We start from the raw sequence: 138430 nt of genomic DNA on the forward strand, positions 1-138430 counted from the left end.
ATTAAATGTGTGTGGTGCTAGAAAGAGATCGCAGGGAATTGAGGGAACTGAAAGTGTTCCTCCCAACTCTTCTGTTGTCCAAATCCAAACTGTTGCAAAAGCACTTGGACCTAAAGACATAGAGCGACTGTCCCAGAGCCTACCTTCAGCACGTAAACAGTTTTCTGAATTTAGAAGAACATTAATCAGCAAAATGCGTCTATATGACATGTCGTTAACAGAGGTCACACAGTTAATGTCACAAATTTTAACTGAAACTGAATTCAACAGTTTTGAATCTGCCGTGACTTCTGAACTACAATATGCCAGTAGAAGTGATATGAGAGAAGGTGTTTTGAAAATCCTAAAGAATATCTTAGGGCCCAAAATAGATTGGTCTAGAATTACTAGCTGTGTACAAAAGAAAGATGAAAATGTGTGCGAATATACTGAGAGGTTTTGTCAGTCAGCCGTAACGTACAGTGGAATAGTAGATGACTCTGAAAGTGTGCTTGATGACAAAGGACCACTGATTCGTATCTGGTCAGATGGTCTTGTTGCTGAATACAGAAGAGCTTTGCCATTCCTAGATATAGCTTGGTCTAACAGAACTCTCAGAAGTAACTTAGACAGTTTGGCAGCATGGGAAAGAGATGCTGATGTTAAAGCCAAAGTGAGAGTAGCAGCAGCAGCTATATTTAGCACAACGCCACCAGTAAACAGGTGGTCTAAAAAAGAAGGCAAATGCCACTACTGTGGAAAATTAGGACATTGGCAGAAAGAGTGTAGGAAGAAGTTGCAAGATACAAAAAGAAATGCTATGCATAATTCTGCTCCTTCTCAGCCTGCATACAACCCTGAAATAGTTCCGCAAGTGTCCACTGAAACTTTAGGACAGCTAGTTCAGGCTCTTCTAAGAGCACAAAAAGACCAGGAAAAAAACTAATTGTTGGGGCTGTGAGTAGCTACCTTTCACCTGTAATCCATCATAATGACAAAAGAATTTTTGTGAAAGGTAGCATACAAGAGAAAGAAATTAATTTTTTGCTTGATACAGGTGCAGAGATTACAATAATTCCTACAAAATTGGCTAAAGGTGTAGACATACCGTACAGGAAAACCAAACTTTCTTTAACTGGTGTAGTAGGTGAAGATTCTGTTTTGTATGAAACCCCGCCCATAGAGGTACAATTTGGCCCTAAAACTCTGACTACAAAACTGCTATGTGCTCCATTAAACACAGGTGCAATTTTAGGCATGGATCTCCTGAGACAGGTACATCTAACTTTAGACATGTCCTCAGAGTCTGCTAGCATTCAAATTTCCTCAGCACAAGTTTCTACCAATAATGTAATCCCTCCAGAGTATGCTTTCTTACAGAATCATCCAATTTGGGCTAAAGACAAGGATGATTGTGGTTTGTTGACAGGTGTAGAACCAATAAAATTGACGGGGACTCCACCTCCGGTCACCAAACAATATCCGATCAATAAGGAAGCTATACAGGGGATCAAACCTATTGTAGAAAGGTTGCTGACGCAAGGAGTGCTAGTTAAAACCAACAGTCCCTGTAACTCACCCATTTGGCCCATCAAGAAATCCAATGGGACATGGAGACTTACAATAGACTACAGAATAGCCAATAAAAATATTGATAAAATCACCCCTCTAGTGGCAGATCCTTCCACAATTTGTAATGGCATACCATTAGAGAGTAAGATTTTTTCAGTAATTGATATGTCTAATGGATTCTTTTCTGTACCGTTGCACTCTGACAGCCAGCCATGGTTAGCTTTCACAGTTGACTATGAGCAATACCAGTGGACACGTTTGCCACAGGGATTTCAAAACTCCCCAACCATATACCATCAGGCTGTCAGACGTGATTTGTGTGACCCAGAATGTCCGGTAAAACAGTCCACTATGATCCAATATGTCGATGATATTTTGATTGCTTCAACAGATCACGAGGTACATCAAACTGAATTGGCATCATTGTTGGACTATTTGCATAAGAAAGGACACAAATGCAGCTTTCACAAAGCTCAAATTGCTAAAAAGCAAGTCACATTTCTGGGTCAAACAATTGGTGCAGGAAATAGATCCATTACACAGGATCGAGCGGCTTCAGTCAAAGCCATACCCCCGCCTACTACCATTAAAACACTCCGATCATTTTTAGGAACAGCAGGTTACTGTAGACCTTGGATTGAAGACTATGCCTCAATTGCACAGCCGCTCTATGACTTGTTGAAAGGCCATGGTAAAGATTCTGATACTGTTTGTATGGAAGAATGTCACCTCAAAGCGTTCAATGATTTGAAGAGAGCACTATGTCAAGCACCAGCATTAGGAATTGCCCAAACTGATAGACCATTTGTGCTTTATGTCCATGAACATTTAAGCTTCATGACTGCATGTCTAATACAAGATCATGGGGGCAGTTTACGCCCAATTCATTACTATTCTGGTAAATTTGACATAGTAGCTCAAGGTATGGGCCCATGCCTCAGAGCAGTACAGGCAGTGCATCCAGCGCTTCAGGCTTCATCAGGAATGGTGTTAGGACAGTCTGTAAACGTAAGATGTCCGCACGCAGTGTCCGCATTAATGAATCAAGCAAAAGTCACTTCTGTCACTTCCTCTCGCTGGGGAAATTGGTTAGCAACTCTCACAGCCCCGAATATTGTCTTGCAGCGTGCACCTGTCACGAATCCGTCCTCATGTATGATGTCTGCTATGACTGAAGTTTTGTTAGAGGATGAAGGAGAAATGACACACGATTGTGTTACGCTTACATATACACCTATGAGTGAAGTAAAAGAAACTCCCACAGAGAATTCAGAATTTGAGTTGTTTGTTGACAGTTCAGCTCAAGTAATTGAAGGTAACAGACGAGCAGGTTATGCAGTAACGTCCACCACGGAAGTGTTAGCTTCAGGACGTCTTCCAGATCATTTTTCAGCTCAAGCTGCAGAACTAGTAGCCCTAACAAGAGCATGCACGCTAGCTTCAGGATCAGTTGCTAATATCTACACAGATTCCAGTTATGCTTTTGGGGTAATTCATGATTTTGGTGTCATTTGGCAAACCAGACAGTTTCTAACTTCTGCTGGATCCCCCATTAAGCATGCTGAATTAGTGAAAGATCTAATGTTTTCCATGAAACTTCCAAAGAAATTAGCAGTGATCAAAGTGAAAGCACATCTCACAACTAATACTACGGAAGCTAAAGGTAATGCTCTTGCTGATATGGCAGCTAAACAGGCTTGTTTCTATGCAACTGTACAAGTGTGTTCAGGTAGTGCAGCACAGAAGACAATTATGCCTCCTGAATCAATAATTGATCTGTACAAAGACGTTCCTTTGTATGAAGCATGGACATGGTTAGACAAAGGAGCCACAGTGGATTCATCTGGTTGCTGGACCAAAGGGGGAAAGTATGTCGCTCCCGAATCACTGCTGCCATATTTGGCTCAACAAATACACAGTTTAGGTCACAGTGGTCCAGCAACGATGAATCACAGGTTCTCAAATCAGTGGTGGAATCCAAAATTCAGAAATGTAGCCACAGAAACAGCCAAGAGGTGTGTTACATGTCAGAAAAATAATGATATACCAGCAGCCACTACACCAGCAGCACATACCCCAGCTCCACCAGGACCATTTCGTCACCTGCAATTTGATTACATATCATTGCCTCGTTGTAAGGGAAAAACTGATGTTTTGGTAGTAATAGACAAGTTCTCAAGATGGGTAGAAGCTTATCCAACAGGGCGTGCTACAGCTGCACATACTGCTAAATGTCTTGTCACTGATTTCATTCCCAGATGGGGATTACCAGATTGGATTGACTCAGATCAAGGTACACACTTCACAGGACAGATAGTCAAGGAAGTGTCTAGAATGTTGCAGATTAAGTGGAACCTTCACTGCCCCTATAGGCCACAAGCATCAGGACAGGTTGAACGTGCAAACAGAACAATCAAAATCAGGCTAAGCAAAATGCATCAGGAAGGAGTACCATGGGTTGAAGCATTGCCAGCAGTACTGTGTAGTATGAGAGCATCACCTAACAGAACAGTAGGACTGAGCCCTCGTGAGATTATTACTGGACGCCCCATGCAGATGCCAGGTGTGATTGATCTTAGAAATGCTGATGTACATATTGCCTCAGATGCCCTGATTGCTTACTGTGAAAACCTGACAAAGGCGGTACAGAGTGCCAGAGGGAGAGTTGAGTCATGTTGGCAGACTCCACCAGAAGGGGGACACACAATCATCCCAGGTCAATGGGTCATGATAAAGTCATTCAGAAATAAGCCATTAGAACCAAAGTGGCATGGGCCACATCAAGTGATGTTGATTACAGCCGCTGCAGTATTGTGTCAGGGAAGGAAAACCTGGACTCATTGTACACACTGTAACACATTGTTCCCCCACCAACAGGGAAAGGTTAGGACACGGAACCAGTGAGGAGCCCCGGGAAGAACCGAACGCAACAGGCTTCGGGGGTTAACCCTGGGGTGAAGACTTCCCTCATAGGCCCTATCCTAGTCCATCCTTACCTCACTGTTCCTTAGGTGTCAAAGGTTTAAGAAATAGGGAAAGAGGAAATCAACAATAGCAGACTCAGAAAAGTTTACAACCCTAGTGTTTGAACAAATACTGCTCCACTGTCTAGCAGACTCAGAAAAAGTTCACAATCCTAGTGTTTGAACAAATACTGCTCTACTGTCTTTTGTTTTTTTCTTTCTTATTCTGTGCAGACACCACTTGATGACAGTCCGGGACCCATACGCACCAACCTCCTCACCTGCGTATGAAGCCACAACCTCCAGAAAACAACTAGACCCACTCGCGAACCAACTATCACGAAAGAAAAAAATACACAACGCAGAGACTCACATACGAAACCTTCAATCATCCATCAACATGATCAAGATTGTCGTTCTACTAAGCATCATGGACATTGCACAAAGTGTGGACTCCAGAAACGACATATTCTTAGAGCTAATGAATATGTCAAGAAATGCCTTGTTTGCTGGAAAGGACGTTTGCATGCCACACGCACCTTCAGTAGGAGCAGGAATCCCCTGGGTGGCACACCCTATCTCCAAATGTGACACGTGTACCTTATTCAATCATCATACCAGTGAATTATACAACAAGGATACATGTCACAATACAACAATTCCTCCAGCTTCTCCGTGTTGCATTCCAGGACTACCATCCTGCAACCTAACTTCAGCTACTCCCATCATGACAGATCTACTCCTGCCAATGATGTTCTATTGGTGCATGGAAAATTATGCTCCAGCATCGACTCCACTGGGTGAAATTCCTCGTGAACGTTGCAGCTTTGTGATTGAAAGAGGAGCAGAATCCCACGTGTACGTTACTACAACAGATAAGAAAGAGGAAAATGACTTAACAGAGTGTTTCTCCAGAAACCCATCCCTACCAATTTTTTTTAAAATAAATCAGTTGTGTATGATCTCTCCACCAACTGACACATTTTGGTTATGTGGAACTTCTGTCTACAGCATCCTCCCCAGCCAATTTAACGGAAGGTGCACCCTGGTTTATATTCTACCAGCTATCAGAGAAAATACACACTCCACCCCAAGCTCCCCACAGCTACAAAATTCAGCTCCTACCAGTAACGAAGCAGATGGCTGCATTCCAGGACTCACTTGTGCACAAACATGGTGGTCAAGAACTCTTGGAGCATTAATACCATCTTATGGTGTCATGCAAGCCCTTGATCAAGTCAGAAGCTTATCGAATTCTGTACAGAAATTGGCCAATGATACGGCTTTGGCCCTTGGTAACATCACGGACACTCTCGCTTCGCACAAGATAATGATCTTACAGAACAGAGTGGCCTTGGATTACATTCTAGCAACGCAAGGAGGAGCCTGCACCATCATCGGACCTGAGTGCTGCACCGGGTTAATGGATCCAACAGAGAACTTGAACAAAATCCAACAAGACATTCTTGATCTTTCAGCAAAATTACACCAGATGACTGAAGTTAATTTTTCATGGTTCGGAAACTTGATTGGGAAACCCTGGCTGTGGATAAAGGAAATAGCAATTCTGCTGTTATTTCTTCTAATAGCGTACTATCTATGCGTCCACAGTATCAAGTGTTTCATTCAACAAATGACTCCCGCCCCTCACAAAGAAATGACAGTTCCAAACAGAAAAGACTATTACCCTTAAGAACTTCACGGACCCTAAATTTGCATGTTTGTTTCTGTGTCAGCATGCAATTGCAGAAACAGCAACACAGAAGCATGAGCCTGTAAGGATCACAAGTTACAAGAATTTAACTTTTAAGTGTCTAAATTTGTATTTTGTGAGTTATTTAGAACTCTCAAAGGGGGAAATGTAGGATTACAAATTTATTTAAATGTTTAATTTAGATTTCCAATACAATAGTATTTTATATTGAGAAAGTTTAGAAATGATGAGACCAGGAAATCTCTGCAAACGGTAGGGGTTCCCAGCGGGATATTCCTGACCGTCCCATCTCAGTACGAGAAGGCTAGGCTTTTCCTGTTCTCGTTGTTTATCGGGTGAAGAGTCATGCTGAGCAAGTTTGAACACCTGTTATTTTATTACTGAGACCATTTGTCTCATCTCAGTACGAGAAGTCTATGCCTTTCCTGTTCTCATGTCTCAGCTCATTTACATGCTTTGTTCATCACAATGTAATCCCTCCCCCTTGAAATGTATATAAACTACATGAGACCAGGAAATCTCTGCAAACGGTAGGGGTTCCCAGTGGGATATTCCTGACTGTCCCATCTCAGTACGAGACGGCTAGGCTTTTCCTGTTCTCGTTGTCTCAGCTCATTTACATGCTTTGTTCATCACAATGTAATCCCTCCCCCTTGAAATGTATATATGAACTCAATGTATACTGCCTTAGTTAGACTTGACTTGACTTGGGTACTAAGCAGACTACAGCAAATAAAGAATCCTGCTTAAATAAGTCTCCTGGTTTTCGCTTCTGAGTTTTTCTACACTGAAGAAGGAAGAAGTTCACAAAATTTAAAAAAAAAACATTAAAAATTCACATTAAAACATTAAAAAAAACCCACATTAAAATTTTCTCTGAGAGATTAATGTACAGTCCAAAGAGCAAAACAAAGTTCTGTAAATAGTTGTTCATATACATTATATAGATCATCAAAGAATCTAGGGCTGCAACAACTAATCGATAAAATCGATTATAATCGATTATGAAAATCGTTGTCAACGAATGTCATTATCGATTAGTTGGTCTGCCTACGTCACGGGGAGCGTTTACTGGTACGCACACACACGCAAGGTCTCTCTCCCTCAGGCGCTCTGCCGAGCGCGCGCGCTACACGGTTTGGAGCAGTCTCTTATGTCTCGCATGCGCGCTCTTGCTTGCGCGCTCTAGATTTCGGGAGTTTGAACTAATTCGCGGGCATCAGGGAGCCGCAATCCATATGCGGGAGACTCCCGGGACTTCCGGGATCTTGGGATGTCTGTATTTTGTCTCGAGCATCAGGTTGCGCAATCAGTTCGCTCGCAACGTAAGTGATGGATTAAAATAGCGCTACCGCAGAAATAGGTTAAATTAAAACGGTCTTTACAAAGCGAAGCACTAAATATAAAGGCAGTTAATAACAGCAGCAGTAAAATATTGTTTTTTAGTCACTGTACTCAGTGGTTTTCAGCGAATGCTTGTGCACTAATGCATAATTTCTCCTGTCCTTTACTCAAGCCTGTTAGCTTGCTGGGTAACGTTACCTCCATTCCGTTCTCTTTTTATAGCATTTATCTACTAAGTTTTAATTGTTTTTCAAACGCGATCTACTGCGGCTCTACATTCACACAATTGTTTTCAGTCTTTCTATATTCATTTAATCAATTTATCCTTATATTATTCTTTTATATATTATATATAATATATATTATATTCTTTATCCTTATATTCCTTATATATAATTCATTTTAAATAAAAATTAAATGAATTATATATTTTAGATGTTTTTAGTTTGTTTTTAGTTCAGATATTCACATCTGAACAACATGTCTGTGTAAATTTGTTTTAACAAAAATTGTGTTAAAACATAATATGTTGGATTTCATTTTTTTAACAATAATGTTTGTCAACTTGCCATCAGCAATTATCATTAAAAACAATGCAAATATTGATATTAGTAAAACTCAATGTGTGGCTTTTGCACTTTTTAAAGTACACTTTTACACATAAATACCCTGATTTACGGTTTTATTTAGTTATAATAAAAAAAAATCTAATTTAATTTCTATCCGATTAATCGATTAATCGAAAAAATAATCGTCCGATTAATCGATTATCAAAATAATCGTTAGTTGCAGCCCTAAAAGAATCCAGATATGTTAAGATCTGTAAAATCATGAAAATTTACTTTGCATACAAAAACTATGAAAGACTCCATGAAATCAGTCGATGGGCAGTTGTCTTATTGGAACATAAAGGTTGAGTGGGACATAGGTATTGACAATTGACTTTATAGCTACAGTACATCACAGCCATGAACCATGGCTGTATCTGAAATCGCCCTTATTCAATATTCCCTACTTTAGTTCACTAATATAGTCAGCATCTCTCTGGCAAGACGCAGGATTGAGATGACCCTCACAGTGTAGGACATTCTGCTAGCTGTTGAGTGTTGAGTGGTTGTACACTTGTTATTGCAGTGCATTATGTGACTACCTGAGTGCTTACGATTATGGCCCTGTCCCAAATGGCATAATTCATATGCACTTTCGGTCTTGTGTACTTACTATGGCTTCCGCGTGTGCGTGTCCGTTAAGTACATGAGACTTTAGGGTGTCCCATTTAGTCATTTTAGGTTCCCTCAATGCGCACTTTTGCAGAGCCTGCACTGGTCCAAGCTCCGGGTCTTCTTCCGTCACAAAAGTGGAGACTCAGAGGTAGACCGCCAGTGTTTAGGGTGCCATTTGGGATATGGGCCTATGTCCCCTATAGACCTTATTCAGAGTAGGGCTGCAACAACTAATCGATAAAATCGATTATAATCGATTATGAAAATCGTTGTCAACGAATGTCATTATCGATTAGTTGGTCTGCTTACGTCACGGGGAGCGTTTACTGGTACGCACACACACGCAAGGTCTCTCTCCCTCAGGCGCTCTGCCGAGCGCGCGCGCTACACGGTTTGGAGCAGTCTCGCATGCGCGCTCTTGCTTGCGCGCTCTAGATTTCGGGAGTTTGAACTAATTCGCGGGCATCAGGGAGCCGCAATCAATATGCGGGAGACTCCCGGGACTTCCGGGATCTTGGGATGTCTGTATTTTGTCTCGAGCATCAGGTTGCGCAATCAGTTCGCTCGCAACGTAAGTGATGGATTAAAATAGCGCTACCGCAGAAATAGGTTAAATTAAAACGGTCTTTACAAAGCGAAGCACTAAATATAAAGGCAGTTAATAACAGCAGCAGTAAAATATTGTTTTTTAGTCACTGTACTCAGTGGTTTTCAGCGAATGCTTGTGCACTAATGCATAATTTCTCCTGTCCTTTACTCAAGCCTGTTAGCTTGCTGGGTAACGTTACCTCCATTCCGTTCTCTTTTTATAGCATTTGTCTACTAAGTTTTAATTGTTTTTCAAACGCGATCTACTGCGGCTCTACGTTCACACAATTGTTTTCAGTCTTTCTATATTTATTTAATCAATTTATCCTTATATTATTCTTTTATATATTATATATAATATATATTATATTCTTTATCCTTATATTCCTTATATATAATTAATTTTAAATAAAAATTAAATGAATTATATATTTTAGATGTTTTTAGTTTGTTTTTAGTTCAGATATTCACATCTGAACAACATGTCTGTGTAAATTTGTTTTAACAAAAATTGTGTTAAAACATAATATGTTGGATATCATTTTTTTAACAATAATCATGTTTGTCAACTTGCCATCAGCAATTATCATTAAAAACAATGCAAATATTGATATTAGTAAAACTCAATGTGCGTCTTTTGCACTTTTTAAAGTACACTTTTACACATAAATACCCTGATTTACGGTTTTATTTAGTTATAATAAAAAAAAAATCTAATTTAATTTATATCCGATTAATCGATTAATCGAAAAAATAATCGTCCGATTAATCGATTATCAAAATTATCTTTAGTTGCAGCTCTAATTCAGAGCAGCGCCATAACAGGTGTGAAAGCGAGGCTATGGATAGACTTACCGGGCTTTCAATGGGGTCTGCTGTAAAAATCCTAGATCACTCAGAATACATTTTTTTTGTCTACTGAAATTTTTTGGAAATATATTTTTTGCAGTTTTTTATCAGCAGAGCAATCCAAAAACACATTAAACAACAGTAGCCTACAACCCACTGAAGAGATGTGTATGCTCACAGCCTTGCTTTCATCCCCGTTAAAAACCAAAGATGGCGCTGCTGTGAATAAGGTCTATGGTTTCAGACACCAACAAATGGCTGTTCTAGAGAGAATCTGACTAGACAAAATGAGCGTAGTGCAGGATGAGTCATCAATAATTTGTTCCTTTTTCTAGTAGCGAGAGACTGTAAACTTTAAATGTGTATATATCGGCTAAATGTTCATTTTCAACGTAAATTAGCATAGATGGCCTCAAAGGGAACACACGGGCTAAAAATAGGCTTTTATTTTGAAAGGTCTTGAAGTCTTCGCGCAGTGCGTTCAGCTTCACACCCTCGTTCCCCTCAGCGACACTGACATCATGGCGGACGCCGATTCTTGGGGTGAGAATTTGTGTAAACTTCATCGTTATTTTTCCTTTCTGTCCGTACGAATTCTTATTAATATGTTTTCTCTTATAAATTGTCGCCTTAAAGAACGGCTGTCACTAAGTAATATGTCTAAACGCTGTAATTTTCCAGATGCCGATAGTTTCGAGCCCGAGGCGCCCATCAAAAACGCGGCAGTTCTTGACAAATGGGAGGGCGAGGATGAAGACGACGACGTGAAAGTTAGTAACGGATGCTTTGTTTGTCGTTCACAAATCAGAATCGTGTGATTATTTCTCTAACAATGAAAAAAGTCTTAATCTATCAAGAAGTTACAGTCAGCTAACTCAAGCTAGCTACTCTTGCTAACTCAACAGTGTCAAAACAGCGTGGTGATGGTGAGTCTAAATATGTGTCCAGTTAGTATTAGCAGCATTGGCATTCACCTGCTTAAAGACATAACTGTTAGTCTTAAGTTAGTAAGTGAAATTATAGTAACTATGATTACTAATTTCATGCTAAAGGAATGTCTTTGCTTACAGTAAGTAATTAATTACTGTAACTTAGCCTTTTCACAGCAGAACATCAGTGTCATCTGTTGCTTATCTTAAATTGATCATACTGTTTCAAAATAGCCAGCTTTCATAAAGAGGATAGATTGAGCTTACTGATGTGGAAGGAAAGATCTCCAGCTAGTCATAATTTTATGCTACCTACCACCATGACCGGTTTAAATTTGTGGTTTGAAATGCATTTTTATCTCATGTAGGATAATTGGGATGATGATGAAGAGGAAGAAAAGGAGGAAAAAAAGTCAGGTAACGTTACAGTGATATGAAATGAATAAATGTGTATTTGGCGAACTGTCAACGTTTAGGATAAAATATTTAAGCCTATGTATCTTTATCTCTTGTAATTGATTATAGCAGTCAACTTGTATAGTTGTGACATACATTTTTAGTGTAGATTTCTCGTTCATTGTCAATGAATCTGGTGCTATTTAAACTACATAATTATAAGAGAATTACAAAAATGTTTAAAACTTTTGAAAATCATGCACATTCTTCAAAGAAGTTATAAGGTTTCAACTGTACTTGAAGGTGGAAAGTTAAAGTTTGAGTTTCAATTGTGTATTTTTCATATATAGAGGCTGAGGCTAAACCTACAGAAAAGAAGAAACTCAGTGAAAAGATAAAAGAAAAGGAAAATTTAGAAAGAAAAAAACAAGAGGAGCTCAAAAAACAAGTAAGTTAAGACATGGCAGTTTTTCATGTTTAATTTTTTCAGTAAAAAGTTATGAATACATTTTTTTTAACTAGTTTAATATTTTATTTACATTGTGACACTGTCAGCTTTTTTATGTACAGCTTTTTGTAACTGTCCCATTTTTCTTATATGCATACGCTACTATTAAAAAGTTTGAGGTACGATTTAAAAAAAATTATATAATATGTGTAGTATGTTAATGCATTTAATCATCAAGTGACAAAGACATTTATGGTGTTTCAGAATATTCGTATTTCAAATAAAATCTTTTCCTTTGAACTTTCTATTCATCAAAGAATCTTGAAAAAAATACATCACGGTTTCCACTAAAATATTAAGCAGCACAACAGTTTTCAACATTGATAAGAAGAAATGTTTCTTGAGCATCAAATCATCATATTAAAATAATTTGGATCATGTGACACTGGAGCATGCTGAATAAATGTAATAAAATAGAAAGCACTTGTTTTAAATTGAAATAATATTTCACAATATTACTGTTTTTACTGTAATTTTATCTAATAACTATAAAAAGATCGTAATGACCCCGAAATTTTTTAACAGTAGTGTAGATAAATGTATATATACTATGTTAACTTGTACCTTTATTAATAGCAAAGTTTGATTGAAGGATATATTAAGACTTTCACTAAGCTTAACTGTAATTTTTTTAACAGTTAGAGTCATCAAAAGAAAGCACAGAACTCACACCAGAAGAGGAGCAGGCAGAAAAACTTAGAGTGAAAAAACTACAGGAGGATTCAGACTTAGAACTAGCAAAAGAGGCATTCGGTAAGTGCTTTCAGTATATACATATCCACATTTTTACATTTTGAATTTTTAACTTTTAATCTCTTTTGTAGGTGTAGTATCAAATAATGTTGCAGGAATTGATGCGATGAGTCCCTCTTCAAAAGAAGACTTCACAGAGTTTGAGCGGTTGCTAAAAGAAAAAATATCTCCCTATGAGAAGTCTATACACTATTCCAGCTTTTTAGAGACGCTGTTTAGGGACCTGTGTCTTTCATGTAAGTATGCCCCATTTTTGATAGTTCTTCATTTATTCTCAATGTAAATCACGTATGATTCAAATCGGTTTTGCAGTGGAAGTTGATGACTTGAAGAAAATTAGCAACTCACTGACAGTGTTACTAAGTGAAAAGCAGAAGCAAGAAAAGGTATGAAATTCATTTAATTCCAAACATTAACTAACTAAACTCTTTTTATATATATATATATATATATATATATATCAGGGCTCGTATTTAGGTGCGGGTATTGCGCATCATTTTAATCATTCCTGCAGGTCTTGCGTTTATAATGCGGGAAATTCCCGCAAACATTCATTCAATCTAGCATGTAGGCCTATGAGTAAATTTAACCTAACAGATTATAAGATCAAATCAGTCATTTTAAAACTTTATGCGAGACGCAATTTCACAAACAGCGTGATTGATTCTGCCAATGCCGCGTCTTCTCTGTCTCTCAAAATAGGTTGCACAAGGCGAGCCAATCGCGCTGCAGCTGCAGGCGGGGATTCTAGACTCTCGCGTTTCAGGAGTCGGGACATTTGATGGAAATGTCACTTGCACAATCGGGCCATTGCATCGTCACTATTGTTTATAATTTGTGTCTTTTTAAGTCTTACCTATTTAAACATTCAAGCGATTTTAAACCGCATAACAAACAGCTCGTGAGTAACAAAACTGAGTTCTTTTTCGCGAATTATAGCGCTTTAACGGTCAAAAGCACACAACATTGTCTAAATTCCGGTCTTGGGGAATATCCTCTCAAACACAATCGGTTATGTCTTAAAAAAATAATACAAAAAGAAAATGAATGTGACACTAAAATGAAAACAGTATGGGCCGTCCACGTTACGTCTTTTGCGCGTTCATCCTTTGCTGAAACGTCTTCGTCTTCATGTAGAACGTGGCTCATGATTGCTAAGCAACAGGGAGCCCTTTTTAAAAGAGGAGAAAGTGGCGCGGACTGCGCTTTACACGCAACATGTGAACGTTGGATCCGTGCACTAGCTCTTAAAGTGAGAGTAGCCTATAATGTGTCTGTCATTATTGTATATAAAACAACAAAAGATAGCATTAATTGTAAGGAATCAGGATTAATAGCCTATGTATTCAAATTATACAGGACTAAAAGACTATTCAGTGTTATTTTTTTCATTTCTAGCATTTCTGAATACTAGTGTTAGACTTTTCTGTTTATTTCATGTATTTATTTGTGCTACTTTTTTCAATGTAATTCAAAGATTGAAATCAAGCTTCCTTTTGTTGTGTAAACTAAAAAAATGACCCCATTGTAAAAACACACATACAATGAGTGAGCAAACATTTAGCTAAACGTATTTTTTTTTAAATTGTCTAAAAAAATCCCCCCCATAAGAATGACCTAAAGGGGGATTACCCCCCTATTTTCCAAAACGAAATTCAGGCCCTGTATATATGTATACACACACACACTTACTCACTCTCGCACACGCTGTCGAGTGGAAACCTTGTATGTATAGTAGAGCCCGACCGATATATCGGCGGGCCGATATTATCGGCCGATTTTAGGCATTTTCCTAACTATCGGTATCGGCATTTATAATGGCCGATAAATGAATATTTTAAAAAATGCGGGTACGGTGATTCATGTAAGGGTGGCGCTGCCAATAAAGCACCTAAAAGCTGTCACAAGAACTGGCAAAAATAATGATTATGAATACAACAAATATAGCAAGGAGACATTTTAATTGTTTATTAATAAACAAGTGTTTTCAGTCAGTGTCAGCCAAAGATGAAGTTGACGATGCTGACTCGCGATCTTCAGTGAGCGCGCGCCAGAGAGAAATGCACATTTCATACGATTACATGAGTCTGTCTGTCTTTCGTTTTGAATTGTTCTGTTTAAAAGTAGACATTTCAATATAGATATATTTCAATTCTCAGGTCTATACGCTGAGTTTCGGTTCATGAGACGAGCTCCAGTTCACCCGCAGGCGCCTCCGTGTCGAGATTATCTATCGTCTGCTAAATTTACTTCTTATAAATTAAATCCAGGCAAATGGCTGATGAAACATTGATTAAAATTAAGATACAATTAATACAAAACGAAATTCACTTTGAAACGAAAGGTTTTGTGCTTTCTGTTTGATGTCTATGTGAAAGTTTCAAAGCATTAGTGCCGCTTTCAGAGCGCTCACGTCCGTAGTGCTGAACTGTCGCGTCTGTAACATTGTTTTTTCCTCATAAATGCGAACACGAAAAATAAAATAAAATGAATATTTTATGTAGCCTGTGGAGACTGAGAGCCAACCCTTCTTCATCCGGTGGGTAGTAGCCTACTTGTGATTTGCGCAGTGTAATTCACAGAATTGATTTCTCTGCTACAAGCCTCTGTCACGTATTGTGTGAGCTTGTGACTATTGCAAGCGCGCAGCTGAGAAGTCCTGATTATATTGTCTGCTATATTTAGGCCTTCTTCTTATTTATTAAGGCAATTGGTTGATGAAACATTGATTAAAATGCGTGGCGCGAGCGATCTCCGACAGTAAACTTATTCTGCTTTGTCTCGGGTAAACAGCTGTTGCGACGCGAGCAGTAACGGCCGCGTCCGGTGTAGACACAGTGTTAAAGCTCATTCTGCCTGATAACGCTACGTTACAACATCAAGCAATATTCCAAAAATGTATATAATTATAACACTTTATATAGGGCCATTTTGCATTAAGAGTAGCCTAGTTTCACGTTTAGTACATTTTGCTTACTAATTATTTAAAATAGTATAAAAGTACTGTACATATGTAATTAAAAACGTTTTCATTATGATATTATTCATTTTACTTTAGTAAAAAGATCTGAGTTCTTCCTCCACTGGTAGAGATTAGAGGAATTAAGAGTAAAAATAGAAGATAATAAGGTTTTGTCAGTGACACTTTTTATATATTTATTGATACAAGTTATGACTAAATTAAAAGACAAAGTCGTCGTTAGTGAAGATTATGCAACAGTATTTAGAATATAATATAATATAATATAACATGCAATGCAAACTAGTTTGGTTACAGCTCAGCTGTATAATTCTCATTCTATCATTCCCCCTGCCTCCATTACATATCTGTGTCACACAAGTGTTTGATTACCACATTTGAGTGATCATTGCAAAACGTGTTTATAAAATATATTTATTCTGTTTATAGCTACTGTGTAAAGTACCCATCAAAAGTTTGTACACACCAATAGGAAAGTGTCCAAACTTTTGACTGGTATACTGTACTATAATACACATAAATAATATTGCTACTGTATTATAATATAGACATAAATAATATCGGCCGATATATCGGTATCAGGCTTTTTTTACTCCCTAATATCGGTATCGGCATCGGCCCCCAAAAATCCATATCGGTCGGGCTCTAATGTATAGTATTTATGTTTTCACCAAAATCAAGCTCAAATGGAGGTTTTTGAGCAGCAAATTTTCTTCAAGTGTTTTGTCCGTCATTAGAACGGCATCTGAGGCAGTAAGTGCATCCTATTGGTTTCATCAACTTGCAGGTTATGAAGTTTATTGTAGCTGTAGTAGCTATGTGGGCAATTTGGCCTCAATCTCAAGTTATTAAAGATAAAGTTTTATATATATATATTAGGGATGAGTGATGATTTTTGAATATTTGATTTTATTATAGAATATCGAATAGGTTGTGCGATTATTGTCTTTAAAAAAATCTAGGGGTGTCCCCGACTAAGGATTTTCATAGTCGAATCAGAATCGTCAAGTCTTCCCTATAGTCGAATCATGTGTGGGGTTGGGGAGGGGGTGGGGCTTTAACATTTTAAAGCCGCGATGTACAGAACAACACACAAAGATATAGAAGAAAATGTAGAAAAACATTCGGAACAATAAAACTAAGAAATAACATAAATCACTGCAGACAGGATTTGCATTTTACATGCAAATCAAATTAAATCGGCTAAATTGCCTGTGCCAGCAGGCTCCAAGTACAGAGCGAAACATCGATGCACCGAAAAATAATCAACAATTAATTTACAGAATTAAATTAGAACAGAATATACCTTTCTAAAAAATAAAAATACAAAACGAATCAAGTCACAAGATGCAGAACAAATGTGTGCAAAGTGCCTAAAGTGCAGGGGAACATATATTCAAAACACAAGCCACAAATAGTTAAATTAGATAACCCTGAGTCATCAATAAATAAAATTAAAATAAAGAAATTATTAAAACATCGAAAGTATAGCCAGAATTGTCAACTTTGTCTTTTTAACTGCAGAAACAACAATAAACGCTGAACTCGAGTGACAGTTTATCTAAACATGTTCACAGCATCCAAAAATCTAATTAGAACCGGCTGAAATTTTTTGAAATCACTTGTACCCCTACCTGATCGAGAGAGAAAAAATCTAGTCTTTCACTCTGTCTGTGTCTCTGTGTTCATTTGAGTCTTTTCAAATTGTGTGCGCGGATAAAATACATTCTAAAACGCTTAACATGAAAAACGTTTAACGGCTTAATGTCCTAAGACGGTCATATTAAAAGATCAAATTCTATACACACCTTATTAATAAAGCATACTGTATAGCCTACAGAAAAGCAGATGAAACCAGAATATGAACGCAATGTGTTTAATTAAACAGTTAATTTTCCTCCCATTGAAAACCGGTATTATATAGAAAACGCTTTACGTGACTAAGTATAGGAGGAACATGTTGCGTTCATATTCTGGGTTCATCTGCTTATCTGCACATAGTATGGTTTCCTTAATGAGGTATGTACTAGGGATGGGCATGATTAATCGACGATCGATTATTGATCATTAAGAATTTCGTCGATCACGTTAATTTGTTACCGATTATCATTAAACTAATGCTCCTGCGTTGCGTAGTGTGAGTGGAAAGTGAACGTGTTCCCCGGGCTGGTCAAGTTAGCGCGGAGGTACCTGTGCATCCCGGCAACGTCAGTCCCCTCAGAGCGGGTGTTTTCAGCGGCCGGACTGAAGTCTTGTTTACACTCGACGCGTCCGCACGAGCGTGAAGGTGAGTGCCGCAAAAAATGACGTCATTGCGGTATTCGGTGTTTCACAGGCGAGCGCGTCGAGTATAAATGGCTCGTCTTTTTGGGGAGGTGTGCGCGCAGTCTGCGGAGACTCGCGCTGCAGAGCCAGGCGAAAGTGTAAACGAGGCTTGAGGGTCAGGTTGCGGTCGCATCTGACCCCAGATCATGTCATCAACATGCTTATCTTTCTCAACAAAAATCTGTAGACTGGTGTAGAAGTTGTATGTGAGTTACTAGTGATTTTTTATGAGGCTTTGTTAAGTAGCCTAGCCTAATTGATTGTTACAGTAGGTAGGCTAATCTCTCTCACCCTCTTTCTCGACTCCGTTCTTGGATAGTTTTGAGTTACATTTTGACAAAACCTGTCAGATCTAAGTATTATTATGTTTTTGGTTAAATTATTGTTTAACATGATTTTTTTTTTTTTATTATTATTTTCGAACAAACGAGGGTCTTTAAGAACGCCAACTCGCAGCTGCAGGTTCCGTTGCTTTCGAGCACCGCAGCGCATATATCTTCAAGTTTGGCCTAACCGAAGTCCAGTTTTACTGCCACAAGTTGATCATCTTGTAATAAAGATCTAATCGAGGAAAAACACGCTGTATTTTTGTATTTTCATTGGATTTTTAATTTATAAAAAGTTAAATAAATAATGAATTTGAATATAAAAATATTAATGATTAATCGATACTCGATCGTTAATTCTCCCGACGATCGACTAAGAAAATTTAATCAAATGCCCATCCCTAGTATGGACTATACATTAAGCCATGTAAAAGAGCCTTTTAAAAGATTTTTTCACGTTAAGCGTTTTAGAATGTCCAAAGGAAAACCAAGTTGTTAACGTTGGCCTGCAGAAGTGCGATCATGGTTTTCCTGATGCTAAATCCAGTCTGGGAAAATATCCTTTCTGATGGTGTGCATCCACACTTTAGATTTTCTTATCCCAGACATTTTTAAAGATTTAAATCCCTGCCGCCAAAACGCTCCTCTTTCTGTCACGTATCGAAAGTGAAACCTAAATCTGTCACGGGGGTGTTTGGATTTATTCATGCGTGTTAAAAATATTTATTAAAAGCTTCTTCCGTTGCACATTTGAATTTACAGCATTATCATAATAGGCTCCTATATTAACGTATTGACAGAAACCCGGTAGTTCTATGTGAAATCAGACATTGAGCACCCTTATATAATCTCTGCGAAGATTCGACCTTGAGATTGGTAGTCGAATCAGGCTCCTCCTATCGATGCATCGAATCTTCGACTATTCGGGGTCACCCCTAAAAAAATCCACATGTTTTCGGTTCTGATGCGGTGGTGACGCGTTCATGTAACCAGAGGGTGGCGATGCCAATCACGGATCTAAAAGACGTCAGACAACAGAAGATGATACACATTGTCTCACACCAGAGCATGTGATCACTGATCAGAGTGATGATATTTCCTCCAGAGCGGAGGGCGCCTTTATGAAGACTCAGCGCCGCTCGCTCAGAATGCCCTTTGTGACGTGCTGGTTAGAAAATATGTGAAATAAGTAGGGCTGCCCGTGCACGACTAAAGCTAACGACTAAGGCAAAAGTAATGATTATTCATTACATTTTAATTGTTTATTAATAAACTAGTGTTTTCTGTGTCAGTGTTGGCTGCAGAGATAAAGTGCACACTTCATACAAATTAGTTTTCAATTTTTGAATGGTTTTGTTTAAAGGTAGACATTTATATATTATATATATCATATATTTATCCGTATATATATTTCTCAGGTCTGTGAGGCAAGTAGCTTATGCGCTGAGTTTCGGTTCATTTGAGACAAGCTCCAGTTCACGTGCCGGCGCCTCCATGTCCTGATTATATTTTCGGCCATATTTGCTTATTTATTAAATCCAGGCAATTGGTTGATGAAACATTGAAAACTATGCTTAATGAAAAACAAAACAAAACTTAATGAATTGGTCAAAATCATGTCTGATCCATTCCGAATGTCTCCTGATATATATTGGGCATCTTATGATCCTATCTTACTCAGCACATGCTTTTCCCTTTCAATATAATCTACATAGATAAAATATTAAAAAAAATATAACACATTATTTAAATGTAAATATGAAATGTAGGCCTATGTTTAAGTTATATTTAAGTAGTGGTCGACCGATATATCGGCCGATATTTGGCTTTTTTAAAATATCGGCATCGGCCGATAAGTTTTTCTGATTGGCTGATGTATTGGAAGCGGGACTTTTATTTTGACGGGCGGCGCTGAGAACACCAGCACCAGAAGAGAACGGCAGCGCTTGATCACACAGTGCTCACTCACATTCTCCGTCTTCATTAGTTTACGATCTCTGTCAGTCAGATCTAATACTTTGTTAGACAGAACCGGTGGCTACAGAACTGGTCAAAGAAAGTAAATGGTATGCGAAAAAGTAATACGTTTGCTTTTATATTATTTGTAACCGAAAAGGCAAACAATCAGCCTAAAATACTTTCTCATTTACCGTCAACATTCAGCAAATGCGCATCTACATAATTTAAACAAATCTATGAATATCTAATAAACATTTCATTTCACAAACCTTGCAGATTTAATCGAATCCAGCTGTGATATCTTGTGAAGTGTGCATTTGTAGCCTGCATAAACGTGTTCCTGCGAGTGACGATCCGTGCGCAGTGAGTGAATGCGAACAGAAGATCAGCTTCACAGTAGACGATCGAAACACTTTAAATCCTTCATTTTATAATATGCTGTGCTATATCCAGTGGCCCACTGTGTCATATTCATGCTGTATGTAAAATTAGCGTTACCGTGTCAAAAGTCAAAGTAAAAAAAAAAGTCTTTATTTGAAAAAATATGATTATCAGTGATTACTGATTAATTACAAGATTACTGAGTGCCCTGTTACAGTGTTTACTTCCTTTTTATTCACATATTCATATATTTTTAAACAATTAATTTATTTGTGAAAAATTCTGTAATAGGATTGCAGATTCAAGAAGTTGCCATCTAAAGTATAGGGCCTAAGCATGTTTATTTTAACCCTTGTGCATCAATTAAAAAAAGTTACTCATAGGTACATAGAGGACAAAAATGTCCGTATCCAAAAACTGTCATAAAAATATTATAGATTTATATTTTTTTCCACTTTCACTGACATCAATTTTTTAACCAGCATCAGCTCTAATCATAATGACCAAACATTCATTAATTTTCAGAATTTTAACCCTTAAAATGTGGGTTTGTTTACATAATGCCACTGTTGTTTTTTTATGAAAAAAAGAAAAATAGTAATTATTTTCAATTTACTAAATGCTAAGCAGAATTTTTTTTCTTTGATTATTACAGCCTTGGATATGTCAATCATTAAAAACAACATTAATTTTGATGCATTAATATGTTTTATGCAGTATCAGATTTAAAAAAAAACTACCACTCAGGCCCATAAAGGACAAAAATGTCCATGTCAAAAAAGTGTCATAAAAATATTATAGATTAATATTTTTTTACACTTTCACTGACTTAGATTTTTTACTAGCATCAGTTCTAATCATAATTACCAAACAGTCATTAATTTTCAGAATTTTAACCCTTTAAACGTCGGTTTCTTTACATAATGCCACTGTTGATGTTTATAAAAATTAGAATAATAATAATAATTTTCTATATACTAAATTCTAAGCAGGATTTTTTTTCTTTAAATATTACAGCCTTGGATATGTCAATAATTAACAACAATATTAATTTTGATGCAATCATATTTTTTATGCAGTATCAGATAAAAAACAAAACTACCACTCAGGCCCATAAAGGACAAAAATGTCCATGTCAAAAAAGTGTCATAAAAATATTATAGATTAATATTTTTTTACACTTTCACTGGCTTAGATTTTTTACTAGCATCAGTTCTAATCATAATTACCAAACAGTCATTAATTTTCAGAATTTTAACCCTTTTAACGTCGGTTTCTTTACATAATGCCACTGTTGATGTTTATAAAAATTAGAATAATAATAATAATTTTCTATATACTAAATTCTAAGCAGGATTTTTTTTCTTTAAATATTACAGCCTTGGATATGTCAATAATTAACAACAATATTAATTTTGATGCAATCATATTTTTTATGCAGTATCAGATAAAAAACAAAACTACCACTCAGGCCCATAAAGGACAAAAATGTCCATGTCAAAAAAGTGTCATAAAAATATTATAGATTAATATTTTTTTACACTTTCACTGGCTTAGATTTTTTACTAGCATCAGTTCTAATCATAATTACCAAACAGTCATTAATTTTCAGAATTTTAACCCTTTAAACGTCGGTTTCTTTACATAATGCCACTGTTGAAGTTTATAAAAATTAGAATAATAATAATAATTTTTTATATACTAAATTCTAAGCAGGATTTTTTTTCTTTAAATATTACAGCCTTGGATATGTCAATAATTAACAACAATATTAATTTTGATGCAATCATATTTTTTATGCAGTATCAGATAAAAAACAAAACTACCACTCAGGCCCATAAAGGACAAAAATGTCCATGTCAAAAAAGTGTCATAAAAATATTATAGATTAATATTTTTTTACACTTTCACTGGCTTAGATTTTTTACTAGCATCAGTTCTAATCATAATTACCAAACAGTCATTAATTTTCAGAATTTTAACCCTTTAAACGTCGGCTTCATTACATAATGCCACTGTTGATGTTTATAAAAATTAGAATAATAATAATAATTTTCTATATACTAAATTCTAAGCAGGATTTTTTTTCTTTAAATATTACAGCCTTGGATATGTCAATAATTAACAACAATATTAATTTTGATGCAATCATATTTTTTATGCAGTATCAGATAAAAAACAAAACTACCACTCAGGCCCATAAAGGACAAAAATTTCCATGTCAAAAAAGTGTCATAAAAATATTATAGATAAATATTTTTTTCCACTTTCACTGACTTAGATTTTTTACTAGCATCAGTTCTAATCATAATTACCAAACAGTCATTAATTTTCAGAATTTTAACCCTTTAAACGCTGGTTTCTTTACATAATGCCACTTGTTTTTTTTATAAAAATTATAATAATAATAAAAATATTCCATATACTAAATGCTAAGCAGATTTTTTTTTCTTTAAATATTACAACCTTGGATATGTTATAGGTTTGGCTGTGAGAGCACTTGTGTCAACGAAAATCTTCCAGACAAAACAATCACCATTTTCTGTGAAAACAAAAACAATGTGTTGTGGAGCTTCTAAACTTCTACATCAAAGTCAAGCTCACCTTTTATCTTTGTAAAAAAACAATAACAAATGAAAAGGTGCAAGCAAGTAATAAGAAATGTGTTTGAATGAAAAAAATCCTCAAAGCTCAGAAACTTTTTGACCTTTTCAGTTTTCACATGGCAGGATCTGTGACTCTGCCAAGGGTATGACTCATTTACATGTGGTGGGATTTGTGATTTCCAGTACAATATAATTTCTTTCTTTCAAACTGAAAGAAAGAAAACCCACACACACACCTAAAACTTTCAGTACACACATACAAACCACACTCTGACATCCATACCAACACACCCACACAATTATAGCTTCATAATTTATCTAATTGGCTCTATAATATGCATAAGCCGAAAACAGCAGAAAACAACAATAAAGTGATCATTTGCTTTATATGCCAAACCTGAAAAAATGGCACAATCTGATAAAAAATAGTAAAAATGTAAATTTTGAAGCCTTGCCAACAGAATGAAAGCCTGTTAAGAAAGATTGCATCATTTTATAGTTGAATGGCACTGGGATTAAAAATCGCAGTTTTAATGGGTTTCAATGGGGACATTTTTGTCCAAAAGGCGCTGAGTGGGAGTATTTTTTGTACCTAGTGCAAAATAGATTTTTTAAAGGAAATGAAGGTGAAATATTAAAATTCCAATAAAAATACACACCTGCAGCAAATTTCATGCAGTTAGCATTAACACAGACAAAGTTATCAAAAAAACAAAACTGAAAAGGACAAAAATGTCCATAAGGATGCACAAGGGTTAAAGATATTTAAATATGTATTAAATTTATAAAATTTATTAAATATTGATTTATAAAGTGTGTGTGTGTATGTATGTATATATATATATATATATATATATATATATATATATATATATATATATATATATATATATATAGGCTTTATACGGCCATCGGCCACCCTGCTCTCTAAGATATCGGCATCGGCCATCAAAAAACCCATATCGGTCGACCACTATATTTAAGCATCACACCGCTCCGCTTTGCTCACATGCTCTAGTATGTAGCCTATACATGCATGTGTGTGTGCATGTGGGGGAGCGGTGCGATTTTCAAATAATAATTGAATAATACCCAGCGATCTTCGAATATTATTTTTGCTTGAAATGCCCATCCCTTATATATGTATATATATATATATATATATGTGTGTGTGTGTATATATATATATATATATATATGTGTGTATATATATACATGTATACACACACACACACACACACACACTGGGCCTAAAACTAACTTTTTGTCACACCTGCCAATGGCAATTAAAATAAATATTTCTTACCAGCCATGAAAAATGGATTAATCCTTTTTAAAGTTACAAAAGGTTTTTTTTAGGGAAGTGAGTGATTGTTCTTTGTTTTTTGATCAACAAAAATTCAGTCATAAATATGGTTTTTTTTTTTTTATTCAATAGGCAAACAAAGGTAAAAAGAAAAAGAAGGGAGTTATACCAGGAGGAGGTTTTAAAGCCAAGCTGAAAGATGATCTGGCAGACTACGGGGAGTTTGATGGCGGTTATGCACAAGACTACGAGGATTTCATGTGACCAAGGCTTAACCCATTGATAACTTTTGCTGGTTTCTGAACCATACACCTTAACAGCATGACCTTATACCACAGTCAGGCCCACTTACCAGAATCATGCTAGAAAACTCTGAACGCCATCCCACGCAATGCACACTCTCTCCTCATAGAGGTTTATGCAGAGAATGAATTAACTGAGGTATTTTTCTCTGTTGTGAATTTAGGTCAATGTTTGTCGGAATAAAAACCGATAAAACGGACTCCTCCTTGCAAATGTGATCAATTAATCGTGACAGTCCAGGATTTTATGAACAGAGTGTTATTGTTCGGTAACTTCTACTTGGAAATAAATGACATTCTATGCAAATTTCTTTCTGTATTGATCTCCATGTCGTTCGATTCGCCTCGGGCGTTATCCTTGTTGAATGGGATGTTCCTTTTGCAAACCAGGCCGATTAAGACAACCTATACAACCTGAAGTGATATCCAAGTAGTCACATGGTTCATAAATCATGTCTACAATCAAACGATTCATTTTTTTTTGTTTATAGACGATAGTGAGCTCAATCGTTTAGATAAGTAAATCTAGAGTGTAGCATACCTATTGTAAGCATAATACATTGAAAATAATGCCTTTTCGTTTGTAGCTCGTATTGCATTCCATGTAAAGTCTAAGAGCAAAAGTATCACTCTAAATGAACCGTTTTGAAGATACATTGCAGCATTATTAGGATTACCTCAATTATCGCAGAGAAAAATATGCGAATAATTACAAATATAACTTGTTTTCATTGCAGCACGTTATGCAGTTGCTCAATTGACCTCAACCATGCCAGCAAAGAATGAGTGTGATTCTTCTGCTGATGATGAATAAGGGACTGAAAGTTGATGTAGGGTCTTTTCAGGTGTTGTTTGGCTTTCCATTTTCTTGACAACTTTAAGTGTGGTAGACATGCTCTAAAGAGACTTACGATCAAAGCCGATAATAGGACTCTGCACTGTTTTATAAAGATCTAATTTAATAAAAGTTGCTTATAATTCATCCGTTTTTCTGTCTTTTTTTGCTTTGTCTATATCTATAACCATTGGAAATACTTTGCTGAGGGATGAAACAATTATTTGGTAATTTACAGAATCCTGTTGATCAGGCTTCAAGCATGAAATGAAAATCCACCGTATAGATCCTATTGTGAATGATTCATCCTGTACATTGAATTTGTTAAAATGTATGTCTTACCAAGTTATGTTCCATATTTGAAGTTGGTGTCACGAAAATTGAGGTTCCTATTATATTTTGTTTAGGCACTACTAGGTCTAAACCAAAACGTTATGACATTCAAATTATGATTACTAAAATATGTGATGATAAAAAAGGCAAAAATAGTAAGCCAAGTGTCCTGCTAGCTGTAACAAGTTAAAGGAATAGTTCACCCAAAATCAAAATTTTCATAATTTACTCTCCCTGTCTTTTCAAACTTGTAAGTCTTTTGTTAATCTTCGGAACACAAGTATGATCTCTGAAATCTGAGATTTCTGTCCCTCTATTGGCAGTCTATGCAAAAAAAAAAAAAAAAAAAAACTACATAAAGAGATCGTAAAACTAATCCATATGAATTGAGCGGTTTACTCCAAATTTTCTGAAGAGAAACATGCTCAAGCATATTCTCGTGTTAAGCAGTACGTTGAGCTTCCGCAAGAACCAATCAGGTGTGTGCGTGCCCTTGGAGCAGGTTCGGTTGAGCTTCTGTTTACGTTCGCTGATCAATGTTTACATGTGAAAGCGTAAATTAAATCTGTTCTTCATATAAAGCGGTTGGGTCTCTTTCAGAAAATTTGGACTAAACCGCTCAATTCATATGGATTAGTTCTACGATCTCTTTATGAACTTTTTAAGCGTCAAAGTTGTAGTTGCGTAGACTGTCAAATGGAGGGATAGAAATTTCTCAGATTACATTAAAAAGATCTTCATTTGTGCTCCGAATATAAACGAAAGTATTGCGGGTTTGGATCAACATCAAGGTGAGTAATTAATGACACAGAGGCATGAGGATCGACAGTAGTTCTCTATCATATCATATTTTATGAAAGTGAGTGTTTCTTTTAATATTAATAATCAGCGAAGCAATTTTGTTAAAATATTTTCTGTCTCTAAGAAATAGTTATCAAATGTCTACTCTTTTCAAGAATTTCATCTTTTTAATAAGGCATTTTTCTTCATTATGATATCAGGACATATTTTACTTTATGCCCCTCAAAAATATCTAAATGAATTTTTGTAGAGAAATTAAAAACATGCCCATCATAGAAGAATTTATCACTAATACGTCATTCACAATAATACAAAAAAATTCATCTTTCAATAATCTTTTATTGTACTTTGCATTAATTTAACAAGAAATAATCTTTTAATAATGTTAAAACAACATTAAAATTGGATTTATACAACATTTTATTAATACAAACATTTTCACTCATTGTATCATCTAATACTTTATTAGCTACAGTAGACGTTCATTAAGGATAAAGCGGTCAAGGGTGTGAACTTTGAGACTGTTTGAAGAACCGTTCTGAAAATTATAAGCCAGACGGAAAGCAGTGTTTTATTGCGTTGCAGGTTATGAAAACGGCACACACATAGTCCCAATCTTGTCCTTGTTGCTCGTGGCCGATTATCTTGATCACACCATGAATTGCACCCTCTGCTATTGGTCATGTGACCTGTGCACAAAGGGTCCAGTCTTTTCCCCTTATTCCAACTTATTGGTTTTCAGACCAAAGGAAAACAACAGAGTGATTGTAAAGATAAGACTTGGGGATAATTAACAGCAAATCCAGACTTAAAAAAATGAATTCCCCATCATCCATTGGTTGGGAAGAAGGGAGGAGGTTTGTTGATGTGAGGTTGAATCAAGTGTGTGTGGTCGTAAAATGTAGTCTTGGTTGTGAGGACCGTTATATAAAAGGTGTGTACAGTTCAAGCCAACCCATCTCGAAACGTGAAGTCCAACCATGAGTCCGTGCGTCTTCTCAATCCTGGTCATTTTGTGGCTGGTAATGGCAGTGGAAATGGCCACCTTGGAGGGCCAGCAGATCCTCCAAGCCTTGCACTGTCCGTCCTGCGAACGCATTCATTGTTCCCCTCGTAGAGCGCTGAAGCTCCAGTGTCAGGGTGGTATAACCACTGGGATTTGCGGTTGTTGTCCAGCCTGTGCCAAACTCGCAGGAGAAAGCTGTGGAGGCACCTGGGACTACCTGGGGAAGTGCGACGAAGGGCTGGTTTGCGTTCACCAAGAAGCTACAGATGGAAAACCAGAGGAAGAACGCAAGGGAAGCTGCAAATCAGGTACCGCTGAAGCTGAAGATGCCAAGTTACCCTGCCAGCATGTTACAGAGAATCCTAAAGGTCTAAATTAAAGAGCAAAGTTTGTTCTGGAATTCAGGTTTCTCATGGTCATGGTCGATATCAGGTAATGCCAGGCCTGACAAGTCATGGAAATTGATATATTCGAGGACAAATCATTTCTATAGTGAATTTAAAATAGTTATTTTTCATATGATTTAAATGCGTTCAATCATGGACGAGTGAACTGTGTGAATTATACAAAAGCAAATATGAAGTCAACAGGGGTTTTCAAACTGGAGTCCAGGGACCCAACGGAGAGCCACAAAAGGGTTTCTAGGGGGTCTGCAGAAACTTTCAGAGAAAAAATATTTAAAAAAGAAAATAATAGTAATATTAAACATAATCATACATTCTATTGATATGCATAGTTTCACACAAACACACAATATGTTATTTAAATATATTTATACAGTTTTATTAAGTTTTAATTATTTTAGTACTGAAGCTAAAATAAAATGTTGCCTGCATCTATCTATCTATCTGACTAAAACGTATGAAAATTAATGAAAAATTAATTTAAATTTAATTGACTATTTCTATCTTGCTATACATTTACAGTTTCATATTTTATTAATTTCTTTTGGTTGTAATATAACAATATAAAAGCCAATATATAGATGTATCTCACTTGATTATAATTTGTGTTATTTTATGTTAGATTTATTTAAAAATAAATCTATATATTTATATAGTTTTTAATTAAGTTTAAGTTTGATTTATTTTCATACTTCAACTTAAGCTAACCATAAAATGTTATATATATTTTTAAATATATATAAAAATAAAATATTTAAATTTTGCTATACATCTGCTACATAGTTTAATATTTTATTAATTTATTTTGGTTGTAATATAACAATATAAAAGCCAGTCATTTAATTTTGAAAACATTTGGTCTTAATATCATACTTAAATTCTTTCTCACATAGTATAATTTTGCTCATACAGTATAAAGTGAACTTTATGCATTAAAATATTTGGCTGCCCCTGTGCCCATCATGCCTACTGTGTTTGTAATGTTTTAACTTTAAGTTCAGGTCCACACCATTGAAGAAAAAAAGAAAAGAAAAAGGCATCATCAAGGTTAATGTAATTTATAAACTGTGAAGAGAGATATGGCAGTCTAGGATTCCTTTGATCTCGCAGCACTTTCCCATAAAAGCAAAGCTCTTATTGTTCTTATCTATACAGTGATGAAATCCACAACCCTTCGTGAAGAACTGCATCCGTATTGTAACGGGATTCCATCAATTTTATTGTCCGTTTTTTTTTCTTTGACGTGCAGAACAATATTTCACAATATTACCTGGAGACTTTACAGAGTGCTGGACTCTTGCATTGACAATACAAGATCTTGAGCAAAAATTGATACAGCAAACATTTATTTTCATCAAGAGGTGCCACTAATTGCTAATTTTCAATGCATTTTGGATTTGTACTTCCTAACAGTGCTTGATGTTCTCAAAGCCGACACCTGCAGACCTGAGTGCACATGGGAGTTCTGCAGGGCGAATCCCAATGAAATCTGCTCAGCAAGGTAACTTCTGCTTCAATTTTTCTACATGTAGTCTTGATATTTGATTCGTCTTAAATTATTTCAGACTTCATTTCAGTCCAGTAGGTTACTGGCATCAGTTGTCTCTCTCTCGTAACTGTTAAATTCCCTCTATCCCGTTGCAGGTCTGTATCGATGGAGAAGCGTGAGTGTGGAGGGCACTGCCAGCACACAACCTGCTCCAGCTGCTTGGTTCTCAGACCTCCATCTTGTGCACAGTCCTGTTCCCCAACAGACCACGTCTGTCTGCATCGCTTTGGAAGGTGTGTGCGTGGTCACCTGACCGAAGACAAACATCCACCCGTCTGCTACCAAAACCTACAGGTCAATTTTACTTCTGTGTTGCTCTTTATCATTCTTTTATTTTGACAAAGCTGAAATATAAATGTTTATTTATGATGATTTCAATATTGTTTCTTTTAATTAAAACAAAATGCTTTTATTGAACTATACTTTGGGGCCATAGTAAAGATACATACACTTAAATCTTATATTAAAGGGGCTAAATGTAGAATTCAGAAAACCTTGTTATATAGCGACACCAGTGGAAATTAAGTGAACTGCAGACAGAAACTCACTGCTCGTGCTCGCACTCGTAACGCACAAGAGACTGAACGTGATTCAAGGCCCTGAGTATTTTCCCCTCAGCGTAAAGGTTGAGAGGTTCATCTATCACTGTTTACCATGTTCGTAGAGTTAGTTTCTGGAGTAAATGTATAGGCTGTGTATATTTGTTTTTTGTTTTTTTTAATGGCGGGTGCTTGTGTTTTGCGTATGTTCGGCCAATCAGTGTACACTTACATCACTGGTAATTCCTATAGTGCAGTGTTAGACCCTACTCTGAAGTAGGAGCTCATTTAGTTCCCCCAAAAGGAGTTCCTAGAACTAAAATCGTTCCCACTTCCTGCGCTGCGAACACGACAAAAAGTGTGTACTTCCACCATTAGTTCTAGGAACTATGAAAGGTTCCTCTGGTGCGAAAGCCCCTTATTAGTTTGAATGAATCGCTTTTCTTTGCATGACACATTGACCTAACAGTACAGAAAGGCTCTTTCGGCATTATCCTGAACATTGTATTAGCATTCGTTTCATGTGTTATAGCATGTAAAGGATGGTCTCGGGGGCGTAACGTCACATCCTTTTGATTTTCCCGGCAAAAACGTCCCGTGTCCTTCACATATAAATCAGTCAACAGGTTTTTATAGACAACCTGGGAAGTCGGGGAAGGTCTCATTTTCTTAAGTTTCGTTACAAGCTGTTCACACATTGCCAATTTTTTTTAATAAATTGATATAATTCTTATATATATACCCCTTTAAATAATAAATATGATAAAATAATAATATATTTATATATAATAACAAACACACACACACAACATTCTATTTTATTAATCATATTTATAATTATTTGTTGTTTTATTACAGTATATATATATATATATATATATATATACTAGTGTACATATTCTTTATTTTATTATAATATTTTTATGTAAATTATATATAATTACTTTGCTATTCTTTTAACAGAGTAAGTCTGAGGGATTCTTTGTGTGTTTGGCTCCTGCCTGTCCAACTGCAGCAAACTGATTCTACATTTTAAGAGGAACTCAAATAATGCAAACCAGTTAAAAAATGTAGCACAAAAGGCAGCTATTTCTATTAATGCATTTCATTACTATTTAAAAAAAAATGTTATATGCTATAATATAAATCAATAATAAGAATGTGTGATTTATAAATGCGCTGAAATGTTTCGCATTAATGTTGTACAGCTCTTGTATATTATTAAATACAATATAAAACACTATGTTGCCATTACAACATCCTAAAACCATGTAAAGTCTATGGGGCTACAATAATATTTTAGTCAATAAAAAAAAACGTTTTTTTTTTTTTAAATAATGTATTCTAATGTATTTGTATGTGCAAATGTTTTCTGAATAAAACTGACTTTTAATTTTCACTTTTTTTTTTCATAAAAGGGACTAATAAGGTCATACTGACCCGTTTGGAAAAAGTGCCCAGCGCAGAAACGTTCCCAGCCCTGTCTGGCTTGTTACTCAACAATATATTTATGAGCGTGCAATTAGACATTCATCCATGAACCAGAACAGATCCATAACAGATCAACCTCTTCACAATTCTTTTGATGTCTATCTTATATAAAGCTGCATCAAGAAAAGAAATGTTAATTGTTAAGTGATAAACACATTGGCATTAAAATAAATACGGTTCATAGGTTTATAATATGCTTCCATGTTCTAAACCTGAAAAACAACAAGTGACAAATAAGTATATCATTCAATTTTTAATATGGAATAATTGATCTTTTTTATGATATCAACAGTAATTGAAATATATGCATTTATCTAATTTTATGCATGAAAGTAAGTAACACTAAATAAAAATTTCGAATCTATGGTGCACACAAATGTACGGAAGCCCTGAAACACAACGTAAAAAAAATTCTAGCATTTCGAGATTAAAGTCGAAATATTTTGAGATTAAAGTCGAAATATTTCAAGATTATGGTCAAAATATTTCAAGATTATGGTCAAAATTCCGAGAACACAGTTTTCTGTAGAAGTTTTTATTTATTTTTTTGTAAAGAATTGCGCTCGTGAAGTCGAACCACTTGGATCTAAATATAATAGTAGCTTTTTACTTTTATCTGTGCTTTAATCAAAAGGAAATTCTACAGGTGCTAATGATTCTTTTTTTTTACGTTGCGATTCATGGCTTCTGTACAAATGAGTCTCCGCTGCTCAAGATGAAAAACATGCCGCTTTTGTTATCAGTCAAATTTTACTGCTTTTGTTTTTGACTGATAAAAACAAGCCAGACAAAACGTTCAGTGTGCCAAGAGCCATAAACTACAACAACAGCCAGTTTACTAATGCATTTCACTCCGTCCCTTACGAAACACACTGTAATCCTGTTGCATTTATTTAATTTAAATAATTTCACAATTCAGATTCTCTGAATTATTCAAGTTGGAGACATTTATGCAATATCAAGTCTAATTTTCATTACAGTTTTAATGATACTGACCAACATAACATTCTCTGCATAGTTGACTTGTTCTAGACAGTACAATAGCCTAGCAACATGAAAACTTATATATTTGCCTCAAAACTCAAAAATATTTATCTATTATAAAAAAAGCACACAGACCTCCCTACATGATTATTTTTATTAATATAAGCAACAGTTTTGCCAATGTCTAGGTTGAAAAGGCAGCGCTTTCGTCTTGATCATTTGGTTGAAACTAGTGTAGTGAACCCTTTCAAAAAGTAAAAACAGGCTACATGCTAACATGTAACATTCTCGGTGGCTAACATTAGTGCACAGATGCACAGTGTTTATGTAAATATACGTAAAGAAAAGAAAATGAAGGATAGCGTGTAAAAATCAAGTGACGCATGGAGGAATGTCGTGTTGAGTGGATAAAATAGTTCCTGAGTCTTTTTTTCCCTCTTTTATGATAGTCTTTGTGAGTAAAAGGCACTTTGGACGAGAGCGTTTATGTGATGCGACAGTCTGGGTTACCGGAACATTCTGTGCCAGTAGGACTGAAAAGCGGACGAGTTGAAGGCACCGATGAATACGAGGAGCAGTATATAGAGGCCCATCATGATGGCAAAATGATGTCTGACGAGCCACGACCTCCCTTGAGCATGTCTGGAATCAGAGCAGAACATCATTATAAAGAGCAAGTTAATTTAACCAGTAGAAAACAATACACATTCTTAAGTCTTTAAAGGTTCAAAACGATACTAAGCATCTTAAGTATCCTAAAAGTGGTCCATATGATTAACTCACTATATTCCAAGTCTTTGGAAGTCATACTAGGGCTGGGCTAAAAATACTGATTTCCAGATTTTAATTGATTCTCATTTTGGCCCTGTTTACATCTGGTATTAAGATGCGTTTTGGTCGTTTGGATCACAAGCAGACGAGAGAGACACACATTTACACCTGTTGTTTTAATCCGTCTCTTTTGTCCACATAACCACTTCGGTCCTGATTTCTTCGAAGGGAGGGTCAATGAATGGGCTTTTTCAGATCTTTCTATGTAATGGATGAAATAAACTCGCGCAATTTACATATATGAACGCGCCCGGAGACGACGGAAAAACATTTTGACACTGAACACTGTGAGTGTGTGTTAGAAATCAGGAATGGTGAGAGAACATTGTGCTTGGTATGTTTTTCGTCTTCAAACCAAACTTTGGTCTTCAGCCAACAAAGTTTAAATCCCGTCTGGCTAGTGCGCTCCTCATAATGTTTACACGTTAGGTCAGTAGATGGAGAGTAGTTAGTTTTTTGTGGCAGTTTGAACGCATTTGACCACATGAGTGTTTAAACTATGAAAACAATCCGGTCAAATGTGTTTTCTACTACCTCTGGAAGTGGCTGAAAGTGGACAAGCTCAAAACGTTTTAGACCCCGTTTACACCTGTATTTTGTGTCGTCCACTTTGACGAAAACGCATCTAAAAACTTAATTAGAAGAACCGATATTGATTTTTAAATCTCAAGAATCAATCTTTCAGTCTACGCTGTTAATGAATGAACAGAACTTTGTATCTTGCCTCCCATTCAATGAATCTCAGTAATCTTTGTGCATTGTTACTCCTGACATGAAACAAAGTCTCAGCTTCTAAATTCGATAAAGCAAAGCGCATGTGAACTGATCATCTCTTCCGCTTTACTACAAATTCCATGAATGAACATCAGAAGGTATGTTGAAAGATCCATATCACGTCGCATGTAATCGCTCATTTAGTGTTTCAACCCCAGAAAGATGTAAAAAAAAAAACAGCTTGTAAACAATGTAACCTAATGTTGCATTTACCTCAGAAAAGTCATTTGAAGACCATAAACTCGATAGTCAGCAAGAAAAAAATAACTATACATAGAAGTATTTCGCTAAATATATGCACCATATTGCATATTCATTATACTTTTTCTTAACCTGCTCTTCAATATTTAATGTATGTTTAAATAAATGTTTTCATGACAGCCACCATTTAAGTGTTTATATTTCACAAAAAACAAGTAGAAACATAATTTTGTCATTAACAAGTTATTATTATAAGATTTTTATTATAAAAACTTCCTTCTGTGCAATTTAAATGCAAGTAGCCTACAAATCAGTCAATTTTAACCTTTAAAATTATAGTAATGCACCAAATGGAGTTCCCTGTGTAGTTTACAGCATTAGTTGAGAGATATTTTTCTCCTGTAGAAACTTTTTTTTAGGAAAATGTAGAAACTCCAATTTGTGGATATTGAGTCGAATCGAAATTGAATCGAATTGAAGCGTGAAATTTGTGTCAATACCCAGCCCTAAGTCGTATGATAGCTTTGTGTAAGAAACATCCAAATTTAAGTTATTTAATCAAAATCTTGACAGTCTCATCTTTTGAATGAATTAGTTGATATACAGTAGTTCACATTACAAGTCTATGATTTGTTCACTATTGGCTGTGAAAAACGTCCTTTTTAAAGTTCTAGTCTCTAACTCATTGTAATTGTGAAAAAAAAAGTGTGTCAGGCGCATTCCTAAAAACTTCTCCATTTGTGTTCCTCAGAGGAAAAAAATATGACTATGAACTATTTCTCTAAAGTGGATTTTTTTAATTAAGAAAGTCCTGCAAAGAAAGTCTTTATATAAAGCGTGACGTCTACTGAGATGCACCAATTGTGTCCATGTGAATGAGGACGTCTCACCGTGATCTGTAGCGTCTCTGGGAATACACCAGCAGGTATTTCACTCTCAAAAGCTCGTTGTTGGTCACCACAAAGTATTTCTCGGGCACCTCGCCGCCTTCACTGTTCCTGGCCCTCAGACGCTGGCGGTCAATGCTCTCGGAGTCTGAAACACACAGTGAGAGCTGAATTTTAGATATCTGCTGGGATGGTATCATAATGGATAGACATTTTTACACAAAACTGGATGAAAAATCAAATCAGTGTTTACTTTCATTTTGTTGACAAGAATGTAGCATATTACTGTTTGAAAGATTTATTGCTATAGACGTAAAGCACGTACGTCTAGAAGGTCCAACACATTGAAAGTTTCTGGGATACTGATAACTACACTGAACAAAATTATAAACGCAACACTTTTGTTTTTGCCCCCATTTTTCATGAGCTGAACTCAAAGATCTAAGACCTTTTCTATGTACACAAAAGGCCTATTTCTCTCAAATATTGTTCACAAATCTGTCTAAATCTGTGTTAGTGAGCACTTCTCCTTGGCCAAGATCATCCACCCCCCTCACAGGTGTGGCATATGTTCAGTGTAGGATTGCCAATACCAGCCAATACCTGTGTTTTCAATTGAAGCACTGTCTTTTACTACCGGTCACAATTGTGACCATTAACAAATTTACAAGTCTTACGAGCAAAATATATATGCAGGAGTATAATTTTCAAAATATATCAGTAGTAGACCCTTTAAAGAATATATGTACAAAATATGATAGTTCTATCTGTTAATTAAGATGTTTTACATACTACTTTTTGTAGTAGTCTGAGGAAGACTTCTTCTATCTAGATGTTCAAGCAGGAAGTAGACTGATCTGGTCATGTGACCTTTCACACTAATCACATGACATTTATAGATTTTAATCAAGACAATCTATTTTGTCATTTAAAAGTTGAATTTCGTGACCAAAGTCAATAACAACATTTTTAGAGCTTCCAGAAATAAGAAAAAAGATGCGGTCACAATTGTGACCGGTGGGATTAAACGGGTTAAAGCATTAACACACAAACCGATGTTATAACATAAAAACAAGCAGGCTACTGCATGCATGGTTTGGCATGATTGAATGCACGCAAAGTGCGCTCCCTTAAAAATTCCTAAAGCTGACATCAGTTCATCGCGATCTCACACATCTCTGTTATTATCAATGAAGCTGACTGCACTATGAATCTTTCATAATATATAGCCTACACTTTGTTTGTTATAATTGGAGGATTTGCCAGCATACAGAATTCAGCACTGAACAAAAAGTCCGTTTTGAGCGGTGAGGGGAGTCTATCTTAAATGCTTCTGATTGGCCATTGCGTTCAAGAAATCAGCACATATGTCTGTGATTGGCTACATCGCTCAACGCTGCAAACATGTTATAAAACGAAACTCTGGCCTGTAAATCCTTTGTATTTTGTTTTAGTTGTTCTTGTTGCTTTTCTGCAATAGATGAATAAAAATTTATTCGTTTTTGTTTTATTCATAGATATTTCTAGTTTGCGGGAGTCCCACCAATCGTTTTATTTTCCCGGACCCCACACATACAGAGTGAGTGCATTACAGCCCGTGCCCGCGCTCGGCCATCAAATCTAGTCCCGCGCCGTACTCTCGCCGTGTTGGGAGTGCACATCTCTAGATCAAAGGCCCGGCCTGGCCCGAGGATAGTGACGGGAAATATCCCCCCGACCTCGGGCAGAGAATCTAAACTCTTATGGCAGAGGCAGAGGAGGCATCTATCTAGGTGAACCGAACGCGAACAATGGTGTAATGATTCAGTTCGACTCCCAAGACAAGACGATGCTCACCCGACTGGCCAATAGGAACGTTCCAATAGGAAAAAAAGAACGTGGCCCCGCCCATGACACAATTTTCACAGCTAAAGCAAAATCCTGACACGAGAGCAAAAAATTGCAGCGAGAGCAAAGAAAAGCGTTTTGAGAGAAACACTTTTTTTTTAGAGAGAAAATGTTTTCACACTGATAGCAAAAAATATATATTTGAGATTTTTTTTCAAAGTATTTTGAGAGTGATTTTTTTCCTCAGAAATAATTTTACAAATTTCAAATTTATATATTTTTAATGTTCTATGAGAAAATACTTTATCTCAAAACTTTTTTTAGTCTCAAATATTATTTTTTGCTATTGGTATGAAAACTTTTTCTCTCAAATATTATTTTTTCTCTCATGAAATGCTTTTTTGCTATCAGTGTGATAACTTTTTCTCTGAAACTTTTTTTTTTCTCTCAGATCATTTATTTTCTCGCATGTAATAAAGACACATTTCTAGCTCCATATTCAGGAAGCATATATTTTGAATTTAGTTAGCGCGATGGCGGAGAATAAATATGTTAATAAACGGCAGAAATTGTCTAAAGTGTGGGATCATTACACACATAATTCACTTAATACACTTAACTCGCTGAAACAAGGTAACGTAGTCTAAGCCTATTGATGTTCGCTGATTTTAATCCCATACTGTATTTGTAGCGATGTCGTGATGCGGTTTGACTAGATATGATTTTTAGCTTTGATGACATTTTTAAGTAGTAAACGTAACTATCACGTTCAATTGCAAGAGTATAGCCTAAAAAAGAACCCCTTCTCTCACACACACACACACACACACACACACACACACACACACACACACACACACACACACACACACACACACACACACACACACACACACACACACACACACACACACACACACACACACACACACACACACACGCCAGTCAGACCGAACTCTCAGAGAACTGAGTTCTCAAACTTTAAAGACAGTCGTTGCCGCCAACCATTGGTGAAATAATGTGTGTAACTTATTTTGCTGTTAACGGTTAGGAACTATTTTTTCCAGCGGAAGGAAGGCTTTTGGTGATTTTACTTCATGAAAGTGGCATAGATACATATTTTTTGGCTTTAGTATTTGTATTGTGTGGTAGCCGTTTTATAAAAGCAATAAGGTACTCAGGGCTAGTGCTAAAGGGGTTGCACAACGGCCTTCAGCCGTGACTTATTCACGATACAGCACAGCCTCTCCAATAAGGGGAGAGTGGGGTAAGATGTGCCAAACTAGTATAATTTGTCACATGACTACATCTTTAAAAAAGGGCCAATCAGACAGAGGTGACTTCATATTTATTAAGCGTTTAATTTTTAATTTAGGAAAAACAAAAGCGTAACAGCAATAGCATAAAACATAATTATTGCATTTCAGTATTGGCCTGAATTTAATATCATTAATATTTTAACTTTTTCTCACTGGTTTATGCAAATATGAACAATAATAAGAGAGTTTGTGATTTATACTCTATGTTTTATTGCCTACAGGGCCAACTTAAATAAGTGGCTCATCTTACCCCACACAATCTATATACTGAAAAATACACAACTATTCCATTACAAACATAATCATAGTACCCATAGTGTTATTCGAACATGGGAATGGCTCACAGATCTGAAAAGTTTGATTCATGATGATTGACAATGAACACATTAAATTGATAAAAAAGTGACAGTAAAGACAAAGAATCCTGAAAAACAATGTGTCATGGTACACAAATATATATAAAAGAAAACTCTTATTTTAAATTGAAATAATATTTCACAATATTACTGTTTTTACTGTATTTTTTTTATCAAATAGGCTAAATGCAGCATTGGTGAGCAAAAGACACTTCTTTCAAAACCATTAAACGATCTTAACGACCCCAAACTTTTGAACATTAATGTATTCAGCTGTTCATCTGACACATTACCTTTCCTCTTCACCTGACACTTCACATCAGGATGATCTATGATTTCACACAAGGCAACGCAGCTGATCAGAGGCCCGAGGACGCTTTCCCTCCACCCGTTACCGTGAGGACTGTAAAGGATGGCCATGCTGAGGTCACTGGTCAGGTATGTGCCCTCCCCAAACAGTGAGGTCTGAAATATCAAATCATAATCAAAGATTAAGTGGCTTACTGTGTCGAACAAATGAGCAGATAACATTGTAGTTATAATTATCATCTTCACACATATTATCTAAACATAAACTGATAAGGGCCAGTCAAACACATCTGTCAGGCATTATTATTTGTAGTCCTCTATGATAACCAAAGAATGATTGCCTGGAGAGCATCCAAAACAGGTATAAATGAGCATCATCCTCCAACGCACATCATCCACATGCTGACCTTGTTCAGGTGGCAGTGTAATCCGTTGTGTATGATGGAGTGGAAGTTCTCCAGTCTGCTGCCGTGGAATGCATAGATGAGATCTCGTCCAGCCCGCGTCCTCTCAAACTTGGAGTTGAGCAAATCACAGTACTGCAGTTCAAAGAGGAAGTCTGGTGCTGGAGCTGAAATACCCTCACTTTGGGTCAGCTGGCTGAGTCTGGCAAACTGATGGAGTGAGAATGAACACCAGTGAACATGCAGGGATGTGCCAAACTAAACAGACTAATCTGTGGGATGTCTCAATGACTAGTCCAGAATACCAGGACCGAAAATGAGGTTTGGTTCTGTTTTCTTAACGATTTGTACATTATTCCACTGAGGCAAATTGAAAACCGAACTAAAATGACTAAAATTATAAATCTTATTAGTGAATCAAACATGCATAAAGCATGCAGTGTAACCAATGTAGTCTGATTCCAGAACAAATGACTGGTTCCTTTTAGTGAATCAGAAACATAGAGCATGACCAGAGTTGCTTCCTTCCCAAACCAATGATTCTTATGAGCTGGTTCTTTTTACAGAATCATAAACGTACTCTGACCAGTCAGTGCAGTCCGAACTAATGACTCTTATGAACCGCTTCTTTTTGTTGATCGGAAACATGGAGTGCTACTAGTGTTTTTCCTTCCTTAAATGAATAATTATTATGAGCTGGTTCTTTTAGGTCATTTACAAACATATGTCCAGTGTAGTCTGAACTAATGATTCTTATGAGCCGGTTCTTTTTAGTGAATCGGAAAATAGAGCTCCATCCCCTAATAAATGATTCTTGTGAGCTGGTTCTTTTTAGTGAATCACAAAGATAGAGTGCTTCTAGGGTTCAGTCCGAACGGAGTTGTCAAAAAGTACCGACATTTTTAAATTGTGTCGCTTTGAGCGCTGTTGAGTGTAATCGTAAACACCTCTGATTGGCCAGATTGTGTTCACATGCTCATTGGATTTGTCTGTGATTGGCTACAGTGATCATCTATTCAGATGAAATCTGAACAAATACACACAGCATTTCTTTCTCAAAAGAACTCTTTATAGAAGAATCATAATCAGATTCGACTGTCAAGTTCAAGGATCTAAATGAAGATTAGCAATACCTCCTCTTTCTGCAGGGTCTTCACAGCAAAACTCTTAGAGGACAGAACCCAGTGCACTAGAGCCAGATGATCATCTCCATCACCATGTCCAAGACGCACCAGATCTCTCACGTTTGGTAAAGTATCCACATCTTTTTGCTGTGAGGAACATAGAGGAATCAAAATTATAAAACACGTTTTGTTTGGGAAAGCCAACAACATGGAGAGCTCAATTTCTTCAAACGTCTTACCAGATCTTCAAAGTCCTTGATCTCTCCTCGAAGGTAGCGAGGAGGGAAGGGTCTGAGTGCCGAGTCGCGTTTGTAGCTCTGGACGGCGGCCACGAAGAGACTGCAGCGCAGGTCCGCCGCTACTGGGTCTCGATGCAGACAGGAGCAAACCAGCTCTCGGACCGCAGCTGTGGGGAGAGGCGGCTGCATTCCCAACACTGAAACACATTTATCATACCAATAAACTGTGAGAGATTTTCATTAATGCATAGTTAGGGATAGTTCACCCAAAAATGAAAATTCTGTCATTAATTACTCACCCTCGTGTCGTTCCAAACCAGTTAGACTTTTGTACATCTTCGGAACAAAAATGAAGATATTTTCGATGAAATCTGAGAGATTTCTGTGCCTCTATTGACAGCTACGCAACTGAAACTATGACGCTTAAAAAAAATCATAAATGGATGAATTGAGAGGTTTTGTCCAAATTTTCTGAAGAGACACGATCGCTTTATATGATGAACAGAATGAATTTAGTCTTTCATTCATCATATAAAGCGATCGAGTCTCTTCAGAAAATTTGGACTAAACCGCTCAATTTTATGGATTAGTCATAATCTCTTTATGAACTTTTTGAAGCATCAAAGTGGTAGTTTTGTAGCTGTCAATGGAGGGACAGAAATATCTCAGATTTCATCAAAAAGATCTTCATTTGTGTTCCTAAAGTCTTATGGTTATGGAACGAGATATAATCATTATATTTGTTAATTCACTGTAGTAACTGTAATAATAATAATTATACATTTCCTTTAAATGTTTGTATGGTTACCATCTTGTGTTTATTCTAAAATTTGAGTTTTAACAAAGTGAAGAATTAAATAAATTAAAAAGTATCAAATTAATGCATAATTCATACATTTAATGTTAATAACTTGTTGTCAGTGGGACTGATAGCTTGGCCAGCAGATTAGCTGCTGATAGTTAATAACAGCTAGTGAAAGCCAAACCATAACATAAACGTGTCTATCATTTGCTCTTGGACTTCTAATGCTCGAAAGTGATACGGGTTTAATGCAATAGTTCGTTTAATAGTCTCTGCTGACTTTGTTTACATGTTAAGCTTGTTAGCTGGTTAGCTCAGCTTATCATCTCATTAGTGGAGAAATTCACTCAAGCTTCAAGACCCAAACGATTACTCATCGTGTACTCATCACTCCATTTGTAAATACATTTAAAAATATCAAACATTTGCCATGCACATATGAATCTTACCTTGTGTGCCTGAAGTTCAGGCATCTGAAAGCCACCGGAAGCTAAACGTGTCCAAGAACTTCTGGAGCCACAGATACTGACTCCACCAGCAGGGGGCGCCATACACTGAGAGCATGGCTCTCCTTCTTGTTTAATGACGATCCAGTCTTTAGGAGTGTCGCCACCTACTGTACTGGAGAACAAACCATATTTTTTCCATGGGTGATGATTGAAATCTGTATGATTGCTATTATTATAGCTGTTAACTCTGCCGTGCACAGACAATTCATTGGGCAATTTCAAACTCATTTGTGTTTTAAATGTCAGAGCACATGCATATTCCAACCTCATGATTGACAGGTTCTTTAGAACCATTCGTATACATTTGAAAACGGAATAAAATGTGTTATTTCAAATAGCATTGACCTTGTTTCAAATATCTTTGTACTCTAGTAATTTCAAATCTATGAGAGGTTTTGGAGCACCAATAATAAGAGTCACATTACAGAAGATCTTACTGTCATTCTCCAACCTAACCTGTATCCTCCATTCCCAGCAATACTCCAATACTTTGCGAGTATGATGACTATTCGCTGGTCCTTGAAGATTTACCAAGTACATCACTGCCAGTTTTTCCCTTTATAAGATCTAGATGCATCTCTATCCCAGTTGTGTTTGCAGGGGAAATGAAAAACATCTCTGAATGGAGTGAACTATGAATACTGTAAGTGATTCATAAAGGAGCACGTATATTCTCTGTTTTTTTGTCATGATACAACACTGTAAAAAAAGTTGCTGCCTTACATTTTTAAGTACAATCAACTTGAACATGTAAGTCATTTCAACATAAACTACGTTAAACTGACATAAAAAAACTAGTTGAATCTTGCAACTTATAAAAAAAAGTTAAGTGCTTAACTTATTTCGATGAGTTAAGCAATGTAAAAACATACGGTGACCTAACTTAGTGATCATATAATGTTTTGCCGTGAACCCTCCACAATATAAATATTCTCAAACAATATTTAATGTATCTCTATGTGATAATGATAGACGGATCTATGGTCTTACTTTATCTAAAATCTATCGACCTGACAATCAGTCTTTCTTTCTCTTTTTTGCCCTAAAGAAATTCCAGATACAACACGGATTTCAAGTGTAGATACTGATACTTAGATGATGTGAGAAGCATTTTAGAGCATGCATTGTGTTACCAGAGCGCTGAATATTATCGCCAGAGGATTCTTGGAGATCAATTATTTATGAAAAAAACAGGTCAGCGTTTTGCTGAGGGAAAGGCTTCTGAAAAAAGTCTAGGCAAAAGACAATTGGCTCAGAATCGACACTGCATGGAAATAATATACAATGTGATTTGCTCAAAAGTTATATAATGATGAAACTATGTTGTGTTATGTTATGAAGTATATGAAATGAAAAGATATATGTGTATATAACTTAATTTTGGTCAATATACTCTTTTATTAATATCCTATTTATTTTTTAAGAATTTAATTAGTATTTTTCTTTATAAATTCACTCCTCTAATTGTGGTTCTGTATTAATGATCATATAGCTGACTGTAATGTCTAGTTATGGTTATTGTTTCATGTTTCTTGTCACAGTCATGTCACGATCTTGTCATGTGATTCTCTTGCCGTCTTGTCTAGTCCTTCCCTTGTCTTATGTGTCATGTTCTGATTGGTTCATTGTTTCATTGTGCACAGGTGTGTCTTGTTCAGTCATTGGTCTTGTGTGTATTTAAGCCCTCATGTTTGCCATGTGTCTTTGTCAAGTATTGTTGTGTGTAACCACTGTTGTTAAGTGTCATGTCCTTGTTTTTGAAGCCATGTTTGATCTTGTTTTGATTAAACTGCACTTGGGTTCTGTGGATTTAATGTTACACTGACGATTATATGTTTCTTTTTAATATCATGTATTCCTTTTTAATAGCTACTCCTGTATCATATTCATTTAGCATCCTTTTACTTCTAATTATTGATTTAATAATTGAATCACTAATATTCATGTATTCATAATGTGGTTATATTGTTCTCTTTTGTGTTCATCCTGTTTTTCTTAGAATTGAATGTTATTCATATTCAGGAGAAATAGACTGCATATTGATGATTTCTGCAGACATACGATAATGTATTAATCTTAAAACCGCAATAGCTTATCTGCTCCAACCTACTGTACAGTTGGCAAGATCACCATGACTTTTAGACATGGCCTGATGAATGCTAATCTATGCAGAAAGGGCCTCAAGGGGCGCTACCTTATCTAACTTAAAGATAGCGAAGTTCCTATAAAATGTTGTAACTCTTTACTGGGGTTCAGATCTATCAATCAGCTTGCATTCTTGTTCTATTTACTCTCTTAAATTTGTAGGTTATACTCGCATCTCGTCGATAACAGCATTTATTTCTACGTAGTTGTACTTTTACTTGCCTTTCACTTGAATTAAATATTTTTTATTTTAATATTACTTTATAATTGTCTTATTTGTTTTATAAAATTTTGTTATGATTTGATTACTTATCCATTAAAATTGAGAATCGGATCAAAATGCAGTGTACAATGTTTATTAAAAGAAATAAAATTAAAGGGATAGTTCACCCAAAAATGAAAATTCTGTCAGTATTTACTCACCCTCATGTTGTTCCAACCCCGTAAGACCTTCGTTTATCTTCAGAACACGAATTAAGATATTTTGGATGAAATCTGAGAGCTGGATCACTCCTCCATACTAGTCCATAGGCTTCTAAGGGATTGAAATTTGCCAGCCCCGAAATGTTATTAAAGACATCGTTAAAATAGTTCAAGTGACTACAGTGGCTCAATCTTAAGTTTATCAAGCGATGAGAATACTTTTTAAAAGCAAAAACAAACAAAAATAACGACTTTATTTCAACTATTCATTTCCTTCTCTGTTGGCCTCTAGTCAGTTAACATAGTGTGATTGCGTAGAGCTACGTCACACGTAGGCTCACTATTGGCCGACGCTGGTCATGTGTGTGATGCGTGTGACGTACAACAACAGAAGCTTACGCTGTTATACTAGTGAACTGACTCGAGGCCCAAGAGAAGGGAATTAATAGTTGAAATAAAGTCGTTATTTATGTTAGTTTTTGCGCACAAAAAGTATTCTCGTCGCTTGATAAACTTAAGATTGAGCCACTGTAGTCACTTGGACTATTTTAACTATGTCTTTAATGACTTTTCGGGGCTGGCAAGTTTCAATCCCTTTAGAAGCCTATGGACTAGTATGGAGGAGTGATCCAGCTCTCAGATTTCATCAAAAATATCTTAATTCGTGTGTCGAAGATGAACGAAGGTCTTACGGGGTTGGAACAACATGAGGGTGAGTAAATACTGACAGAATTTTCATTTTTGGGTGAACTATCCCTTTAAAGTACATCCAGGCATGGGGAAACAGGCAACAAACAAAACAATAACAGTAAATTCAAAAAAGGGGCAAAGAAAAAAGGCAAGCAAAAAACAATGTATCTGATGCATCAAGAAAGGACAACACCAGATACTGAACAAGCGACACACAAGTAGGACTGAAAATACATACAGGAATGAAGGGCCAACAAACAAGAAACATCTGGAAACAATCAATGAAACTATTCAATAAAGAAAACTACAAACTGACTACAAGTTAAACAGGAACAAAACAGAAGCACAAAATAAGAGTCCAGTGCAGGACTGGTTGTGACTATTCTGTATTGTCTAGTCTACCACAACATTCTGTATGTGCAAAAGGTGATACATTAAATGTATAAAATGCATACACGCACAAATTATTATAGTTGCCTAAGTAATAACATTCTGTATGTGTAAAAGGTAATACATGTATATGTGTGTGTGTGTGTGTGTGTGTGTAAAGGCTATATATATATATATATATATATATATATATATATATCATACATTTAATAAATGTATTACCTTTTACACATAAATAATGTTTTTACCTAAGTACCTAATAGTCTATATATAAAATGACTTTGCTTCAGTACCGTGGAGAGCGGCCACACACATCTAAAAATGTGAAAAATTAAATATCGCGAGTGTGGAGTGCTAACACACACGAGCTGATTTGCATCACACACACACACACACTCATCCCTCGCGGAACTGATGCTCGTGCTTTTCATTTACAACCACCACAGCGACATGCCCTTCACTTTGCAACTGGGTTTGGCTAGAATCGAGCGATAAAAAGCTACCAGTAATCGGTTAAGAATTATCGCTACAAATAAATGTTTGATAATAATAGCTACGAATAAATGGTACATAATAACTTCTAAAGAATTCGGTTAAAATATAGTCGCTACGGATAAACGTTTGTAAATATTATCTACAAATAAACGGTTTTAGAATAATCGCTACAAAAAGATTATTTTAGGTTCCTAACGAATCATTCGTCATTCTACTAAATCTAATCGTGTCCTATTGACAGCTGTATGGACGGAGTCCAAAGAAAGGATGATTCAGTTAGCAGGCCTGTATTCCTGATTCATTCCAAGGATCAACTCAGAGTTAATTTTAATAACAATCAACAGCTACAATGTGACAATTATGTTAAGGGCCAACATGTTCGAAAATATTACCTACTCAGAATTTAACAATATTTAAAAAAAATGTTAGCGTCATGTGAATGCATTAACTTGATTCCCATAAACAGATTAGGCCAATATTTTTAGAGTTTTCTAATATTTGTAATATTCACCATAAATAAGTAAATTATGTGTATTTCTGAACAAAAGTAATTTTGGGTTTTAAAAAATCAAGGTATTCAGTCATTATGACATCAGTTTGTCAGTTTTTGTTTTGTTTTGTTGTTGTTGTCACGGTATCTTCTATGAATCAGCAGAATATGAACTTTAATCTGAAAATACAGGCTGCTTAAAGGCACAATATGTAAGATTTTAAGATTAAAATATCCAAAAACCACTAGAACAACATTAGGCCTATATATTTTGTTGACTTCTGTACTTACATTATCTCAAACATTTCCAAAAAAAAAAAAAATTCAGAGAAATCAGCAATTTTAACCAGGACACTGATCATGTCATTGCCTCGCCTGTCAATGACATCATATCCGTGTTACCCTCGATTTCCAGTTTTACTTTTGTAGAGAGTAATCACCAAAGACACTTTAATATATTGTCTGTTTTATTAGACAGGTGAGCAACTTTTTGGATACATTGAATACATCGGCGTCAGTTTGGTTTGAATTGTGCTGGGGACAGAGACGCATTTGGAAGTGAATTTTCATTGGGTACAATGACGCATTCATTTTTTTTTCTCTTTCACGCAGGTCATGTTTTGAAAGACGATGTCCTGTAGCTTACTAATGTAAATAAATCAAAATGTATACAAAAATGCGATGATGTCCGACTCGTAAAAAAACGGTGACGTCTTGCGCATGTGTATTACGTGTTCAGTCTATAGGCGTGTAGTGTTTCTTTATAAAGTGACATTGCCATCTACTGGTCTGGCATGAACAATACCTTGTTTTAAGTCGTTTTCGCGAACTGGTGTCATTTTGACAAAATTGTCATCTGTACGCAAAAAATAAAAGCAAATGGAAAACGTTTCAGTTTTTAGTACATTGTTGTCGTGTAAACGTACCCTTATTTCCTTTTAAAAAATGGAATGGTATTTGAATGGTATTCTATAATGATTTCTTCTATAAGCTTTCCTGTAGCTCAAACAGTAGAGTGTTGGCACTTGCAACGCCAAGGTCATGGGAATGGAAATGTGTACCTTGAAATTCAATGTAAGTCGCTTTTGATAAAAGCATCTGCCAAATGCATAAAAATGTAAAAAAAAAAAAATTTAATGAACATGTTTTCATTTCTGAATTAAAAAAAAAATATATATATATATATATATATATATTAGAGCATATTGCTGCAGCTGTCCTGAAAATAACATAATTAAAAGAATGAAAATCTTAAAAAGAAAAACTTTTAAAGTAGTTTGCATAATATTTTATTATTATTTATTAGAAAAAATATCACAAAACATTTTAATGTATTATTATTATTTGAAAATAATTATTGTAAAAGAATTGTAAAATGTCATGTGGTACGACTTTTTTAATAAATAATTAGTGATATTTGTTTAAAAAAAATCAAAAATCTTTCCTCAAAGATCACTTTTTACCTTGAAAGTATTTCAGTATTTCAATTACCTGAAGTATTACAAAACTTCTATTTCTAAGAATTTGGCACGTGTTTAAAACATAATCATATATTTTTAAAGGGCACCTATTATGCAAAATTCTATTTTACATGGTGTTTGAACATAAATGTGTGTTGGCAGTGTGTGAGCAAAACCACCCTAGAATGATAAAAATTCACCCAGTGTTTTTTTTTTACAATCTCATAAGCATTGTCATAAATCATAAGCATTGTCTCAGAACGAGCTGTTCTAAGATTCGGCTCAGTGTGACGTGGAATTGAGAAAGCCCCACCCACGTGGTTTGATTGACACTGTGGTTTTGGCAAAGACCAGGTGTTGTGCCGAATTTTGACCCCCGCCAAATTACTACCCCCCTAGCATTGGTAGGTTTAGGACAAGCGGCAACCTCCCTGTCTCTCTCTTGAAACCAACACGGAAGTGAATTAAACTGCAATTCATCGACTGACCGCTTGAGGCAGGCTGCAAAAGTGAGTCAAATCTGTATCTCCCCCATGTTAAAATCCCCAACTTTACAGCAGAAAAAAATATGTTTACAGCCTGGAGCAAAAAGTGGTTTTGGTCTATATAGCTAATTTTGCCCTTCATGACAACTGTGAGGGGGGTGAATTTTTTTACACCTCATCCGTTTAAATTATATTAAGCCTTAAAGTTCTGCATAATTAAGGGCGTGGCCACTTGCGTGACTGGTGGATTGAGGCTGCTATAACTGCTAGCCGACGTTTGTCTCTGTTAACGTCACCCTCAGCTGCTGTACTTGCCATCTCTGCAGTGTTTGTGCTTCTTTCGGGATTATTTCATACAATTTAATACACGCATTATACCTTTGCCCACGCCGTCGGATTCCGTCGGTGTCGAGTATGGAGAGAACAACCAGCGTTGTATTTCCAGTTGTTTTCCTCGCATGCACTAATGGATGTCTGACAATTTCGTTGCTTTTTGGAGTATACTGTACAGGCTACACTCGTTATGCGGTACCGTTGCTCTCAAACTTTTAAGTGTTAAATAAAAAGTACCGTGAGAAAATCCTGCAGGTGTCAGTTCTTTCTCTCCGTCCATGCAATAGATACACACCCTTGAATGAGCGCGGATTTCTAGTGCATTTACTTGAACTTCTGAGGTAATATTTTTGGTTTAACCCATTTGAGAAATTGAGAAGCGGCCAAAATAAGATTTTAAAATCAATTGAACTGAATAAAGCTCTTGATGAACTTGACGTGCGATGCCGCACTGACTGACATGTATGCGCATGAATCACTGTCACACGCACAAGCTCAGAGCAATATTGTAAGTTACTGCATGATAATACATTTTTAACTAGCAGAATAATAATGCATCCGGATACACATAGTCTCACTTTTAGTTACGTCTTTTAATTATTATAGTATTTTGAAGGGCAAAAACATGAACTTTAACTATTGGCTTTACTTCTACATTCAGCTGTCACTTTAGCACGAGGCCAGTAGCATAGCATTAGTACCTCAGCTCCACCCACGCTCCGCCTCTTTGCCCATTTTCTTTTATCCGGGAGTGACGAGAGCTGACGCGATGCCAAGATGGCGACGGTTGGCCCCGCCTACTTTAGGCTTCAAAAGCACTCTTCAGAAACCTACGGGTGACGTCACGGACACTACGTCCATATTTTTTTTACAGTCTATGGTTTAGGATTAGTTGTGGGGGAGGGGTTAGGATTATGGGTGGGGTTAGGATTAGGCAATCAGGTACTGACTTCAACGAGGGGGGTAATAATAATTTGGCAGGGGGTCGAAATTCGGCACAACACCGGCCCTCGGTGATCTGTACACCATCCTCCATTGTTTCAACGACAGCCGGTGTTCTGACGATTTGTGCTGCCTTGTCGAAACTGTCTCCTAAGAAACATAAGTGTTCTGTTGTGGGATATAATAATGTTCATAGTAGTTTTCACTTACTTCCGACATCAGAGCCACTGAAAACGCAGTGGATAGATTTTATTTAGGAAGGAAAGGCGCCACTTAAACTTCCAAAATACGTTTATTTATGCGCAAATCATTTTCTGAACGAGGGTCAATTCAAAGCAGTTCTTGCTTCAAAGTTAATCCTCAAGTGTGGATCGTTGCCTACTGTTCGCGATCCAACGTCACCTCCAGGAGAAGTAAGTGTATTTTATGATTTTTGAGCAAATAACGTTAGTCATTTCAGTCGATGTCAGCCAATTCAACAACAAATGCGTCTAAAGTTGTTGTCGTCGTCGTAGGATGTCTGTGTATATAATTCAAACCTTGTTTGTATAGTGTGTAACCACACGTTTATAAATATATTTTTTAAAGATATTGTATTAAAAACTGTGCATGTTTTCTGTAAAGACAGACAAGACATCAAAATTGCTATGTTTCATCCGTCTTGTAACCTTCGATACAACAAATAGCGTCAGACAGTTTTATGCCACGTATTATTTTTTGCAACAATTACAAATGTAAATAAATTAATACCTGTTCTATCTCCCTGCAGCATATATTTTCTTGTTCTGTAGCCATCTTCTCACATTTGCCACATAAGCACCTGTACGACAAGTAATGTAAACATGACGCAACAGGTTCCTCGCATAAATGTAATTTCGTTTGTACGTAGCAAACGTTATCACAGTATTTGTGTTTGTAGTTTCAAAAAATTGCGCCAACGTTATCACAGTTTGTGTGTGTCTGTGTGTGTGAGTTGCACATCCATAATTGCAAAGGGACGCGATTGAAACTCTATAAGTACATACATGTATCAAATAACCATTCCGAGACGTCCTGGTCCATTCTCATTTGTGTTTCTTCTGCCGGAGTCTCTTCATCATCTAGGTCTGATTCCGGTACAAACATGTACGGCTGAATGCCATACAAAACTGCGGGTCTCTCACTCTCAGCCATTCTGCTTCTACCGACTGTTTATTGCCATAGGTTTGCAAGTTACGTCCTCATCCAAAGGCAGGGCGGGGATATGCAGCTCTTTTACATTTAAGGTGGTACACACCAAAACAGCTCTTTTTAAAACAGGCCCCAAAAATGACATTTTCAAATGGTTATAATAAATTAACTGTGGGGTATTTTGTGCTGAAACTTCACAAATACATTCTGGGGACACCCGAGACCAATATTACATCTTTAAAAAGGAGCATAATAGGTTCCCTTTAAGATTTTTTTTCTTTATCATGGACACATTTATTTGCCATTGGCTCAAATGTGCTTTGCAGTGATTCTAACATGAATGAATGAATACCAAACCAATTGGTCAGACTGAAAATTTATTTGAGAAAATCACATGTAACTTGAATGGCACTCAAAGCTGTGCTATATTGGCCTTGTCCCAAATGGCACATTGACATAGACCTGCATTCTCACGTGCGTCTGTAAGTCCAGAAGCCTGTAGGGTGTTTTTAGGGTGTGTTCACACTTATGGTTTGATTAAAATGAACTCTGGTGCGATTGCTCTGTTAGTGCGGTTGATTTGAATAAGTGTGAACGCTGCCACCTGAACTCTGGTGCACCAAACAAGCGGACCGAGAACGCTCAAAAGATGGGTCTCGGTCTGTTTCCTAACGAATTCTGGTGCGGTTCGACTGAAATATAAATGCAACAAGGACCAAAGACATCTAAATGCACAAAAAATAGGACATGAAATCACAAGATGCTGTTTTTATCGTCATTTACACATCGGTACAGGCGTCAGAAACACTTTATCCTCACAGCAGATCTTCATTTGTGTGTGTGACGGAGGGATTCCAGCTGCTGTTTTGACTCCTTTACACGTTTTATAAGCTCTTCATGATTTCTCCGCTGGTCAAAATACCAAATTATGTAGGCCACATACTGAACAACGAGCGCATTTAGCCCAGCACACAGCTTGTTTTGGATGTTTGGAATGTTCCGTCTTAAATATATGTTTTTTGTTGTTCTTGTTTTTTGTATCTTTAGATTCGGTCTTAAAAGTGAACCAGGACGAAACATATAATTTTCTTTTTTGGTCCAGACCCAAAGAACCAAGAGAACCGAGCTGAAACTCTGTACTGACCAATCAGCATCCAGGACCGAACATTATATTTGGTTACACTTTATTTGACGACACTTTATTTTTCAGTGTCCTTGTTACACATGTTACATGTAGTTACTGTAGTAATAACTATAAATTATTCATAATTACATGCAACTAACCCTAAATCAAACCCCAATCATAACTCTAACTCTATAGTAAATATATGTGGTTAATTATTATTACTCAGTACTTAAATGCATAATTACACTGTAACATGGACACCTTAAAATAAAGTGCAACCCTTTATTTTATGGTGACAGTTTTATTGTACTTACTCAAAAAAGTACTGAGTAATATTAATTTACTACATAGAGTTACAGTTAAGGTTAGTTAGATTGTAATTATGCATAGTAACACTTTATTTTACAGTGTACTTGTTACATGTACTTACCATAGTAAAAACAGTAAATTATGCATAATTACATGCAACTAACCCTCAAATGTAACTATGACACCTTAAAATATAGTGTAACCGCATTCTGTTATTACAGTACTAGTAGTACATGTAGTAACGTATAACTATGTCAACTTAGAACAAAGTGTTACCTTATATTTTATAATTAATGTAACTTTTACATCAGTTTAGTGTACACTTCTAATTCTTAACACACAGCGGCTTTTATACGCATGATAGGTTTCTACTTAAAACATCAGGCTTATGACTAATTGTATGTTTGTGCGCAGAGGCCAGTCACTGAAAATGTGTGCGCCGTCCTTCCCGGTCTGGAGATCATGCTTGACCAGTGGAAGGAAGAGATGAGGGTCATGGTGGAGCTGAATCAACTGGCTCGTGAGAACGGAGATCCACACACCGCCAGCGTAATCAAAAGTCAGTTCATTGAGCCCCTCGTCCCAAAGGTCAAGCTCGTCGGTGACCTCTTGACCAGCGCTCGCAGAGTGGGCTGCACCAGTGACAGCACAGGTGGCTTCGGCGAGTACCTCATCGACCAGCTACAAGAGACCCTGACTGCCTAGACTTCCTCTTTATACAGCACTTAAACAGATGAATGGATGGATAGACTGAGACAGATTACATTAAGGGAAAAGTATACTAACAATAATGATGTAACAAGTATAGTCACTCCAATTATGTATAACTTATAACTCCAATTAGGGAATACATATTCTCTATTAAGTAGTTGCTTGTTATCATGCATATTACTAGAATATTGGATTTTAATTAGTACTTATAAAGCACATATTAATACCTTTTTCTGCATGACCATATTCTAAATCCCTTAATCCTACCCAATACCTAAACATAACCACTACAACAACTTCCTTAATTACTATCAATAAGCAGTAATTAGGGGTTTATTGAGGGAAAACTCCTAGTTAATATTGAATATGTGTCCCCTAATCTAAAGTGTTACCATTATTTTAATATCATTGCTGTTAAATCAAGGTATTCTTCAATGACAAGAATGAAAAGTTTAGATAAGAGTTTAAACTTATTTTCTCTCCATGTATTAGTGCTTCGGACCATACATTTAGATGCATTTATATATGGAACACTGCTTTGGCCTGTTTATTCTCTGTGTAAGAGATCTATTTGCATTATTTTCTCAATACAAAATATATATGTTATATTTGCGAATGAATATGATTTGTGAACATTATTTCAAATGAAAAGGTTATTTTACGTTATTTTAAGTTTTGACTTTTGTATATTATCCTGCTGTGATTTTAATAAACAATGTCCACATTTCATATGTCATTGTGTATTTTTTCTTTTGCATAAAAAAAAAAATGTTTTCCAGAACAATGTGATTTTTGTATCATGGTTGTCAGGCTGATGGAGTTATTATTGTACACTTTTTTTTTTACATATAATCTTACTTAATAAACTTCAGTAGCCTGTATTCAGGCAACAAGTACTAACACAAGACAGATAACGCAGCATATTTGGGACTTTTGAAACAGAATTGAAGTTTTTAACTCTCATCTGGCTCTTTAACGCCGGATGAGCATTATTTAACAATTTAATCCTAAATTGTTTTTATTTAATGTTTTCTTCCAAGTGTTCCATAATAAAACACTAAAAGGCTAATAATGCCAAATTAATGCTTAGAAAGGATGCTTATCAGTAGGCTATAGGTTATTCAGAACTTAAATAAAAACATACACTGAATCAATTAATTGATTATTTATTTATTTACACACACACACACACACACAAAAAATACTACTAGGTAAAGGTAATGCCGTTCATGATCTGTTTATGATTTGGCCCATTTTACTTAGCATTCCTTACAATAGCAGATGGACGCACAACAGTCCATCATAGGCCCCCGTAATTTGGCATTATTAGCCTTTTAGTGTTTTATTATGGAACACTTGGAAGAAAACATTAAATAAGAACAACGCATGGATCACTTTTTTCTGCTACATTAGCTTAATGAAATCCCTGATGTATGAAATCCCTGATGTTTGTCGTCTTATCAAAAACAGTATAACACAGTTATTTACTTATTAATTAGAAACAAATTATAGAGGAAAGATCCCCTTGAAAAATATAAAGGAAAGTCATTCCTCGATTTTTTTCCTGGGAAAATTCAGGAAATTGTAATTGTTGGAAGTGTTGAAAAAAAGCTGAGAAGCTTAAATCTTTGATTTGATGACAAAAATAAAAAAAATATTTCAGTCCAAATATTCACTCGACAAAAGCAGTAAGAGCAACTTATATCATTATTTATAAATTAATTTGTCATTTTAAAATTTTTATGACGCCGTCATTAGCTGCAGTGGCAGGCCGTCAAAACCACACGCTTTCTCAGTGCACATACTAATTGGTCAATCTGTCATCTGCAGGAAACGCCCCCAGGCTGGCTGGACTGTAGCCGTTTCTCAATGTCAAGGATACTTCCTTGCAGGATTGATCCTTCCAAGTCATTTCCTTCAGAGGCTGGGCGAGGCTCCTCTTTAGCATTCGGAGAACACCAAGTGCACGTCATTACGTCAGTGAAAAGGTCCGCTTTTGGCGCTGCAAAAATTCAGAAAGTTGTGATGTACCGTTACACTACCGTTCAAAAGTTTGGGGTCAGTACGATTTTAAATGCTTTTAAAAGAATTCTCTTCTGCTAACCATGTTAAATTACTTTGTACAACTTGACTAGTTATTTATAAAAGAAATGCCGGTGACGGCAACCAAGCTAACCATTTTTAAATGACAGGTCTGGTTCAGTTAGCCATATTAACAGGCCGTGATCTCTGACCAGCATCAAGTACCTGATGGGTACAAGCAAAGAAAACGACTCGGTTACTAACGTAACCTCGGTTCCCTGAGAGGAGGGAACGAGTATTGCGTAAGTAGCTTACGCTATGGGAAAACTCCTTTTCTCGAGAATATTGAAGTCTTTATGTAAAACGCACTGCAGCTGCACAGCAGACAGCAATGAGCGAAGGAGCTCGGTCATTGGATGTGCTGCGGCAACTTGCTCGAACCAATGACGGGGCGACTCTGAATGCGCGAACAATGAGCGCGCCTCGTGCCCGCGTGCGTCAGAGCCCGCCAAGATGGGCGTGGCCAAGAGCTATATATTGGGCGGCCCGTCATGAGAGTTCTTTAGGTTAAAACGACTGAAGCGAACTAACCAAGCACAAGCACGGCAGCTTACGCAATACTCGTTTCCTCCTCTCGGGGAACCGAGGTTACGTTAATAACCGAGTCTATCCCTTTCGAGAGGTCTCTCCTATTGCGTAAGTAGCTTACGCTATGGGAACACCATGCAAAACGCCGTGCGTGCTGAACTTCGCCTTATGATAGCCAGAGGCAGGTGCCTGAGCTAAAAAGCAAAGTTATCATCCAACTAGCCGGCAGAGGCGAGCTTTATATGTGGGAAAAAAAGTAAAGAGCGGCCAGAAGGCGCTCAGTGTGACACAAGCACATACATAATCTAGATACGAACTCATAGTTCTACTAGCATCATGCTGATAGTACATTGGAATGCAATGTCGGGACCTGTAGGTTGTAAAGCCTGATAATTGTGGACGGTGAGGCCCAGCCTGCCGCCGCACAAATATCCTCGATCGGTATCCCGCTCGACCATGCCCAGGAAGAAGCCTCACTCCTGGTGGAGTGTGCTTTGACTCCCCAGGGGCATTGAAGTCCCTTGGCTTCATAAGCCAGAGCTATAGCCTCAACTATCCAGTGAGAGATTCTCTGTTTTTGAAACGGCGCAACCCTTCGTACGGCCGCCAAAGCATACAAACAGTTGTTCTGTCTGTCTGAATGGGGCAGAACGCTCCAAATACACTCTGAGAGCCCTAACGGGGCAGAGTAGGTTAGCGTCGTGTTCGTCTGCTGGAGACGATAGCGCAGTTAGGGAGATAACTGATTAACTTATATTATTTGTCTGATTAACAAATACTTGATTAACTAACTGTATTTTTCTATGTACATTTCCGAAATGCAATTTCTGTAAAGCTGCTTTGAGACAATGTGTATTGTGAAAAGCGCTATACAAATAAATTTGAATTGAATTGAATTGAATTGAATAACCTGTGCTCTGAAGGGAGTGGTGAGCACTTTAGGAATATACCCATGTTTTGGCCTAAGGACGACCCTGCAGTCGTTAGGTTCCGAAATCCCAAGCAGGCAGCGCTTGCCGAAAGCGCGTGCAGATCGCCCACTCTCTTGACCGAGGCGAGTGCCAGCAAGAGCGCAGTTTTGAGCAAGAGCTGCTTAAGGTGCACGGTTCGGAGTGGTTCGAACGGGGGCCCTTTAAGGGCGTCTAGGACATAAGCTAGGTCCCAGATCGGCACTGAGGGTGGGCGTGAAGGGTTCATCCTCCTAGCCCCTTAGGAAATGAATAATTAGGTCGTTTCTTCCCAATGGACGTTCCATCACAGGGTCGTGTGACGCTGTGATGGCCGCCACATATACTTTGAGCGTGGAGGGGGTGCAGCCCGCCTCCAGAAGCCCTTGTAGAAAAGCGAGTACGCTAAAGGGCCCCCCAACCTATTTTGGAGGCATCTGTTGTGATAATCTTTCTCCTTGTGTTCACACCCAGACTCACGCCTGACTGGTACCAGTCGGCGGCTTTCCAGTGCGTCAGGGCTTTTATACAGCCGTGGTTCGCTCTGATTAAAAGGTGGTCCGAACGCCAGGCGTGAGCAGGGACGCGGCTCTTGAGCCAGCGTTGGAGAGGACGCATATGCAACAATCCTAGCTGGAGTACGGCCGATGCTGAGGCCATGAGACCTAGCATCCTCTGAAACCGCTTGACGGGGGCGCGCGCGCCCGCCCTGAATGATGTTGCAAGGCGCCGGATGGTGAGCGCAGACGAGCTGTCATTTGTATCGAGTCCAGAACTATTCCCAGGAAAGAAATCTTCTGGCTGGGAGATAGTATACTTTTTGCAAAATTGATTCTTAGACCGAGGCATTCTAGATGGCTGATAATCCAAGATCTGTGTGTTATTAACTGACTCTCGGATTGTGCTAGGACCAGCCAATCGTCGAGATAATTCAGTATTCGCACTCTCCTTCGCCTCAAGGGGGAAAGTGCTTCATCCATACATTTCGTGAATGTACGGGGAGCCAGGGACAGGCCGAACGGAAGTACTGTGTACTGGTAAGACTGTCCCTCGAAAGCGAATCTCAGAAAAGGCCTGTGATGAGGCCCTATTGGAATGTGAAAGTAAGCATCTTTCAGATCCACTGAGAGAAACCAATCTCCTGGGCGTACTTGTGCGAGGATATGTTTGGTTGTTAACATTCTGAACGAGCGAATCATTAATGCTTTGTTCAGGTGTCTGAGATCTAGGATGGGGCGGAGACCGCCATCCTTTTTCGGGACGAGAAAATAGCGGCTGTAAAAACCTGCCCCGCTCATAGAGGGGGGAACAGTTTCCACAGCGCCCTTTTCTATTAATTTGCGCACCTCGGTGCGTAGAACATGCGAACACTCCTTTCTCACTTTCGTCTCAACCACAGTCGTAAAACGTGGTGGTCTGCGAGCGAACTGGAGTGAGTATCCGTGCTTTATTATATTCAACACCCATTTCGGCATATCTGGAATGTTTTCCCATGCCGCTGCGTGTACAGATATGGGCTGAATACAGGCAAGGGGCGGGCCGCTGTGACGTAGAGACCCGGCCAGCGAATCGCCTGAGCTCGTAGCTCTCAGAGGCGCGGGCACGCGCTGAGCAGCTGAGTGAATGGGCGCGTGTGTGATTACAACAGCGCGCGCTATGTCTGTAAAACTCGCAGCCTGAGCTGGGGTTGTGTTTAACACTGTAGGGACAGTGTTTATAAGTGGGGGTGCATAGAAAGCGGTAGGCACACACGTCACTTTTATAATGTTTCCCGCTTTTACTGGGGATGAATTCATAACTGTGTGAACAGTGCTTGTGTGTAGTGGTGCGTACATGACCGTAGGCACGTGATCTACATTCATGGGGCGTGCAGCCTGAGCTGGGAATGAATTTGGCACTGTTTTGACAGTATCTGGGAATGCACACTTTGTGGACATGTGAACCCTTAGTGACACAGGCAGAAAAAGAGTCTTTTTGTGTTTTCTGTGCGTCGCCGTAAAAATGGCGTTTGTTTGCAGGTGAGCGAGCTCTGTGACTGGCCCATTGACTGCTGTGTGGACATTTCCAGCCGCCTGTAAGGGGACTGGGTAATGTTTGAGATATTGAAGAGAGAGTGGTCCGGCTTTTGCGAGACACGCAATCTCTCTTCTCATTCCTGTGGCTAGGAAGGCTTTCGAGGCTCAGGGTTCAGCACAATCTTGGGCCGAGGACCCCGTCGCTCAGGAGGCGGCTTGCGGTTGTGGGAGCATGAGCGGCGTCGAGCGTCAGTCTGAGGCGCGGGCTGAGAGGCGGTGGGGGCTGCTCTAGCCCGCCGCGGCTGTGGCGGCCTCTGTCTGCTCTGCGATGAGCTGGAGCGTTTAGGCAGGAAATGGCGCATAGCTTGTGAAGCATTCTGGGCCTCAGTGAAGCGTTCGGCGAAACCTTTAACCGCCGGTCCAAACAGCCCGCTGGTGGAGATAGGCGCGTCGAGAAACGGGGCCTTATCCGCGTCCTTCATCTCCGTCAGAGTCAGCCACTAATGGCGCTCGAGAACAGGCAAATTAATAGAAAAGGGCGCTGTGGAAACTGTTTCCCCCTCTATGAGCGGGGCAGGTTTTTACAGCCGCTATTTTCTCGTCCCGAAAAAGAATGGCGGTCTCCGCCCCATCCTAGATCTCAGACACCTGAACAAAGCACTAATGATTCGCTCGTTCAGAATGTTAACAACCAAACATATCCTCGCGCAAGTACGCCCAGGAGATTGGTTTCTCTCAGTGGATCTGAAAGATGCTTACTTTCACATTCCAATAGCGCCTCATCACAGGCCTTTTCTGAGATTCGCTTTCGAGGGACAGTCTTACCAGTACACAGTACTTCCGTTCGGCCTGTCCCTGGCTCCCCGTACATTCACGGAATGTATGGATGCAGCACTTTCCCCCCTGAGACGAAGGGGAGTGCGAATACTGAATTATCTCGACGATTGGCTGGTCCTAGCACAATCAGAGAGTCAGTTAAAGGAAACAACTGCTTCTTCTTCTTAACTGTAGGGGGTGCTGTGCTTATAGATGTGTGAATGAGGGAGTGCATCTGGTGTGACGGGGAAGGAGGAGTGGTAATATTGGTAATATCTAAGGTGACCTGGATCCCCCCTGCTTCGCTGACGGTTCCCTCTACACCGTCACCAGTCAGTATGCATTCTGAGTAACGGGCTCAGGGTTTTATTTTTGGACTGCTATAGTGCCTGTGCCTTCCATTTGAAGGAAAGGGGAATAGTTGAACTCAACATGAGTCTCCCGTTCTTACAGTCCAAGCTGGGATAAGCAGGCAGCCGCCGGACGCCCCTGAACAGCAGACACGCATAATTCATGCATGTTTATGTTTACAGGGGACCTTGTCTGAAGTGTCTTCAACTGTCTTACAGTCATCTCTTGGTAAGTTATTTAAGCACACACATACAAGTGTGCATATCTTTACATGTACAATTCCTTTTCTTTCTTTTTTCTTCTTTTTTTTGGTTTTGCTAAAAAGCAATTAGGCAGTGCATGCTTTTACTGCTTTGCTATTCTCGCCCTTTCCTCTTTTGAACTTGCATCTTGGAAATTCTCCAAGCTGCCCAGCCTACCAGGCCCTTAAAAGGATGACCTCCTCTCATATGTGTCTCTCTGGGCTGGAGACTTCTTTTGCAAGCTCTTACAGGTGGCCTACATTTGAACTGTTGCAAAAGATTGTGTTATACGGACACGAAATAAGTAATTTTCTCTGTATTTTACACTGTAAATAATATTTGCTTAGTTTTTGTATTTTGTAGTCAAATACCAGTATCTAAACATTCTTTAAATAAGATAACATAAGCAATTTCAGCTTTTTAAGTGAATTTAAGAATTTCTGTTTTTGGAGAAAATATAGAATGAAGATAAATATTTTTTATTCAGTTTTCCCACAAATGTTAATAAACCCATGGATTAATACATTATACTATATTATTGCATAAATTAGCCAGGAGAGGTTGATTGTTTCATGAATATGAATATATATTTTTTAATAGTCCAGTAATAATCAATACTGTATGAAAGAGCATAAAAGCAGCTCTTTGATATGTGATCCTAGGTTGTGTGTCAACAGACACCACTGAATCTGATTGGTAGTAAATTTTCAGTGATTTATTATGTAATTTAATGTAGCTGTCCCACCTATAGCTAAAGCAGTGTCTGCCCCCTTGGCATTGGTTTACAGTGAGGGTGGAGAGTGGCACCACACTCTTCGACATAGAGCAGATTACTTGCTCATTTGCTTTCACGCTAAAATTAGGCCAAGGAGCCACCCTAGATTTGTGGTGGAAGTTTACTGCATGCGAATGAGTCAAGGACTTGAGTCCTATAAAATCAAAATTAAGAATCATACAAAATGTCAAGTTTATTGAAGATTAAAAACGTTGATGGACTATAAATCACATTCTTTTTTAACCATGATACCATTGGGTAGAAAAAACTTCATAACTAAACAAACAGGATTATATTAATATTATAAATATGATAAATGGACTAATTCCAATGTTTTCTTGAAAACCAAAAAGTGTAGTCAATTATGTGTTATGCAAAACCAACATGACATCATGACTTTGCGTAAACATACACGCCACTTTCAAGTCAAGTGGCGTGTTATCTATACGCATTTTGAGCTATCCGCGTGTATGTCCACGCCGAAATCTTTTGCGTGTATGTCTACGCCATTAAATGTCCGAGTGATTCCGCGTGTATGTGTACGCCGTTAAATGTCCGAACGAAACGAAGCAAAATCTATATCTACATCTGTGGAGCGATCTTTTTTTTCCTAGGATGGTAGGAGAACACTCATAAATGGTATTAACCCCAGTGACGGGTAGGTTTAGGGACGGGGTTGGGGTAGGTCATATATCTATATATACATAATACAGTAATATAACGTTAAGTCAAAGGCGTTGATAAACACGCTGAAAAGCGATTATGCGTGTTGATAGCACGCCAAAAATGGAAATACGAATTGGCGTGTCATACATACGCCATTTCATGAGATCAGTCTGGCAAAACAATGAACAATAGCTGAGAGGTAAGAAAATCAATGTCACATTTGTAATAAAATATAACACACCAAGGTGTAAAACAAAGATTGGCAACGTAGTGTGATTGCGTAGAGTTACGTCACACGTAGGCTCACTATTGGCCGACGCTGGTCATGTGTGTGATGCTTGTGACGTACAACAACAGAAGTTTACACTATTACACTAGTGAACTGACTAGAGGCCCACAGAGAAGGAAATGAATAGTTGAAATAAAGTCATTATTTAATTTTTTTTTGCGCACAAAAAGTATTCTCGTCGCTTGATAAACTTAAGATTGAGCCACTGTAGTCACTTGGACTATTTTAACGATATCTTTAATAACTTTCGGGGCTGGCAAGTTTCAATCCCTGAAGAAGCCTATGGACTAGTATGGAGGAGTGATCCAGCTCTCAGATTTCATCAAAAATATCTTAATTCGTGTTCCGAAGATGAACGAAGGTCTTACGGCGTTTGAACAACATGAGGGTGAGTAAATACTGACAGAATTTTCATTTTTGGGTGAACTATCCCTTTAAAGTACATCCAGGCATGGGGAAACAGGCAACAAACAAAACAATAACAGTAAATTCAAACAAGGGGCAAAAAAAAGGCAAGCAAAAAACAATGTATCTGATGCATCAACAAAGGACAACACCAGATACTGAACAAGCGACACACAAGTAGGCCTGAAAATACATACAGGAATGAAGGGCCAACAAACAAGAAACATCTGGAAACAATCAATGAAACTATTCAATAAAGAAAACTACAAACTGACTACAAGTTAAACAGGAACAAAACAGAAGCACAAAATAAGAGTCCAGTGCAGGACTGGTTGTGACTATTCTGTATTGTCTAGTCTACCACAACATTCTGTATGTGCAAAAGGTGATACATTAAATGTATAAAATGCATACACGCACAAATTATTATAGTTGCCTAAGTAATAACATTCTGTATGTGTAAAAGGTAATACATGTATGTGTGTGCGTGTGCCTAAAGGCTATATATATATATATATATATATATATATATATATATATATATATATATATATATATATATCATACATTTAATAAATGTATTACCTTTTACACATAAATAATGTTTTTACCTAAGTCATAGTCTATATATAAAATTACTTTGCTTCAGTACCGTGGAGAGCGGCCACACACGTCTGAAAAATGTGAAAAGTGAAATATCGCGAGTGTAGAGTGCTAACACACACGAGCTGATTTGCATCACACACACACACTCATCCCTCGCGGAACTGATGCTCGTCGACGCGCTTGCGTGCGTATGTGTGTGTAGGAGTACCGTGACGTGATTGTTTTCACTCCCATTTTCTTATTATCTCGTAATATAACTGATTTGGAAAACATCTCCATCACAAGTGCATCGATCATTGAATGGAAAGCGGTTTAATAGATGCAACTGAGCGCGTGCATTGGCAGCATATTCTTGGGTGAACGCGCGAGAAGGTAGGATTTCCACGGATTTTTTCACTTTCTTACTCTTGTTTTTTACATTTATGTACTCTGAACATATTTATATGTCTTACGTGCCAGGGAAAAGCATAAATTGATGCAGTCTTAGCTTGCACTGTTGAATAAAACACCTCCCCGTTCAGCTCCATCTTTTCCCTTGAAGGACGCTGTGCTCGACCTCTTTACCGCTCCGAAATAAATGAAAATGTGTTCGCAAAATATTCTCTTGCTCTTGTTTTCTCCTTCAATTCTTATCTTGCGTTCTATAACAATACTACTCATTTGGATTAATGAAATATAACGTTTGGACAACTAGATTATCTTTTCATATACAACCACCACAGCGACATGCCCTTCACTTTGCAACTGGGTTTGGCTAGAATCGAGCGATAAAAAGCTACCAGTAATCGGTTAAGAATTATCGCTACAAATAAATGTTTGATGATAATAGCTACGAATAAATGGTACATAAAAACTTCCAAAGAATTCGGTTAAAATATAGTCGCTACGGATAAACGTTTGTAAATATTCGCTACAAATAAACGGTTTTAGAATAATCACTACAAAAAGATTATTTTAGGTTCCTAATGAATCATTCGTCATTCTACTAACTCTAATCGTGTCCTATTGACAGCTGTATGGACGGAGTCCAAAGAAAGGATGATTCAGTTAGCAGGCCTGTATTCCTGATTCATTCCAAGGATCAACTCAGAGTTAATTTTAATAACAATCAACAGCTACAATGTGACAATTATGTTAAGGGCCTACATGTTCGAAAATATTACCTACTCTGAATGTAACAATATTTAAAAAAAATGTTAGCGTCATGTGAATGCATTAACTTGATTCCCATAAACAGATTAGGCCAATATTTTTAGAGTTTTCAAAAAAATGTAATATCATATTTGTAATATTCACCATAAATAAGTAAATTATGTGTATCTCTGAACAAAAGTAATTTTGGGTTTTAAAAAATCAAGGTATTCAGTCATTATGACATCAGTTTGTCAGTTTTTGTTTTGTTTTGTTGTTGTTGTCACGGTATCTTCTATGAATCCGCAGAATATGAACTTTAATCTGAAAATACAGGCTGCTTAAAGGCACAATATGTAAGATTTTAAGATTAAAATATCCAAAAACCACTAGAACAACATTAGGCCTATATATTTTGTTGACTTCTGTACTTACATTATCCCAAACATTTCCAAAAAAAATTAAATTCAGAGACATCAGCAATTTTAACCAGGACACTGATCATGTCATTGCCTCGCCTGTCAATGACATCATATCCGTGTTACCCTCGATTTCCAGTTTTACTTTTGTAGAGAGTAATCACCAAAGACACTTTAATATATTATGTGTTTTATTAGACAGGTGAGCAACTTTTTGGATACATTGAATACATCGGCGTCAGTTTGGTTTGAATTGTGCTGGGGACAGAGACGCATTTGGAAGTGAATTTTCATTGGGTACAATGACGCATTCATTTTTTTTTCTCTTTCGCGCAGGTCATGTTTTGAAAGACGATGTCCTGTAGCTTACTAATGTAAATAAATCAAAATGTATACAAAAATGCGATGATGTCCGACTCGTTTTATAAAGAAGAAAGCCTTACGTTTTCGAAAAGCATTAGACATATGACCTACTATTCTGCTTCATAAGTAGGCCTATCATATTGACAAAATGACATGATGTGGTTTAATGTAGCTAAACAATGATTACCAAATTTCTCTCTCATATTGCCCCTCATAACCACTGAAAACTGTCAAAAAATCGAACCCAAAGTCCAATTATTATGGACGTTATCTGACATTTTCAGCAGGGCAGCGGAGAGGCTGTGGGTTGACTCCCCACGGTTCTCACTTTATATATAAGTTCTAACGTGAAAAAGCTTTAAGTGGTTTAATGTACATAAACAACGGTCACCAAATGATTACATTGTTGCAGTGTTATGAACAGAGAAGCGTGTCCAGTGCAGCAGCAGAACCGCTAAATTGAGCTCGAAGTTTAAAAAAAAAAAAGTGGTGGGTACATGACTCATGACTAGGGGTGTGACGATAACCGCATCACCGCAATATCGCGTGAATGAGATGCCTACCGCGGTGTGAGGTCATCACCGAACTTTTTTTTTTTCTCCTGAAAGTTTTCTGTACCTCTTCGTTACGTTGGGCGACGTTCCTCTCGTTACTTTATTTTAATGCAATACATGTTTATTCCAAGCGCGCTGTATCTTTTTTTTATGGGCAGGAGCGATGCTCAATTCACAAAGGAATCACTCTTTTGAGTCGATTCTGTTTAAAGACTTCAAACAAGTTGGCTGATCTGTCTAAATCGGTTCGCGAATCAGTTTGAATGATCTGTTCAGTTTCCTGCACGCACTGAATCACTGAAGCGCTTTCAATTCACACTCGACTCGGAGTCGTAACAGGAAGATTTAAAAACATCAAGAGCGTTGGATGAAGTGGCCGTGGACTTACAGTCTAGTGAAAGCAAATCTGCAAATGCATCATATTTTTGCCAACGATGAAGATCTTTATTAGTTGAACATCTTCGTAAGCTGTCTGTGAATGAATGATTCCACAGGACGAGACAATAGATTTCATTTCATTGATTCAGGTAATACATTTTACAACCAAACAGATTATTATGCAACGATAGCGCTACTACAAAGTATAACATTATCCGTTTTTTTGACATATGCATTAATTTATAGGCTACATTAAATAAGCTTGTCCACAGTTTATGAAATGAACCCCACCCGTGGTAATGTGTGTGTATATTGCGCAGTGGCGTGCGAACTCGACTTGAAAAATGCCTTTGCCTGCCTTAGACACTGTCAGTTAACCAGTTTAAACATGCTTGCAGAAATATACATTTGATTACATTTTGAAGAACAGACGGAAGAAGATCTATCGATGTGCATTTGATCGTTGTTTGTGTTCAGATGTTCAGTAGCGGTCATGAGCGAGAGCACACGTGAAGTTAACTCTTTCTTCTCTGTGTCAATGGTTCCCTTTACATGCCTTTGAATGCAAAACTCTGCAGACTCACTTTATTTCGACATTGTCTAATAATCCAAATGTAGTTGTAGTTTTCCTTGTGCTTTGTTGTGGTTTTCCTGTCACGAAACCTGAAGACCGAAAAATAAAGCAGCAGGACTTGACGATTCACTTTAGTGGCCCAACAGCCGAATACTTGTTCAGACTATTGCCCTTTTATTTTGCACTTTTTAAAAAAGGTTGTTTATGTTTAGCCTAATTAATAGTTAATTATTTTATTTACAATTTAATATAAATGTCAACCGCCAAACCGCGAGATTTGTTGCTTCTTCACCGCGTTAAGAAAAAATCCCATACCGTCACAGCCCTACTCATGTCGAAATCTGGTGGAGACACGCGTACCCACCGTCCCCACCGAATTCGACGCGTATGATTGATCAACAGAAAACGAATCATTGTTATACAGCGCAACATGGTTAGTCTTATTGTTTGAATCGCTTGTTTTCTTGATTTACTCCGAGTAACATGTTTTTACCATGCCTCAGAGACAACACTATTTTGTCAAGTGGCTAACATAGCTTTCTCCATCATACAATGTATTTTAAAATGAATGTCATTTAGCAACATGATTTCCATCGGATTCCTTTCCATCGGCTGTACAACTCCCATGATTCCACGCTCATTCATGGCGTCATGAAGCCACGCCTTCGTTTTGAATAAGCGACCTCTAGCGAAAATTACATACTGTGCCTTTAAGGTTTATAGGTGTCATGTTTGTAATCCTGAATGAGGAGTGAAAACATTTGCTTTATTAGGGACACAGCTGGATCTTGCTTGTGTTTGCTAAAGTTATTCCATGGCTCTCTGGTTGTTTGTTTTTATTTTGCTGAAAATTTAGATGCACATCACAGAACAAGCTTCGCTTTCACACTGGAATGCATTATACTGGAAAATTAAGTTTCAATGTGTTGTATAATAAACACTTCTTGTGTTTCATTGCAATGTGTGAATTTGTTGTGTCTGTAATGTGTGTTTTTACAGGTTTTTAAAAATTAAAGTTTGACGTTGGTGATCTGAAAGAAAAAAACAATATCCATGGCAGGTGAGAGCTTTTAACTTTCGTAAACCAAACTGAATTGTTACCATATTCAAGTTAGGGCTGGGCGATAAATCGATTTTATCGATTAACTCGAATGTGTAGTTTACGCCGATTTGTTTTTTTTAATGAAAATCGGTTTTCTCTTTAACAACCGCCGACGCTCCCATCTGGGCTCCCGTAGTTCCGACCGGGCTCAGCGCTTGCCATGATAGAGATACACAAACAACATGGGAAATGAGCAAGGCAGCAGAAGCACACCCGTCGAAAACATTTAGGCTACAAGCTGAATCTGCAGGGCCGCCAACTCTCACGAGTTCACTGTGAGAGACGCAATTTACACGCTCTCACGCCACACATCCATTTTCGCACGCAGAGAAAAATCGCGAAGCAAAGAGAACACTGACACCGACAGACAAGACAGAGCAGGTTACTATCGATATGAAACAGATTCTCAGCTCTCAGATTCTGTCAATTTTATTACAAAATTCAAACAATAAACACCGTTTTGGCGCTTGTAAATGTGACGTGAAAGAACGCTGGCAGATCTCAGTTCAAGCGGCACGTGAACCGATCATCTGTTACTCTTTACTACAAACTTACCGAGATGTAATAAAATCGATCGATCAGTGTTTTTCAACCGCGGAAAGATGTCCATAAAACAGCTGGAGAACAACATATGCCATGTAACGTTACATTTACCTCAGGATGCCTTTTAATGACCCATAGCACGCATGTTAGTTAGACGCATTATAAAATAAAAAACGCATTATATTTAATTTGAGTTGGTTTTAACCTTTAATAATACCAGCTGACAGGGCTTTCTGTATAAAGCATTTACAGCATTAGGTGATTTTTTTTTTTTGGGAGAACAATAACACATTAACGTATCTACTGTACCTATTTATCCAAAGGAATTTATATTGAATCAAGATCAGAATCAAATCACAAGAATTGAATTGAAATTGTGAAATTTGTGTTAAGCAATAATAAAAACAGTAGCATACCAGTAAACTTAAAAAAATTGTTTAGTTACCAAATAATTTGACAATCACAATACACTTATTGTGATGCAAGTTTTTTGTTTTTTTACACATCCCCCCAATTCCAATCCACCCATTTTATTTTATGTTACAATTTCATTGTTTTCAAAGACAGGGCCTGTCCTCTTGTCTTTTTGGCTTCTTGTTTCTGATTGCACTTTAATCGAGATCAAATCCCAGAAGGGAATATTAAAACAAAATAAAGTTAAAACTTGTTTTGAACAATTTCTTTGTCATCTGCAGATTGATTTTAAGTAGGGAGAGAAAAAAATCGTTTTAAATCGGATTTTTTGTGAAAAAATCGGGGATTTTTTTTTTAGGCCATATCGCCCAGCCCTAATTCAATGCAGTTCAAAGAATAGCATGGTCCTACCATGGTCCAAATGGTCCACTTCCGTGGAATGTTATATTAGTTTTGTTACTGAACCAGGACTTAAGAGGTTGAGCTTTAAATTGTTTTTTTCCCCACAGAAAACAATTTCCCTCCTCTACCACGGTTCATTCCACTGAAACCATGTTTTTACCAAGACTTCAACGAGATCCCAGACCAGTGGCGATCAATGTGCAAACGAATGTATTACCTATGGATATGTATGTTCTTAAATATTTCAGCATGTATTATATATTTTTGAAGTATTCTCACTGCATGTAATTTTTTGTTCATTAGTGTGTGTGTGTGTGTGTGTACTGAGTAGATTGCAATCATGTGGCTTTTTTTGCCATTACAGTGTCTCTTTTGTTTTCACTGTAAACTGAGAAAATCCAGACACATGAAAACTTGTAGAGACTGGTTTTGTGTTTTGATCTATCAGTCCATGGGTAACTGCGTGGGGTGTCATATTACTCCTGTTATTGTACAGTTTACTTGATTATCATTAAGTATCACAAGCATAAGAGTTGCTTTTGCCATGTAGGATATTTACAAACTCCTTTTTTATAGCACACTAATTGGGAACTATTTTGAAATGGGTCTGGGAGTTGAAAAGTAAGTGTTTGTTGAAATAAATACACATTTGTATTAGTTTCTAAAGTATTTTTTAGCTTTGAACTTAGTTTACTTAGCTATTGAACTTTAGTCATTGTGTGTCATAAATTCCAACCCCATTCCAACAGATGAAATTTTAGTTTTCCTTGTAATGTAGTCTCCTACAACCCTAAAGTATGCATCAAATGCAATATTATGTACACATGATATACATTAAATATACTTTGTAAGAGAACACTTTTAAGTTAATATTAAATTAACTATTTTTTTTCTCACTCGCAGTGAATAGTGCCACTCTAGCAGCAAACCTGATTGGCTGTCTAGCATGGATGTGCGGAGGGGGCGGAGCAACCAATTTTGGTATGGCCATTCTGTGGCTGATACTGTTCACCCCATGCTCATACGTGTGCTGGTTTAGGCCCATCTACAAGGCCTTCAAGTGAGTTAAGTTCATTAAATATGTTTCAAAGTAGTCTATGAATTGTAATCATGTCATTGTGCTTGACCCTAATGCAGTTCACTCTTTCTTTTACAGGACAGACAGTTCTTTCAACTTCATGATGTTCTTTTTCGTCTTCATGGCGCAAGTGGTGATTAGTATCATTCAGGCCGTTGGAATCCCAGGATGGGGAGTTTGGTAAAACAGCTCATTGTGTTTAAGAAATAAAATCAGACGGAAAGATAAATAGACAGACAGATAGATGAATAGATAGACAAACAGACAGATATATACACGGGTAGATAGATAGATAGATATGTAAGGGTGGATTTCCTTCAGTGGTTCAGGTGGCAGGATTGCTGAATGACTAAAGAAACATTATCAGCAAGATGGTAGAAAACTGTACATTTCTTGTCTATTTCCACCCAATGTTACTTATACCAACGACGGAAATAAGCGCATTTACAATAGCTTAAATGTGTGGAAGAGCGTTGCTTTAGTCTGACAATATTGTATTCCAATAAGTAGCACTTCAAAGTCAATACCAAATCAAAACTAGTTGGCACGTTATTTGTAATTGAAATGGTTTAATGACAATGTTTTTTTTGTTTTTTTATGTTTATTTTTTTTTAATGTTTTTTGTTCGAAATAAAAAAAATAGTTAGAAAAATAGTAGAAAATAGTTACAAAATAGATGTATGAGATGATACAAATTGAGACCATTAATTGTACCCAGCATATACATGTATGTAAAATGTTACCTGAGAAAAAAATAGTGTGTAGAGAGTAAGAGATAAAGAAAAGAGGAGGCAAAGAAAGAGTGCCCAAAGAAAGAGAGCCAGAGAATAAAAGAGACAGAGCAACAGTTACAATCTTACTTCCAGTTACTTCCTTGACCATGTGTCTGTAACCCAAATGTGAGATGTTCAAACTGACCAATCAGGTAATTACAACTTCCCCCATCATACTAAAGGTGTGGCGATTCGTAGACCACCGTTGTCGACGTATCTTAGCCTACAGGCCTTGATCAATATCAGCATCTCTGCCTTTAGGAATTACTAAAGAACAGACTGACAGACACAGATAGATAGACAAACAGACTGATATACAGACAGATATATATATATATATATATATATATATATATAAAGAGAGAGAGAGAGAGAGAGAGACAAACTGATAGACACAGATAGATAGATAGATCAGACAGAAAGGTTGACAGACAGACAGATAGATTGATAGACAGACAGACAGACTGATATACAGACAGATATATATATATATATATATATATATATAGATAGATAGATAGATAGATAGACAGACTGATAGACACAGACAGATAGATAGACAGACAGATTGATTGATAGATAGACTGATAGACAGACAGATATATATAGATAGATAGACAGATATATAGATACATAGATAGATAGATAGATAGATAGACAGACAGATATATATATATATATATATATATATATATATATATATAGATAGACAGACTAATAGACAGATAGATAGATAGATAGATAGATAGATAGATAGATAGATAGATAGATAGAACAATGCAGGTTCAATTCCATTTGAGTTACCCTATAGAAACTCAAATGATTCATATACTCTTGCGTCACATATTATTTTTAGCACACACATAGTATGGTCTGTTTAGAGTATATTAGGATGTTATGCAATATTCTGAATTTATACAATCTTTTCATGTACTGTACTTTTTAAGTGGCATGTTAATGACGAGAATTTCTCCTCTTTATGTTTTTGTATTTCAGTGGCTGGCTGGCCACAATCACTTTTTTCAGCACTAATATTGGCTCTGCCGTTGTTATGCTGATTCCAACCATAATGTTCACTGTCGTGGCTGTTTTCTCCTTCATTGCCCTCACCAAGGTACCCGTTATTGTTCCTCCATCATTATTGTTTTCTAATATAAACTGATCTCTTGTTCTCAATGTTTTTTGTTGATTAATATAATGTTTATCCTGCACATCATTTACAGTACTCTCCTGTCTTTTTTTCTCCTGAGCAAAAATCCTCAGTAAAACACTTTTTTTTATCTTTAAAAACATTAATAACTTGATAACAGATATCTTTAACAATTCTTGAAATGTTATATTTGAAAACTTGTCCTGTGGTTAAAACATCTTATTAATAGAGCTGTGGCTGTGACACATTTTGGCGGTGGACCAACTACTAGTGGTGCGGTGGTTGGGTATAAATATATGGGGTGAGAATTGGTCACAATTCTGAGCGTGCAAGATCACATTTTGAGCGCGCAAAAGGGCATTTCGCAAAGGGCATTTCGCACGCGCGTGACCTGAGTTTTGAGGAGAAATGTTCGTCTCGCAGATAAGAAAATATTTCAAGCGAACGAAAATTAATTTTGCATTTAAAATAAGTATTTGGATGTGCGCAGACATTCTCTTTTGCATGTGCAAAGTTTCACTTTCTTGTTCCTTTCATACCAGCCGTACACGCTCTCTAAGCACAGACGGCTGGCTTGCTCAACACAACCCAGCATTACAATATGCCATAATTCCAGCCAATCAGAGATGAGGCTGCTAAATTCTGATTGGCTGGCTTGAAAACCAATCACAAGACTCCCTGCATCACCGACTGTGGAAGAGGAAAATACATGGTGGAAGATATTTATGTTTAATTTGTTTAATGGATTGAAAACTTCAATTTAAGTTCAAGTAAACAAAAACATTCACAGCAGAGAAGTTCTGTAATTTTAATTTTTTGCAGAGAGGGGAACAAGCCTGCATCCCAATGTGAACACTATCCGTCCTAAAATAGTATATAAGAAAATACAGTATATTTTTTTTTAGTATGATAGTTGTTTTACAGAACATCTCTGCTGTGAATGTTTTTGTTTAAATAATTCCATTTTTATTTAATATTCCATATTTGATGGCTTTTTTATTCTAATGTGCGCAATGTACCGTTTTTACACACTTATTTCATTAAAAGGGGAAAAGTCTGTCCATCTTCATTTCTGAAAATGTGTAAAATTTGAGACCCCAGCTCGGTCACATTAATATTTCACTAATGTTAATTACATAACTTGCAGTTCAGAAAGAAGTTAGGACTACCACTTGAGGGGTAGCAAACACTGGGACATGCCATTATGTACAGTAATAGTACGATTTGATTTTGATTAAAAATAAGCTAAAAAAAATAGCTTAAAAATAAGCTAAAAAATAAACTGTGGTCGTCGAGTGGTAGACATTTGAACTTAAATCAAGCCATTAAATAAATTAAACATAAATATCTTCCGACATGTATTTTTCCTCTTCCACAGTCGGTGATGCAGGGAGTCTTGTGATTGGTTGACAAGCTAGCCAATCAGAATTTAGCAGCTGGGTTGTGTTGAGCAAGCGAGCTGTCTGCGCTTAGAGAGCGCATACGGCTGGTATGAAAGATGAAAGGAGCAAGAAAGTGAAACTTTGCACATGCGAAAGAGAACGTCTGCGCACATCCAAATACTTATTTTAAATGCAAAATTGATTTATGTTCGCTCGAAATATTTTCTTATCTGTGAGATGAAGATTTCTCCGCAAAACTAAGTTCACGCGCGTGCGAAAATAGCTTAAATTTATGGGCTCATATACCGCTCTCATTCGGCACGAATCCAGATGTTTCCACGGTTGCGATGTAACATTTCATTGCTAACCTACTAATTCTTTTGTTAACAGAGCTTTGTGGAGTGTCTGTCGAATATTTTTCTATTGTTCTGCAGAATTCGTTATACGTTTTGAAGCCATTGGGTCTCATTCACTAAACATGCGTACGCACAAATGTGTGCGTGAAATGTGCATACGAACGATTTTAAGAACAAATCACTATTCACCAAAACTTTGTAATAAAAGTTATTCTAAATTTATGAAAAAATATAGGAACAACTGAAACCACATGTATGAACAAAGTACTTACTCTGTACGGCCTTATAACCGTGTTAAGAATTTATATTTCATCCTAACACGACAATAATTATATTGAAGAATAGGGGATTTCGCACTGGATAGTTCTAGGAACTAACCACCAGGGTGGTCCCCCGAGAACTGATGGTTCCCCTAGGAAAGTTTTCTGGTTGCATTCGCACCGCCAGTAGGAACTCTGAAGTGATGCAAGATGCACGTGATGTTGTGACTTTTATTTTGACGGTGCGGTGGACCTTTATTTTGACGGCGCTGAGAACGCCAGCCAGAGCCTGAGCAAACAGTGCACACATTCTTTGTGTTCATTAGTTTGCAATCTGTCTAACAGTCCTGTCTAATACGTTATTAGATAGAACTGTTATACATAGAAAGACCTTATATAAAAAGTTATTAGCGTATGCCGTGTGGTTGATGTCCAGTGCTGCTAGCTGTACATAATCATGTTTCTCTTGGTCCCCTCAAAAGTTGCGTTGGATTTTCTCCTCAGCTTAAGGTTAAGAAGCCCATCTGTCGCTGTTTTCCATGTTCGTAGAGTTAGTTAGTGGAGTAAATATATAGACTATAATCTGTGTGTGTACACTAGAGCCCGACCCTGGCCCGAGACGCTCAGGCCCTAGCACGACCCGTGTCCGACAGCTCATCAAAATTATCAACCCGAGTCCGAGCCCCTTTTTTATTATTTTTTCATTACACAGCGACAGCCTGCCCTATTTGCAGCCATTAAAATAGGACAGTTTTGTTAGTTATGTTTCTTTTCATTTATTTATTAAGTTAATTTAGACAAATGTTTGGAGCATTTTTTTTAAATGACGACCAAGCAGCCGAGCCGACAGCGAGTAAAACATGTTTGATCAATTTAGCCTCTCAAATCGACGCTAATGCTTTGCTTGGCTACAATAAAATCCATAGATATAAAACACTTCAAGCATATCACACAGACAGTTAGTTTAATAAATGTTTATTTATTAAACCACAGTGAGTAAAACAATTTTTTTTGAAATACTACTGAGGCAGGCTCAGGCTGCTCGCAACAGCGCTCGCAAACGAAATGAGCAATAGCCTACAATCTAAACAAATTAAATAAAATAAATTAAAAACAAACTTGCAGGTTATCTTACCTCAAAAATGCACCACAGAACATGGCCATTCTTTTTTTCAGTAGTTTCCAACAATTAAACGAAAATAAAGTCCAATCAAACGAAAAGTTAGAACAGTCTCTTACAGAGCATCGTGGAGAAAAAGAACAGAATCCACAGTGGAATATCTGCGATTTTTCTCTAAATATGTTCCATTGCACATGAGGTGAATCGTGGGTCATGCTTACGAGAAACCTTCTGTGTGCGTGAGACTGTCATGTCAGTCATATGTCAGTGTAATTATAAGATAGGTTAAAAACAGGTTATGAAATGTCTTTTTATGTTTGTTTTTCTATCGTCTACGTCAACTTCTCATATTTTCTTTTAATTAATGTATAAAAATATAAAAAGGATAACCCAAAAAAGGCCAGAGGCCCGGCTCGCACGTGAACTATGTCTTGAAAATTGGCCCGAAGCCCGGCCCTAGGGGCGTAAATAAGTCGGGGCCCATCGGGTTCGGGCTGAAATGCAGGGCTCTAGTGTACGCAGCCTTTTTTTAAAATGGCGGATGCTGGTGTTTCGCGTGCTTTCGGCCAAACAGCGTCACTACGTCACGGATAGTTCCTATAGCGCTGGTTTAGACCCTACTCTGAAGTAGGAGCTAAATTAGTTCCTCCAAAAGAGTTCCTAGAACTAAAATAGTTCCTAGTTCCTGCTATGAAAACACGCCAAAATCCGGGAACTTCCGCCAATAGTTCTAGGAACTATGAAAAGGTTCTTTCTTATGTTTAAAGCATAAACATAATTTTCCCCTTATGTTGCATTAATTATATTATATAATCTAGGGATGGCCCGATACCATTTTTTTTCAAACCGATACGAGTACGAGTATTAACATTTGTGTACTTGCCGATATCGAGTACCGATACCGATATTTCTACCGCAAAAGTAACTATAGGCTCACAGAAAAGAAGACAGAAGACTATTTTAGAACACAGGTTAGAAGACTGTTTTTATTTTCTTCTCTGCTTGTTTTAACAAGTCTAAAAATAAATAATAATGAGTAAAATAATAAATGTATTAACACACAAACCACTGTTAATTTAACATAAAAGCAAGCAGTTACTGCGTGCATGGTCTGACATGACTGAATTCGCCCAAAGTGCGCTCCCTTAATAGTCTAATTCCTAAAAAGCTGACAGTTCATCGCGATCTCACACATCTGTTATTATCAATGAAGCTGACTGCACAATGAATCTTTCATAATATCCACACTTTGTTTGTTATAATTAGAGGATTTGCCAGCATACAGAATTCAGCACTGAACAAAAAAGTTTTGAGCAGTGAGGGGAGTCTATCTTAAATGCTTCTGATTAGCCATTGCGTTCAAGAAATCAACACGCATGTCTGTGATTGGCTACATCGCTCAACGCTGCAAACATGTTATGAATAGAAACTCTGGCCTGTAAATCGTTTCTATTTTGTTTTAGTTGTTCTTCTTGCTTTTCTGCAACAGATGAATGAAAATCTATTAGTTTTAATATGTTGTATTCATAGATATTTCTAGTTTGCGGGAGTCCCGCGAATCGTTTTATTCTCCCGGAACCCGCACACACAGAGTGAGTGCATTACCGCCCGCGCCCGCGCTCACGCTCGGCCATCAGATCTAGTGCCGCGCCGCACTCTTTTGCGTTGGGAGTGCACGTCCCTATGCCTCAGTTCACCTCGACAAAGCACTCGCGGCGGCCAGTTTCGTTTCGCAAAATGTACGAGGTATCGGGGCGTGGTATCGGCGAATTTTTTTGAGTACGAGTACGAGTATATGAGGACAGTATCGACCCGATCCCCGATGCCAGTATCGGTATCGGGCCATCCCTAATATAATCCATTTATAAAATTATATAATAAAATTGTTAAATAATACAATTTAATTAATCTTAAATACATTCAATCATATTCAGAGTAAGAAAAGCTGCATAATAGCTTCTTCTACAAAAGGTGTCTCTGAATAATGCAGAGCACGTTTGCAACATAGACTGTAAATAAATATGGACGTAGTGTCCGTGACGTTGTTACGCAGCAGCAAGGATGAAGCAGAGAGTGAATCCAATCGCAAGCACTTTAATCATCTAACAGACAGTAATCAAGGGAAAACTCAGAATAAGGCACACAGGACACGGAACAGCTACAGGAAACGTCTCACATCAAACAACGACCGACAAACACCAACTGAAGAACAAGGGTATAAATACACAGGCAAACAAGCTAAACAAGATAACAAGGGGGCGTGGCTAATCAGAAACACATGGGGAGACTAATCAACAAAACGGGGAACAGCTGAACATGAAAAGACAGGGAAACACATGACAGACAAAAACAAGGAACATAACACAAACCCACACCGTGACAGACGTCACCCGTAGGTTTCTGAGGAGCATTTTTGAAGCCTAAAGTGGGCAAACTTGTTAGCGCGTCACTTCCAGATAACTGAAAATGGGCTAAAAAGTGAGATTAGGTGACGTGACGCTAACAGACAGCAGACAAACGGCTAGTGGTGACAGGAGCGGCAATCCACCTGTCACTCAAGTGGCCACGCCCTTAATTATGCAGAACTTTAAGGCTTAATATAATTTAAACGGATGAGTTATAAAAAAGTTGTCATGAAGGGCAAAATTAGCTGTATAGACAAAAAACACTTTTTGCACCAGGCTGTAAAAAAAAAAATCTGCTGTAAAGTTCAAGTTCTCAACCTATTTGTTTTATTAGTTGGCAACCACCCATAAGTATAATTACAATAATCTAGCCTTGATGTCATGAACGCATTAACTAATTGTTCCACATTTGTCATTGAGACCATATGATGTAATTTAGACTTATTTTTAAGAAGGAAGAATGCGTTTTTATAGATACTAGAAACGTGACTTTCAAATGAAAGATTGGTATCAAAGACTGGGCAGACTTGGGTCCCGCGTTCACTACTGGGCAGACTCGGGTCCCGCGTTCACTACTGGGCAGACTCGGGTCCCTCGTTCACTACTGGGCAGACTCGGGTCCCTCGTTCACTACTGGGCAGACTCGGGCCCCGCGTTCACTACTGGGCAGACTCGGGTCCCGCGTTCACTACTGGGCAGACTCGGGTCCCTCGTTCACTACTGGGCAGACTCGGGCCCCGCGTTCACTACTGGGCAGACTCGGGTCCCGCGTTCACTACTGGGCAGACTCGGGTCCCGCGTTCACTACTGGGCAGACTGGGGTCCCGCGTTCACTACTGGGCAGACTGGGGTCCCGCGTTCACTACTGGGCAGACTCAGGCCCCGCGTTCACTACTGGGCAGACTCGGGTACCGCGTTCACTACTGGGCAGACTCGGGTCCCGCGTGCACTACTGGGCAGACTCGGGTCCCGCGTTCACTACTGGGCAGACTCGGGTCCCGCGTTCACTACTTGGCAGACTCGGGTCCCGCGTTCACTACTGGGCAGACTCGGGTCCCGCGTTCACTACTTGGCAGACTCGGGTCCCGCGTTCACTACTGGGCAGACTCGGGTCCCGCGTTCACTACTTGGCAGACTCGGGTCCCGCGTTCACTACTGGGCAGACTCGGGTCCCGCGTTCACTACTGGGCAGACTCGGGTCCCGCGTTCACTACTGGGCAGACTCGGGTCCCGCGTTCACTACTCGGCAGACTCGGGTCCCGCGTTCACTACTCGGCAGACTCGGGTCCCGCGTTCCCTACTCGGCAGACTCGGGTCCCGCGTTCCCTACTCGGCAGACTCGGGTCCCGCGTTCACTACTGGGCAGACTCGGGTCCCGCGTTCACTACTGCGCAGACTCGGGTTCCGGGTTCACTATTGGGCAGACTCGGGTCCCGCGTTCACTACTGGGCAGACTCGGGTCCCGCGCTCACTACTGGGCAGACTCGGGTCCCGCGTTCACTACTCGGCAGACTCGGGTCCCGCGTTCACTACTCGGCAGACTCGGGTCCCGCGTTCACTACTCGGCAGACTCGGGTCCCGCGTTCCCTATACTCGGCAGACTCGGGTCCCGCGTTCCCTACTCGGCAGACTCGGGTCCCGCGTTCCCTACTCGGCAGACTCGGGTCCCGCGTTCACTACTGGGCAGACTCGGGTCCCGCGTTCACTACTGGGCAGACTCGGGTCCCGCGTTCACTACTGGGCAGACTCGGGTCCCGCGTTCACTACTCGGCAGACTCGGGTCCCGCGTTCACTACTCGGCAGACTCGGGTCCCGCGTTCACTACTCGGCAGACTCGGGTCCCGCGTTCCCTACTCGGCAGACTCGGGTCCCGTGTTCCCTACTCTGCAGACTCGGGTCCCGCGTTCACTACTGCGCAGACTCGGGTTCCGGGTTCACTTTTCACCAATGGAAGAGAGTGAAGGTGCGTCATCCATCTTTTTTTACAGTTCGTTTACAGCTACGAACTAGGCGGAGATTTTTCGTGAGAAGTTCTCCTGTGTGTACAAATACGAAATAATCCACGCAATTATTAGTGAAATAGACCCAATGGGTCTCATTCATGAAACATTCGTAAATATACGAGTGAATATGCGAGTGATTTACGCGTAAAGAGACCTTCCCGAAAACTCTTCTCCTGATTCACAAATACTTCGTAAACGTCAGATCTGATAGTGAAATGTGTGTGTGTGTGTTAATGAATTCCAATCAGTCGTAAATGGGATGCGCGTGCACGTTCATTCTCAATTACCATAAATCCCGCCCATTAAATCCGACTGACAACTATATATGGGCATCATATTATGACATGAATGCGAATGAAAATGAAAAAATTCTCAGATGCAGAAATTGAAGTTTTATTATCAGAAGTTCATTCAAAACGCCACATTTTATTTTCAAGCGTACATAGTGGCGTATCGGGTCCTAAAAAAAAGGAAGCTTGGCACTTGGCAGCATATTACAGATGCAGTCAATGGAGTTTCATCTGTTAATCGAACATTCCCAGAAGTGAGAAGAAAATGGTTCGACATTAAACTTGAGAGCAAAAAACTAATTAGTTCACTTCGGAAAAATCGTATTAAAACTGGAGAAGGACCACCATCGCAGATGCCATTACTGGCTCTCATAATAAGAAAAACCGTATGTAATTACTATATATAATATTTTTTCAAAATGCTGTGTAAATATGTACCCGATTAAGGTGAATTAAAATGCAGCCTTATTAATGAGCAAAACGTTCGGGTGTTAAGCGCACTATTTACGCGTGGCTGGGAGCAGGTGTAGATTTCTTGCGTACCAACTAACATTTGGAAAATACGAACATTTTAATGAATCCGAAAATTTCCGCCAGAACCACTTTACACATGATTTACACAAAAATTTGTTCTGCTCGTGTTTCATGAATGAGACCCAATATCCGTGTCAGTTCAAATAAGGTTATTCAGCTTCGGGCACATCCCTGCTCTACCACCGCGGCTGACAACCGCCAAGTTGACCGGCACAGCCTTAGTTATTAATATCCTGAGCTATAAAAGATCAACCTTCAAGCAATAAATTGTCTTCTATCTTAGGTTCACAACTTCTACCGTGGCAGCGGAGGCAGCATGAGCAAGGCTCAGGAGGAATGGACCACCGGTGCTTGGAAGAACCCTCATGTCCAGCAGGCAGCTCAGCAGGCAGCTATGGGCGCTGCGCAGGGGGCCATGCCGGGTCAACAACAGTACTCCGCTGCACCAACCTACAACTATGACGAGCCAATGTAGATCCTTTACAGCCTCAATGGGGGGAGGGGACAGAAACAGGGTATTTGGGAGGGATAAAGTCAGTAAAAGACTAGTTTGGGGGAGGGAGAAAGTCAGTAAAAGACTAGTTTGGGGGAGGGAGAAAGGAAAGATATATGACCAATTTGAATTCAAATAGGTTCCCACAGTACAACAATACATAAGCTTTTGCTTAAACTGTTTTAAAAGTTTGTGATAGTTTAAGGAGTTGCTTTTGGTATTTAGACCCCGTAAATAGGAAAGTATAAGTCTTTCCATGTGGTATTACTGCAGATTTAATTAACAGTTGTGTAGTGTTTCTCCACTTAATGTATTTTAAACACTAGATCACCGATAAGGAAACATTCCAAAGCTCACTATGTTTCTACAGTAAATAGATTCTCAGATGGTTGTCTGATTCGTGGTATTTGCAAGCCAGTTGGTTGGCTGTTAAGTATTCAAAAACACATTTCGACTATTTAGCATACACATATTTACTCTCACGTCTTAAGAATAAATAAATTTTATGCACAGACAGAAGAAAAGATCAGCTTCCGTTAATAAATTGACTGGTATTTACTTGATCTCACAGATTAAAAGGTATAATGCTTATAAACATTACATTGTTTTTTGTTGAGCACTTTACATCAATTGCAAGTACAAAGAGAGCTTGTTTTGTTTTAGTTTTTGTTTCATTTTCTTTGAAAGTACAAAGGAAAGCCATATGTTTACGTTGTTGCGTATTTTTGTTTGCGTTAAAGGTTGTTTTAATGTGTGTAGTTGTGGTGTTTTACCTCAGGATTTAATCGTCTCATTTTAACACTGATGTACTATAGCCGAGGTTCTAACGAAATCGATTTGATGAAATATTTGTACATGTACATGTTGTATGTTTGTACATTAGTTCAATTTAAATGCTCTCGAATAGAGTAAATATTTAATCTACTCTTAGCCACAGGCTTCTTCTACATAATCTGAGACTGAATTTCAGTCATTTCTGGCTTCTGGGTGGTTTATTCTCCACTGGGTTAAAAACTACAATTAAAGCACATTATGAAGTAATATTGTCACAAGTACAATATATATGTTTTATCATATTAATTATTGATTACAAGTGATGTACAGTACAGCAGTACTTCTCCCCAAAATGGTCCATTTATGATGATTTTTCTTGACTTTTCCTTGAAAATATTTGCTCTATTACACATAGACAAGCAATTTCTGTGTGAAATTCCTGAATTACATAAATTTAGTAGTGCTTTCAAATTGATTATTGCGATTAATCGCATCTAACATAAAAGATTGTGTGTGTGTGTGTATATATATATATATACATTTACATATTTACAAACTTTTGTTAGATGCGATTAATCGTGATTAATTGATTTGACAGCACTAACATTTAGAGATTATTTAACGTCTTTCAGACTTGGAAAAATTGTGGATTTGTATAAAGTAGAGCATTTAGGTAGATTTGTTGTTCAAATTCAGAATTTACAGTATCTATGAGGAGCTGGTTAGTGATCAGTACACGGTTGACTGTAGAACTGGGTCATAGGTTAAGGAGTATAAAGAAAAGAAAATGAAATAGATTAAATAATAGTGTACAGTATATGTAATATGTCATCTCAATGTCTCTACCAAGGCTTGTAAAATACTTTTAATCATTTCAAGAACTGTGAAACGTTTAATACACCCATGCCATGTGTGATATTATTCATGTATGTTTGGGGACTTTTTCTATGTACTTTTTTGTTTATGTAAAGATCTTTTTGTTAAAATTTCGTTAATGTATGTACTAACTTGAGTGTTTTAAGCGTAACTGTTCCACTGTGTGATGCTTAATATACAGTTGTAGGGCTTTTTGGTAAGACTGGACTTCCTGTGCAAAGCTTGGCTGAAGTTTCATCCCTGATTGAAATGAATAGTCCTGTTGTGCCCTCTGGTGGACTGGATGTTTTAAACCTGTTTGTTTTCTGACAGTCACCTAAGAAAACATTGACGGAAGCAATATTGATATCTGACATGCATGATTTGATTATATCAACAAGAATACTATTTTCAGCCGCACCAGCAAAAGCTAAGGTCACTGTCCTTTCCAAGACCCGCCATGTTCTTTTGTGCCCTGATCTTTATGCCTATGTATTCCAACAGTAGATAAAGCCTTGTTCATACTGTAAAGTTAAGTGAGTGGAAAGATGCCAGTAGTAACATAAAACAGATAGTTGTCTTTGTATAGTGAGTTGTGTGTGGTGCTTGGTAAATTTGTGAATTCAACCAAACCTTGTGCCGTGTGTCTGTAGATGTTAATTAATTTGTCAAGCCTACAGTAGAATGTATTGTTGACTTGGAGACAATAACTAGAGTCTGGTACATTTTACAGGTTTCCATTTTTTACCTCTTTTTTCCCTGAGCTTTAATGGTCAAACATTTAAATGATTTTGTATTGATATCAATTTAGCCATATTTCTTCCCTCAGCCACTATGTTTAGTGTGCTTAATCATCTTAAATTGTTCTTAATTTGTAATAAATACAATGTAAACAACAGATGTTAGGTTTCCTGAGAAAAACTATACTTACAAATCATGCAAACATAAAGCTCAATGGTTGTGGGTTCTGAAGGTGGTTGTTTTTGAAGTTTGAGATTATTATTTTTTTGGTTCAGTTTTATTACTTTTATATTATTTTGTCTCTCCCTGATGGATAATAAACAGATAATGTTTATTGTGTGTCCTTCCAATTCATTATAGTTAATTAAAAATAAAATCATAAAAACCCATTTTCATTATTTTAATAAAATAAAAGTAAAGAAAAACCTTAAACTTATTTTATTTCAGTCTGATGCAAAGGCAGTATTTCTCGTTTACATTTAGTTTAAATTGATGTACTAAAATAACTAAAACTTAAATAAAAAAAACTATACAGATTATAGACTAATGAAAACTAAAGACTAATAAAAAATGGCAAACAACAACTAAATTACCTACAGTTGAGTAAAATTAAAATGAACATGGAAAAACTATAATCGTATCTCAATGATATTTAAAATAACTGAACACTTAAAAGGCTCACAGAAGTGCCTTGAAACACGCATTCCTTATTAAATGTGTTGACTTAAGGAAACAGCAAGACAGGGTGGGACATATCGAGCAGCTCCTTCCCTTATTAAAATAGCCAATTGCGTATAGTTTATGTCACAACTCGGCCAGAGCCGTTGAGCTCCATCTCAAAGACTTTTTCGTTTTAAACATAGACATCTTGGTTTTAAACGTATCGTTGTCGTGTAAACGTACCCTGAATCTTAGTTGATTCTCCTGACGCTATGGAGAAACTCCATTTTCTCCAAATACTGAAGCCTGATTGGTTCAGGTGCACAGACAAATGGCTTTTCTGCCCACCAGCACTCTAAGCACTCATACTATTGGGTAAATTGGCAGTGGGCGGAGTCACACAGACCAAAACAAAAGCCTGTTGTGCCTGACCCCCTCCTCTCCCCTCAACTTTCCATCATTTCCACACCTATTTTTTTTTACCTTAAAAAAAGTTAGAGATGTGAACAATCAGAGCTAAAATTGCACATCCACCACCAGTAGATGGCACCAAAAGCCTGAGTGGATTGCATCTGGTCTCCACTTACTGAGAGAAATATACTACCATACTACATTAACTGTTTTTTAGGTATAGGCTACAGTTTGTATACTCAGCATCATTTAAACAAGTGTGAATGAATTGAATACTAGATGTTCTATACTTTTGCAAAAATGTGCAGTATGAAGCACAATGCACTAGATACTATATCCCACAATGCAATGTGCTCGTCTTGACTCGTATTCTCAACTGTCATTGTAACTCTGCACCTTGACTCATTATGTGACTAAACTGAGAAAATGCAACACGTTTTAGGTTCACTTTATTTTGATGGTACCTTTAACATATTATGTTGACTATACGTTGCACCTACATGTCTTCTAACTCTCATTAGAGTGTTAGTAGAGTATTATTAGACTGGTAGGGTTAGGGTTTGAATAAGTTGATGTACTTGCTAAGGTACGTAGTCAGTAGAATGTCTGTTTGGGGACCATCACAATAAAGTGTCTACTGCAGTCTACTAATCCTCTAATGACAGTGAGTTGACATGTAGTTGCAAAGTTACTTTGGGGGGGGGGATGCAAAAAAAAACACATTCTGCGATGATAACTAGATGCTTCTCAGTGAACTAACAAGATGGTAAGGTCAAGTAGTGACAACTTAGCATACTACAGTTTAAAAAGTCCTTTTTTTTTTTACAGAAACAGCATATCGTTTTGAATGAAAGACCTTGTTATGGATTTCATTTAAAACATTTAAGTTGCATTCAGTAAAAAGACTGTATGAAATCAGGAACTGTGTTTTGTTTCGTCTTTTCAAAAAGAAGTAAGATACATTTAACTATGAGACGGGCAGAATGCAACAATCTTCTGAGCTAGCATTCTGTTTTAAGGACAAGAATTCAGTCAGTATATGAAAACAAAAACAATTTGCATCACCATTTTGGGGGACTGAAATACATTTCCTCCAACAACTAGTACTTAGCCCTAAATGCATGAATGAATTGCCACACATGCAATTACGATTGCATTAGCTTCCCATTTCTTTTTGCAAATCTCAAAAGCTCAGCATTTAGTCCTTATTTCTAACTTTTAATAAAATAGAGCACTTCAGTGCATGTAGTGTCCATGAACCAGCTATCATTCAAAGTGTCAAGCATCTAAACAACAAATGCTTACAAACTAGAAACATTTTCTAAAGAAATGTGAGAAGTGCTTAAACATGCTAATTCTGTGTGCCACAATACCATTGTTTTTGCCCATGTTACCATCCGCAAGGGAAAATTTGTCCAAACGGTCCAAAAAGTAACAGCACACTTTCAATAAGTTCATAGCATAGATGATTGTGTTTTGTTTAACACTTTTCCTCTCTACTTTCATCTCAAATTGTATATGCTATTCTAGATGACTGTTTTGGCACTGTATGCCTGAATACACTATTCAGACAATTGCTTGTTTTGTGCGAATCATTCTCATCAGTGTTCCCACCAGAGACACCTAAGAAATAATGAGGGCCTTTGTTTGGGACAAGCCTCGCAGGATGTTTTGAAGAATCATTATAGAAAGGTAAATTAGAATTTCAAACTTGCTGACACAGTCCCCCGGTCGATTCGTGATTTGAAGAGAGCAACAGGAAAATGAATACAGGAGGCTGAAGCATCCCCTTCTACATAATTATGGTAGGGCGAGCGGTTTCCTGATGTACTTGCGTCTGTCTTCTATTCATTACCGATCTAAATGGGATAATCTGGTCCGCTTCTATTGCTGCAGAGCCGTCGCATTTACGATTCAAGAGCCTGCACTGCAACACTGAATTGAATTAATTTGCTTCCCCAACTGAGGTGGCAAGAGGTTGAAAAGATCTGAGCAGAGAGCGAGCTCGGAAGTGTACATGAATTGATGTGTTTGTCGGAAGTAGGATGGAAGTGACAGGACAAGGATGAGTGGGACTAAAGGGTAGTGTGTGCACGGTAGCAACTATGAAAGAGGAGGGAAGAGTTATGGAAGAGAGATCATAGGAAATAAATGCGATTGTTTGCGGGCGAGTGACTGAGGAGAGAGAGGGAAGGGGGAGGTTTCCTAAGTGCTTGAGCATCAGTGACTGATAGAGGACAACATTGGAAGAGAGGTGCTGAGCATGCATCCGTCTCTAGTGTTATCTGTGCGTGCTCAGATGGGGTAGGAGATACGCTGCACTGTACGGGGCACAGTGGGAAAAGCCTGGCAACTCTGTGGAAGCTTTTTATAGACATAAGGAGCAGGAATAAGTCAAAACGGCATCAATTCTGGACCAAAGACACAAAAGCCAAGAGAAGACAAGCTACTGAAATCCTGAGCGATTTCTGGAGTAGGTTAGCTGATGTCCGCGACTCTCTTTGTCTCAGAGTATTGTTTTTTCCTCTGAGAGAAGCAATTTTTGTCACATCCTCCCAGGTGTCACACCAGATGCGTTCTTTTTTTGTCAGCTCGAGTGGCAATGTGACTTGTTCTTACTTTTCTTAGTGCCCTATTTGGATACATATTTTCTTCACATCAAATACTGATGGCTCCTGTACTGAAGGCTTTTTCTTCAATGTAAAATATGCTTCATGGTAACATTTCAGAATATGTGGAATTGCAATGGAGGATGCATATGTAGATGGGGAGAAACTGAAAAGATTTACAGATGACTTTTGGTACGTCACAAACCTCTCAAAATAGAAGCTCAAAAGGGTGTTTTACTTATTTATTTTCTGGCTGTCTTAAGAACAAAGGTTCTTTCATGCCAAAAATGATAACATTTGATTTAATTTGAACATCATACGGAAAAGATCAAAGCTTTGCTGAGAACGGTTTGTTTCAGTGCTGAAACTTTTCCAATTTTCTTGATGCCCTTTTCCTTTTTGAAAGTTACCCTTTTGAATTTACTGACAGTTACTAGATGTTCCTGGACTGAATTCGGCGTTTTCTATCATCAGCAGTACCACAAACAGCTATGCGATGATATTCGGACCAGAGAATGGGTCTTTTATCCAGATAGGTTTAAACAACACTGTGGTGGGCTTCAGACATGATGTCCAGTGTCCTGTCCCCTCCTGGCTGCCGCTGCTGCTGTCATCCCCATGTGAAGGATGTTTCAAGGCACAGCGCTAGGACCATTTGAACCGAGCACGAGCCCTGACCGGAGATCAGAGATCCGCAGGCACGTTAAGATGGTCATGGAACAGCTGGAGGAAGTTCTCGCTGAGCTCAAGGACGTGGCGAAAGAGCTCCGGGAGGTAAAACACACATTTTGGGCATGTTTTGACGGTTAAGGCATTGATTTGATAAAAATGTATTTGAACACAGTCTGACGATGCAATCTAGTAATCAAAACCTTTAAATCCATGGGTGTCCAATCCTGCTCCTGGAGGGCCAATGTCCTCCAGAGTTTAGCTCCAATTGCCCCAAACACACTTGCCTGGAAGTTTCTAGTAATCCTGAAGATCTTGATTAGCTTGTTCAGGTGTTTTTGATTAGGATTGGAGGTAAACTCTGCAGGAGAGTGTCCCTCCAGGAGCAGGATTGGACACTCCTTTTTTAACCCCACAAGGGGTCAACTACAAGCTTGAGCAAGGCACTGATCCCTACATTGTAGTGAAACATATGCAAGTACGCAAGTGCTTCTAGGTATGAATGATTGTTTTTGTGAATTCTTGCATTCTGAAATTTGCTGAAAACAATTCATAATGCAACACAAAGTATGCATTCACATTCTCAAAGTTGCTTTAGTTTAAAAGTGGTCGACATGTTTGTAAGTAGTTTACACCCTGTTTAATGGCATTGACTAGGGATGGAGACGTCCAGTCTTGGAGGGCCACTCTCCTGCAGAGTTTAACTCCATCCCTAATCAAAATATATCCAAAGTCACTGGATTGTTTAGAAGGTGTGTCTGATAAGGGATGGAACCATTTCAGGAACACAGGAAAAATGGGACTGCAATCTTGCAATGGACTGGTGAGCATTCATAATGTTTGCTACTTTCGTACTTTGGTTTCTGGTCTAAAAGCAACTACTGAAGAATACTTGTTAACTATACACAAATCAATAGACTCAAATACAGTGGGTACGTTTCATAATCATACACAAGGTCACAAATACATCCATGCCCCAGTGGTATGTCCATCTAGGGGCTGTTGACTGGACAGCTTGTCACCCAAACAGCAACCAACAGATAGATTAACAAGGAGAAAGGCTTGCAGGATGACACCCCCCACACACACCGTGACACCCCATGCAAGCAAGATGTCATCTGTGATGCCTAATTATCACCCGGCGAATCAGACAATGGGCCGACATGCGCGGGAGCGCATCTGATTTCCTCATCTTCTCACCTGTCAACGTCTCATCTCTTTTGCAGTTATCTCCCTTTGTGCTGGGCGACTGCTTTCAGCATTATGTGAGAGGACATCTCCTTAATTAATCTCTTTCCTCGGGTGGATATATATCTGCCTCATTACTGTCACTGAGTCTATGAGTGTCCCAGACTGGCATTTGTCTCATCATCTCAGTCACAGCTCCTCTGGATTTGTCTCATTTGTCTCCTTGGCCAAGTTCAGGCATCACCGGTAGCTCTACCGCTATTGCCTGAGTTAACACCTCCATCTGTCAATCACACCTTGCAGCAGAGCCTTATTGTTACTACTGACATCTTGTTATGGTTATTAGTTTTGCCACACGCATATCTGTCTTTCAGCTGTCTTTTATTCCATGGATAACAGCCAAACATTTGTCACGAATCTGAATTCTTTGCTGCCAAATGTAACCAGTACACTGCTCACTTACACGCCTTTGCTTGATCTATCAACACAGAATTATGCAGATGTCTTAAGTTCTTTTCATGTTTGTGTAATTAAATATTTTTGGCATATTTTACCATGCTTTAGCTAGCAATAAAAGTGTAGTACTTTCAGCTCCATTTAAAGTATTTTATCATGTTTAAATCCATTGCATATAATTCCACTGATTTCGCGCCAAAAATCGCACTTACACAAATCCTGTCTGGGCCCTTCTCTATTTTCTATTGTAAATATCAAATATGTGTATATATACAATAAAATACAATTTAAAAAGAGATCAGCAATTTTTAACCGGACTGACTATTATTTTATTGTTATTATTTACAGTACAATGGTGTAAACTACACTAATGGGAAAGCTGATGTCGATGTTGGTTGATGTTTTTGAAAATCTTGGTTGTTAAAGGGTAACTAAACTCTAAACCAACTTTTTTTAGTTAATGATCTGTAAGAATGGGACTTTATTAATACTGTTCATTGATTCGAGAAACTTTTTTGACATTTGTGTATAAAGTGTTTTAATTCTACAATATATGGTGTAAAAACGTCTGAGTGCTGCCCTCTCCAGGTTGAACGGTGGCTACTGCAGTTGAATTTTCCTATTGGATGTTTGGGGTGGTTCGTGACGTAACGGGTTGTTGGTGACATAGGCAAGTTCCATACAGACAGTTGCGTCTCAGGTTCACGCCCCCCTCCGCTGGGCTCTGCCCACTTTTCCAGCATTTTTCAAATATTGCCAGTGGGTGGAGTCAGGCTCTGACCAGGGGTTTAGTTACCCTTTAAGCCTCAAGCTTCTTATAATCAGCCAGGCTAACCTTTTGAAAAGTATTAGCTAAGTTTTGTTAGTAACCTTTGTAGTGAAGCTTTTTTCAAAAGTGTAGCTACTACTTAAGTAGCTTACACACTACTTTAAAATAAATTTAAACTACTTAAAGGGGTCACTGTCTCTTTAATTATCTATAACTATAACTATACAAATAGTAATCAATATTGTATATCAGACAAATAATTAGCAAAACAATTTGAAAATTTTGCTTCTGAATGTTCTCTGAATGTTCAAAAGAACCAATTTTTATGTTTATTTTTTATTTTTTTCTTGGTTATGTGAACATTAAGGGACCATTCTATTTTATTATGTTCTTTGAACGTTCTGAAACAAGTAGTAACATTTAAAAAATATTTGACAAACGTCCAACTAAAACTTTCCTGGAAAAAAGGTTCAATGAACTATGTAAGGCATAACTGACGACTGGCCGTTGAATTATTAGAAAAATAATGCACACCCGAGGTGGTAATGCGTGGAATTATTTTCAATAATTCAATGGGCCGGAGTCAATTATTCTGCTTACAGTTACCACACCTCAAAGAATTGTTCTGAAGATGTATTTCAAGACGTTTGTCAGGTTTTGTCCTTTAAACGTTCTTGTGTGTGGGACTAATTTCTTTTCAACCTCATCCCAAGCCTCTGTTGCTAATTCCAAAATGTAATTTTAGAGCTAGTAACAGAGGCTTCATCTACTGATAGCAGACTAATGACGATATTAATGCACATATATATATTATATATATATATATATATATATATATATATATAGAGAGAGAGAGAGAGAGAGAGAGAGAGAGAGAGAGAGATTAAGCTATGTGAGTTACCTCAGTCTGTGTGTCTCAACAGTGTTTGGCAGCAGCGTCTCTACTAATAGCGAAACTTTACGTTTATCTGCTCTTTGATAACATATAAAAATATCATATAAATTGTTACTATTTTACTGATAAAATCGCCAGAGCAGCACTGATAACACGTTTCTCTGTGAGTGTGTGTCCGTACTGTATGTGTGAGTGAGTGCTTAAGGTGAAGAGAGGGCGGGAGAAAGAGTGTGTGCTTTACGTTCATATTAAAACTTAATAATTCCATAATTTGGTGGAAAAAAACATGGAAATAATTTGTTGTTTTTGTCCTGTTGTTTACTATATTTATTTTCTTAGTCAGTGTCCTTGTAAGTTTTGGTTCTTTTGCTGTTGTTGGCTGTAAAGACCTTTGAAATGGCGAGGTGATATGGAGCTGTAATGCGGCCAAGACCTGCCTGGAACTACTTTAGCCGTGTGTTTCCTTGAAAATAATTGCACACCTTAGAACGTTCCTCAACCAATCAGAATCAAGCATTCAACAGCCCAAAGTATTAATAATGTTTTTTTGGAAACATTTGTAGAATGTTATTAAAGGTCAGACAACTTTTAATGACCGTTCTATAAACGTTACTGCAAGATGCCAGAACATTTGTCAAAGTTCTGAGAACGTTCCTGTTAGCTGGGGTAGTATATAACTGGAATGCACATCTGCCAAATGCATAAATATATATGTAGATATGATAATGTATATGGAGATTATTTTCAGAACAAATATATGGGAAGTCAGCAATTCTTGATGAAAAATGTATGTGGATAGAATCTGTTTTTAAATCTAATAGTTTCTTTCAGAGTCTCCAGCCAGCCTCCAGGTAAAAAAAATCAATCGCTAAAGAAGCCTAGAAGTGGTGATGGGTCTTTCTTACTGCTTTCAAATCAGGCTTCCTCTCGCTGTGCTTGTCAAAAGCTTGATCTGACCCACACTCTGTTCCAAACACACTCTGTTTAAAGGCCTTCTTGGAGGGTTTGGCAATTATCTGACACCAAGACCCGAGGTTCTGCAGGTAGGATGACTGTGAGACAAAGTGGATTAAAAAAAAACATTTGGGTGGTAACTTTTAGAATGGAATGGAATTTTTTGGACCCGCTACTTAATTAGATTTAGATGGGGGATTTAAACAATCCTCTAAATGGACTTTTTTTATTTTGTTATTGCTTTTATTGTGACCTTTATTATAAGTTCTACCAGAAAGACTCAGAAGGCAAAATACAGTAACAAGTATACATTTATTAACAGCCCTGCAAGCAAATATTATGATCTAAAGTTCTTTGGCGTATAGGCTCCGTCCGTAGCTCGCAATCCGAGGGTACGGAATCTGCATTTCCTGCCTGAAGACGAAGGGGGACCCCCTGGGAGATAGGGGAAGGGACCATCCTGGTGGTGGTGGGGAGGATGGAGGGGAAGGGACCATCCTTGTGGTGGAGGGGAGGATGGAGGGGAAGGGACCATCCTTGTGGTGGTGGGGAGGATGGAGGGGAAGGGACCCTGGTGGTGGTGGGGAGGATGGAGGGGAAGGAACCATCTTGGTGATGGTGGGGAGGATGGAGGGGAAGGGACCATCCTGGTGGTGGTGGGGAGGATTGAGGGGAAGGGACCCTGGTGGTGGTGGTGGTGAGGATGGAGGGGAAGGAACCATCTTGGTGATGGTGGGGAGGATGGAGGGGAAGGGACCCTGGTGATGGTGGGGAGGATGGAGGGGAAGGGACCCTGTCGATGGTGGGGAGGATGGAGGGGAAGGGACCCTGGTGGTGGTGGGGAGGATGGAGGGGAAGGGACCCTGCTGGTGGTGGGGAGGATGGAGGGGAAGGAACCATCTTGGTGATGGTGGGGAGGATGGAGGGGAAGGGACCCTGGTGGTGGTGGGGAGGATGGAGGGGAAGGGACCCTGTCGATGGTGGGGAGGATGGAGGGGAAGGGACCCTGGTGGTGGTGGGGAGGATGGAGGGGAAGGGACCCTGGTGGTGGTGGGGAGGATGGAGGGGAAGGGACCCTGTCGATGGTGGGGAGGATGGAGGGGAAGGGACCCTGGTGGTGGTGGGGAGGATGGAGGGGAAGGGACCCTGGTGGTGGTGGGGAGGATGGAGGGGAAGGGACCCTGTCGATGGTGGGGAGGATGGAGGGGAAGGGACCCTGGTGGTGGTGGGGAGGATGGAGGGGAAGGAACCATCTTGGTGATGGTGGGGAGGATGGAGGGGAAGGGACCCTGGTGGTGGTGGGGAGGATGGAGGGGAAGGAACCATCTTGGTGGTGGTGGGGAGGATGGAGGGGAAGGGACCCTGTCGATGGTGGGGAGGATGGAGGGGAAGGGACCCTGGTGGTGGTGGGGAGGATCGAGGGGAAGGAACCATCTTGGTGATGGTGGGGAGGATGGAGGGGAATGAAAGCGTCAGCATCTGCAAACTCAGACATGTGTAAGTACCGATCTTTTATACTAAAAGTATTAGAACACGATTGGATAGATGAGAAGGTAATAAGTGACGTAACAATTGAGTGTTCCCGGCAGAACTTACGCTAAAGCTTTAATTTCTATAACATACCTTTTATAACTTCTTTATTTTGTAAAACATCGGTCGTAAATTGTTATAAATAAGAAAAGAAATGAAGAGATCTTTTGAAAAATGTGATAAAAAATTATGTACATTCATATGAGATGGTGATGCATGATTTTGGTTAGAAAATACTGTTTATTTTACATGGAGAGGGTCGCCTCATTGGAGCCGCCATTTTGAGATCACAAGTATTTGACTAACTTTATTTTTGTAATGTCTCATTATTGGACACTTCAATCACGAAAATAAATTCATCATGGCCAACTGTGAATAATGTCTTAAAAATTTGCATTGGTAACTGAAAACCTCTGCATGATGAGACATCCACACCACTAGATGTCAGTGTCAAGTCCAAGACGACTGATAGTATATCAAACAAAAATGCTGAGTAATTTTTAATGTTGGAAGTTCTGATAAATTTTCTTCACTATTGTGTTTATATCCAAATGAAACCAACAAGAAAAAATGTAGAGTGGGGTTTGATTTTGTCCATGGGGAATTGATTGGATCGTTGATTAAGTACAAGTGTAGGCCAAATTACACTTTTCTGTCAGTATAAGTCAAGTATATACTTCACTGCAATTAGGTATATTTTTGAGAAGTACATAAAAAGTAGACTAAAATAATTTCTTGTTTTAAGTTTAAAAGAAATATACTAATAGCACATTTGAATAAACAACTTTTTTTGTAAGGGAAATGTCATACCGCCCTCCACAATGTAGCAGCACTCTGATCTCTGATCAGTTGTGTGTGGATGGCAAGAATGCATTAAACATGAACTGTCTCACAGCAGCGCACATCAGGGCACAACCCCATAAGAGATGATCTAATACCTCCCCCAGACAGGACCTTTCAGTGGAGTCCCAAAAATGTATCTCTCTGATAACCGCACAGCGCTTATCATACTTGGCAGTGTTCGATATATGTACTTGTAAATACAGTACATCATGTTTTTTCAGTCCTCACTTGTCTGCATTGCAAAAATCTTGGGATTGTTTACGTATTGTGTGCGCTTTCGAGCAGCAGGTGCGTTGTGAATGGATATTTGGACTTTTCAATGTCTGTCATTTGGGCATTTCCTGTTTACATTTGACTGCTCATTACCGAATCCCAACAGCCAAAAGCCTGTGGCTTGCCGCTGAATAGCCGATCTGCTATATTATAAACACTCAATGCTGCAACATCCTGGATTGAATGTGATGAGAAAGTTTGGCAGCAGCAAAGCACTGAGCTCATCAAAATCAGAAGCAGCAAATAACAGAACAATCTGTCATTATTAACTCTGATTCTTTAATCCAAATGCAGTGCTTTATCATCAGAATCCAAATCCAACATAACTGCATCATAAATAGCACACTAAGCTGCTTAATATTGATTAAAGATGTATTAAATCTGAACGCCATCCCATCAGAGATAACCATATATGTATGTTACATAATCTTATTAAAATCTACAGACAGACTTTCTGATCAAAGAGGCTTCCATCTGTGGTATCGCAACTCCTGTGCTTTGTTTTGTGTCTGAATTGTGTGCACCAGCCTTGAGACCCTGTTCAGAAAAGGAGCTGGGTAAAGCAAGAGAATATTGATAAGCGTATGGTTGAGTTCTTATGTAAGATGCAGTTACTAGCACAGCAGGATGACAAATTCCCTTCAGCACAAACAGATATTAAATATTCCAATGCCAGTGGGTGAAATGGGGTGAGATGGGGGAATATAGATAGAAAGGATATACATATCCATATATATATATATATATATATATATATATATATATATATATATATATACATATATATTACTAATTAATGGCTTATGCTCAGCCACATGAACTATGAAACTTCAGGTCTTTTCAACAACACTGAGAAACTAGATTTTAAATGAAATTGACCGTTCGCAATGACCCTTTTAGTTACTGTTGCTATGTCCGACAAGCCAGGCCGCTCTCACGCCACATCATGTTCTCACACAGTGACAAATACATCGCGGAGCAAAGAAAACACTGACAACGCGCTGACAGACAGGACAGACCAGGTTACTTTTGATATTAAACAAAGTCTCAACTTTCAAAATTAGGTCATTTTTTAAAGAAATTGAAACAATAAATACCGTTTTGTGGCTCTTTAATGTGTCACGACCGATCACTGTAGAGCCTCTTAAAGCCGATCATCTCGTCCTTCTAGTTAATTTATAGCATCAAATAAACATGAATGAACATAAGAAGGAATGTTGTTTTAAAGACAGTGCAATCAGTTTTTCAAGTTCAAATCCTCCAACGTTAATCTACTAACTCTCTTGACTGATTTGTCGGACAAAAATGGCAGATTATGATTGGTCAGATCGCCTGTCAATCAAACTCCCTGCGAAGGGTAAATTCCAGGGCGTTGCTATGTGCTTGCTTAGCCATTGCTTAGCCATTGCATTAGCCATTGTAGTGCTGCTGCTGTGGTGTTCGGGGTGGTTTTTTACTGGCTCTAGTTAAAAAAGTGCACCCCAAAATCTCTATAACATTCTGGTCAACAGAATTGGCATAAGTTCCACCTTAAAATATGGGATTTTTTCACTCTGATGCCAATTTGTAACTGTTTTGGTGACTATTTAGTGGCTAAGTCATATGAATATTTTGTGCAATCTGTTTACGCCCTACTGGCAGTTAAAAAACTTCATGCCGACTTTAAAAATGTTTGTATTCCACAGAAGAAAGATGTTTAAACTGGTTTGAAACAACATAAGGTTAAGTAAAAGATAGCAGAATATTCTTTTTTGAGTGAACTATCCCTTTAAAAATGAACAAAAGCTTCAGATATCGTTATGAGAGTTATTTCATGACATTTATTCAATTTTCTCTTTTTCTATTCAGGTTGTGGCCCAAATTGACAAGTTAACATCAGATATCGACCTTGACTCAGAGGATGACCTGACAATAGTGTGCTGCAGCAAGGACCGTGGCGACCTCTTGCACAATGAGACATTATACGACAACCACTTAATGCACAATCCTCTCCGTAACCCAACCATAGCCAAGAAGCAAGAGTTAGACCTCTACCGCAGGAGCTGTGGAGACTTACCTGCCCTCAATGGACCATTAAAGGCCCCAAACAGCCCTAAAGCCTCCTGGCTCTTTGGATCTGGAGGAAGGATCCATTCTTATGACAAGACGCTATATCATGCATTGTGCTGTGATGATGATTACAATGAAGTTAGAGGTGGAATAACTCTATCATCAAGGCTGTCGTCCACAGACTCTGTGTTTTCATCTTCACCTCCTAAGTTTTTGACTCCCACATGTAAACGTAAAACTTACTCCAGCCCAGACTCGAAGAAAAGAGTCCTCCGTAGCTGCAGTACGCAAACCGTTTCTGATAAAAGCACACAAACTCACTTCCCATACATTCCAGCCAAGCAGAGACCTTCAAGTGACTACAAGAACTAAAACTTCTGCAAATATCCCAAAACAAATATCTGTATTTATTTTTTTCACACACTTAAGCTGTTCCGAAACCATATGACTTTCTTTGTTCTGTGGAACACAGGAGGTGAAATTTAATGTCTTGATATAATAAAAACAAATGAAAGAGAACTAGGTATGTGAAGCTGAATAATGACAAAAAAGTCACCGTATGACTTGTTCAAAATCTTCTGAATATACACTACTGGTCAAAAGCTTGAAATAATTAAGACATTGTTTTTTATGTTTTTGAAAGAAGTATGTTATGCTCTCCAAAGCTGCATTTATTTGATGAAAAAACAGTGAAACAGTAATAATGTGAAATTGTCACGATTCCCTGTGTCTAAAATTGTCACGATTCCCTGTGTCTGATGAAATCTTATTTTGAAATTCTGTTGTCTTGCTGTGCCTGTGTTCTCTTCCCATGGTTTAGTTCCCACTCTTACAGTAAACGCCACCGGCAGAGTCTCATTGCGTCATGGCCAACACACCTTAAGTTAGTCCAGTGATCTCTGAGCTCTCGTGTCCGGGGATCTCAGCGCTCTCAAGTCTGGTGATCTCTGCGCTCTTGAGTCCGATGATCTCTGAGCCCTTGAGTCCAGTGATCTCTGCGGCCTCCTGTCCGGTGATCTCAGCGGTCTCGAGTCCAGTGATCTCTGAGCCCTCTTGTCCGGTGATCTCTGTGCTCTTGAGTCCGATGATCTCTGAGCCCTCGTGTTCGGTGATCTCAGCGCTCTCGAGTCCGTGACTTCTGCACTCTCGAGTCCGGTGATCTTTGAGCCCTCGAGTCTGTGATCTCTGAGCCCTCGAGTCCGTGATCGCTGCACCCTCGAGTCCAGTGATCTCATCGCTCTTGAGTCCGTGATTTCTGCACTCTCTAGTCCGGTGATCTCTGAGCCCTCGAGTCCGTGATCTCTGTGCCCTCGAGTCCAGTGATCTCTGAGCCCTCGAGTACGTGATCTCTGTGGTCTCGAGTCCGTGATCTCTGAGCCCTCGAGTCCAGTGATCTCTGAGCCCTCGAGTCCGTAATCTCTGTGGTTTTAAGTCTGTGATCTCTGAGCCCTCGAGGCCGGTGATCTCTATGCCCTCATGTCCGGTGATCTCTGCGGCCTCATGTCCGGTTATCTCTGCGGCCTTGAGTCCGGTGATCTCTGCGCCGTTGTGTCTGGTGATCTCTGCGCCTTCGAGTCCGTGATCTCTGAGCCCTCGAGTCCGGTGAACTCTGCACCCTCGAGTCCGGTGATCTCTGTGCCCTCACGTCCGGTGATCTCTGTGCCCTCACGTCCGGTGATCTCTGCGGCTTCGAGTCCGTGATCTCTGAGCCCTCGAGTCCGGTGAACTCTGCACCCTCGAGTCCGGTGATCTCTGTGCCCTCACGTCCGGTGATCTCTGCGGCTTCGAGTCCGGTGATCTCTGCGCCGTCGTGTCTGGTGATCTCTGCGCCTTTGAATCCGGTGATCTCAGCGCTCTCGAGTCCGGTGATCTCTGAGCCCTTGTGTCCGGTGATCTCTGTAAACTCGAGTCCAATGATCTCTGAGCCCTCGTGTCCGGTGATCTCTGCGCTCTTGAGTCCCGTGATCTCAGCGCTCTCGAGTCAGTGATTTCAGCACTCTCGAGTCCGGTGATCTCTGAGCCCTCGAGTCCGTGATCTCTGAGCCCTTGTGTCCGGTGATCTCTGCGCTCTCAAGTCCGGTGATCTTTGAGCCCTCATGTCCGGTGATCTCTGCGCTCTTGAGTCCCGTGATCTCAGCGCTCTCGAGTCAGTGATTTCAGCACTCTCGAGTCCGGTGATCTCTGAGCCCTCGAGTCCGTGATCTCTAAGCCCTTGAGTGAGTGATCTCTGCGGTCTTGAGTCCGTGATCTCTGAGCCCTTGAGTCCAGTGATCTCTGAGCCCTCGAGTCCGGTGATCTCTGAGCCCTCGTGTCCGTGATCTCTGAGCCCTCGAGTCCGTGATCTCTGCAGTCTCGAATCCGTGTCTGAGCCCTCGTGTCCATGATCTCTGAGCCCTCGAGGCCGGTGATCTCTATGCCCTCATGTCCGGTGATCTCTGCGGCCTCATGTCCGGTTATCTCTGCGGCCTTGAGTCCGGTGATCTCTGCGCCGTTGTGTCTGGTGATCTCTGCGCCTTCGAGTCCGTGATCTCTGAGCCCTCGAGTCCGGTGAACTCTGCACCCTCGAGTCCGGTGATCTCTGTGCCCTCACGTCCGGTGATCTCTGCGGCTTCGAGTCCGGTGATCTCTGCGCCGTCGTGTCTGGTGATCTCTGCGCCTTTGAATCCGGTGATCTCAGCGCTCTCGAGTCCGGTGATCTCTGAGCCCTTGTGTCCGGTGATCTTTGTAAACTCGAGTCCAATGATCTCTGAGCCCTCGTGTCCGGTGATCTCTGCGCTCTTGAGTCCCGTGATCTCAGCGCTCTCGAGTCAGTGATTTCAGCACTCTCGAGTCCGGTGATCTCTGAGCCCTCGAGTCCGTGATCTCTGAGCCCTTGTGTCCGGTGATCTCTGCGCTCTCAAGTCCGGTGATCTTTGAGCCCTCATGTCCGGTGATCTCTGCGCTCTTGAGTCCCGTGATCTCAGCGCTCTCGAGTCAGTGATTTCAGCACTCTCGAGTCCGGTGATCTCTGAGCCCTCGAGTTCGTGATCTCTAAGCCCTTGAGTGAGTGATCTCTGCGGTCTTGAGTCCGTGATCTCTGAGCCCTTGAGTCCAGTGATCTCTGAGCCCTCGAGTCCGGTGATCTCTGAGCCCTCGTGTCCGTGATCTCTGAGCCCTCGAGTCCGTGATCTCTGCAGTCTCGAATCCGTGTCTGAGCCCTCGTGTCCATGATCTCTGCAGTCTCGAGTCCGGTGATCTCTGCACCCTCGAGTCCGGGGATCTCTGTGCCCTCATGTCCGGTGATCTCTGCGCCCCCGAGTCCGGTGATCTCTGCGCCCTCGAGTCCGTTGATCTCTGCGCTGTCGTGTCTGGTGATCTCTGCACCGTCGTGTCTGGTGATCTCTGCGCCTTCGTGTCTGGTGATCTCTGCGCCTTCGAGTCCGGTGATCTCAGTGCTCTCGAGTCCGGTGATCTCTGAGCCCTCGTGTCCGGTGATCTCTGTGAACTCGAGTCCAGTGATCTCTACGCCCTCGAGTCTGGTGATCTCAGCGCTCTCAAGTCTGGTGATCTCTGCGCCCTCTTGACCGGTGATCTCTGCGCCCTTGAGTCCGGTGATCTCTGCAAACTCGAGTCCGGTGATCTCTGAGCCATCGTGTCCGGTGATCTCTGAGCCATCGAGTGTGGTGATCTCTGAGCCATTGAGTCCGGTGATCTCAGCACTCTCAAGTCTGGTGATCTCTGCGCCCTCATGACCGGTGATCTCTGGGCCCTTGAGTTTGGTGGTCTCTGCGAACTTGAATCTGCGAATCTCTGAGCCATCGAGTCCAGTGATCTCTGCGACATTGAGTCCGGTGATCTCTGAGCCATTGAGTCCGGCGGTCTCGAGTCCGTGATCTCTGAGCCCTCGAGTCCGGTGATCTCTGCGCCCTTGAGTCCGGTGATCTCTGCGTCGTTGAGTCCTGTGATCTCAGAGCCCTTGAGTCCGGTGATCTCTGCACCCTTGAGTCCGGTGATCTCTGCGTCCTCGAGTCCAGTGATCTCTGCGACATCGAGTCCGGTGATCTCTGAGCCATCGAGTCCTGCGGTCTCGAGTCCGTGATCTCTGAGCCCTCGAGTCCGGTGATCTCTGCGTCCCCGAGTCCTGTGATCTCAGATCCCTCGAGTCCGGTGATCTCTGAGCCCTTGAGTCCGGTGATCTCTGAGCCCTTGTGTCCGGTAATCTCTGCGCTCTTGAGTCCGGTGATCTCTGCGTCTTCGAGTCCAGTGATCTCAGAAACCTCATGTCCGGTGATCTCTGAGCCCTCGAGTCCGGTGATCTCAGCGCCCTCGAGTCCCGTGATATCTGCGCCCTCATGACCGGTGATCTCTTTGACCTTAAATCTGGTGCTCTCAGAGCCCTCGTGTCCGGTGATCTCTGAGCCATCGAGTCCGGTTACCGCTACTGCTCCTCCCGAGGCAGCGACGTCTGCTTGTAAACTCTCTGTTTTACCTGTGCTCCTTATTATCTTGGTCACAGTCAAGGTTGCCAAATATGAATTCTCTGTCTGCACTCTCATGATCATGGAGACTGATCATGAACTCCCTTTGTTCCCAGTTGTCTCTGTTAAAGCCACGGAAACTGATTTTGAACTCTTTAAAATTCCTGTTACTGCCATTGAGGCATTTAATAATCTCTCTATGCCCTATGTTTCAGTTTTACCATGGTATCCAGCACTGACAGTGCCATCATAGTTCCAGGCTCCACCTTGGTCTTCTGCTCCGTAGTTATGGTCTTAAGCACCTTCAGCTCGTCTGGACAGTGATACATTTTTTTCTTTGATTAATAGGAAATTTAAAAAACAGCATTTATTTGAAATATTTAGTACCGTTATAATCTTACTTACCCCGAACCTTAGAATGGAAGTGTGTCCTAGTTCCCACAAAAATATTAAACAGCAAAAATTATTTTCATATTAATACCATTTCTTGAGCAGCAAATCAGCAGGTGATTTCTGAAGGATCATGTGACACTGAAGACTGGAGTAATGATGCTGAAAATTCAGCTTTACCATCAGAGGAATAAATTACATTTGAAAATATCATAAAATAGAAAATAGTTATTTTATTCTAATAATATTTTACAATATTACTGTTTTTTTTGTATTTTTGTTCAAATAAATGCAGCCTTGATACGCAGAAAATTCATCTTCAGAAACATAAAAAGCTGTTAAAAAACTGTAATTGTACCAGTATTTTCACTGGTAGTGTATTTGTTTAGCCTGACGTCGTCATACTCAGATTCTAGTCAGAATGTGAGTCTGAAACTTCTCCATTGGGCTGTGACTATTATGGGGCGTGTGTCAACCGAACCAGGAAATAAATGGCCTCTGCACTCAATTGGATAGACCTAGAACCAATCAGAGCAACGGAGCAAGTTAACGTTGATAGATTAAACTTTTTCCGAATCCCGTAGGAAGGACGGCAAAAACATCTTTCCCATCGACAAATGCCTTGATCGCGGTTCTCTGTTCCTCTTTTAAAATTAACGCACGGCCTATATCTTCTATAACACACGCGATAGCGGAATTTACACAACTCAATTCCCCAGCGGCAGGCATGAATTCAACCCAAGCACTTTGATTACGTGGATGGTTACGTTACCATTGCTCATCTGTCCATCATCGTATAAAGCCCGCCCTGACAATTTGATTGATCTGAACAATTTTTTGTTCGGCCATAATAGCTCCTCAACGGATCGAGTCCAGACCGAACTTCCCGACTTAAAAATTTTGTGGCCTGGGTTCGGGCTGGCATCCAGGCTAGTATTTGTTAGGTTTTAGATCAAAAGTTTACTTGTTTTTTTTTTTTACAAAAAAACTTAGCAATGGCTCATTGGTTCGTTCATAAGAGAAATAGCCATTTCTGATTCATTTTTCTGAATCAGAAAATTTCATTTTATCCAGTCTAGATGATTCCTTCATTAACTAATTTTATAATATTTTAAAGATACTTTCATGGTGCCTGTTTAAAGCTTTGGTCCACATTTATTGTAATTAATGGAAAAGAGTGATCAGTATGTGAATCAAAATATGTCCTTTGTGTTTAACAGAAGAATGAAAGTCATTGGAATGGCATGAGGGTGAGTGATAGTTTAAATTATTTTGAAATGATTTTGAACTGTGAAATCTGTATTTATGAAATGTTTAAGTTGATACTTATGATAATTAATTACTGTCATTGAAAAATCTCTGTTCTCATGGAGTTTGCAGAAAACAATTTAAACATTGTTTTGATTCATTATGAGCAGTGGCGTTCTTAACATAGAGGCACAGGTAGGTGGCTGCTTGGGGCCCCCTAACAGCGGTCGTAGTAGGGGGGCCCCCAACCAACCTAAAAAAAAATATATATATAGAAAAGAAAAAACATGAAAAGCCTCTTATCATCGTGAACGCTTCAAAAGCATAGTAAATGGTATTAATATTCTTAAGAAATACGTTGAAATGTTGAAGTAGTAGTTAAAATGTCCAGTTCATGGTTATCTGTCCCTACACATAACACCCCTTACTTTCTCACTGAAATGGACTAGTCCGTACAGGTGTGCGAAACGGCGAAAGATAAACACAATGACAGGAGGACTGGGAAGTACACAACGAAGCAAGACGAGTCTAAACCATAGACTGTTAAAAAAATTATAAACAGTGCTGGTTTTCCTGGCATTTTGGCAAAGACAGGTGTTATCTGAAACCGTATTCTCTGTTGGGTTCCATCATGACTGTTAGTTTGTGTAGTACTACACTTTGTGTGTTCTCTGCTTTCCATCTTCATTTTGGAGTAAAGAAATGTATGCAGGGTTTAAAGGGGAAGGTTTTTTTTCTCCTCTCCAACCTAAATGTACCTTCGCTTTGGGCCCCCAATTTGCTAAATCCGCCACTGATTATGAGCCACAATGCCAATATCGAAACAATCATGCATCTCGGCAGAACATTAACACCACTCCAAAGCCCCCTAATGAGTGAGAATCAGTTTCGGTCACACCCAGACTGCGCAGTAGCCTAAATAGACACAGTTAAATTAAATTAGTGGTACAATTCCCCAAAGAATGACTGGAAAATAAATAATGTGCTTTATATTAGGCAGTTTTTTTCTGGGGAAAAAAGTACATTATTAATAAAATGATGAATAAAACTTTCTGGCAGATGCTTCATTTCGAATCATCTTCCTCTCAGCATGATATCAATTAATAAGTAACTGTTTTTCCTGTAATGTATGCACAAATTTATCATAGTAACCATGGCTAGGACAACAAAACTTCTGCATTAGCCATTGTCACAAAAAAAGAGAAATTAACAAAATAACAGAAAAGCTTTTTACAGTGTTTAAAGAAGATCCATTTATTACTGGTGGTTGCTAAAGTTCATATTTGCATATAAGGCTCATATAGGATAATTACTGCCATAATTAGGGTTAATGATTCGAACAATTCTCTAACTGTATTACATTTTGCAGTGTGGCTCATACTGGATTGTTTGTGCTACAGACATGAATGATATCTTCTGTGGCTTATTGAGGAAAAGTGTGTTATTACTTTTCTACGTGATTAGACTTATGATTTTTGCCTTGTGGAACATAAAACTGGTAAAAAATATTCATAGACTTGTTAAAATTACAGACCAGAGTATCATATTTTATGACCAGAATGAGCTTTTTGTGCCAGTAGGAAACCACCTAGAAACAGGGAACGTTAGAGAACGTAACATTCCACCAGTGTTCTCTCAAAGTTATGAGCAAACATTCTTCCAGTAATGATAACAGTTTCACCAGCTTTGCGTATGTTACAGCTTAGCCTAGTTTTGACGTAAAGGGGAATTAATTATGACTTGCGCCCTACTAAATATTTGGTAACACTTTAGAATACTGTTCTGTCATTAATGAATAACTAATGTCATTAATTAATAACTTAACTAATTTGTTAATCAGTGTTTCTTGTTTGTTAAAATGTCAATTTTGCGTTACTCATTTATTTCTATGCAGTTTTTCATTAATGACGGAACAGTGTTCTAAAGTGTTGTGTTGCACCATTAAACTTAGTTGAAAAGTAACTCTATGGCCTGGTTTCACAGACAGGGCTTAGAATAAGCCAGGATTAGGCCTTAGTTTAATTAGGACGATGTAAGTAGCTTTTATAATTGTGCATTACTGGTGTGCGTCTTGAGTCAAAACAATGGCACTGGTATATTTTTAGATATGCCAGTGCAAGTTGCTTTCAGTTAAAACAGCTCAAACATGCATACAGTAGTTGTAGTCTAATAATAATAATACATTTAATTTGTGACATATATATACCGCTTTTCTCTGCACTCAAAGCACTTTACATTGGAAGGGGGAATCTCCTCAACCACCACCAATGTGCAGAATCCACCTGGATAATGAGGAAACAGTGTGATGAAGACAATCAGTATATATGGGGATTATTAGGAGGCCATGATGATGGACAGAGGCCAATGGGAAAATTTGGTCAGGATGCCGGGTTAAAACCCAAACTCTTTTTTCGAAGGACATGCTGGGATTTTTAATGACCACAGAGAGTCAGGACCTCGGTTCAACGTCTCATCCGAAGGACGGTGCTCTTTGACAGTATAGTGTCCCCATCACCTTACAGGGGCATTAGGACCCACACAGACCGCAGGTGAACCCTCACTAACACCTCTTCCAGCAGCAAGCTGGTTTTCCCAGGAGGTCTCCCATCCAGGTACTGACCAGGCTCAACCCTGCTTAGCTTCAGTGGGCAACCAGTCTTGGGCTCAATTGCTCAATTTCACAGGGTGAAATGGCTGGAGTATAAGCATTGTCTGTGAAACTGGGGGTATGTATAATATTTACGGAAGCCTCTGACCAGGAGTAACGCAGCAGACTGACTGAATTGCATCAATAAGCTCTTGGTTTAATTGACAGACTCTAATCCTTTAGACAGTGCTGTAGTGGATGGGCACGCACCGTGGGGGTAACCGCATTAGACACAAACTCTTGCCAACCCACCCAACATCCCCCCGGAACGCGATTTCTACCGTGAATAAAAATTCTTCAAGAACATTTCCTAAAAAGGGCGTCTTTGTGTGAATCAGTCCATGTTGTGCATGTCAAATAATCCCCTCGTAATAAATAAATGTAATTTATGATGTTTTTGTAACAGTATTTATTCATTATTTATTTATAAAAAACCCTATTAAGTTATTCATGATTAAGTTGTGTCATATTATAATGGGAATTTTTTTTAACCGTTATTTATGCAAGACAAAAGAAATTAGAATGAGGGATAAACACCTCGGCCCTGTCACAAATGGCACACTTCATATGAACTTACAGTCTTGTGGACTAACAATGGCTGCTGCGTGCGCGTGTCTGTTAAAACTGATTTCGGACAGACTTTTTAGGAAGCGTATCGGTTTAATGATCTACAGCTAAACAGTGCGAGCTTTGGTGAAAACCAAGCAAATATTGATTTACTACAGTAGTATTTTCTTGCTAGAAATGGCATCAAAAGTGGAAGAATTTGATCAAAAACTTACATTTACTCACAAACTGACTAGAAACCGAAATCTGACAACAACTGTCGCATAAATTTTGTTTCCAAATGCTCTAATCATGAAAAGAAACTGCATTTTTCAGGCTGGACCAGCCAATGCCCCTGCAGTCCTAACTCAGAACACAACCAGAGCTTCTTAAGGCACCTGTAGTGACGTGATGATTTTACCAATCGCCGATTGGCTCTTTTCTTTAGAAGAGCTTTTCTTTACTTATTCTGCCATATTGCACGTTGCACTTTCTCACATTCATAGTAATATGAATGCACCGTCTTTATATATCTAAACATTTTTTACAACCCACTAGCTACATTCTGCCTTAAGAACAACTGGTACAACTGGTTCAAGAAGAGGTAGTCACAAACTACCTAGTAGTCCTAAGCCTTTAGTGTGGCTTACAAATAGCCTCACTAGAAATGGGAACGTAAGAACAAAGTATACTTTGGCTTCGTATACATCTGCATTCTGCTACAGTCTGTGAACTGTCAGCGTAATGTCCAATTTTCGTTTACAAAGCAGCATTTCATTCTCCATCGTTTTTTTTTTTTGGTTCTTTGGTTTGGGTCTTTTGGTTTTTGGTTCTCCATTTGTTCTGGTTTTTGTTCTAAACTTTGCATGCAGGATGAAAATTAAGTGTACCTGGGCCTTTAGCAAAACACTTTTAGAACATAGTTTTATTAGCTGGGAACAACACAGCAGAATGCTAAAAAAAAACAAAAAACTTTTATATTATTATATATTTACAGCTACTAATAACTCCTTTTGTGTTCTACTGAAGAAAGAAATAAAAGTTTCAAAACGGCAGAGTAAATTTAGATTTTTGGGTGTACTGTCCCTTTAAGCTTCATCTTGTAAGGATAAAATTCCCAGCAGTGTCTGTAATTATAAGTGTAGACAGTGTAGCGGGTCAGATGGAGGAAATTAATTAAGAGACAAGACTCACTGTCCATAGCGTCAAACACATTAGCCGTGGTGTATCTGAACTTTGACATTGTGGGCCCATTCCTTCAAAATACCTCACAAGGCGGTGGTCTTAGTTCATCTGTCAGTGTGAGTGAGATAATTTAATTGGAGTCTAAATCACAAAGCTTTACCTCGGGGCTCATTTCCTTCTCTGTGGGCCTCGAGTCAGTTCACTAGTGTAATAGCGTAAGCTTCTGTTGTTATACGTCACAGACATCACACACATGACCAGCGTCGGCCAATAGTGAGCCTACGTGTGACGTAGCTCTACGCAATCACACTACGTTAACTGACTCGAGGCCCACAGAGAAGGAAATTAATAGTTGAAATAAAGTCGTTTTTTTTGTTTGTTTTTGCTTTTAAAAAGTATTCTCATCGCTTGATAAACTTAAGATTGAGCCAGTGTAGTCACTTGAACTATTTTAACGAAAATTTTTCTCCTTCAAGCACGAAGATCATCTCCTTACTTGACTCCAAAGAAGACAAAGAGAAGTCAAAGATATGAAGCCTTCTGCTTGCTGTGGAAAATCCCCAGCAGTGTAGTGATGGCGCTGACAGCTGAAGGTGCTTTTCCCCTGCGACCATCTGGCAAATGTGACTGAGCAAATTTCACGTCTAAAAGAGCTTATTTCTGAGGAGTTTATTGCAAAATGTTGTGCCATGAATGTGGCACATGCTGGGCTCCTCTGCACTCCTTGGATGAGCACCGTGAGTGTGTTGCCTCTCTGGGCCGTGCTTACGCTGAAGCTGCTCTCATCGAGACGGACTGCCCTCGCTATGCTTGCGGGCAGCTTTCTTTTAAGAAAGCGACCTCGATGGTCGTCCTCCGCCACTCGCTTCCTCTCAGGAGCTGCGGCTGAGCCGTAGGGCCAAGCTGACGGGAGTAAGTGAGCTCATACAAGTCCAGATCCCGTGTGCATCACTTTGCCCACAGCAATGATTTCCCCACTCCTCCCAAGGAGACCAGCACCCTTGTCTGGTGCAAGTGGTTTGGTCTATTTCTCTGGATTTCGAGGAGTAATTTTCTAATGACATTATGTCATTGCCAGCTCCTGATGTAGTGGAGTGGTCAAACTCTGGCCGCCAAACTTATTCGTGACCTGACCAAGGCTGAAGAGCTCGGCTTGGAGTGGTCGGCCTGCACCTGCGGGCGCCACAGAGAACTGTTCTGTTCTTCCCCGAAGTTCACGATGAACTGACCAAGGCATGGCGCACCCCCCACTTGGCCCCCGTCCATTCTTATGCTTTGCCCGTTCTCACCACTGTTGACAGCGCCAAGCAATAAGGCCACGGGAAGTTTCCCCCCTGGAGGAGGCCATCGCAGTGAATCTCTGCCCTCCCAAGGCCAAGGCTGATCACCCCTTTAAGCTGTACAAGGCCTTAGCAGCCAGAGCCAACTCTGTGGCTGGTAAAGCAAGTTCTGCTCTCCACTCAATGGCAGTCCTTCAAGTGTTTCAAGCCAAACTCTTCCGTGCTATAGATGAGTCTGGCCCAGACACTGCTGTTTTCAAGGAGCTGCTCAGTGCAACCGACCCCGCCCTGTGCGGTTCTAAGATAACGGCCCAGGCGATCAGCCATGCGATAGCCATTTTGGTGGTTCTCGAGCGCCACTTTTGGTTAAATTTAACGGAGATCTAGGACATGGACAAAACAGGTCTCCTCGACTCCTCAGTTTCTCCCACGGGCCTGTTTGGCTCTGCAGTGGACGAGTCGCCAAATGCTCTATGGCAGCCCAGAGTGATCGCAAGCTAAGCGCCACTTCTTGTCGAAGCGAGGCGGTTCCACTGCTTTAAGCCGCCAGAGGTCCTTGTCGACTCAGCAGCCTGTCAAGCCTGCGTCAACGTCTGGCAGAGCAGAGCCTGAGGTCAGAAAGCACCCCTGGAGTGCCAAGCGCTACCCATTCCCGTAAGCATCAGGGTCCCCACCTAAAAAATTTACGTTGGACCCTGAGTCACAACCAAATCATTCCCGATACATCAGGTGTGAAGAAGGGAAGCCAGAGTCCCGCCACGGCCAGACCAGCTCCCAAAAGGTCTTGTTCTTGCCCCTTTGCCCCCGTTCAGATCCGGGCAATGCGGACGCTCTTATAGCGAATTGAGAAATAGAAAACAAACACCTTCACAAAAGAGCTCTTCTCCTCTTCACCTGCTCTCTGGCAGTACAAGCATTGGTCCCCTGCCCCAGTGTTAATGATGATAATTGTGGCATCACTGGCACCACATGATATTAGGCTCTCTTTATCAGGATAATGATACTCCATTAGTTGTGTCCCAGTCACTAATCTCTTCATGCACATGGGGCTAAACTGGGACAAAAGTTTTAATGGGGTTGCTTGTAATCAAACCCATTAGCCTCTCCTTCATTCATTGAATTACCTGATTGACACATAATGTTCATTTATTCCATATATAACGATCCCTCAATGCTGGTTTCCAGACCCTTCAGAATGCTTATATTCAATTCTCATCAGACCTTTGCAGACAAGGTCTTCAGCCTAATTAATCAAATTAAAGAATCCATTCCTCAGCCTCTCCATTAATCAAGCTGTACTGTGTGATGTGAATATAAAGTGACCTTACTGGAAGAGACTCCATCAACCATCAAATCACAAACATGCTGCACGATACACATACTCTCATATATCTCTACAGTAAGTACTGTGACTGATAAAAGGGCTGTACTTCAGTGCAAAACAAAAAGGAAATTTTGCCATTGCTAACTGACCTGTATGACTTTTTTTCTTATAAAACACAACAGGTCTGCAATTATAATGAACGACAACTGAAGCTTTCAAGCTTCAAAAAGAATGCGAAAGTTCCTCCTGAGTTCTTCCTTTTTGTCCAACATATATATTTTTTAAAGAGTTAAAATAGAGTATAGCCACGCTGGAGGACATGTAGCCATTAGCCTGTGAGTTTTTTTTTTTTAAAGTAAAAGATCTACAAGTCTATGTAAAAGTCTCCTGCTACAAAGGGGATGTCTAATTTCCACTTCAAAATGACCAAAGTCTGAGCGCGGTCATGGTGGTAGTTAGGGAACCGGACAATGTCACTCTAATCTACACCGCACAGACTTTCAGACTTGTCTTGATCTTTAAAAAAGCCCAATGTCCCTTTGTAGCTGAGCCATGTTCAGCTGGGACTGGCTGAACGGGGCGTCTCTTTGCAGGGTGTGAAATGTCTGGACTCTTCCTCTATCCCTGTCATAACTGGTGTGTCCTGATTCCCTCAGGCGCTGTCAGGCGTACAACACTGAGTGGAAGAGCTCAGCGAAGACTGGCGCTCTCTGAGAAGCGTATCCAGCCAAGAGACCATCTGTCATAGCGAATAACTGCGTGACAGCACAAACAAAGTCCTTCCTCACTAAAACCCTGACTAGCACTGAGCACTGACGGATATGAGGGCTTGGAATGAAAAGAACTGATCCAAACAAAACATTTCATGTCATAGTGGAAATGAATGAGTGACTATAAAGCAAACAACCATAGATTAAAGATTGCTACTCACTTTGAAAGGCCAATCTTTTGGGTGGAAAGAGGTTATGTATCATGTCTAGGTGATCCAAATTGCCTATTTAAAATTATAAGCAGGTTGATCATCTCAATTTACCAAGGGAATAGTTAGTTACTGTAGTTAGCTAGTTAGGATGGTATAGTTTACTGGTAGATGCTGTAATTACACCCATGCTAAAGAGTGAATAACGAGCGAAAATGACAGAATTTAAATCACATACAGTATTTACCTGGGATTCATGTGTCAACAGGGCAATGCCATTAAGGTGAAATGAAATGCTAACCGCTAACGATACATTTGAACCCTGTATACCATCTTTGGCAAGCTGGTTTGCAAAGACCAGCTAGCCTACATGTTGTTGTTGTTTTTTTAAAACAGCTTGTGCACTTTAAAGTCAACATTCAACCTTCATATCATATGATGTATAAGTGAATCAGAAAATAAAAAACAACAACAACAAAAAGGGGGAAAATTAATCATTTGATATTATTAGTATTTAAGTGAGTTCACTGAAATATATATATATATATATATATTTTTATTACTATTTAAAATAAGTCTGGTTGTGGGCAGTGTTATTTTGGTATCATTTAGATACTATTATTTTTGGTTTATTACTATTTTAAAAGTTAATTTTTATATTTTTCATTTGATTTTACTTAACTTTTTAGTAATTGTGTTGTGTTTTTGTCATTTTTATTATTTTTCATGTCTATATAGTTTTTTATTTCAGTTTAATTATTTTTAAAATCTTAAATATTTAGTTATTTTATTACATCAAGTTAAAATGTAAATGAGAAATATTGCCATGTCAACTAGCTGAAATAAAATAAGTTTGAGTTTTTTTATATATATAGCCTATATATAAACATTTTTATTTCAGTTATTGTTTATTTTATTTTAAGTCACAATTTTTATGTTTTTTTTTTTTTATTATTATACAAAAATAACCCTGGTCGTGGGTTCTCTGAGAGAAACACTTTGCTGTTTTTTTACTTGTACTGCTGTGATTCAAACTACTCTGCCCCCTCTGTTCATAAGATAGTACTACAGTCTGTGAACACACCAGGAAAACTACGATTCCCAGAACCACGATCTTTCCTGCATGACGTCATGTAGCACGGATGAAAACAGTCGCTGATGATACTATTTATTTCAATGCAAAAGACAGATTGCGTTAACAAGAGTGATAGATATATTAATCGATTCTGTGCCAAAAAAGAAAGCACGTCATCTGCGTGCTGCTGTAATACGTGCATTAAATCAATGGCGTCATCAGAGTGGCGTCTGTGTTTAAAGCTGGTGGATCAACCATCTCTTCCCAAGTCGGTGCTGCAGTTTCCAGAGACTGAACCTGGAGATGTTCCTCCCGGCGGGTATCGTGTCTCCACTCTCAAGCAATTGGTGTCAGCACAGATCCCAGATGCCATACCAGATCCTGAGCTCATAGGTAACATATAATACACGCACAAGACTCATTCATAATATTAGTTGGCACAGTATGGCAGTATTAATACTGTCTGTTACGTTTCAAATTATTACAGTTTTTAGAAACTAATTAAAAAGAATAGAGCCCATAATGTTATATTTTGATGTGGACCTCAAAGTCAAATTAAAACCATTAGCCTACTATAACGGTTTCATTTTGAGCTGTCACTGTCAGCCCGTTTTTTCAAGTCCTTTTGCATCTGTAGACTAAATAGTAACTATTATTGCTTATTTTAATTTATTTTGTATTTTTATATACATTAATCTATTTTGAATCAATTAAAAAAACTATTGATTATATATTGCTTTGCTGATAGTTACTGTAATAATTACTACTATTCCATTGTTATGGCAATATATGCTGAGTCTGACTTATAATGCTAGTGAATTCGTTGGAATTATGTGGTTTAGATACAAACTACTCTAAAGTGAATAGTTAATATTCAAACTATATTATAATATTCCAACTATATTATAATATTCCAATATTCCAACGAATTCCAATTTTGCAGGTAACTGATCAGTAGTTCTCTATTTGTTTTCTAATCACTAGTAACTATAATAGTCACCAGTATCTATTCCAGGTACCTATTTCTGACGCACTGTCTATCCCAATTGTTAGTAGTAACATGTCTTATATCACTAAATAATAGCTTTTTTTAACTTGTCATATGTTATGACTATTCAGAATGGCTACTTTATAGTTTTTTAAAAATGAAAAATGTCAAGTCAAGTCACCTTTATTTATATAGCGCTTTTACAATACAAATTGTTTCAAAGCAGCTTTACAGAGATAACAGGAAAGTAAAGTTGTAATAGTATTGTTAAATTCAAAATTAAATGTTAAATGTCCACAACTAAGCAAGCCAAAAGCCAATGGCGAATGAAGGCGAAAAAAAGAAAAAAAAAAGGCGACAGTGGCAAGGAACCAAAACTCCATCAGGTGACAGAATGGAGAAAAAACCTTGGGAGAACCCAGGCTCAGTCGGGGGGCCAGTCCTCCTTTGGCCAACAAACGAACAGTGCATGATTATGATTTAGGCGGCATAATAGGTCAGAAGTCAGATTGGATCAGAACTTTCACAATATTTACCCAGTTCATCTGGTTAGGGGTCGGAGTCATCACGCCGGTATGGAGATGAGTTTGTTGAGGTGTCCATGAGGCCTTCACAGTGTTGATGAGGCTGGAACTTCAGGGATGCGTTTTCGTCGTGTCCATGTGATGGTCCTTCCTCAGATCTAGATATGGCCTGGATCCGGCGGTTTGCGGTAAACCTCGGGATAAACAGAGAGACTAATATTAGCGTAGACGCCATCCTTCTTATGATGTACAAAGTACATCAGGATTTATGGGAAGTGTTCCCGGTTCCGGCTGATCTAAACTATGCAGCCTAACATTGAATTATAGCAATCTATAATGCGTTATGTGTATGCTAAGCCAAAGAGATGTGTTTTTAGTCTAGATTTGAACTGACAGACTGTGTCTGCTTCCCGGACAATGCTAGGAAGATTATTCCAAAGATTTGGTGCCAAGTAGGAAAAGGATATACCGCCAGCAGTTGATTTTGATATTCTAGGTATTATCAACTGGCCAGAATTTTGAGATCGCAATAGACGTGAAGGACTATAATGGGTTAAAAGCTCGCTCAAGTACTGCGGAGCTAAACCATTTAGTGCTTTGTAAGTAATCAGCAATATTTTAAAATGTATACAATGTTTAATAGGGAGCCAATGCAGTGTTGACAGAACCGGGCTAATATGGTCGTACTTCCTGGTTCTGGTAAGAACTCTAGCGGCTGCGTTTTGAACTAGCTGTAGTTTGTTTATTAAGCGTGCAGGGCAACCACCCAGTAGAGCATTACAATAATCTAGCCTTGAGGTCATGAATGCATGAACTAATTGTTCCGCATTTGTCAATGAGAGCATATGACGTAATTTAGATATATTTTTAGGATGGAAAAATGCGCTTTTACAGATACTAGACACGTGACTTTCAAATGAGAGATTGGTATCAAAGAGCACACCCAGGTTCCTAACTGACGACGAAGACTTGACAGAGCAGCCATCAAGTGTTAAACAGTATTCTAGGTTATTCTAGGTGGAAGTTTTTTGTCCAATAATTAGAATCTCTGTTTTTTCAGAATTTAGTAGTAGGAAATTACTAGTCATCCAGTTTTTTATATCAGCTATGCATTCCGTTATTTTTGTGAATTGGTAAGTTTCGTTAGGTTTTGAGGAAATATAGAGCTGAGTATCATCAGCATAACAGTGAAAGCTAATTCCATGTTTCCTAATGATATCTCCTAAAGGTGCATGTACAGAGTTAACAGCAGCGGTCCTAGTACTGAGCCTTGTGGTACGCCATACTGAACTTTTGACCGATAAGACATCTCTTCATTTACTGCTAAAAACTGATAACGGTCAGATAAGTATGATTTAAACCATGCTAATGCAATTCCACTAATGCCAACATAGTTTTCTAGTCTATTCAATAGAATGTTGTGGTCAATGGTGTCAAATGCAGCACTAAGATCAAGTAACACTAATAGAGAGAAACAACCACAATCGGATGATAAAAGCAAGTCATTTGTAACTTTAATGAGAGCAGTCTCAGTACTATGGTACGGTCTAAATCCGGATTGAAAATCCTCGCAGATAGCATTTCCTTCAAGAAAGGAACACAGTTGTGAGGATACTGCCTTTTCTAATATCTTTGACAGAAAAGGCAAATTCGAGATCGGCCTGTAATTGACTAATTCTGTAGGATCAAATTGCTCTTTTTAACAAGCGGTTTAATCATAGCCAGCTTAAAGGGTTTTGGTACGTATCCTAGAGACAAAGATGAATTAATGATATTGAGAAGAGGATCTATGACCTCTGGAAGCATCTCTTTCAATAGTTTAGTCGGTATAGGGTCTAACATACAAGTTGTTGATTTAGATGAGTTAACGATTTTGCAAAATTCTTCCTCTCCTATGGCAACAAATGAATCAAATTTTTCCTCAGGGAGACTACAATGCACTCCCTGATGCGATACTGTAGTAGACGGTTGCATAGTTATAATTTTGTCCCTGATATTATCAATCTTATAAGTGAAGAAATTCACAAAGTCATTACTGCTGTGTTTCTTGGAAACTTCTGGGCTTGAAGCTTTCTTTTTCGTTAGTTTAGCCACTTTTTCAAATAAATACCTAAGATTATGTTTATTTTCTTCTAATAGGGTTGAAAAATAAGCAGATCTAGCAGCTTTTAAAGCCTCTCTGTAAGCAATCGAGCTCTCCTTCCATGAAATCCAAAATACCTCTAGTTTTGTTTTCTTCCAGTTGCGCTCCATTTTTCTGGCTGCTCTCTTAAGGGCCTGAGTGTGCTCGTTGTACCACGGCGTTGGACTATTTTCTTTAATCTTCTTTAAGCGCAGCGGAGCAACTGTGTCTAAAGTGCTGGAAAATAGAGATTAAAAAGTTTCTGTTGCAATATCGAGTTCTTCTAAGCTATCTGGGATGCTGAGATGATGAAACTGATCAGGAAGATTATTGATAAAGCAATCTTTCGTGGCAGAAGTGATAGGTCTAACACATTTATAACACGGAGTCGGCTTTGCAGCCTTGGCTAAATGTAATTTACATGAGACTAGATAATGATCTGAGATGTCGTCGCTCTGCTTCAGTATTTCAATGGCATCAACATCTATTCCATGTGATAATATTAGATCTAGAGTATGATTACGACAATGAGTAGGTCCTGACACGTGTTGTCTAACTCCAATTGAGTTTACAATGTCTTTAAATGCCAATCCCAATCCATCTTTTTCATTATCTACATGTATATTAAAATCACCAACAATTAGTACTTTATCTGCAGCCAATACTAATTCTGATAGAAAGTCAGCAAATTCTTTGATAAAGTCTTTATGGTGCCCTGGCGGCCTGTATACAGCAGCCAGCAGAATTCTCAAACGTGATTTATCGTTTACACTATATATTTTTACATTTAGCACCAACACTTCAAAAGAATTATATTTAAAACTAGATTTCTTAGAGGTTTTGAAAATATTACTATAGATTACAGCAACACCTCCCCCTTTGCCTTTCGGACGAGGTTCATGTTTATAACAGTAATCTTGCGGGGTGGACTCATTTAAAGTAATGTAATCGTTTGGTTTTAGCCAGGTTTCTGTCAAACACAGCACATCTAGGTTATAATCTGAAATCATATCATTGACAATAAGTGCTTTTGAAGTAAGGGATCAAATATTCAGCAACCCAAGCTTTATCGTTTGCTCATCTGTATTATATCTGTTTTTTACTTGTTGAACATCAATTAAATTTTTAACCTTAGATAGGTTTGGAAGTTTTATGTATTTCCAAATTCGGGGAACAGACACAGTCTCTATATGATAATATCTAGGTGAAAGAGGCTCTATGTGATGGGATTTATCTGACCTTGGTGACGCGAGGCCGCTAGCAGACGGTCGGTTTAGCCAGTCTGTCTGCTTCCTGACCTGAGCCCCAGATTGTCATGTTTTATCTCTAAGACTATGAGCCAAATTACTAGAGAGAAGAGCAGCACCATCCCAGGAGGGATGAATACCATCTCTTTTAAACAGGCCAGGTTTGCCCCAAAAACTTTTCCAATTGTCTACGAATTCTATATTATTTTGCGGACACCACTTAGACAGCCAGCCATTGAGTGAACACAATCTACTAACTATCTCATCACTCCTTCGAACAGGAAGGATGCAATTTTACGGTTAAACAGTACTTAGAGAGATCACAAGATTTTTTTTATTAAGACAAATTATGTGAAATTACACATATTATCAATAATTTATATCTTATATATATATATATATATATATATATATATATATATATATATATATATATATATATATTGTATTATACAGTATTATATATACCGGGCCTAAAACCAACTTTTTCCCACACCTGCCAATGGGCAGTGACTTCAGAAAATGTACCTGCCATAAATATTTTTTTTTCATGAAACTGTTTTAGCAAAAACAGGCATTAATGACACCAACATTTTAGATGCTAGTGAAAATTCACAATTCTCTATTCCAATTTCGATACCACAGTTAAAACTACTAGCCTTACTAATATAAAATTAAAACATTATTAAAGACAAGTTAACAGTCAGTAATAAATAAACAACAAATAATCAAATTACAAGCAAAAGCACAACTAAATACAATAATAACAAATATACAAATTAAATAAATAAAGCCCTCCTTTTAAATATATAAATATTACCCTCCTCCATCCCCAGCATCCCGTCAGTCAGGATTCGGCATTCTGATTTTCCTTGAATCAGAATAAATTCTCGAATTATGTTGTACTTTAAAATCTTGAATTAATGATATCTGCAATACATTCATGTTGGTTTTGTTCTATTACCCTAAGGGGGGTTATCGCTGCTCTCCCTGCTCTTATCCATGCTAGGCTGCATGGATGTTCAGGGAATACTTGCCCAGAACAGAACCATACCGCCAATCCTAACTGTAGGTTAATGGTCAATCAGTGGATTTCAGTTTTTTTAGGTAGGGTTGACAGTAATTTCAAATTTTAAATAAGCAATCATAGTAATCAAATGTAAAATAACACTGCATAGTCTTCACTGTTTAAATTAAACATCCTTATTAATTAATAAAGTTACAAAAGTTATTTAGTCAGGTTCAGGTTTAGGTTCCTTTATTTGTACCCGTAGGTAGATTTGTTTTGGAGTGTCAGAGTTATCCTCACATTTTTAAGACAAACACAGACACTAAACATTAGACAATAATAAAAATAAAAATAGATAAAATAAATAAAAATAGATAACATAGCTTCTGTGTCATCTGTGCATTTTGTTCCTCTGATTGATGGCTGCTGGGACAAAGCTATTTTTAAACCGCTTTGTTCTTCACTTTAGGACTATATAACTTCGTCTAGAAGGAAGAAGCTGAAATTCACTGTGCAGAGGGTGGGCATCATCATTTCAAATTGAGCCAGTTATCCGCTGTAACTGTCTGGTGTACAGGGACACTGGGCTAAACTGTGACACACCAATCAGCTTACTAGACCATTTAACAATTTGATTTAGGGAGTTTCTATTCTTTAAACGGACAATGTGTAGTTCTTTAGGTATTTTATTATCTAAAATCAATATTTTTATTCATAAATATGTCCTCAATGGTGTACAAATACCTCTGCCAATGATCTAACTTATCCTCGTAAACGAAGAATTTATTATCCTTATATACATGTGACGGTAGGTCCACGGAGGCTTCCATGTCGTTCCGCCATCTTGTAAAACTATAATTGCTGAGAGGGTCAAAAAGTACTAGGCCAACATGTTTCCACAACGCGTTTTCGTTCAGAACCAGCGTCACGTGACTGAAAGCAGCTGAACCGGACAAGAAGATTTGAGAGACGCTTGTTACTGCCCCGGCAAGTTTAAAAGGCTGCACTGCACGGTTATTTATAATGGAGGACCAGTTAGCCTCATAGCATAATTGCTTAAGTCATATTTCAATGTTTTTATGCTAGGCAATTATGCTATGAGGCTAACGTTATGTGGAGCCACAGGACCGGAGATTGCAAAAAACAAGGTTTAATGACGCAGCGCCTGAAAATAGGCTACCTTCCGTCAACTGCGCTGCGTCATATCATTACGCCTGCTGCACTCATGGTACGGCAGTAAAGTTTCTTGATTATTACGCAGGAATTAGAGTATAGTTCCTAGCCATATCAGCCTAGAAAATCGCAACTTTACATTTTCCGTCGGTCTTACTGCACGATGTAACTACAGAAGTGTCAAGTTTTAAATAGGAAAAATATCGAAACTCTTTGGTCATTTTTTTTTTGTTGAGAAATGCTAATGGTCTTGTCCACTTCAATGATGTATGCTAAGCTATGCTAAAAGTGGTACCACCAGAACCGGAGATCGGCTGAACGGATTCAAAAACGGTAAAACTCAACAGTTTAACTCTGAAGGAGTTGTAAAATTGGCCAAATTTCCAAAAAAAGTGGAGTATCCCTTTAAACTTTCGTGACAATGAAGCGCTGGCCTGTCAACTGTCCTGAGCGTCATTCATGTTTGTTCACGTTCATGCATTGTTAGAATTCATAAAAATGTTACCAGCCATGAACTCTAGCTGAATCTTTACAAGATTGCAAACAGTTTTCCCATTATCTTTACAGAATTAGTGTACTGTGGCAGAAAGTTAAAGGATGACTTGACTCTGGAGTACTATGGGATTCAGTCTGGATCCACTGTGCACATCCTGAGAAGGTCATGGTCAGAACCTGTGATCCATTCCGGTGAGTCGATGCAATTATTTGTTCTTCTGTTGAACACAAAAGGAGACATCAGGCAGAATGTTCACGCTGTTCTTTTCCATACAATGGAAAATATGTAAAGACAGAAACTTTCAAGCTCCAAAAAAGACAAAAAGCAACATAAAAGTTCCATAAACATTGTCCATTATTTATTCCTCTATGTTCTTCTATAGAGCCAGTGGACAAGGTTGCAGCTGCGAGGGAATTTCGAGTCTTGCAAGCAGCTCTTCACACCAGCACTGCATACAGAGATTCGGTAGGTTGAGTAGACAGTGGTGAGTGACATACCGATTCAGTACTGACTATGAGTGTCTGTTGATGGTTCTGGATGCTTGGGTACTTTTTCACACAGTTCTTCAACCATTCCAGGTGTTCAAGATGCTGAACAACAAGGAATCCCTCGATCAGATCATCGTGGCAACTCCTGGGCTGAGCAGCGATCCTGTGGCTCTTGGTACGTTCAGAAGCAGAAATGATTTTTGATGTAAGGCGTGTTGAAGACTTACAGTACTTTTGTTTATTGAATATATTTTCAGGGGTTCTTCAAGACAAAGACCTCTTCATACAATTCACAGACCCAAGCATGCTTGACACGTGAGTGAGCCTCATTGCAGTAAAAATTCCAGCTTGCTCTGTCAAACCTCTACAATTGATCCAGAATGCTGCAGCCAGAGTAGTCTTTAACGAGCCAAAGAGAGCACACGTCACTCCTCTCCTCACAAAATTGCACTGGTTGCCAGTTGTCGCTCGCATTAAATTCAAGGCACTGACGTTTGCCTATAGAACAACCACTGGCACTGCTCCCTCTTACCTAAACTCATTACTTCAGACTTACGTGCCATCCAGAAACTTCCGCTCTCCTAGCGATATGTCGTCTTGTGGTACCATCTCAAAGAGGCACAAAATCTCTTTCTCGGACCTTTACCATGACTGTTCCCTGCTGGTGGAATGATCTGCCTAACTCAACCAGAGCTTCTGAGTCAGTAGCCATTTTCAAGAAACGGCTGAAGACGTATCTTTTTCGACAGCACTTGATTCAGTAATACTAACACTGTCTCTTCTCTTTTATTCTATTTAAAAAAAAAAAAGGCACTGAAGTTAAACTGAGAGGGGTTATAGCACTTACGTATTGTTGTCCTACTGTTAGTTTAACTGCTTCTATTGTTTCTCATTTGTAAGTCGCTTTGGATAAAAGCGTCCGCTAAATGAATAAATGTAAATGTAAAAATCAAATCGCTGCTTTTTCTTTACGAACTGCCCCAACTCATCCATAAAATAATAAAAATTGTTATTAATAGTAGTAGTAATATTAATATGAATAAAAAAAAAATTAATTAATAATGATGATGATAATAATAATAATAAAACACAACACAAATAATAAGAAATCAGTGATATTATTATTAACTAATCAATATTAATGTAATAATAATTATTATTAGTTGTACTATTGATAATAATAAATCAGTACTTTCATGCTATTATGGTTAATATCATAATTGTTATAACAATAATTATTATTATAAATATAAATGATAATGTATCATAATTTTATAATTAATTATATTATAATAATAAATATAATCATTAATATTAAAAAACAAAAATAAATCAGTTATTATTAATGAACTAATCAATATTAATACAACAATTGTTAATACTATTAATAATAATAATATAATAAATCAACAATGTTATATAATAATAATAATAATATAATAATAAATCAATAATGACATTCATTAATTTATATATAATAAAATAATAATGATGTTATTAACTAATCAATGTTAATATAATAATAATTATTGTTATTATTACTAGCAGCAACAGTAGCAGTATTAATAATAATAATAACAATAATAGTAATAATAAAATCAACAATAATAACTAATCAATATTAATACAACATCAATAATGTTATTAATTTATTGATAATATAATAACAATAATAACAATTTAACTTAAAATATAATATTATTATAAAACTATCATTTTTAAAAATAAATTATTTTAGGTGGAAATTTATATTTGTATATAAAAAGATATCTCAAGCATTTAAGTATAAGATTTGACTGGCAGTGATTTATAATATTTAATCAAAATGTCTTTATAATATTTCATCTTTTCTTTTTGGCTAATGTCACATTTCAGAAGTAAAAGGGGTTGTAAATGCCATATTGTGTTGACTTCATGTCGAAACGTGGTTTAACCGCCTCAAAATGTGACATTTGAATCATATGCTGCACTTTGGATTAAAGAAAATGATACCCACATCTTAACTGTCAGAGGTGGGCACAAATACATCAAAAACTATTTTGTTACAAAATACAAATACTGGCTCTTAAAATGTAACAAAATAAAATACAAATACATTTTTTTTATTACTGAAAGGTCAATAACACAAATAGTAGCAATAACACAATTATGAGACATGTGTAAATTAAAAATGGCGAAGAAGCAAAATAAAAAAAGTATGGGCATTTCACTAAACCTCTACAGGGCCTGAAATAGCTCCCTCGGACGTAAATGGCATGTATAGCTAAGTTCACATCAATGGTGTGGTAGGCTGCCCTTAATAGCAAAACGTGTTTGGCTGCCCTTAATAGCAAAACGTGTTTGATGTAGGCTACGTAGCCATATTATCACCGTTACTCTACTCGTGCCTTAAAGGACAAGTTCGGTATTTTACACTAAAAGCCCTGTTTTAAGATCGTTTCTGATGAAATAGAACGGTTAAGATTGAAATTTGGACAAATGCTGCTGTCCCGAGAATTTTCTGTTTCTGTGTTAGCACCCCGTAATATGTGTGGGTTTGTTTTACACAGGAGACTCTAACTGCCCTGACCCCGTGTGCCTTTTCCATAGGAGAATCGCGCTGCGTGCGCAATTACTGAAAAACAATAGGATTGATGATTATTTTATACAAAATCAATATCAATATTTCTCATGTAATACGTTTAAAAACGTGTAAAAACTGCAGATGGTGAACGTTATATTGTGAACGCTTTACTTGCTTAGCATGGAGATTTCAGCGGAGTTACGACAGACACGCTGTTTCATAATAGGTAGGTCCTATGATGTCCTTTTATGAATGACAACACAGTGCATTGGTCTCATAAGGCACAATTATTTTCTCTATAATGCTGTTCAGTGTGCAATATGTGTGTGTCTAGACTGTATATTTTTCACAAAACACTTTACCTTAAAGGGTTAGTTCACCCAAAAATGAAAATGATGTCATTAATGACTCACCCTCATGTCGTTCCAAGCCCGTAAGACCTCCGTTCATCTTCAGAGCACAGTTTAAGATATTTTAGATTCAGTCCAAGAGTTTTCTGTCCCTCCATTGAAAATCTATGTACGGTATACTCTCTTTGTCCAGAAAGGCAATAAAGACATCATCAAAGTAGTCCATGTGACCTCAGGGGGTTAGTTAGAATTTTTTGAAGCATCAAAAATACATTTTGTTCCAAAAATAACAAAAACGACGACTTTATTCAGCATTGTATTCTCTTCCGGTTCTGTTGTCAATCCGCGTTCACGAGTCCGCAGTGACGCTGCTGACGTGTTATCTGGTTCGTCCGTGTATTCGGGTTCAAATAAATATGTCTGGTTAAAAAAAATGCAAGTCTTCCCCTGTGTCGAAATCCTTATGCCGAGTTCAGACTGCTCGATTTTAGCCCCGATTTTGGCTCGCCGACAGGTTTTGAGAAATCGCAGACAAATGCCCGAAATCACAGGCAAATCGGTGGTCGTTCACGCGAGTGACAATCACGCAGTGTGAATGAGCAAAGACGCAATCTGAGAGAATCGCCGACGAGTCACCGACGCCCGTGAGATATTTGGCATGCTAAATATCTGGACCTGTTGGCGATTCACAATCCTGCTGTGTGAAAAGTGTTCTGACTGAAAACTACATCGGCGATGACCGACAGCCAATGAGAGAGCAAGATACAGGACAGCAGGATGTTCAGGGAGGAGTTATAGACCAGAATATCAGTATTTTAATACATACGCCTATATTTACAATTATATCAAACAGAAACAAAGCACAAACATTTGCATGACCAGCAGCAACAGCAGGACATTTGCAAAATTATTTATTTACCCCCAACTCTCTTTGCAAAACACAGTCCTTGCTCCCCTCGTCTTCCCAACCATTTCCTCCGGCATAAATTGTTTATTTTTCTCATTTTCGCTGCAAATCAGCGCACAGACAATTTGGATCGCAATCTTCTTGTAGGCTATCATTTTTAATTACAAATTCAGTTTCGCGCGAGAATTCCTTATCACTTCACGCGTTTGTTTGGTTGTGAAACGTAGTTTGCCGACCAGGGAGAAGTTGTCGGCGATTCTTTCTTTTGTAAAGTCATGCAGTGTGAAACCTCCTGTCGCCGATCCATTGTGCAGTGTGAACACACCAGCAACTGAATTTTACCCCAGATAGTCACGCAGTGTGAAAACAACAGTGACACAATTATTTTGAAAATCATGCAGTCTGAACTCGGCATTAGACATGTTTGCAAAGATCGTTTTGTTTACAGCGTGCGTCTCCCTTAGACTGTAAACGAAGCTCGGGCGCACCAGACACACGTCAGCTCGTCTTACGTCAGCGGACTCATGAACGCGGATTGACAACAGAACCGGAAGAGAATACAATGCTGAATAAAGTCGTCGTTTTTGTTATTTTTGGAACAAAATGTATTTTCGATGCTTCAAAATTTTTTAACTAACCCCCTGAGGTCACATGGACTACTTTGATGATGTCTTTATTGCCTTTCTGGACAAGGGCAGTATACCGTACATAGATTTTCAATGGCGGGACAAAAAGCTCTCGGACTGAATCTAAAATATCTTAAACTGTGTTCCCAAGATGAACGGAGGTCTTACTGGCTTGGAACAACATGAGGGTGAGTCATTAATGGCATAATTTTCATTTTTGGGTGAACTAACCCTTTAATAACGTTTTTAAGAGTTCAAAACGCATTCACTTCTTGGAGGGAGCCCGGTCTACAGGGTGTCACGTGATTTTCGTGCATCTAACCTGGACATTGCCATTGCCAACATCAGACCGAAAATATGGCAAAATCATTTACTATGGTGATTTTTCTTAAGTATTTAAGTATTTGAAATACTCCAAATACACTCCCTCAAAATATTTTGTTACAAAATACATTTAAATTTTTCCACACTTGCAAAATACAAATGACAAAATACACTAAAGTAATTAAATACGTATTTAAAATACATTTAATTGAAATACTGCCCATGTCTGTTAACTGTCCCACCAGTTTGGCCATTTCCCACCCGGCACTGGTAAATGCCATCATCCTGGTGTTGCACTCGGTGGCTGGCAGTGTGCCGTCCCAGCAGAGCGCCAGCTCCTCCAGAAATGTGTCTTCTAGCTCTTACAGTGACATGCCAGGTGGGTGTCCATTTAAACACAATTTAAGTGAAAAATTGCCCACCATTAACATAATGTGACAGGTCATTTTGGCGATCCAATGTAGATTTAATGCTTGAACCTTTTTTTAATCTACAGGAGGTTTCGTCTTTGAAGGCATGTCTGATGATGAGGAAGATTTCCAGTCGGTTTGTTATGATTTACTGTTCTTCATTAAGAGTATGTGCATTTGCGATATTGGATCCTAAGCCTGCTTTATTATCTGTAGGTGAATCGTGGTGGGCCGTCCACTCTTGCGAGTGGTTTTGCCGGCATGAGGCCAGCTACTCTCGGTTACAACGGAGCCGTCGGCCCCAGACCCATCACTCAAAGTGAGCTGGCCACAGCTTTAGCCCTCGCCAGCACCCCCGAGAGCAGTGCTGTTACACCAACTACTGGAAACCAGGTAAAGTGCACTTCAATAGACTATACATACCATATAGGGTTTCTAAGTGTATATATATATATATATATATATATACAGATATTATACATTTATTAAGTATACATTAAAAAGTTTGAGGTTAGTAAGATTTTTTTATGTTTTTGAGAGAGGTCTCTTCTGCTCACCAAGGCTGCTTTTGTTTGATCGAAAATACAGTATTAACAGAAATACTGTAAATATTATTACAATTTAAAATAACTGTGTTCTATTTGAATGTGTTTTAAAATGTAATTTATTCCTGTTATGACAAAGCTGAATTTTCAGCATCATTACTCACTTGATCCTTCAGAAATCATTCTAATATGATGATTTGCTGCTCAATAAACATTTACTATTATTATCATTGTTGAAAACAATAATATGCTGCTTCATATTATAAGAACAGCTTTTATTTGTACTTGAAATCTTTTGTAATATAATACATTTATTTATTGTTACTTTTGATCAATTTAATGAATCCTTGCTGAATAAAAGTATTAATTTCTAACTATTAAATCTCACTTAAGATTATCTTAAATTAATCTTAAAAAAAAAATTTAATTACACTGTTAAAGCTAATCTTTAGCAGATAAAAAAATTGATTTTTTTTTTACTGTGTTTTATTTTTGTGATGCATAAATTCTCTTGTAGTTTTTAGGAATGATTGTTTTTAGTATTTTGTTTTTTAATTTATTTAGACAAAGTGTTATAGGAGTTAGATATTTATATATGATTTAATAAATATATATTTAATAACTAATGGATAATTGTTGGAATTTTAGTACAAGTTGGTTGTGTTTGTGTTTTGTTTGTATAAAAGCTTATTTCTGCCACAGGATAAGAAAAAATAAAAGGTAATTAATTTTTTCTCTCACAATTGCGAGTTTATATCTTGCAATTCAGACTTTATAATTTACAATTGCATCAGAAATGTGGGATAGATAGCTTATAATTGCGAGTCCGAATTGCAAGTGGAAAAAGACAGAATTGTGAGATAAAAAGTCGCAATTACCTATTAAATTTTTTATTCCATGGTGGAAACATGCTTCCATATGTTTGAGATTTGCACACATTAATAAAAGAACAAACATGTCTTTGTCTGTGACAGGGTCCCTCTTCAGGAGTGTCCCCTATTCCTGCAGGCACTCCTATAACAAACGACCTGTTTAACCAGGCACTCCAGCAGGCCCTGCAGGTCTCCAGCATGTCCAGCTTACATGTGAGTAACCACCAGAGATCCAGTGCCAATTTAGACCCGCATCATCATTACAGCTCTTCAAACATCTCAAATAGAGATGTTCAAACAGTGTTGGGGAAAGTTACTTTTAAAAGTAATGCGTTACAATATAGTGTTACTCCGTAAAAAAGTAACTAATTGTGTTACTTAATTTTTATTGAAAGTAATGCACTATGTTACTGTTGCGTTATTTTTTCTTACCTTGTCTGGGCCTGCTTGTTTGACAAAAGTTCTATTTTTAGCAAACGTTAAGGGCCTTTTACACCAAAAGTGAACTGAATGAGCCTCAGGCTGAAGGAAAAGCAAATTCACACCTGAACAGTAGAAGGTGCCGCTCAAACAAACCTTTCAGCTGTGCTGCCATTCTGAAATGCAGAAGAATAGGACGCATGAGAAGAAAATTCAACACTCTGGCTGCGTTCGAAACCACATACTCACTGATTAGGTACTTAATTTCAATAAGGTCTTACTTAACGAGCGCTTAAAGAATAGTTCCCTTTCATGTTGGTCACTCCAACGTTTGTCGGAGGGATCCAACAAAAATGGGATCTTCGCAGAAAGACCAATCTACTTCAAGAGAAACTAAACGAGCCAATGCACATTGGCATGCGATAATTGCGCCAGCTGCTTCAATCACGCAGCGCGGGTATATAATGAGCAGAAGGTGCAACGCATATCTGCATTTCACTTCGGAGCCGAGCTTCTGAATGGTTCTGCTCTTCAATCTTCTTGAGGAAATTCAACAAGCGCTCTTGGAAGGATTATCTTCTCTGTTCGTGTTGGCAAGATGGCGTGTTGCGTGCTCTGAGCGTGATCAGCTGTTGGTTTCGGTATGAGTGCCGCAGCATGTTGCACTACATTCCCGCTGTTGGCCGCAGACATCACTCTGTGCGCTACAGCACTAAGAAAAGCAGATTTTTCTAAAAGAGCTACACGGGTGTGAGAATGCGTCTTTGTCAAGATGTCATTCCGCCTCTGTGTTTCTGGATGTGGTGACTTTTTCTTCGGTTGGCGGTCATGATCGCTGTCTCGCATGTTTGGGCATTAAGCATGCTGAGGCAGCATTCATGGATGTGTGAGACTGGAAAAACTGGAACTGCAAGAGAGGGCAACTCTCTGAGAAAACAAAGGAAATTAACATTTGAACTCTCTCTTGTGAAGTTAGCATCACCATTTGAGACTCAAGTCTCACCTCAGAATACATCTCTTTCCCTCTTAATCTCCTTCTCTCTCATGCTGAGATCACCAACATTCACCAAAAAAACTATATGGTTCAATGTGAATAATTATCATACAGTATTATACATGTTTGGTATCATTTGAAATGTCTCATTCTCAAAGAAGTAAACCAAAAGGTAATAAAGTTCTTAAGAGTTTAAAGATAACTTGCACAGAGAGGAGGGTGTGTCTTCCAGGCAGATAGCATTCTGCTCCCAAAAGGTGTAAACTTTCCCATTGTTAGCAGATGTTTCCATGTGAAAGTAGTTTCTGTCTATATAAAGAAATGCAACAAGAGGCTCAGGGCGATTCTGTAACTCAGATCAGCCCATAATGTTGAAGGATCTCAAAGACTGTCGGGTTTAACCTACATATTTTACTCTTTATCTCTGAGCTTTTGATGTTATTGTATTGATTATCTTTGAACTGATTATGAAATTGGCATGATACATATACCTGACATAATAAATTGTTACATTTGATTTTACTCTGAATTACTCTGAAATTATTTTCTCAAGTAGATTAAGTGAAGTCTTATGTTTCTACAAATCTGCCTTCAGGGTTAAGTACATACTAGATCCCAGTTTAGATAGAGCGTGAGGCACATCTAGTGGGATTCTAGATTCCTGACTAACTGCATGATTTTAACTAAGTTGTTATGCAGTCGCAAATAGGGGGCTAGATAAAAATACTATTAAGGTAATAGCAAGCGTTAAAGCGGTATTGTTGAACTGCTTTAGCCATAACCTCTGGTTATCTATCAGACTGGCGAGTTTGTGATCTTGAGATCCACCAGATAAAAGCTTAAATGGAATTAAATTACTTTGCCACGCGGAAAGACAGTAACACGCGGAGACCTTCACCCCTTCTATCGGAAAAACGACATTGGGCCAAAGAGACTGGCTTACAGATGCGTCATGTTCTAACAGCAGGAACGTGACCATCAAGCTTTTGCGATCGAGACTTGATTACCTCTGGACATATCAAGTCCCTTTGTCTGTTCCCCGAGCTAGCCCCTCATCTGGTGGCCACCAGATGAAGGCTACTTCGGCTAACAGCACTGGTGATCTGAGGGTGACAGTGTTGGCTGCTCCGTCTCCTCGGGCCCAAAACTCCACCTGTGCATGGAAAACCACAGAGCTTCCAAGAGTGTGCTGGCCCATCCCGGGCGGTGCCAGTCGTTTCTTTCGGGGCTCTGTCGGATGACCAAATGTCGTTTGTTGTAACGTTGCCCGAGGCAGACCCGGAAATGGCTGCTATGCTTTCCCGAGCCGCCACGAACGTTGGGCTCGAGTGGAACCCTCCACTGTGGAGAAGCTGCTTCTGCCCTGCACGCCATGGCGCTCTTGCAGGTCTACCATGCCGGGTGTCCGCTATGCCGAGAACGCAGTCAAGCCTTCCCACGCATCCTCTGTCCACCCGTGGAGCCAGGTAAGTGTTGCACCGCACACCCAGACCCCACTCCGAGGCGCCCCAGTGCCTCTCGGGTCGGGTCCCTGTCTTCCACCTCGCTGCCCTGAGGTGGCTATGTCAGTCTTTTCCTTGGAAAAAATGTCTTCCTGCCTTAAAGTAGCTTGCATGTAACTTCTCCCTTTGCTCATTTAGTATACGCGGTTCTATGAACATGCAAATTAGCCCTGCCTCCACTCACACCAGCTCAGAGATCCACTAGCTGATGATCACACATTGTCCTGATTGATTACAAGATAGTTTGTGATGTCAGAAACACCAGCGATTTCAAACCACGTTTTTGAGACAGTCTTTGGATCACTTCAGTTTTAAGGAGAAAATACTTTTTGTCTCATAATTTATCAAGCTTTTTTTTTTGCAATAATTTCAAGAAGACGCAGGAATCTTTCCTCCCTTTCCTTTGTCTCCCTCTCTCTCCTTTCCTCTCTCTCACTTCTTTCCTGGTGCCATCTGCCTTCTCTTCCTCGGGCTTCACGTTCTTATGTCTCCTCTCTCTCGTTCTCTTAATTTCTCTTTCTCCTCCATTTCTCTCCTTCTCTTCCCTCTCCTCCACCCCTCTGATCACATCCTCTATGTCTTTTGGTCTTTTTCTAGATGCTCTCACTGGCTGTGGGCTCACTGAGGATGAAGAGACCACAGCAACATCCGGGCTAGATGAGGCAATAAAGGCAGGTGGACTGATGGAGGGTCTCATCCATGGCACTTTACCATTTCCTTGATTCTGCTGTGGCTCTTTATCCTCAGTGCTCACTCCAGTCTGCCTGCCTTTCCTGTAAGATGTTAAATAAACATTTAGTAAGCGTCTTTAAAATGTATAAGGTTTATGTAAATCCACTTTGGAGATGTACGTGTCCTTACTGGAGCTCCCCTGTTAGCTATACACGTACTATACAACTATACAATCTACAATCTAGCATCTTTACACCTTCAACAGTTCAATGGTTGACTCTACAGTAGTCAACCAATTGTTATTTTAACACAAGGCATAGTGTTTACTCACATTTGAAAACACCCGCTTTGCTGATCTCTGTAATGTTCGATTATGACGTATCCTCTACTGTGTTCTCCTTGGAAGGCTGGGATAGAAAAGTATCCATCGATGAGTGCTTCAGAATCTGGGCCATCCGGGAATTTCTCGCCTACTGTTTTATGAATACTGAGGTCTCGGACATACTACTCTTTTCATGTACTGTTTTTCCTACTATATATAGTAGGTAAATAGGCTTATTCGGACGCAACATTAGTCTTCGAATCTCGCGAGAATTAGTCCAAACCCAGGGTATTTCTTGCCTACTGAGAATTCGGACATACTATTCGTTCGCCTACTGCTTTTTGCTTACTATATAGTAGGGAAGTATGCCGTTTCGGTTTCGGAAAATGAAACACAAATGTGATGTTCAACTAAAGACATTTTTGCTTTTTCGTATGGTTGAAATTGATCATCAAAGGTCAGCCGCAAAGACATTGGTTAATAAAGTGAGATTATAAAGTGTATTTGTGTTATTTAGCATTTTTATTCATTGCAGGTTTGTGTAATATTCTTAGTTTGCATTTGAATCCTGAATCTGTTTTTGTGCAAGTGAGATGAGTAAATGCCTGCTCACATTTAGTCTAAAACTACAATAACATCAAGTTCACACAAAACGCCTCTGCATTGAAATCGTTGATTTCTCTCAGCATGGGGACCGAAGGGCTATCAGTCAATACATGAGAAAACAAAGTAACTTGTGTTATTTGAAAAAGTAACTCCGATATTTTGTTGTACATTTAAAATTAATGCATTACTTTACTAGTTACTTGAAAAAAGTAATCTGATTATGTAACTTATGTTACTTGTTATGTGTTACCCCCAAAACTGCTTCCAAAGACTGCCAGCACTGCTGGTTGTGCACACATCTTTTTTGCATTAAGGTCCGAACACAATATGATTGAATCTTTTTGAAAGATTTAGATTGTGTTCACACTTGGCATGTTTGGTTTGATTAAAATGATCTCTGGTGCGATTGCTCTGTTAGTGCGGTTAATTTGAATAAGTGTGAACGCTGCCATCTGCAACGATGTTTTGACTCCTTTACACATTTTATAAGCTCTTCACAAGTTCACAGCTGGTCAAAATACCATCATATGTACGCACATACAACAAGAGCATTTATCGCAGCATGCAGCATTTTTTTGGATGTTTGGCAAGTAAAAAAAAAAAAAAAAACATCATAAAAGCCATTTTTTTGTTTTGTATCTTTAGGTTTGGTCTTAAAAAACACAGTGTGAATGCTGAGCGAACCAGGACTGAATGTATAATTTTCTGTTTTGGTCCGGATAAAAAAAAAGAAGTGAACCAAACAACATGTGTGAACACACAAAGTAGCGTTGCTGATTCTGGAGTGACTCTCTTTCATACTGTGTGTAGAATCAGTGGCAGTCGCAGCTCCAGCAGCTGCGGGACATGGGCATCCGTGATGAGGAGCTCATCCTGAGAGCCCTGCAGGCCACGGGCGGAGACATCCAAGCGGCCCTGGAGCTCATATTCGCTGGAGGTGCACCATGAGTCAGTTCTCTGAAGAAACATTATTATGATGTTACAACCGAGGCTCCCTGCATTCCCAGGCAGATTTACCACTACATATTCAATATTTTAACTACCTATTTGATAGTGTGATTTATCTTTAACTTATATTTAAGTTGTATTTGTCAATATGCACATTGAATGCGGTGCTATCAGAGTAGTTTGTAAGTGTGGAAGCTGGTCTCCGCCACAAAGAAACAAAAAACAAATAGATAATTAGAATAGAAAAAATTATAAAAGTAGAAAATAGATATAATTCAGACTTTTTTTTTCCTCTTGCAGTCGTGAATTTTTATCTCACAATTCTGAATTTTCTCTTCGCAACTGTGGGTTTATATCTCACAATTCTGAGAAAAAAACTCAAAATGGCGATATAATCTTGCAATTGTGAGACAAAATTTGTATCTATTTATTATATCTATTTTCTGAGGGGGAAAAAAGTCTCAAGAAAAAAAGTTGAGGGCCTACGCTGCAATTTATCACATTTGTACATTGCTGCTGTGTTAACTGTTAATATACTGGGTTTGTTCTATTATCCTGGCAAATATTGATAACTTAAAGCTACAATTTGCCTGTTCAGACAATCTTGTTATGTTTTGTCATTTATTAAAATGTTCCATGAATACCATAAAATTGGTTTCACTGTAGTTGTCTGTAAGGATGAAAGTCAGTATCTATTTTCTAAATGCATCTTAATGATCTTATCGTGAATGATTCATTCATGCATGTTTCATTTTAATTTTTGTTTTGTTTTTGGAAATTGGAATTTTTAAATTAAAATCTGTGGAAGCCCATTTCTCCCACATAAGAAAAAGCATAAAAAAATCATTAAACTAATAATGCTTCTGTAAATCATAATAATGACATGAAAAGTCAAGATTATGAGTTAAAAAAAATCTAAATTATGATATACTAAATGGAAATTATGACAAAAAAATTGTTTGACAGAAAGTCAATTTCGACTTTGTCATTATTTCGACTTTTTATGACATAATTAAGATTTGCAAGAGTATGTTTTTTTTTCTGGGCTTCCATAAAAATGTCATATCTTCAGAGAATGACAGACTTTGTGACGGTAAATGTGACAGTTTTTTTATAACATTTTAACTATTTACTGACTGATAAACAAATATCAGTGGAAAGTAGCACACAAATCAACAATAAAATAAATATCAATAAAAAATAAGTGTATATTTTAAGTACAAATTATGAATATTGTAGTAAAGTATACTTTCTATATTTGAAAGAAAAGCAGTGATAGTTGCATTGAACTGTTTCAATGAATAGAATATCAATCCATCTTTCATGATTACACCTGTTATTTTATTCCTATTAAAATGTGTTTTTCTAACCAAATATACGACAAATTGCAACAAAATTTATCACTATATACACTAAGAAAAATCTCAATAAATCACAAAAATCACCATAATAATAAAATTAGTATAAATATTACATCTACAGTAAATACAGTACAGAACATAGCCTATATTCAGTTAACAAATGTGTTTTCAATTATTTGAGTTTTTATTTTGAATTTATTTGTTTTAGGTGGTATAGATAGGAGTAAATAATAAACAATTTCCCCATGACAAAACTAGAACAACTTATAACTGAATTTCCCTTTTTTCCCCTCTATACAGACCTGATTATATTGTACATCTTATGTCAGTGTTCTAAAAGTAGTCTTTTATGATAGATATCCTGTCTCTTAGGTCAAACTATCTAGCCTATATAAGGCATTATCATCAGTCTCAATAACTATTTACGTTTTTATGGGCTTAATGTTTATCGAAGAGCTTCAGAACAAACCATATAAGGAGTTGTCTGCGTCGACTGTTACCCTATAGGACAATAACCAGGTTAAACGTCTTATAAAAGCCTTTGTCACAGTTTTTGTTCAGACATAGGAATTCAGCGATTCCCGTTTCAATTTTAAAGTATAAAATGGCCAAGACAGAGTCGAGTCCTTTACTTTCTGTTCATCCTTCAACTTGCTTGGTTGATGAAAAATTTGAGGTGGAAGTTCAGCACTTGCCTGCCGATTCCAAAATCACTCTTCACGCGCTGATTCACTCTGACGATGGAGACGATTGGGAAGCGTTCGGCCACTACACCAGTGACTCTTCAGGGACCGTTAAGGGTACAGTAGGCCTAAACTCACATAAAAATTATTTTGTGTCTTTTGACTCATTTTTTAATCATACTGGATTCACTGAATTATTATTACACAGTTTCCAGGGATAAAAGTATTGGTGGGACATTTAAGGGAGTTGAAGCCATGGCTCTGCTGTGGAGTATGAGACCTGTTCCTGAAAGTAAACCAGGTCGCCGGTAAGTAAATAAAGAGAAAGAGATAAACAACCGCACCACATATTTTATTGCATGAGGGAATTATTTAAAGGGACAGCTGACCATAAAATGAAAATTCTGTCATTGTTTAGTTTCCAAATGTCGTTTCAAAACTGTATGCTGTTAAAAAAAAGATTAAAAAAATTCTGAGGAAAAACAAAATGAGAATTGTATCATAAAGATGAAATTTTTACATTTTACATTGCATTCTACAGCTGATCCAAAACAGAGCAGCTAGAGTTCTTACCAGAACCAGGAAACATGAACAATTTAGCCCGGTTCTGTCAACACTGCATTGGCTCCCTATTAAACATTGTATACATTTTAAAATATTGCTGATTACTTACAAAGCACTAAATGGTTTAGCTCCCCAGTACTAACGCATTATAGTCTGTCACGTATACTCTAGACTCAACTCAAACTCTAGACTATACGTCTGGAACACTTCCCATAAATCCTGATGTACTTGTTACATCATAAGAAGGATGGCGTCTACTCTAATATTAGTCTCTCTGTTTATCCCAGAGGTTTACCGCAGTCCGCCGGATCCAGGCCGTATCCGGATCTGATGAAGGACCTGCGCCTGTACACGACGACAACGCAGTCCTGGAGTGTTAATCAGTCTCTCCCCTGTGAAGGCCTCCTTCCCTTTACCTCTGTACAGATAAAACGTTGTCAGGATAATTCTGGTTCACGTGGCTACGCGGAAGCAATAAAAAATTCTGTATTATAAATTTATCAAGGCTTGTACCTTGGAACCTATTTCATGGTTTGCGTTCTCGAGCCACCAGGCACTGAGGCACTCGAGGCACTGTTTTGTGCAAATGAGCGGCCGGATCGCATTAAGGGTTTTCTGTTAGAACGGTGTCGTGTTAGCGGCCCCTAAGTTAATAACTAATGATCGTTGCGACGGAAGTGAATCAATCAAAACTAACTTTAGCTAGACAATAACTTTATTCTAGAGCTGCTGTAAAGCCCAAACAATCTCTGTTACCACTGTAAAGCTGCTCTGAAACAATCTATATTGTTAAAAGCGCTATATAAATGAAGGTGACTTGACTTGACATTTATTGAATTTTCTCTGGAGAAATCCATTCATTAAAATAGGAATCCACGTGTTTTGGAATTTCATGTGATGCAAATGATTTCCCCTCAAAGGTTCACCATGTTGACCAGCAGAAAGATGTTTGGTTTGAAATTGACTTCTGTGTGAGCCGTGTGTAACGGACGTAGGCCAGTAAGAGTTTTGCAGGTAAAACTTACTCGCCTTGCCTCAAGAGGTACGCTAGTGACTGAGGTCTTTAGCGTCCTTGTTAGTGCGCACACCTCACACGACAGAGAACCCGGTTGCAATCCCGTTCGAAGCGGGTCGAGTCTGATGGTTTGTCACGTCACATGTCCATAGGCTGAAGCTATGCAGTTCGACTGGAAACAGAAATGATTAGTTCCCCTCCAGAGTCTTTGGGTCCGAGTCGTTGGTTTATCACCATAGAATCATTATAACAAAAATTCACAAATGTATAAATTGTAAGAAATTTGAGACCAGAAATGCATCATGTAACTGTAAGAGTAAAAAACAAAACAAAAAAAAAACACGAACTATGTGCATTGTAAGGAGGTTTGGCAATTATTAACTAATTTATGTATCCAATATGGCTGTCACGTGACAAAAGAACGAATGACTCAGACGTGAAGATTAGAGGTGCGTCCCAATTTGCGTACTTACTCACTATTCTATGTTTGTTTTTAGTATAAATAGTGCGAGTAGTGTTCACACTTAAAATTCCACATAGAATAAGTACAATTTAAATATCCGGATGATGCACTTAACTCTTTCCCCGCCATATTTTACATACCGGTATGCATCTTCTTACGTATGATATCGCTTGTTTCTGCTTCTTCTTCGCCTGTGTTTTGATCAGGAGATTCAGTACTCTTTCAGAAGCTGTGTCATAGCGCCACCTACCATATAACAGTGAAAACATGGAAAGCCGGAAATTTCTGTCAATGGCGGGGAAAAAGTTAATTAACGGAAAAATCATAGAGTTGAATGTTGGACACTTCGTGCACTCGACTCCGACAGTAAATGAAAAAATAACAATTTATACACTGCACGGATGAGTAGATAGTGCATAAGTACATAGTGTAAAAGTGCATAGTGTATAGTGCGTAATTTGGGATGCAACTAATAATTTCTGTTTCTTGTACAGAACACAAAATGAACAAATCACTTTCTGAGACTGTTCATGAGTCATCAAAGATTCGTTGAAAATGAACGAATCGTCCATTGACCCATCACTAATCGCTACACGATAGACGATTTTAGCGGAAAAAAAGAAAAGAAAAAAAGAAGTGTATCATCTAATAGTGAAACGTGTATGAAGCGCGCCTCAAACATAAGTCACTTTCGAGCCAAGCAGGTTTCTGGTAATGAATCAACGCTGTGAATTTGTGCAACGAAATTAAACCCGTTGCGAAATCTGTGCTCGGAAATCTTAAGGCATCACGCAAAATTCCAGGTCACGTGAATATCTATGGAAATGAATGGATTTCGCCCGTAAAAGCTCATTTAGCGTATCCTGATTTGAATTGACAGATTTCAGAAGAACAATGTCCAGACACCAGTTAAAGTGGTGTTTTCCGTGCATGAAGGACACCTTGCTAAGGGCTTCAAGCATCACACACCCCTCACATCAGCTACTGCTGAACGCTGGTATTTGGCTCCTGATGTCCAGAGGGTTGAAGTCGCAGAGCGCGGGATAAAGGGGACACTCTTCATTCCCCCAGGTATGGATTAATGATTAGATGTCGTCTTTGCCCATATATTGGTGGTCTATCATTCATTAATATATATTATAGGCTAGTTGTATTGTGAAATCACTTTTATTTATCTTTAATTATAATACTATCAATATAAAATAATAATAAAATAAAATAATAATATAAAACAAAAATAAGCTACATATAATAATGCACAAAATTGTTAATTTATTATTTTATTTATTTATTTACACCGCCATTCAAATGTTTTGGTCAGTAAATAAAAAAATGAATTAATACTTATTTAGCAATGAAGTATTAAATTGATCAAACGTGACAGTAAAGAACTTTCTATTAATCAAAGAATCCTGACATATTTTATTTTATCACTGTTTCCACAAAAATAATAAACAGCTGTTTTCAACATAATTATAAGGATTATTACAACATTACAATAAGAAGAAATATGATAATAATCAGAAATGTTTCTTGAGCAGCAAATCAGCATATATTTCTGAAGGATCATGTGACACTGGAGTGATGATGATGAAAATTCAGCTTTGCATTTCAAGAATAAATACATTTTAAAATATATTAAAATAGAAAACCGTTATTTTAAATTGTAATAATATTTCACAATATTTTTGAACAAATAAATGAAACCTTGGTGAGCAAAATAGACTTATTCTTTTGAACAGTAGTGTATAATTATAATTTATTAGTTATTTATCTTGCGTATTAAATCTAATTCATTTTACCGAACCGACAGCATGCGGTCAGGCTATAAGTGAGGTTTAAATACACCTCAGTGCTATGAAGGATTCAATAAAAATCATTCAGAAACCGCACATGAAATATCTATTTTTCTTGTGCCACAAGAGATGCACTTATTTTAAGATCAACCTACCCTGTAACCTTGTACATTTAGATGAATGTAAATCATTGTATATTCTGTCTACATTTATAGAGGCTTAAGGGACTTCATTTATATGCATGTGGGTTTGTAATGCAGGTTCTGGACCCTTTCCTGCTGTGCTGGACCTTATGGGCGGGCAGGGGGGTCGTGTTGAGTATCGTTCAGCGCTCCTGGCTTCCCACGGCTATGTCTCACTGGCCCTGGAATACATCGGGCTCCTGAATGCTGCAGGAAAACTACAGCACATGGACAACACCTACTTCGAGGTACATGTGCGCAACAAAACAAATAAAATATAACAAAATATATATATATATTTATGGTGCTGTTTGTGTATACACAAATGGGGCATTAAATTGTTCAAACGTGAATGTTTGAACTTTGTAC

At 38.4% G+C, this 138430-nt stretch overlaps 7 protein-coding genes across 12 annotated transcripts in view; 6 read left to right on the plus strand and 1 right to left on the minus strand.

Annotated features, from left to right (window-relative positions):
• Nucleotides 1–10512: 10512 nt before the first annotated feature.
• Nucleotides 10513–25985, plus strand: eif3ja (eukaryotic translation initiation factor 3, subunit Ja). Of its 4 annotated transcripts, none has more exons than XM_077211230.1 (8): nucleotides 10513–10775; nucleotides 10914–11002; nucleotides 11530–11578; nucleotides 11908–12005; nucleotides 12704–12818; nucleotides 12890–13054; nucleotides 13131–13204; nucleotides 24834–25985. In XM_077211230.1, the coding sequence occupies exons 1-8, from the start codon at nucleotides 10754–10756 to the stop codon at nucleotides 24963–24965; spliced, it is 744 nt and encodes a 247-aa protein (XP_077067345.1). In that variant the 5' UTR covers nucleotides 10513–10753; the 3' UTR covers nucleotides 24966–25985. The 4 variants fall into 4 exon arrangements, with proteins under 4 accessions (XP_077067345.1, XP_077067344.1, XP_077067347.1 ...); XM_077211229.1 differs by having other exon boundaries at nucleotides 10631–10775; nucleotides 11530–11583; nucleotides 11910–12005; XM_077211232.1 differs by having other exon boundaries at nucleotides 10730–10775; nucleotides 10914–11158.
• Nucleotides 25986–27952: 1967 nt separating this feature from the next.
• LOC143721073 (uncharacterized) lies at nucleotides 27953–31565 on the plus strand. Its single transcript, XM_077211234.1, has 4 exons — nucleotides 27953–28286; nucleotides 29796–29883; nucleotides 30027–30225; nucleotides 31434–31565. The coding sequence occupies exons 1-4, from the start codon at nucleotides 27953–27955 to the stop codon at nucleotides 31491–31493; spliced, it is 681 nt and encodes a 226-aa protein (XP_077067349.1). The 3' UTR covers nucleotides 31494–31565.
• A 636-nt stretch (nucleotides 31566–32201) lies between these two features.
• Nucleotides 32202–42569, minus strand: parp16 (poly (ADP-ribose) polymerase family, member 16). Its single transcript, XM_077211235.1, has 7 exons — nucleotides 42468–42569; nucleotides 41217–41413; nucleotides 40987–41124; nucleotides 39857–40063; nucleotides 39434–39605; nucleotides 35642–35786; nucleotides 32202–33587 (listed from the first exon to the last, which is right to left on the minus strand). The coding sequence occupies exons 2-7, from the start codon at nucleotides 41403–41405 to the stop codon at nucleotides 33452–33454; spliced, it is 987 nt and encodes a 328-aa protein (XP_077067350.1). The 5' UTR covers nucleotides 41406–41413; nucleotides 42468–42569; the 3' UTR covers nucleotides 32202–33451.
• A 17786-nt stretch (nucleotides 42570–60355) lies between these two features.
• On the plus strand, nucleotides 60356–83846 carry scamp5a (secretory carrier membrane protein 5a). Of its 3 annotated transcripts, none has more exons than XM_077211237.1 (7): nucleotides 60356–60663; nucleotides 67837–67897; nucleotides 69406–69525; nucleotides 70202–70358; nucleotides 70455–70556; nucleotides 72146–72263; nucleotides 80933–83846. In XM_077211237.1, the coding sequence occupies exons 2-7, from the start codon at nucleotides 67891–67893 to the stop codon at nucleotides 81122–81124; spliced, it is 696 nt and encodes a 231-aa protein (XP_077067352.1). In that variant the 5' UTR covers nucleotides 60356–60663; nucleotides 67837–67890; the 3' UTR covers nucleotides 81125–83846. The 3 variants fall into 3 exon arrangements, with proteins under 3 accessions (XP_077067352.1, XP_077067351.1, XP_077067353.1); XM_077211236.1 differs by lacking the exon at nucleotides 60356–60663 and adding an exon at nucleotides 63521–63790; XM_077211238.1 differs by lacking the exon at nucleotides 60356–60663 and adding an exon at nucleotides 67228–67270.
• A 2944-nt stretch (nucleotides 83847–86790) lies between these two features.
• LOC143720454 (inhibitory synaptic factor 1) lies at nucleotides 86791–97332 on the plus strand. Its single transcript, XM_077209926.1, has 2 exons — nucleotides 86791–87966; nucleotides 96618–97332. The coding sequence occupies exons 1-2, from the start codon at nucleotides 87820–87822 to the stop codon at nucleotides 97188–97190; spliced, it is 720 nt and encodes a 239-aa protein (XP_077066041.1). The 5' UTR covers nucleotides 86791–87819; the 3' UTR covers nucleotides 97191–97332.
• Nucleotides 97333–111873: 14541 nt separating this feature from the next.
• Nucleotides 111874–132648, plus strand: ubl7a (ubiquitin-like 7a (bone marrow stromal cell-derived)). The gene is made up of 10 exons (XM_077211239.1): nucleotides 111874–112282; nucleotides 119520–119639; nucleotides 119831–119913; nucleotides 120027–120111; nucleotides 120194–120251; nucleotides 124952–125085; nucleotides 125203–125252; nucleotides 125333–125509; nucleotides 126636–126746; nucleotides 131860–132648. The coding sequence occupies exons 1-10, from the start codon at nucleotides 111973–111975 to the stop codon at nucleotides 131995–131997; spliced, it is 1266 nt and encodes a 421-aa protein (XP_077067354.1). The 5' UTR covers nucleotides 111874–111972; the 3' UTR covers nucleotides 131998–132648.
• Nucleotides 132649–133889: 1241 nt separating this feature from the next.
• Nucleotides 133890–138430, plus strand: part of acot19 (acyl-CoA thioesterase 19) — a 10955-nt gene continuing 6414 nt past the window's right edge. Inside the window, exons 1-4 of the mRNA XM_077211569.1 lie at nucleotides 133890–134158; nucleotides 134250–134349; nucleotides 136964–137154; nucleotides 138140–138309. Of these exons, the coding sequence (XP_077067684.1) occupies nucleotides 133963–134158; nucleotides 134250–134349; nucleotides 136964–137154; nucleotides 138140–138309 (657 nt within the window). The 5' untranslated portion in view covers nucleotides 133890–133962. The remainder of the gene's footprint in view (nucleotides 134159–134249; nucleotides 134350–136963; nucleotides 137155–138139; nucleotides 138310–138430) is intronic.

Source organism: Siphateles boraxobius, unplaced genomic scaffold, assembly GCF_051911475.1.
Source record: "Siphateles boraxobius isolate OS27281-9 unplaced genomic scaffold, OSU_SipBor_1 65, whole genome shotgun sequence".
NCBI lineage: Eukaryota > Metazoa > Chordata > Actinopteri > Cypriniformes > Leuciscidae > Siphateles > Siphateles boraxobius.

Coding starts and splice junctions, on each gene's coding strand:
- LOC143720454 (XM_077209926.1), top strand. CDS start 87,820: ATGTTTCAAGGCACAGCGCTAGGACCATTTGAACCGAGCACGAGCCCT. Junction 87,967..96,617: donor TGGCGAAAGAGCTCCGGGAG/GTAAAACACACA, acceptor TTTTCTATTCAG/GTTGTGGCCCAAATTGACAA.
- parp16 (XM_077211235.1), bottom strand. CDS start 41,405: ATGCAGCCGCCTCTCCCCACAGCTGCGGTCCGAGAGCTGGTTTGCTCC. Junction 39,606..39,856: donor TACACTGCCACCTGAACAAG/GTCAGCATGTGG, acceptor TTGATATTTCAG/ACCTCACTGTTTGGGGAGGG. Junction 33,588..35,641: donor CAGAGACGCTACAGATCACG/GTGAGACGTCCT, acceptor CTCTGATTCCAG/ACATGCTCAAGGGAGGTCGT.
- ubl7a (XM_077211239.1), top strand. CDS start 111,973: ATGATACTATTTATTTCAATGCAAAAGACAGATTGCGTTAACAAGAGT. Junction 112,283..119,519: donor ACCAGATCCTGAGCTCATAG/GTAACATATAAT, acceptor TTATCTTTACAG/AATTAGTGTACTGTGGCAGA. Junction 119,914..120,026: donor GCACTGCATACAGAGATTCG/GTAGGTTGAGTA, acceptor CAACCATTCCAG/GTGTTCAAGATGCTGAACAA.
- eif3ja (XM_077211229.1), top strand. CDS start 10,754: ATGGCGGACGCCGATTCTTGGG. Junction 13,055..13,130: donor TAGGGACCTGTGTCTTTCAT/GTAAGTATGCCC, acceptor TCGGTTTTGCAG/TGGAAGTTGATGACTTGAAG. Junction 13,205..24,833: donor AAAAGCAGAAGCAAGAAAAG/GTATGAAATTCA, acceptor TTTATTCAATAG/GCAAACAAAGGTAAAAAGAA.
- scamp5a (XM_077211237.1), top strand. Junction 69,526..70,201: donor AATGTATTACCTATGGATAT/GTATGTTCTTAA, acceptor TCTCACTCGCAG/TGAATAGTGCCACTCTAGCA. Junction 72,264..80,932: donor CCTTCATTGCCCTCACCAAG/GTACCCGTTATT, acceptor CTTCTATCTTAG/GTTCACAACTTCTACCGTGG.
- LOC143721073 (XM_077211234.1), top strand. CDS start 27,953: ATGAGTCCGTGCGTCTTCTCAATCCTGGTCATTTTGTGGCTGGTAATG. Junction 28,287..29,795: donor CAAGGGAAGCTGCAAATCAG/GTACCGCTGAAG, acceptor ACTTCCTAACAG/TGCTTGATGTTCTCAAAGCC. Junction 29,884..30,026: donor AATGAAATCTGCTCAGCAAG/GTAACTTCTGCT, acceptor ATCCCGTTGCAG/GTCTGTATCGATGGAGAAGC.